We start from the raw sequence: 144,179 nt of genomic DNA, 5'->3' as shown, positions 1-144,179 counted from the left end.
CAGGGCATGTAGTACGTATGGGAGAATCCAGAAATGCATATAGAGTGTTAATTCGGAGGCCGGAGGGAAAAATACCTTTGGGGAGGCTGAGACGTAGATATGGGAAAATAATATTAAAATGGATTTGAGGGAGGTGAGATATGATGGTAGAAACTGGATTAATCTTGCTCAGGATAGGGACCAATGGTGGGCGTATGTGAGGGCGGCAATGAACCTCCGGGTTCCTTAAAAGCCAGTAAGTAAGTAAGTAAGTTGTTATAGAATAATTTATATTAATACCTAATACATATTAATTAAATATTCGTGATTCTTATTATTAAGTTAATCGAGCAAACAAACGCATATGTATTTTATGTACAGCAATGGGCCTAATGTATTTTATGTATTTGTGTATATGGTATATTAAATGATAAGCATGACAGTTACAGTATGTATCAATTTTCCCGTGACTGATGATAAAACCAATGAATAGCTACTAGTTTAAAAGTTTGGACAACCTTCACGGTGTACGTGTACAGTAGCTGGGATAGGAGTGGAGCTCGGGGGTTTGCTTTGCTTGAGTGCAGGTATTGCTGCTCGAGTCAACGCAAGGTGCGTTGTGCTTACGATATTGAATGAACTATACATCTATCTCATTACTCGGACACCAGGCTGTAACTCATTGAACTGGCTCTCTAGATCACTGCACTTCCGCTATAACATACTGGAACAGGGGCGTACGCAAGAGGGAGTTACCGGGTTTGAACCTCTCCTTGAACTTAAAAAATTGACATATTTAGATTAGAATATTTTTAAATCCATAATCGTTTTCTATAAGATTTGCTGATGATATGGCGTTGTTAGCAGAATAGGAGTTGATACTAAGGGATGTGCTAATGAATCTGAGTGACAGCTTTGAGCAGTATGGAATGAAGGTAAATGCCAACTAGACGAAGACAATGGTCATAGAAAGAAAGGTAAAGAATGTAAACTTGCGAATCCTAAATAAGGCAGTAGAGCAAGAGGACAGTTTCAAACACTTGGACTCTACTATAAGCAGTAACATGAGCTGCTGCCAAGGAGTCAAAAGGAGAACAGCAATGGCCAAGGAAGTATTTAATAGAATAAGGAGCATCTTCTGCGGACCTCTGGAGAAAGAATTAAGGAAAAGATTATTGAAGTGCTTTGTGTGGAGTGTCGCATTGTATGGGGGCACAAACATGGACAATACGACGAAGTGAAGAGAAACGATTAGAACCATTTGAAATGTGGATATGGAGAAGGATGGAGGGTGTGACAGACGGAATAAGAAACGAAGCTGTGTTGGAAAGAGTGGATGAAGAAAGAATGATGCTGAAACTTATCAGAAAGAGGAAAAGAAATTGCCTGAGCCACTGTTTGAGAAGAAACTGCCTTCTGAAGGTTGCACTGGAAGGAATAGTGAACGGGAGAAGACTTAGGGGCAGAAGAAGATATCAGATGATAGGCGAAATTGAGATATATGGATCATATGAGAAGACAAAGAGGGAGTCAGAAAATAGGAAAGACTGAAGGAAGCTGGGTTTGCAGTGAAAGACCTGCGTGTACGGTTATCGCACAGAGAGCAATGTGAATTCAGTTGTGAGTCGACCGCCGTACCATACATTCATAATATGAATCTGTCGTCGCATCTCTAGACGTCAGTGTGATTTTTTAGTAGGTTATTTTACGACGCTTTATCAACATCTTAGGTTATTTAACGTCTAAATGAGATGAAGGTGATTATGCCGGTGAAATGAGTCCGGGGTTCAGCATCGAAAGTTGCCCAGAATTTGCTCATATTGGGTTGAGGGAAAACACCGGAAAAAACCTCAACCAGGTAACTTGCCCCGACTGGGAATCGAACCCCGACCAATTGGTTTCGCGGCCAGACGCGCTAGACGTTACTCCACAGGTACTGCAGTGTGATATGGTTATTGCGCAGAGTGTGATGTTACGCAGTTGTGAGTCGACTGTCGTATAGAATGGATATGGCCCGATGAATTTTCAGGAGTTTTTAGATTATTTGTGCTGTAATGCTATTCCAACTACAGTATTTAAACACGAGTAGCATGCTGCTGTATTGTTTATGGATGTTTGATTCCTATTCTACTTACCTTACTAGTATATACCCTGTCCTTTCATTTGCGCATTTCAAAATTTCGAACCCGCCCGCATTCTCTCGGAAAAAAATAGCTGCCTTGACTTACGCCTGAGCCCTCGTATATGTATGTATATATCGTGTTTATATAATATATAATATTTCAAACACGTTTTCTGTTTTCACTTCTGAAATAGTTTGGTCATATTCCAATAGGAATGGTATGCAGTGACTCTATTGCTGGATTCATATCCCTTTAAATCCAACAGCAGTTTTCGTCCGCCAAAGTTCTTAATTTCACCTTCTTTTTACAGCTGTTCAAGCCCTGCGCAAACTAACGTCAATACGATTCTGCTCGCTGCTGCTAGCAAAGGTACGTTACATGATCGGCATATTCGAACGAAGTTTTCCCTCTGTTCTCTGAAGTCGTTTTTCTTTCTAGCACACAGGGATAAAAAAACCAATCTACTGATGTACACAGTTAAATATTTGTCGGGATTCTTTCCACAGTATCGTTGACAAGGTTGAACTAACATAAAGTTCATTCGAGAACATATGTTTCGCCAGGCACATGTGTATATACAGTATTGGATAGGAATGAAGAGAGGAAATGAAACTGGGGACAGGGAACAAGGCAGCGAGTGAAAATGAGCGAAGCAGTGGATTCGTGTTTAAACCTACAATTTGGTCTCCAAACGCGATCTAGGGCAGATTATGTTTGATTGCGATATTGAGTCCAGATAGAATTAACAAGATTCCAAAGAAGTCTGGCGTGAACTGTGAATAACTTCTACTACGAACAGACACTACACATATATACAGTATGCTATATCTATTTCATTTTTGAAAGCTCTTAAACAGAGTTAAATCATCATTTGGAATAATGTAATACCGGTAATTAAAATTTTATATTGTTACTAATACCTGCTATTTAATATCGAAATATTTTGTATGACATTATTATTATTATTATTATTATTATTATTATTATTATTATTATTATTATTATTATTAATCTATCTATCTATCTATCTATCTATCTATCTATCTATCTATCTATCTATCTATCTATCTATCTATCTATCTATCTATCTATCTATCTATCTATCTATCTATCTATCTATCTATCTATCTACCTACCTATTTGTCCACACCTGTGGAGTAACGGTTAGCGCGTCTAGCCGCAAAACCAGGTGGCCCGGGTTCGATTCCCGGTCGGGACAAGTTACCTGGTTAAGGTTTTTCGAGGTTTTCCCTCAACACAACATGAGCAAATGCTGGGTAACTTTCGGTGTTGGATCCCGGACTCATTTCACCAGCATTATCACTTTCATCTCATTCATATGCTAAATAAACTAAGATGTTGATAAAGCTTCGTAAAATAACCTACTAAAATAAAAAATTTATTTATTCGCACTAGTCTTTAATGACTGAGTAGTTGCTAATTTCTATGGGTGCTATTCATAGACATTTTGCTAGCCCGCGCTACGAGCGTGCTAAACAGGATTCATATCATATCGCTGACACTGGTTTATGAATACGAAAAACGTTAGTTCTTTGATCATCTACCGAAAGCCCGCGCTAATAATGTCTATGAATACGGCCCCAAGTCATTAGGTTCGAAGTTCGTGGGTTTAAATTCGATGGGATATGTAAAGATGATGAAAGTCCTTTACATGCATTCATTTGGGGAGAAATAAAGCTTGGAAGTATTTATTATAGGCCTATAAGTAATCGATTTTCTCCAAAACATTAGGTGAATGTATAATTGGGTTAGTGAGTGTGTCTTGATCAAAGAGAATGCGAAGGACTGTATCATTGGATAAGAGTATCAAATATTTAGGATAAATTGCTTGTTGAATAGATACATGTATGAAGGAATGAACGAATTAACGATAAATTAGCTAATGTAGAAAACTATGTGGTTTGCTGACAGTGGCGGGATGTTCTTAAATATTCGACTTTGGTCTTAAGAAAAGAGCACTACATTAGGCCTATAGCAGCATCACCATGAACGTGAGAGTGATGATGAAGCCTTTCCTTTTCAGTTTCTGTGACGTACAGCGAAAGTCGTTTCAAAGCTTATTATTCAAGTCTCGCTGAATGGTAATTAGGCCAGTATGTTACAATTTCCATCATTAATCAAAGTGACACTTGGTTCCTGAACCCTGTTCTTCGTCCATATCTCAGTTACCGCATATCCGCCGTCGCCCCCCGCTTTTTCCCTTATAAAAACGTAGAACTGAAAACATCAGGTACCCCCCTCCAGCCGTACAACATATATTACGCATCGTAAACACGTGCCTTTCCATGTCTTTTGGTGTGATATTAATATCATTACTCACCCTCTCCCCACCCCCACTCCCACGATAGATCGACGTTTTAATATCCATAATATTCTACAAGCTTTCAACCCACACCCCTTCGTGTCTGTAGAGTTCAGTTCTGCGTTGAGAAATTCATCTATCCTAACCACCCCGAAACCCCTTTCCACTATGAAGCTCTTTCTACTGCTGATCTTTTGCGATGCTGCCGACGGCGGCGCTAGTGGTATGTCCGGTATTTCCTAACTCATTTTCCACATCCTTCTTCCCAGCCATGATGCATATTTCAGTATACGAGACTTGGCTTGACTTGCCTCAAATGACGAGAAGCCGTATCTCTTAAGTCTACAAGAGACATATTTAAAGTATAATCCATAAATGCTTTTCATGAATAAAGACTAAAATTCTATAAACTCAAAAAGAAGAGGTTTTATAATGAAATGTGAGAATTTAATTAAAACCACAGTAAGCTTACCAGAAGACTGTAACACACAAAGATTAAGAGTTCTAAGTTAAATAACAAATCTAAATAGACAGGACTGCCGTCCTATTTCAATTATAGTAGATGCGAATTAAGTTCCTTATAATCTAATATCGTAAATCGTCGACTTGCCTTATGCTACATCACCAAGAAGGATTAATCTAGTAACTATGTAATGTTGGTTAACAATATGGAAAAGCATTTTAAACTCTAAATTATTATTATTATTATTATTATTATTATTATTATTATTATTATTATTATTATTATTATACAATGAAATATAAAAAGTGTCCAGGAGAAAAATGTAAAATATTTAACAGTCATTCCAGTTGTCATGTATGTTACTTTTTTTACTATTTTCAAACTCTATATATTGAAAATGAAATAACTTTTGTAAACTTTTATTATTATAATCAATTTAAAAGATCAGTATCATTTTACAGAAAAATTTTTTGAATAAAATTTATTATTATTGCAGAAAAAAAATCCGTCACAAATGTTGCAAGATTATTTGTGAACTCGCTTCACGCCTTATTAACAAAGAGTGTAAAACTCAAGTTTCTTACTCAAGTTTCTTACTCAAGTAAAGAGAGATTCATTCTCATTGTGTCCATATGAAAGCTATGCAAATCTCATGACATCCAATTAGTTCATAAAAAACATAATCGGTAAATATTTTATAGCTGTTGCATCCATGTCACGGATGTTACAGATGAGTTAATGTCCTTCATTTTTCCAGTTTCAAAATAACTGTGACATTTCTAAGACAAAATATTTACTTGAAATGTAAGATTAATTGTTATGAACCCAAACTACTGAAAATAAATGACAGAAAGGATATAGTGCATAGTAAAAAGTTCTTTGCTCTTGGAACTCTGGAATTTACACTGCAGACTATCAAAATATTTCAACAATAGCTAATTAAAAAAAAAAAAAAACATTAACGCTGATCTCTCTATGAGTAAGTGCTGAAAACTTTCGCGAAACAAAACAGTACCTATTACCCAGCCAAGACCAGTCAGATTCAATGTCCATAAAATTTGTAAAATATATATCTTTTCTCAAATGAAACATCAGAATATTTGAATTTAGAGTCTTATCTACGTCTTAACAAATGTTTATGAAAAAGACTTTTTCATTGGAATTTCTAGCTTGCCCGGAATGGCTGTTAAGTGTAATATAGTTTGAGTTTACTTACATCGATTTAACCAGATACATACCTTTATCAGAAAACTAATAGTTTCTGAGATAATGTTGGGAGAACTTTTAAATGGAGATAGGCACTGTACAAGTATTCCTACGATTTAGAACAATGTTATATATGTTATGATATTGAAAATGCTGCAGCTTGGTGACCTTGTAATAAATTTATTTCACGTTAAGCACAAACCCGGTAAGAAAATAAAATAGTTACAGAAGACAAATTAGTGAGTTAACCTTTATATGGATTTCATGAACTGTACCCCAGCTGTGGGAGAAGATTATTCATGTTCATGTTTAGGTGACCACTGACCTGCAGACTAAGAGCCCTGGAAAGATTTATTTTTACCTTTTTCTTTTAGTAGACGGATGAGCACAGACACAAAATTCAGTAATAATACACTTACGTCTTACATATTCCATCATTACAGTCAGTATGAGAATATCATTGTGCTGTAATACAGTTACATTTTCCCACAGGGTAACTAACAATAATACAACACAGTGTCGGTGTGGTAAGAAGTTGCTTTACACACTATGTTGCAGTGTCCAGGGGTACATTGTGCGAAGATGTGATGTAGCATAAAAAATGTAGTACATGGAACCACAAGATGTTCCAATCACTCACCAACAGTTATACTTTAAATATATATTAAATTGATGTATTTTAACCCAAACTACATTATTCTGAAATGCTATATTTGACATTCCTCCTGGAACACCATGTATATGTATGTATGTATATATGTATGCATGCATGCATGCATGCATGTATGTATGTATTATGTATGTATGTATATATGCATGCATGTAAATATGTGCCACGGAACCCTATTGCGGGAAGATGGAATGGCTAATGTTTACTACATAATTACCATAATTTCAACAAGATAAATAGCCATGAAACCTATCTATATATGACGAAATTGGTGATGTCATCGCGCGATGTATGCGACCCATAGATACAGGTCTATAATCTAAATTATACCTCTGATTGATATTCTGGCTCATATGTACAGTAGGTCTACGTCTATAATCAAGGAGTACATCTCACTTGATATGTGTGTGAGGAAGAACAATAAAATTATTGTTTGTATCATCTGAAGTCTGATTAGTGTAATATGTAGTTAATCGGTAATGTAAGCAATGAAGGGGGAAAGGAACTGGCCACTCTACTCCATTATCGAATTAAAATTAAATTATGGTTTATTTAACGATGCTCGCAACTGCAGAGGTTATATCAGCGTCGCCGGTGTGCCGGAATTTTGTCCTGCAAGAGTTCTTTTACATGCCAATAAATCTACTGACATGAGCCTGTCGCATTTAAACACACTTAAATGCCATCGACCTCGGCTGGGATCGAACCCGCAACCTCAAGCCAGCGCTATATCAACTACGCTACCGAGGGCGACACCCCATTATCTCCTGGTCTAGTTCCCACATGAGTGGTGCCATGTTGGTATCATTTGTGAGGTTCAAACCGTCTTCGGACAGTTTAACTAAACAACAACAATCTACATTATTTTTTACGTAATACATTACGTGTAAAAATATTCCTTGTATTGCATCTTCGACCTCAGTTTCATATCATTCGGGACTGAGGTCTATTTTCTTTCGCGTTATTTCATAAAAAATATACCTGAAAATGGTATAACTTTACAGGTATGCAAGAAGCACAAATTAATAAATACATTACAAAATTTCACTCAAGAAATAAACATTTCACACAAACTTGTCCGTTACACACAAATAATAATTGAGACTATAAACGACAGTATAACGGATTGTATAACGCAATACTGTATTGCCTATATCTGAAAAGAAAAGTGAAAAAAAAAAATAAAATAAAACATAAAAGGGAGTTTTCGTAATGTCGACAATCAGCGACGCGTCAGATGTGATTTATTCAGGCTTTAGGTATGCCTTGCATAAATTTTTTGGCACATACTCTATGTATATTCAGATATAGTTATCTGAACCATAGTGAATAAAGAAATATTTAATCAGGACCATAGGGAAGAAAGGAGTGCTTTCCTGAGCTGCAATTATCAAAGATTTACCTTGGACCTGCGTAGTGCAATACAGCATAATGGTAGTACCACTGAATTATGATTTTGTCATCATTTTGTGTGAAAATTTCCAGCAAAATCAAAGGGCGACAATATATTATAAGAAACGAAGGAATCTGGAGCGGGTTGGGTGGATTTATAGCTTTCGCAGTGATCACATCGTGCCCCTAGGATGGTGTGCTACATTTCTTAGATCATTTTTGAATATTGTTTTTTCTACCGTTTGTAGTGTGTTACAGATATGGAAGAGATCGAAATTTGTAATATTATAACTTTGATAAATATTAAAAAAAATATATATATATTTTTTTTTTTTTTGCGTAAACGACCGCAGGTAAAGTTAGGTCTTACAACTTTCACTAAAAGTCGAAAAATGTAGAAATGATCTTGTACAAATTGTGTTGTATTCACAGCTAGATGCTTAAAAAGTGTGGTGCGAGCAAGAATGACGCAACTTTAATACTGTCGATTGCGCCAAAAACAAATCTTTTCATGACCTTTAACACATAGGCTATAAATACATCGGAATTAATGAAAAACGTAAAACAAAGCACACCAGAAGTCTAAACAAACCAAACCTAACTTGCCACTGATACTAGACTTAAGGAATACTCGTTTTCTAACTACCAAAAAGCGTATATGGGCTCTGATATATATATATATATATATATATATATATAATCTGACAGCAAAAAAGTCGGCATTTTTTATACTCAAATTTTTTTCTATTCATAAAGAATATCGAGGAATGTGTATCTGGAAAATTTCACTATCCAAACTCCATCAGTTTTAGTGTTATTCGGCAACCAATTTAGCGTATTTACCCAGTTTCAATGTTCAGAACTCGGGAACCCTTTATTGCAGAACATCGAACCAAACAGTGGCGGCTCGTGAGTATTGAATTAAGGGGGGCTGCATACAAAAATAAACCAAGCAACTTACTTTATTTAAAGATTAGTTCCATGCGCCTTGTCTTGTAGGTTGCAAACTTTAAAATCCGATATGTTGTTTAACATAGTCTTTACAATGGAAAACATAGCTAATGCGGTCAGTCTCTCTTCTCATCGTATTTCTAAGATAGGACTTTACTCTCTTCAAACACGAAAAGCAACGTTCTGGTTCGGTAGTTGTCATTGGTATGGTGATAGCTATGCGTAGTAGTTCCAAAACTTCTGAAGATGAGGCCTGCAAGTTCTAAGATAGAAAAAACTGCAAGAGCTTGACTGCGTCACTGATATTTCTGATACAACACAGTGAGTTCCGTTTTTAGTTTGTCTTTATCGAGCATTGGGAAAAGCTTCAAACATACATTTAGGTCATTTTCAGGATATGAGCTTTTGTAGCATTCAAATTTTTCTTGACACAGAAGAGAAGATAATATCAGATGATCTATGAAATGGAATCAGGTGTTAGCTTGTGTGATAATGAGGTCACACACTTCCTTGGCTGCCGCAACCCTTGTCTGAATCCCTTCGACCTTACGACACTTTTTAGGGGTTTCATTTTCACAGATCTCGCTGCTCAACTGTACACTGTTCCGTATTGTCTGTATGGCATTAACAAAGCTTGATATGTAGAGTCGGCTTCGGTAGCATAGTCGATTGCGGGTTCGATCCCGGCCCAGCTCGATGGCATTAGGTGTGTTTAAATGAGATAGGCTAATGTCAGTAGATTTATTGGCATTTAAAAGAATCCTGAGAGACAAAATTCCGTCACACCGGCGACGCTGATATAACCTCTGCAGTTGCGAGTGTCGTTAATAAACCATAATTTAATTTTTTTATATGCAGATTTGAACTTTAGAAATACCTAACTGGCGATGTTGTAGTTGGTTGTATAATATATCTACATGATACATCAATAAATGAAAAAGAAACTGCGCCAGAAATTGAATTCAGGATCTTCAAAAGTACGCATCAGGAAGCTTGCCTCATTTATTGTGATGTTAGATGTTTCAAATTCCATTATGATTTGAAAAAATTCTAGCAATGGCTCCTTCTTCTCATAAATAACATTTACTGTTCTCATTCAAAACTCCATCTTGTTGCCCCAGCTGATGGAATTGTCTTTCAAACACATTAATTTAATAGAGACTGTGTGGAGATCGAGAGAAGAAAGCAGGGATACTGGATACATTAGCAAAAAATATGCGAGCTTTGTAGGCTATTTTGTTTAGCGGCTCTTTCCATTATGAGATTCAACTGATGGGCACTTAATTTCACATTTCTCCTGAATTATTATGGTACTGTAAATATTGTACAGAATTAAACATTGTCGCACTTGTTATACTCTCAACGTTAAAGAAAATGTATTTAAAACTGAGCGCTACTGACAAACTGCTGCAAATTTTGCAGCGCCTGGAAACTCTGGATTCATGGCAAGGGGCTAGCAAGGGGAGGGGTAAAACAAACGCGCAAAGCTTCCGAGACGAGACTGGCAGCTCCAGGGGAGGAAGTGGCTTCACCCTATAGTCCTTGTCTCTGGTTTCGCTCTGGCAGCACCAGGGGAGGAAATGACTTTACTAACGATTGCGTGCATGTCAGTGAGAGCGAATTTTTTTTACCGCTAAATAGAGACTATATAATAAATCTATTTCACAACATAAAACGAGACAAGTGTCACAAATGTCTGGGGATGCTGCAGCTGCTGCGGGCCCCCCTTCGAAAGCCGCCCCTGGAACCAAAGCTCATTTTTAAGCTTGCATTTGGAACTTAGAAAGCATGATGGAAATATTCAGATTGTCAATTAATATAGATAAACACAATATAATATTTGTTACTCAGTCAAATGACAAATCAATGTAAAATAATGACATATTATATGGTCATTAAGTTTTATATACATGAATTACAAATTGCAAACGTTTTCGCCCATTCAGGCATCTTCAGGCACAATTATACAATATCTCAATATCAAACTGTGTAGCCATTATATTGGTGGTAGATAAACTGTTTAAGATTAATGATGTACAAAACATCTCCATAATTAAAATGTAATATTACAAGTCATAAAATTAAAATAATGTTAAAAACCACGTAGTGTTGTAATTAAACTTCATAATATTCTGTAGCTAGCTACAGTTCCAACAGCAGCAGGTCGTCTCACGTCTACATAACTACTTCAAACATAGGATGTTTTATAGTGATCTATACAGTTGCCACGTTCAAACGACACATAATTCATCTCTCATTGGACTCTACTGAACAAGAGTTCCACAGAATATTATGAAGTTTAATTACAACACTACGTGATTTTTAACATTATTTTAATTTTATGACTTGTAATATTACATTTTAATTATGGAGATGTTTTGTTCACCATTAATCTTAAACAGTTTATCTACCACCAATATAATGGCTACACAGTTTGATATTGAGATATTGTATAATTCTGCTTGAAGATGCCTGAATGGGCGGAAACGTTTGCAATTTGTAATTCATGTATATAAAACTTAATGACCATATAATATGTCATTATTTTACATTGATTTGTCATTTGACTGAGTAACAAATATTATATTGTGTTTATCTATTGCATTTGGAAGATTACATTATTATTATTATTATTATTATTATTATTATTATTATTTACAAAGAAAGTGATCTCTGCTTACTTTTAGCGACTTTGCTAATTTTTTTTAATAAAAGGAGTTATTGAGGACGATCGTTGTATTTTATTTTTTATTGGGTTATTTTACGACGCTGTATCAACATCTAGGTTATTTAGCGTCTGAATGATATGAAGGTGATAATGCCGGTGAAATGAGTCCGGAGTCCAGCACCGAAAGTTACCCAGCATTTGCTCGTATTGGGTTGAGGGAAAACCCCGGAAAAAACCTCAACCAGGTAACTTGCCCCGACCGGGATTCGAACCCGAGTCACTTGGTTTCGCGGCCAGACGCGCTGACCGTTACTCCACAGGTGTTGACACGATCGTTGTATTATTACGAGGGATTAGTAATTTGTTTGCTTAGTGGTAAGGTAATAAATAAAAGCATTGGAAGGGAAGGAATAAAATATTTTCAAACGCCGGAGATTTGAAGGAGCATTGGTGCCTATTGGAGACTTCTGCCTTTTAGCGACCTTGACAGCTCAATCGCGTTGTGTGACATGCTCCCCTTTCTTCCCTCCCCCAGGTTTCTAGCAACTCTTGGTTCGCTCAGTTATCAGTGGTGGCATGACGTTGTCAGAGGAGTGTGTATGAATTTAAAAGAATTCAAAATGAGGAATGGGAAGAAGAGTTATCTTAATATTTTGAGAGGAAGAACATCAGATGTAGGCTATGTTATGTTCGGAAGTTCCATTAGGCACTAAATAATAGCTTTTCAAGATGTTCATTCTCAAATATTGTGCCATTTGTTGAACAAAATTAATTTGTTGACGGGGTATACATTTTAATGCTTACGCAGCCATGGGCATTAGTGCCTTATTTGAAGATTCGTGTCTCAACGACCTTGTCAGCGTTTATTGTGGCATAAGTAATGTATTTAGTAGACAAAATGGAAGTCTTTTTGCATGATCATGTTTTTTGTTGTATTTACAGCTATTGTTGTTTGGCCTTAAAAGATATAATTCCCACACAGAAACTTTTTGCTAGGAAAACCATTCTTCCAACATAAAACTATACTGAAATAGATCCATTACAGTGCATTTATTGTTACTTAATTTACCATTAAAATGCAGCGGCGTGTGGTGTTGACATATTCGGGGAAGCAATTCCATGGAAACCCTGTATGTAGGCAACAGGCATCGAAGCCCAGTCGAGCAATGGCATACATACAGACACTGCTTCCCTTCACGTCATGCTACCACACGCCACTGCATTACAGTATAATTTTGAGAAGGCTTTGAAATAATATTGCTCTAAATTTTCAATGTAAAATATATTTTATTTACAATTTTAACAATATGATCGTGCAAAAAATGTTGTACATTACACGTTTGTGAAGTGCATTACAAAATCTCGGAAATTGAAAAACTCGCTCTGCTCGTTCTTCAAATTTTTTCTCGGTTTCGTAAAAAGCACTGCCCAACCTTGCATCGTAATATACTAGATTTTGCTCGACCATACTATAATACGCTCATTACATGTGACGTAACTGTATCTTAATGTCATAAATTATAGTACTGCTTTTCATTATGTTATTCCAACTAACGATTTCTAATTAGGCATTTGCGATATTGATTAATATCGTACGCGCAACATCCCGCAAGCCTTGAGAGCGCCAATCTAAAATGGCAGGCGAGGGATTTGAAAGTGATATTGATCGAATCACTCAAATAAACATTAACCAACTTCACACATTCCACTGGGAGCCATTCGCACTTAACCCAAGTAATACTCAAGCTATAATTATTGGACATAAGCGTTTAGTTAACTCCCTTAATAACAGTAATTTTTCAGTTGTTACCCTTAACAACATGCTAATCCTTTATTAATCTGTTGTGAAAAATCTTGGCTTCTTTTTTGATAATAATCTAAGTTGGAATTTTCAAGTTAAAGAAACGATAAAAAAAATCTGTTCCTCCATTCACTGTTTGAGTCGCTTGAGAAACTTCTTGCCCCAGCAACTAAAACTTACCCTAGTACAAACCCTAGTAATGCCGCACTTCGATTATTGTGAGGTTTTGTTAAGTGACCTAAGTTCTGAATTGTCAGCCAAGTTACAGCGAGCTCAGAATATGTGCGTCAGATACTTGTGCAACATCCGACGATATTATCACATATCACCGTCCTTCGCAAGTCTTTCGTGGCTCCGACTTAAAGAACGCAGAACTTTACACTCTTTGTCTTTACTCTATCGAATTCTGCACACCTCAACACCAAATTACCTTTCGTCTCGTTTCTACTATCTATACTCTAACCACGACGTAAATACCAGATCACTTATCTGTGGCACGCTAAGTATACCTCTTCATAGAACATCTCGTTATTCATCATCTTTTACAGTATCCACCTCGCGGCAATGGAATTCCTTGTCACAAAGTATTAGGGGCTGCAAGACAATAAACACCTTTAAGAACAGCTTAAAAGATAACCTTATTAGCATTTCACTCCAATCTTACTGATTTAAACTATCACTGACTACATTGTTACTTCATTCTTTAGACATCATCCTGATAGTGCTGTATTTTCAAAATTGTCTCATAATAATCTCTTTCTATTATCTAATATTATTTGAAATATATTAACATTCTATGTATTTTAGCTTAATTCTGCTACACAGTTTATTTCAGTGTCTAATTAATAGTTCATAGTATTTTGTTGTTTAATTCGTACATGTGACTTGCTTGCAGACTCTTCATCAATCCTAAACAGATGGAAAAACTATTTTGCGCAACTACTAAATGTACATAGGCCAAATAGAAATGATCGGGACGATATTGAAATACAAACTGCTGAGCCATTTATACCCGAACCCACGATTTCAGAAGTCGAAATTGCGATAGAAAATCTGAAAAAGTACAAGTCTCCAGGTATCGATCAAATTCCAGCAGAATTAATACAAGAGGGTGGAAGTGCATTATATAGCGAAATTTATATTGTACTTGCTATTTGGGAAAAGGAAATTGTACCAGAACAATGGAAGGAGTCCATAATTGTACCTATTTTTAAAAAGGGGGACAAAACGAACTGTGGTAACTTTCGAGGAATATCACTTTTGTTGACGTCGTACAAAATTTTGTCCAATATTCTTTTGAGGAGATTAACTCCGTACGTAGATGAAATTATTGGGGATCATCAGTGCGGTTTTCGGCGTAATAGATCGACTATTGATCAGATTTTTTGTATTCGGCAGATAATGGAGAAAAAATGGGAGTATAAGGGTACAGTACATCAGTTATTCATAGATTTCAAAAAGGCATATGACTCGGTTAAGAGGGAAGTATTATATGATATTCTTATTGAATTTGGTATTCCCAAGAAACTAGTTCGATTAATTAAAATGTGTCTCAGTGAAACATACAGCAGAGTCCGTATAGGTCAGTTTCTATCTGATCCTTTTCCAATTCACTGCGGGCTAAAGCAGGGAGATGCACTATCACCTTTACTTTTTAACTTCGCTTTAGAATATGCCATTAGGAAAGTTCAGGATAACAGGCAGGGTTTGGAATTGAACGGGCTACATCAGCTTCTTGTCTATGCAGATGACGTGAATATGTTAGGAGAAAATACACAAACGGTTAGGGAAAACACGGAAATTTTACTTGAAGCAAGCAAAGCGATCGGTTTGGAAGTAAATCCCGAAAAGACAAAGTATATGATTATGTCTCGTGACGAGAATATTGTACGAAATGGAAATATAAATATTGGAGATTTATCCTTCGAAGAGGTGGAAAAATTCAAATATCTTGGAGCAACAGTAACAAATGTAAATGACACTCGGGAGGAAATTAAACGCAGAATAAATATGGGAAATGCCTGTTATTATTCGGTTGAGAAGCTCTTATCATCCAGTCTGCTGTCCAAAAATCTGAAAGTTAGAATTTATAAAACAGTTATATTACCGGTTGTTCTATATGGCTGTGAAACTTGGACTCTCACTCTGAGAGAGGAACATAGGTTAAGGGTGTTTGAGAATAAGGTGCTTAGGAAAATATTTGGGGCTAAGCGGGATGAAGTTACAGGAGAATGGAGAAAGTTACACAACACAGAACTGCACGCATTGTATTCTTCACCTGACATAATTAGGAACTTGAAATCCAGACGTTTGAGATGGGCAGGGCATGTAGCACGTATGGGCGAATCCAGAAATGCATATAGAGTGTTAGTTGGGAGACCGGAGGGAAAAAGACCTTTAGGGAGGCCGAGACGTAGATGGGAGGATAATATTAAAATGGATTTGAGGGAGGTGGGGTATGATGATAGAGACTGGATTAATCTTGCACAGGATAGGGACCGCTGGCGGGCTTGTGTGAGGGCGGCAATGAACCTTCGGGTTCCTTAAAAGCCATTTGTAAGTAAGTAAATTCGTACATAACTCTTGTATACATGTAACTCTCAATCAAATTGTTGAATTTTTGTAAGTTCATGCATATGTATATACACTTTTTGCCCTACGGCCTTAACTCTGCCAGCTAAAATAAATCTTCATCATTATTATTATTATTATTATTATTCCCCTGATAAATTTCACAAACTGCACAATCAACAACGTGTATTTGAAACAAAATAAATACTCTATCTGCCTAGGACTCGCGTAACGGAATGCGGGCTGGTTCGAGTCCTCGTGGGGGAAAGAAATTTTCTCATGGAATTTTGGCCAGTGTATGGGACCAGTGTCCACCCAGCATTGTGATGCACTTCGGGAGATACGATAGGTAGCAAAATCCGGTTGCGAAAGCCCGCTATAACGGCTAGAAGGTTTATCGTGCTAACCACACGATAACTCCATTCTGGTTGGATGATCGTCCACCTCTGCTTCGGCATGTGGACGTGAGGCCAGCAGCCGGCTGGCTGATCTGGGCCCTTCATGGGCTGTAGCGCCACGGATTCTTATTATTATTATTATTATTATTATTATTATTTATTTTTTTTAACTTTGCTCTAGAGTATGCCATTACGAAAGTCCAGGAAAACAGAGCGGGTTTGGAATTGAACGGGTTACATCAGCTGCTTGTCTATGCGGATGACGTGAATATGTTAGGAGGAAATCCACGAATGATTAGGAAAAACACGAGGATTTTACTGGAAGAAAGTAAAGGAATAGGTTTGGAAGTAAATCCTGAAAAGACAAAGTATATGATTATGTCTCGTGACGGGAATATTGTGCGAAATGGCAATATAAAAATTGGAAATTTATCTTTCGAAGAGGTGGAGAAGTTCAAATATCTTGGAACAACAGTAACAAATATAAACGATACTCGGGAGGAAATTTTAAACACAGAATAAATATGGAAAATACCTGTTATTATTCGGTTAAGAAGCTTTTATCATCCAGTCTACTGTCAAAAAATCTGAAAGTTAGAATTTATAAAACAATTATATTACCGGTTGTTCTTTATGGTTGTGAAACTTGGACTCTCACGTTGAGAAAGGAACATAGATTAAGGGTGTTTGAGAATAAGTTTCTCTGGAAAATATTTGGGGCTAAGAGGGATGAAGTTACAGGAGAATGGAGAAAGTTACACAACACAGAACTGCACGCATTGTATTCTTCACCTGACATAATTAGGAACATTAAATACAGTCGTTTGAGATGGGCTGGGCATGTAGCACGTATGGGCGAATCCAGAAATGCATATAGAGTGTTAGTTGGGAGGCCGGAGGGAAAAAGATCTTTAGGGAGGCCGAGACGTAGATGGGAAGATAATATTAAAATGGATTTGAGGGAGGTGGGATATGATGATAGAGACTGGATTAATCTTGCTCAGGATAGGGACCAATGGCGGGCTTATGTGAGGGCGGCAATGAACCTCAGGGTTCCTTAAAAGCCAGTAAGTAAGTAAGTATTGATATTATTATTCATACATATTAATGTCGTCTATCCCTGATATCTTCTTCTGTCCCTAACTTTCCTCCTGTTCACCATTCCCTCCAATGCATCCCTCAGTAGACAGCGTGGTCTAGAAATTTATAAACAACTGGACATAAATACTCGAGACTGAATTAATTTTGCTGTAACTACACCATCCACGTTTGATTTCACATAGGTATAATTTATCTCTGAACAGTTCTTCTCGAAGTTAAAGTATACGAAATATAAAACAAGATCGAGATTGAGAGACGAACATTAACTCTCGAACAAAGGATTGCTGTGTCAGCCATTGCATTTTCAGAAATTAATACCACTGAGAACGATAATAGAAATTAATTAATTCATATTAATGTAGTAAGGGTAATAATAATGAATACGTATTGTATGTTATACAGGATGTTTCAGAATTCAATCGAAGATATATAAAGAGTTGTAGATGGGTCCTAGGTAAGTATTTTGAGATAAGGGACTAAGGATCTGTGGGTTCAAACTTGCACGTAATGGCGTGAAATATTTTTTTGGCAAATATGCCAGTGATTGAACCTGCACGTGGCATAGCGATACATTTGGAAATGTGTCGGATACAATGTTGTTATGTTTCTGTGGCACAATCGGTAAACAATGTAGATGATTTCTGACAGAGGATGAGGTCGAAAATTCAAATTTCAGCATGTACATTTTTTAACTTAAGTATGCAGCTTTAACTTGTGTTGTAATATTAAAATGCCAGATCTAGTTATTTTGTAATGTATGTAATGACAATAATTGTTTAAAAGGGCGAAGAAGGAATGTAGTTTGGGAAATGCATATCCATTACTCTGGACAAGTCACAGTACATTTATCAATTAACTTGTAGTGTACATAAATTGAGGGGTGCTCTGCAATAACAAAGTATGTACAGTACATTGTACACATACCTTGGTATAGTCGCCACCATTAGAAATACAAAGCAAATGCACTTATCTTGCTGTTCCATCACTTGGTGGAGAGTATGAAATGTCTTGCTGCTTAAGCACAGTTTATAATATGACTATGTCGCAGTTTCGTTACGTAGACAGTGTCGGTGCAAAGGTTCAGACGTCACTGAAGGGAGCAGACAGTACTATCAGACGCTTTTTGAAGCTGTATATAGGTCAGAAACACTAGATTCTGGATATGATGAATCCGAGTTGGAATACTGACTGATTATATAAAATATTCCTTTGTAAAGTGATCAAATCAATGTGAAGAAAACGTTTTGGAAGCAATGCTGTAACAATACTCATAAGGTGATGCCATTGTTTTGGATTTATTTTGATTTTGAGAAGTCACATTTTCCCCCCGCTACCTAAAAGTACTGAGACATACAAGAAAATACACAAGTCCTATTTTCTTATATCATGTATTTTATCCTTCACTTGTATTGTGAAAATAAAGTTCAACTCTTAAATAATTTTAAGTTCGTGTATTACATTTTAACCCTTATCATATTTAGAAACTTTAGAAAGAATATGTAATGTTCTCATGCACATGAAATAACAAGGCAAGTTGTGTCGTATGACTGCAGTAACAAGGCAAGTTGTATCTTATAACTGCAATAACAAGGCAAGTTGTATCGTATGACTGCAATAACAAGGCAAGTTGTATCTTATAACTGCAATAACAAGGCAAGTTGTATCGTATGACTGCAATAACAAGGCAAGTTTTATCTTATGACTGCAGTAACAAGGCAAGTTGTATCGTATGACTGCAATAACAAGGCAAGTTGTATCTTATAACTGCAGTAACAAGGCAAGTTGTATCGTATGACTGCAATAACAAGGCAAGTTGTATCGTATGACTGCAATAACAAGGCAAGTTGTATCTTATAACTGCAATAACAAGGCAAGTTGTATCTTATGACTGCAGTAACAAGGCAAGTTATATTTTATAACTGCAATAACAAGGCAAGTTGTATCGTATGACTGCAATAACAAGGCAAGTTGTATCTTATAACTGCAATAAGAAGGCAAGTTGTATCTTATAACTGCAATAACAATGCAAGTTGTATCTTATAACTGCAATAATAAGGCAAGTTGTATCTTGTAACTGCAATAACAAGGCAAGTTGTATCTTATGACTGCAGTAACAAGGCAAGTTGTATCTTATAACTGCAATAACAAGGCAAGTTGTATCGTATGACTGCAATAACAAGGCAAGTTGTATCTTATAACTGCAATAACAAGGCAAGTTGTATCTTATGACTGCAGTAACAAGGCAAGTTGTATCTTATAACTGCAATAACAAGGCAAGTTGTATCTTATAACTGCAATAACAAGGCAAGTTGTATCGTATGACTGCAATAACAAGGCAAGTTGTATCTTATAACTGCAATAACAAGGCAAGTTGTATCGTATGACTGCAATAACAAGGCAAGTTGTATCTTATGACTGCAGTAACAAGGCAAGTTGTATCGTATGACTGCAATAACAAGGCAAGTTGTATCTTATGACTGCAGTAACAAGGTAAGTCGGAGTACTTTACTATTGATGTATAAATATACCAAATTCAAGAACGAGATTTTGACGAGTAAAACATGAAACATACATATATAAACTATGAATAATAAATACTAATTAAAAAATGCAGACTTGCAAAGGCCTTTCTTTGCTAATGAAAATAATGGCACTTTTACTTACTGCCAAAAATCCACTTCTTACACATACCTTGTTATTGCAGAGGAACCCTCAATTGTGTATATCAGTAATGTTTAATAGAAAATATCTTAACAAAATGGATAAATGATAAAAGAAAGAAATTTCCCTTTCGTCTTCCTTAGAGAAAGAATTAAGCAATATCCAGGAATTACTGTACAGTACAGTAACTAAGAAGACTGTAATAAAGGAAAACAAATTAATCATTCACTACTCACTGCCAGTTGTAAAAAAAGTTAGGCAGGAATCTTTCAAAGTAAGGACCTCCGCCTTAAGCGCAGTATTTTTCTGAAACAAATGAAGTACTTTTCTGATATCTATTACTTATTCTCGCTTATTCATTAGAAACTACATGCAACGAATTTCATACAACCTAAACATTAAAAAGGAACAAAAATGCAAGAAAATAATAACACAGAACACACAAAGGTCATGCATTCATGACATTTGCAACCAAATGTCATCCAACAAATACCTAACTGAGCTCCGTAGGAGTGGACATACAGTACAACTGACTTTATCTCAAGTGAATTGTAATGGACCAATGGCTAGTACTATACAGTATAGGCTACTCTTGCCGAAATATAGGTGTAGATTGAGCGTGAGCTCAAATACTTGCTTTTTTAATGGCATAAATATATTTAATAAGCTACCATTGAAGGCGAGAAAGATACCAATAAATAGGTTTAAGTCCTATACATAGATGGTTGCTGAACAGATCTTTCTATTCAGTGAATGAATTCATGGAGTGTGATGTAAATACTGTATTTTAGAAATGTAACCCTTTCTTTATATTTTAATTTTTCTCTTTGTATTTTAATTATTCTATTTGTCCTTATATAAATGTGTTAACATACATCATACTCTGTTTATTTCTCAGTGTTTGTTTATTTGCCTATGTATGTTTATTTGCTTATAATTATTTGTTTATTTGTCTATATTTGTTTGTGATAAGTTTGTTTGTGCATGTGTAAGTGTATGTCTGCGTGTGTATATTATCAACCTGACGATGTCATATCCAGGCCTTGTACACTGGTTTCTGACAAAAATTATTATTATTATTATTATTATTATTATTATTATTATTATTAAATAAATACTACAATACATATTTCGGTGGTTCAGAAAATAAAGAATTCAGACATATCATCAATAAAATAACAGGTATTGGGATTAAAAAGTACTACCATGGTCAGATTCAAGCATTATACCGTTTGGACTGAGGCCTGATGCGTTGTCCGTTACACCAGAGTCTCATGTTGGTGATTCCATTCTAAAACATGTACAATAACAAAAACTAGTGTGGGTTATCCAAGCACTGCAGTGGCGTGCTGCCTAATTATTTACCGGCAATTGTATACATTCCGTGAAGGCTAAATTTTGAAATCGCTGTTGATTAGTTCTTAATATTTACGCTTCATGCAATCCCTAACAAGTTCTAAATCATCGCATATAATTCCATACTTCTATTTCATTTTAATACCGAAATACTATTATCAAAAATGTAAAGAACTTTAACAACTGATAACTCAGATATTTTTCGTCTGAGACCCTGGGTTCCTTATAACAGATTGCTCTTCTACAACCCTCTATAAACAGATAAACTTCTTCGATTGAGTTCTGTTCGTCGTAATGTCCATGTTTCTGCCCCATACAACGCCACACTCCATATAAAGCACTTTACTAGTCTCTTCCTTAGTTCTTTTTCCAAAGGTCCGCAGAAGATGCTCCTTTTTCTATTAAAAGCTTCCTTGGCCATTGCTGTCCTCCTTTTGACATCCTGGCAGCAGCTCATGTTACTGCTTTTAGTACATCCCCAGTATTTGAAACGGTCCATTTGCTCTACTGCCTCATTTAAAATTCACAACTTTATCTTTGGTTTTTTTTCTATGACCATGCTCTTCGTTTTATTTGCATTTATCTTCATTCCGTACTGCTCACAGCTGGCATTTAGCTCCAGTAGCATTTCCTTTAGTATCATTTCCTCTTCTGCTAAAAACGCCATATCATCAGCAAATCTTATGCACTTTCTTCCTCCTACTATCACTCCTTCCATGTTCTGAAAATAGTTCTTTACTAAATCCTCCAAGTAGATGTTGAATAGGGCAGGTGATAAAGAACATCCTTGACGTACTCCTCTCCCAATTTCACTTCCTTCTGACATTTCTTCTTCTATCCTGACTTTGTTTCATACAGAAATTACTGAACAGCCGTCTCTCTTTCTAATTCACACCAATTTTCTTTAGGATCACCATCAGTTTATTCCAATCCACTCTGTCAAAAGCCTTTTCTATGTCCACAAATACTACATACACTTCTTTATTCTTCTCTAGGTATCTTTCGCAGATTGTCCGTAGCAGTCCAATTGCATCTCTCATACCTTTCCCCTTCTTGAAGCCAAACTTCTTCCAACTGTTCTTCCATCTTAGAATATAAACGTCGATTCAGTATTCTCATTAGAATCTTCGCCGATTGCGATATTAGACTGATAGTCCTGAACTCCTTACATTTCCTGGCATTATTTTTCTTCGGTATTGGAATGAACACTGACTCCGTAAAATCTTCAGGCCATTCGCCTGTCTCTTATATTTCGTTGCATAAAATTAATAAAATCTTTTTAAGTTGCGACCGCCGTGGTGCCGTAGGTTAAGCGAGGCAGCATGCCTAGAACTCTAGTTACGGAATGTGCGCTGGTTTGTGTCCCGGTTACGACAACCAACTATAACAGCTGGCGTATCATGCTAGCTAGACGATCATGCTAACCAGACTCGCTCTGGTTGGATGATCGCTCACCTTTGCGGAGGCATTGTGAACGTAAGGCCAGTTAGGCTGGTCGGTCTTGGCTCTCAATGGGCTGTTGCGCCTCGGGTTAATTTTTTTAATTTACTTCCTGTGTATAATCGCCTATATGCTTTATTAATTTTTCGTAAGAATCTGAAACTGATCACCTAAGCCAACCATGGGCAGAAGAGGGGAAGCATAGAGGGCGAATGAAGATCCCCACCGTCCTCACGAGCAGTGGTGTGTCTTTCACCAAGACGCTCTCATGGATTCGGTCTCGCAATGGCAGAATACGTTAACCGTGCAGCCGTGCACGAAAGAGCTAAGCTAATAGGTATTTATTAGGCAAATTATGTATTGTAAAGTATTACGCGTTAGAACACCAGAAAGATGAACATGGATGTATTCGTATTATACATTTTATTCTGAATTTTCTATTACTGCATAAGCAACAATTTTGGTAATCCTAGGTTGAATATTTAAAAAGTTTATACGTAAAAAGGAATTTAAATTCCTGTTTATAAGTTGAGAACGGAATGCAGATTTTATCATATTCATATGAAGAAATAGCATCTCGCACATATATGTAGAACCAAAAGTAGCTACAAACGTAGCTCAAAATGAATGCAATTTAGGCTATTGTGAGAAGTTTATATGTTTGTAAAGTTCTTTTCTTCTGAGTTATGAACACTGATCATACATTTGAGAATCACATTTCAGGTCTATCAGTTCCATTTGAAAGTCTGGGTCAGCAAGTTTAACATTCATGTTAAATGAATTTCAAAACATTGTAAACATAGGCAAGATCCCCTGCCCTCCTAGTGACATGCGTCTTAACAGAGAAATGCGTTCAAACATTTACGTTTTTTCAGGACACATAGTATCTGATGCCTTAATTAACTATTTTAAACAAATTCACCATCAGAGAAACTTTTGAAGAATGTGCTATCTCATATGCAATGTCATGGCTTGCTTCTAACGCAGGATTGAAATTTGCTTTTTCTTCCAATTCCATATTAAAATCTTTCAACAGATCCATATATTGTTTTCTTTTCCTGTCGTCATCTGAAATATAAAATAAGCCTGTCTATAAAATATACATATATTTCAAAACCAATAATTCTGCATGAGTTTTGTAGTGCCTTCGTGCGTTGTACGCTTTTATATATTTTTTAACTGTTTTTTACAATATACACAATGTATTTTATCATCTTTAAATATCACGAAATAAGTATTTTCCCATTCTTTTCGAAACATTCAAAGCCTTCTTTTACCAGAAACGTCCATACGGAACTTGTACAGTCGTATAGTACACCACCGACTTTATTACAAGTGTTCAGGAGAAGTAAAAAAAAAACTACGTTCAGCGCTCCGTAACCGAGGAGTGGGGGATACTGTCATGTTCCTCTTGGCCCTGAGTGCCACGAATGCCCTTGGCTGACCTAAGCGATTACGACAATTGGTCACAGTTTACATTTCCCTCTCTATTCTTTCCTCCTAGTAAACAAAGTATTGCATATCCTGAGCATTACATAGCGGAAAGTTATGTGCGTGCCTCAAGTAGACCCAGTTCTAAGTCGAAGCATATTATATTATTATTTTAATATTTTTCGACGCTTCTTTATAAATTCCCCATCAACATAAAATGCTTCTTTTGTTTGTAAACTACTCAAAAACGGAATCTTATAATATATTTTTTAATTCCTTTTCTTGGCAACGGCGTCAAAATGAAGAAAAACCTAAATTTTTCCACACACTACAAAAATTAAGAAAATCTGTTCACACATCGATATGAACGTAAGTTCTAAGCATCACAATAAACCAGAATTTTAGTAATTCGGGATGAAAGGTTTGGGAGATGTAATAGTTGGAAGTTGCAAATTTTACGAAAATACAACAAATTTGACCATTTTTTATTTGAAAATTATTAACTCCTGATACCTCAAGCTTAGCACAAAATATGAAGTCTGAACAAAACTTGTCACTGTCCTAAACCTTTCGAAAACTCTACCAAAAAGGGTATATGCAAAGTAGGTACGCCAAAAGCCTAAAAACCAACCAAAACTAACCTGTCACTGATCGATTCGACTTTATGAAAACTCGCTTTTTTATTTTTCCAGGTATATGTGTAGTTGCAAAGTTATACAATCTCTTTTTCATTTCATCATGAAATGACGAAAACCAAAGCAGACGTGAGTCCCGTATGTGCTGCGTAGCAAGATCGAAGTTAAAATATTTTTTTAACATTCATTTTAATAATTATGCACCTGCGAATTTAAGACGGTCACTTTGAAAAAACGGTGCTGATGCTTCCAATGACCAGGATAGCAGCAGTTCAACTTTGCTTAATGAACACGTCGCACAATTGATGTAGAAAATTCTAGGATTGTCGTCGAACATCCACAGCAAGTTCGAGAAATATCCGAACTTCTTTCCATAGCCTCCAATAAGTATAGGTCATTCTTTATGTCACGAAACCAAATGAATTCGTGCACTGTAGTTCATTGTAAGAACCTTATGGTGGGGGTGAGTGACCTAGCTAGCTACAAGTGGAAGCGTAGCGAGGGAGGGGAGCTTCTCAATCCACTTTTCAATTTAAGATTCACGAAATAACGAATTGCCTATACTAAAAATCTAATCTAATCTAATATAATCCAATCCAATCAAAGGATAAAATACTACACCACTGACAGCATTTCAGCCACCGGCGTGGCTCAGTCGGTTAAGGCGCTTGCCTGCCGGTCTGAAGTTGTGCTCGGGCGCGGGTTCGATCCCCGCTTGGGCTGATTACCTGGTTGGGTTTTTCCGAGGTTTTCCCAACCGTAAGGTGAATGCCAGGTAATCTATGGCGAATCCTCGGCCTCATCTCGCCAAATACCATCTCGCTATCACCAATCTCATCGACGCTAAATAACCTAGTAGTTGATACAGCGTCATTAAATAACCAACTAAAGAAAAAAAAAAGACATCATTTCGATCACAGCGCCCTCTATCGAAACTCTTTACGTAATAATGTTAACGTAAAAATGACATATATGCGAAGAGTTCTCTTAAGGTACGGTTTGTTTACGGCGATCATCGTCGGACGCACATCGCCGGCGATTATAAACGCTGGCGATGATCGCCGAGAAGTGGTTTCTTTATTGACGCACATCGCTGTAGATTCTCATTTGTTTATTCTTTCATCTACTACATATGGTCAAGTAAATTAATGTAGGCCACGGACATAACCTAAAAATTATAATGAATAAATCCAAGATAATGAAGTTGCTATTTATTCTGGAAGAGGGAGATGACGATATCAAAATCTCGCATGCGTGTTATAAAAGGAACAAGCTACAGACTAATGAAATATTCAGGAATAGGTTTACAGAATTCTGTTTTAACACATTGATAATGAGAATCTTTATAAAAACGCTACAAAATTTAAGGAATATTTCAGACTCTCACCTGACCAGTTTGATTATGTTTTGAGTTTAATTGAAAATGACAATGTCAAATTGCCTAAAAATTTTGTCAAGACCCCCATAACTCCAGTTGAAAGATTGGCAGATTTATTTTTATTATTATTATTATTATTATTATTATTATTATTATTATTATTATTATTATTATTATTATACTGTATCACATTACATGGTGTATTCCAAACAATAATTAAAAAAAAAAAAATTGGCTAACTAGCGCTGAGGTAGTTCCCTTCGTAATCCGCTTATACACTTTACATGTATGAACATGTGATAGGTTAGGTTTGGTTCGTTTTGGGTTTTTATTATGCCTTGTATATACGAACAACTACATCTCTACAAAAAAAAAAAACGCTACATTTCAATACCGCATAAGTACTTAGGTAGGCCTAGTCACAGAAAACTTACAGAAGAGAGAATTTCCCCCTTACCCAACACTGAACGAAATTCTCTGGGGCTCGGGCGTGATAAAAATGTAATATGTAATGTAAGGGTTTATTGTTTAATTTGTTTATTAATTCACATGCTCATATTAAAAAGAGCATTATGTTGTGACACATATTCAATAATAATTTCGTCTTCAAACAGCGAAAAATTACAAAAAGTCTTGATTTGTTTTGCGGCCAAAACCTACAGACGTGGTTAACGTGTACAGATTAGATATTCGATATTACAACATGACCTTGTCTAAATATCGATTATTGAACACGAATGCGGCGATGTGCGTCCTGAATTTGCTTCAGAAGCAACTTCCAGCGATCTGCGTCGCGTCCAACGAACTGAGCTGGCGATCTTCGCTGTAAAGAAACCGTGCCCATTCATTTCAACTGCTAGCAACTCCGGCGACAATCGCTGGCGATGTGCGCCCGGCGATGATCGCCGTAAACAAACCGTACCTTTACCTTACACTTTCCATCCGTACGAGGTTCCAATCGTCCTCCCCATATCTTGAATAAAAAGCTGTTGTGTATTGCGAAGATGGTAAGAACATATGAGTTTCAGATCTTTCTTAGAACGAAAATAACAGTAATTCAGATTCATCTATATAATAATTGTCTTAGTCGCTTCTACGATTCTCTATTTTTACGAACTTTTTAAAATATTTTCACAGACGCATACCTTCAATTTCAAGTAATCCAATCGAATTCCAAGAGTTATTAACTTCAAAGCGTGTATTCTATAATAAGTGACAACAGACAGCGTTGCGATTACACGAGTGGACGCCATCTATCGTTCAATATTAAGAGATATGATACATTAGTCACTTTACGTTTCTTTTAATTCATCTGTTGGCTGAATGGATTGAACAGCAGTCTAGTGACCTAAAGCTGTTCGGATCGAATATTGGTAGCCTATAGCCTACCTGCAGTAATCGAATAAGAAGCAAGTACAATTAATTATATATAATATAGAATAAGTAGATATAAATAGCCTAAATGCAGAGAAGAGGAGGGAGATGAGAGAAATATTTTCAATTATATAATATGTTATCATACCATCAATTTCAGCGTAGCTCAGGCGGTAGAGCGTTTGCCTGCTCATCTGGAGTTGCGCTCGGGTGTGGATTCGATTCCCGCTTCGGCTGATTGCCTGGTTGGGTTTCTTCCGAGGTTCTTGCCAACCGTAAAGTTAAATCTACACGGTTCAACTGTTACGCATTCAAGCAAAGCACGTAAGAGTGAACGAAACGCATTCCATTTTGCATGCATTTTCCACTAAAAATGAGAGTGCATGCAGTACTGAAAGCTACCCATTGCCAGTGGGTATTTTGTGCGTTATTTCGTTCAACAGTAGTAGGAATGTAGCGAGCAGCTGATTGGTTTAGGTGACCGTGAATAAACTTAAAATTGTTTTGTTTGGTGATGGTGGACTTATAAATGAAAATGGCGGCAAGTACTATTAGCTTTGTTTAAGATTATCACAAATACGAGTGTCTATAGAGTGTTCAACTAGAATTTTGAGAATCAAGTAGCCTAAGTATTGGACTGTAATTTCATATTTATTAATTTATATTATGTACCTAGTAAAGATGACGTTTAACAATACGGCGCACCATGTAGACACAAAATCCGCGTTCGTTTTCAACGTGATTCTTTCAATATTTTCAACAGATTGCATCCGAAAACGCATGAAAATTGAACCGTATAGATGCACCTTAAGGCGAATATCAGATAATCTATGTTGAAATCTCGGCATCATCTCGCCAAATACTGTACTATTTCGCTGTCACCAATTCCATCGACGCTAAATAAACCAGTAGTTGATTCAGTGTCGTTAAATAACCAAGTAAATAAATCATCATAAGCAGGTAGGACTGGAGGAATACATACAATTTTAGTAATTTCCTAGTTGCTGTCGATGTTCCATAGATTATCTATCAGAAAGCTCACGTAAAAGAAAATTAAACTCACTTCTTGAAACTTATAATCTTAGTCACACAGTAAGTTTTCCAACCAGAACACAAGCTGGAAGTAGTACTGCCATTGATAATATATTTATAGATAAAAGTAGATTGAATTCCTATTCAACAGTACCATTAGTCAATGGCCTGTCTGATCACGATGCACAAATTCTAAGTGTTTTCAATATGAGTGAAAAATTCCAAAGTGTTAATCTAAAAATAAAAAAAAGGATTATAAATGCTGAATCTCTTCATCATTTAAATACATGTCTACAAAATGAATCTTGGGAAAATGTATATAGTACCGATACCATTGATATTAATACTAAATTTAATGCATTTTTCACTACATTTACGAATTATTTCAATGAATGTTTTCCAGTCAAGGTGGTGAAAAAATGTAAAAGTAAAAACACGTGGATAACTCAGGGAATTAAAATATCATGTGCTAGAAAAAGGAATCTATATTTAATGAGTAGGAATAGTGATGATCCTCATGTTCTTAATTACTACAAGAATTACTGTAAAACTTTGACAAAAGTTATAAAAGATGCAAAGAAAATGTATCTGAATGAAAAAATACAAAATTCAGATAATAAGATTAAAACTATTTGGGATATTATTAAAAATGAAACTAATCGATATTCAAAGAGTGAAAATATTACTTGCATTAAAATCAATGATAGTAAAATAGATAACCCAAAATCAATTGCAAATCATTTTAACGACTTCTATATAAATATTATTCAGAACTTAAACATTCAAGATTGTGCAGAAGATGCTGCACTTGGTTACCTAACTGATGCATTTAACACTGAGTTTTTAGGTCTCAAATTTATTCCCACTACCGCAGCAGAAATCATGCATGTGATAAAACAACTAAAAACAAAATATTCCTCTGGATATGATGAAATTCCAAGTAAAGTTCTGAAAGCTTGTTCTGAAATATTATCCCCTCCGTTAAGCTATCTATGCAATTTGTCAATGCAATGTGGTATTTTTCCAGAAAGACTCAAATATTCAATAGTAAAACCAATATACAAAAAGGGAGATAAATGTACTATTGCTAATTACAGACCCATATCATTATTAACAACATTTTCAAAAGTGTTTGAGAAAGTTATGTATAATAGATTATATCATTACCTGGAGTCCAACAATATATTAGTTTTAGAACAGTTTGGATTTAGAAAACAAAAATCGACAGAGAATGCTGCTTTTAGTTTGGTGGATGAAATACTAAATTCATTAAATTCGAAACTACATGTAGGTGGGATTTTTTGTGACTTGGCTAAAGCATTTGATTGTGTAGACCATAGTATATTAGTAAAAAAAATTGAAGTTTTATGGCATTAAAGATGAGATGTTGGGTTGGTTTACATCGTACTTATCAAACAGAAAACAAAAAGTAGAAATAAATGTACCAAATAGTCATAAAGTTACTTATTCAGAATTTAGAAATATTAAACATGGTGTTCCGCAGGGGTCAATTTTAGGTCTATTGTTGTTTCTAGTTTATATTAATGATTTAGCCTTGACCATAAACAATTCATCCCATGTAATTTTATTTGCAGATGATACAAGTGTAATTATTTCAAGCAAACAATACGATCATTTTATAAACACTTCTAATACAGTGCTGAATCTAATGAATGAATGGTTCCATGCAAATAAACTAGCACTTAATGTTGATAAAACCAGTGCAGTCAAATTTAGTACACACAATAGTGCTCAGGTTTCCTACAGTATTCGATTAAATGGAACTCATCTCAAAGAATCTATAAGCACAAAGTTTCTTGGTTTAGAATTGGATAATCACTTGAACTGGAAAACGCATATAGAATGTATTACTCGTAAATTGAGCTCTGCCTGTTATGCATTAAGATCCTTATCTACTATTGGTGATATAAACTTACTTAAAATGTCATACTTTGCATATTTTCACTCTGTAATGAAATATGGATTAATACTCTGGGGTAACTCGTCTGAAGCTAAACACGTTTTTGTTTTACAAAAGAAAGCTATAAGAATAATGGCCGGTGTGCATAAAAGGACCTCATGTAAAAATATTTTCCGAAACTTAGAAATCTTGACTTTACCTTGTGAATACATTCTTTCCCTAATGATGCTGTATATTAAGAACCAAGATAAATTCAGTACTAATGAAGACATTCATCATTTTAATACAAGACATAAATCAGATCTTCATCTACCCTCTGTTAGTCTAAGCTGTTTTAAAAAAGGAGTTCGCTATTCATGTATAACAGTCTTCAATGCACTGCCTAATTATCTTAAAGATTTGAAGAACAACGAGAAAAGGTTCAGAAAAGAATTAACCAAATTTCTACATACTCATACCTTCTACACAATTGATGAATTGTTTATGCTTGTGAATTGAATTATTCTACTTAAATGACATGTACAATTTTATATAGCTCAACTAAAATATGTTTTTATATTGACTTAATCTGTTTACTATGTATTGTATTTTTTGTTTAGCATAACTGATGAATTGTATGTACTGTAAATTGAATAGTATACTGTATAGGTCAACTGATGAATTGTTTAAGCTTATAAATTGAATTAATCTACTTCATATGAATTGTATAGCTTAACGAAAATAAGTTTGTAAATTGAACTAATTTGATTGTATATGTTTGTATAGTTTGGATGATGAATTGTATATGTTCTTAAATGATTACTAGTCAGTGTAGCTCTACTGATGAATTGTATACAGACCTACTGTAAATTGAATGGTAATATGTATAGCTCAACTGATGAATTGTTTATGATTATAAATTAAATTAATCTACTTGATATTAATTGCACAAATTTGTATAGCTTAATGAAAGTATGCTACTTTGTATTGTATATATTTGTATAGATTTGGCCGATGAATTGTATATGCTTTAAATTGAATAGTAATCTATATAGCTCTACTGATAAATTGTTTGTGTTTGTAATTTGAAGTAGTTTGCATGATATGTATTATCAATTTCTGTATATCACAACTGGTTGAATTGTTTATGCCTTAAATTTAATTAAATTGTTTTGTATTATAATATAGCTCAACTTATGAATGATCGTTTGCGTTTGTAAATTTAATAATCTGATTGGCTATGTATTGTATACTTTTAGTAGAGCCATCGATGTTGGTCAGTCGACAGACTCGCTGGGCTGCTGATCCGGAGCTGCGTTCGGGCTTGGGTTGGACCCCCCTTTGGACTTCGGTTTCTTCGGAGGTTTTCCCCAGCCGTGGGACTGAAGCCGGATGGTCTATGGCGAGTCCTTGACATCAACCCCTTTGATTTGATTACCCCCTTTGATTTGATTACCTGGTTGGGTTTTTCCGAGGTTTCCCCCACCGAAAAGGCAAATGCCGGGTAATATTTTGGCGAATCCTCGGACCTCATCTCATCTCACTACATCTCGCCAAAATGTAAAAAAATGTAAAAAAATGTAAAAAAATGTAAAAAATTGTACAAAATTGTAAAAATTGTAGAAAATTACTAAATTGTAAAACTATAAAAATTTGTAAAAATTGTAATTGTAATATTGTAAAATGTTGACATGTTCCACATCTTAAAGCTTCATTGCTCATGTAAGATCTATGGAATAAAATAAATGAATGAATGAATGTCGTTTTTGCACTTACCTTACTATCTTGTATTCCTGTCTTCCGTGTCGCACGCTGCGCTGTAAAAGTTGTCTTCCTCTTCTAAATCTACACTAATTCCATCTTTTCCATATGCTTTTTAAGAACGGGATGAACTGTTCGGCATTTAGAACAAACACGTGAATACGGTGTGTTAATATTATTTCACTTTTTTATTCCAACGCACTTTGTTTTCAGCATTTACAGTAATTTTTTCGTCCTTTGTTTGGGAATAGACCTAACTTCACTGCGTAATCTATACTGGTTTCCTCCGTCTGTAGGTTTGATGCTAGTTGAAACAGGTTCTGCTTCCTTCTCTGAGTCACTTATAATGTCTGCTGAAAGCTAAGAACGTAATGCATAGCTGACAATGTACATTATTTCGTCTGAACGATTAGTGATATTAGTGCCCTCTTTTGTTTATTCTTTAAATTTATACAAGAGAACGGAACTTACAGTAAAGTAAGTTGAAAAACGACAGCTGGGTCTACCAAACCGTTTCATAGCGTAGTGGTAAAGTGTGCGACTACAAATAGGAAAGTTGTTAGATCGAAGCCCGGTGACTGCATATGTGCTAAGTTAAAATAAAAAAATGTGTAGTGAATTTAAATATAAGATAAATAAAAGAGGGGTAGGCTACAGACACAAAGGAGAGAAATAAAGTGAAAGGAAACAAAAGATGAGGGAAGAAGGGAGAGGTAACAGAAACAAGAAACTGTATTTTAATTTATTATTGACAAACAGAATGTAAGTGCAAAAACGACCTATTGACATCGACAGCTTATAGAAAATTACCAAAATGTAGCCAGCGTATAAAGATTGTAAGAAAATATGGAACATTATCCGTGACTTTATAATTTTTAGTTTTACCATACAATGTTACATAAAAATTGTTGGTAGTATTTCAATATGTCTGTATTTCAAAATTGAATTTTATTATAATGTCCATGTTTTGACGAAAACATACTTCAAATGATACTCTATTTACAATTGTATCTATTTGAAAATTGCATTAATTTTCTTGTATGAAAATGTAATAATTAGCACGGGACCTGCGCTATTTTACAAGGTATGTGATAAGGTTAGTGGGTTAGTTGAGGGGATATTTAAGTGGCATTAGGCTGAGGAATTAAGGTCATTGAAATCTTTTCACATTTTCCCTTGCTAATTGCCCTATCACGCAGAGTGCAACAGGCGACCGATAACAACATTTGCGATCTTAATGCTACATCAGATAATAACAGAGGAATCCGTGTAACCCACAGTCTAGTATATACTGTCACGAAACTCAGTGTGTTGGGAATATGCATCCATAAATAATTGCTAATCACTAGGATCGCTACTATCGCCTCATCACAGACAATGCGAAATAGTACCGGTACAGTCTATTGTTCCTAGTACTCTCAATTGGAGCATTATATCGCGAGAAATGCAAAATATCACCTAAAGTTTCGTGACTGTATATACTAGACTATTGTGAACCTAACTAATAGCCGAGATATTTCACTGTCATGTGACATTAGCTGTTTATTCAGCAGCCATAATTCACAGCATTATGTGTGCATTTTGATAGGAGTGGATCTGAAAAAGTGTCGGACAGTCAATTCAGATTATTATTGTGAAGGCACGTCAGACGTGGAAAAGCAAGATGGACACTGTTCAGTATGCAGAGTGGAAGGAGTGGCATGCTGAAAACTTCAATTAACAACAGAGGTACTACAGGAGAATGGAAGCGGGTGGAATGCAGGACTTCATCGAAAAACACGATGTAAGGTATGTAAACTACATAGGTGATGGGGATAGCAGGAGTTTCAAATCTGTTTTAGATAATGTATGCTCTGGGAGTGCTGTAGCAATGACAAGAATTAATGGATAAACTAGCGCTGAGGTAGTTGCGATGATTTTGAAAGTTAAAATCGTTGAATTTATAAGGGCGTTTTTGTGGAGATGTAGTTGATAGAATATGCAAGGCATAACAAACGTCTAAACTAACCAAACCTAACCTGTCACAGATTCGTATATGCAAGATATACAGGATGTACCTATATATGTGTCCATAAATGTGAAGGCGTATTCCTGACACCAAAACATAACAAAAAGTTCATATGAACATGGGTCCGAAAACCCTTCGTTAGGGAGTTATGAAAGGAATTTCCTGTAGTGACCCCTGATTATGTAATTCACCTCAAACTTGCATTTTTCCCATTTTCTTCATTACAGTTGGTCGTGACATTTGTTTTGCTTGAATGCAAACTTTTTCCACAAGGTAAGTGCCTCCCAGGATATCTTTCTGTATAAAGTTGACGTGCTACTACGTATTCCCATTTGCTAGGCCATAAATTTAGTGCATATCCGTCGTTTCTCTTACTGAATATATCTTGTGATGTGATGAATGTTACTGTGAATAACACAAAACAGTACAAAAGGCAATCAGACAAAATAAATGTCATGACCAACTGTAATGAAGAAAGTGGGAAAAATGCAAGTTTGAGGTGAATTAAATAATCAGGGATCACCACAGTAAATTCCTTTCATAACTCCCTAACGAAAGGTTTGCGCACCCATGTTCATATGAACTATTTGTTACGTTTTGGTGTTAGGAATACGCCCCCACAATAATGGACACATATATAGATACACCCTGTATAAATGGAGTACAAAGGGAACAACCTCAGCGCTAGTTTAGCTAAGTATCAAATATATGTGGGTTTATTACAGCCAAATTATTTATCAGTAGTATACACGTTGAAAAATTATAATACATGAAATGGTAGGCCTATATAAAAGTTTTTGACAAACGTTTTCGCCATAACCATGGCATCTTCAGGTCATATTAAAGGAAAACACAATAACACATGAGGAACACTTAAAATATTCAGGTTAAAAAAAATCGTTAAAAGTTTAAGAAACTGGTGTGGTAGGCAGTTCGAACATATGCCATTAAATATTATACATGTATCATGAAATTAACACCATGAAGAGCACAGAATAGACAATTAATAATGTACTAATTGATAAGTGTACGAAGAAATAGAATAAACATATAACAATCTTCAAATACAGGCAGATGCAGTTCCCAAAATAACGAAACATGCTACAGTGTGTAGGTCGCTCGTGCTGCTGTTTAATGGGCATATGAAATCAAAGCCCTGTAAAAGTATAATGGGGTAATGTAAGAGAATTTATTAAATCGAGAACTAAGAAGAGAATATTAATTTTGAAGACGTGGTTAAAGGTACTTACAAAATAGTTGAGGAGAGGCTGACCTGATTCCAATGATGCAACAACACGACTGAGCTTTACAGAGAGATGCAGCAAATAAAGAAAACTGTGTACCTGGCAAACCTAGTGGATAATCCGGAATTATTTCTGTACAGTTTTGAAGAGCGGGTTATTTAAATTAGGGTATTGTTCATTGACTAAATGGGTATTATTATTATTATTATTATTATTATTATTATTATTATTATTATTATTATTATTATTATTATTATTATTATTATTATTATAAGAATGTGTAGCTATGTAATACTCCTCTGCGGCATTCATGTATCTATTATTGATAACTGTTTTTAAAACTTGGAGAGTGTCATCTATACTTGTAAGTTCATGGTTGCGATTGATTAGATGTGTAGCAAACTTAGATTTATTTCTATTATGTTTGAAATCGGCAACACGTTCCCCATAGCGAGTGCGGAAATTTCTCTTAGTTTGTCCTATGTTATTTGTCCAAATAACTTACAAAATCATAACTAGACTTCGTGGAATTGCCACGAGAATCGCAAGGTTTACTGCGCATGCGGTATAGACTGTATGAAAAGGGGGCGTGCAAAGGATTGAGTATGCCTCTGATGTAAACACTGAGCAGTATACTGCGGTTACAATAAAACCTGTATCATGCATTCAAGAAATATAATTAATGATCATTGAATTAAGAAATGTCTAAACATGTAAATACACAATTATTTCATAGTGAAATATATTAACTCTTAAAATGTAATGTAAGATACTCACATCATTCTTCAATATGTGCATTGCAGTGAAGAGTTACGTACATTTTTAGCGACTGCAAAGTAATCTCCTCCGATGGTCACTTAAACAGTTTTTATATTTGGAAATGTACGTTCAACATCACACGATGTAATACGTGCATATTTAAAGAACGGAAAGTCACTACTTTTTAGTACACCAACTTCAGACGTCTTGTCGTGACCTGACAGTACATCATTTATAATACGAAGTTGTGAATAGGCAGAATTTTTAGCAATAATGTTTCTCAATTTACATTTCACTTTTTCTGAAATTAGTGAATTGTTATTTTGGATAACGGTTTGTGATACTTTATCCACTATATTAAGGGCTTATGAGAGTTGTAGTTTAGACGATTCTAACAGGGTGATGCTTTTGGACACGATTTTAAAATTAGAATCAATGAACAGAATATCTTCCAATAGCTGTTCAGAAGGCAATGATTTTACAGCTGCAACAGCGGAACTGTCTGTGCTATCCAATGTATCAATTACCTCCATTATTTTTCTGTAATGTTCTGCATAATAATTAACAGAATTCAACCACGTTCCCCAACGGGTCAAGATTAGCTGCGGAGGTAAGGGTATTCCAGGGGCAATTGTTTGTAACAGCAACACTCTCATTGCAGTATGTTTGATTGGATTCTTGTCTGCACTGAACAAATGTTAAGCTTTGACTATTCCAACCACAGTAATGCAAAAACAAGTGCTTACATAGGTATACATTAGCTGTAGCTGCTCTATCTATTTGGACTGGTCACAACTCTTAACATGAACTGCTTATATACTACGAGACCGGGCGGTCGCTCGCCTCCTCTATACTACCGTACATCGGCAACCTGATAGCATGCTGCGTGTGGCAATTCAACTGAGTCTAATCATAACAAATTTTTCAATAGTGGAATTTATTTATTACATTGTAAAAACTGCCCCAGTAAATACGTAGTGTAGTACCTTCTCAAGTTTTAATAATAATTAACACAGGACGTAATTAAAAGTTGTTAGTTTAACGTTTCATCTTAATTGATGTGTTACAAGTGCTGTACACCAAAAATAAATTTTATTTTGCAACAGCGTAAACTCTTAACAAGCAAACGTTCTTTCGTGAAACTATCTTCTATAGAAGCTCCCAGATGTAGCGAATATGTCCACCGCTCTGCATTTCGTCAGATCAAAAGGATGCGTTATAATATTCAAGTCTATACTGACTCTGTATAGATGGCAGAGACACCTCACGGACAATGCAGAATGTGTGACTGCGAGCACAATCAAACAATATTTTGCATTCAATACTGGGTTGAATAACCATTGAAACTCCAGGAAAAAAATAACAGAAAAAGGCAGATTAAAACGTATAGCCTCTAGGATTACCTCTAATTGAGGTTCTGTCTGATATGTAGGCTTACATCTATTACATTCCTGTGCAACCATTTTGCTACAGAGAAACTGTTTATATTTTTCAGTTGGAAACCCCACTATGGATAGTTAAAAAGCCCATAAAAAAGACGTCCTCATATATAGTTTCGTTCATCACGTCTAATTTTCTAAAAATAACGTTTTTTCTCAAAATTCGTGAAAATGTCTAAATACTAAAATTGGTATATATTCTTTGATAAATTTTATTATTATTATAATTATTATTATTATTATTATTATTATTATTATTACTATTGTTATTATTATTATTATTATTATTATTATTATTATTATTATTATTATTATTATTATTATTATTATTATTATTATTGACAGGCTTAGGATCCGGGACACCAATGTACGCACAACTTGACTATAGCGTTCCTTGAACATAGTAGACAAACATACTGTGAATGTAAACAACGACGTCAATGTGCTGCGTTATATTCTACTGTTAATAGTACAGGGACATCATTTTATTTTTACTAACATTTCTAATAATAACCTGGGTATACCTTTGGACCTAGATCATATATAAAACAGATCAGCCAAGCTTATATTAAATTTGGACGCAACTGGAAAATAACGGACGCTATGCGTCACTAGTGTCGAGAAATGAGCTTGCAATAACCAACACCAGATGGCAGAGTACCTGAAAAGTACATAGAGTAATACGACTTTGGGATGACTTTTTACGTCATGCCACCTCCAAATTTCTTTCTCATTGTAATGTGAGGTTATGTTTACTTTGATGTGTCGCTAAATTATAGCATACAGAAGCTTGTTTTTACCCAAATTCATCAACACACATAGATGACATTTTGGTACATGGCTGATATAATGTTGTTTGCGTTCAATATATAATCTGTCATCATTTGATGTACGATATCTAATTGTTTTTAATTTTCAGTACACAATACCTCACTAACAACAATTAACACAAAATACTAAAAAGAGCAGATTTGTCTGCGTTTGTTGAATGCACATCATCATGCTCACGAAAAGGCACTAATTTATTTTGTGTGCACAAGATTACAATTTTTTAATATGAAGAAAAAGCAGGTATTCCTTTTCTGAAATTTATCCGATAGGGGAAGAATTACAACTCCCTCCCCCCCCCCCCAAACATGTTTCCTCTTTGCTAGGCCTACATGTTTTCATTTTACAGGTGTATTATATGATGCGATATGGAAGCAGATAAATAATAACTGTACGTTTCTCGTCCACATTAAATTCAACGTGTTCATAACGTAGGCCTGATATATTGCTTCATGTAGGCTACACAGCTGGCAGTGTTCTTTTTACGAATAAGCGGTCGCACTAATCATTTTCTTTTCATCTGAACTATTGCTAGAATATGCGTTTGTGTTTTTATTTGCTCTGTATGTTGTTAAACAACTACTGAACATCGTCTTTGGTTAACAAATTGTTCTAGTATTCGTTTCATATCAGTCTTACGGTATTGAATTATGTCCATAACGTGGGCGAGATGATATCAGGCTGGAAAATTCTCTCTGAATGCATTTTTTTACACAATTTTCTAATTTTCAGCAGATTTACGATACCCTGTGCGGTTTCTCTGCCAATGCACAGTTAATTGCAATATACGGTAATTCTGTTATTTTCCTGACACTTTTATATCCGTTCTCATAAACGTACTGATTTAGATTCTTTACCCTACTGTAAGTATTTTGCTCTCTACAAATCATCGTTAGTCAAATGAAATAGTCTATAATAGTTGTTTGTAACGAATTAGTCGACAACCTCAATCCCTCCTGATCGCCTCCCTTACGAATTTTTTTCTCACTTTAATAAAATTTCATTTATACTGGTCCTTAAATTACATAAACTAGTGCTGAGGTAGTTACGGTGATTTCTGAAGTGAAAATCGTTCAATTTATAAGGGTGAAATCAAAAATAATTTTTGTAGCCTTTCCTTGCCCTTAATTGAAAATTTGAGTAACTTCATATTACGACAATATTTCTTCCTTCTTCTGCAGTTAACATAATCGCAGATGGACATTTCTAAATGAAGTTTGTTACACAGAAACCTTTGAGACAATATTGACACTTGAAGTTCTTTATATATATATATATATATATATATATATATATATATATATATATATATAGTTCATCTATAAGAGTTAAACTAGCGCTGCACCATGCCATGCACCCCACTCCTTGTTTTCTCCCTTGAAATATATCGGTGCCGGGTAGAGTTCCCGGCTAGCTCAGTTGGTAGAGCGTTGGTACGTTAAACCAAAGGTCCCAGGTTCGATGCCCGGCCCCGGAACAATTTTTCCCTAGAAATTATTCAAATCAACTTTGCAGGGAGTTATACCTGAAAATCTTGATTGGCGCTGAGGTAGTTTCCTTCATACTCAGCTTCTTTATCTTGCATACATGAGTCTGTAACAGGTTAGGTTTGGTCAGTGCTGTCATGGTAATTTTTTTCTTGGCCATGCACCCCACCCCTTGTTTTCTCCCTTGAAATATATTTTACTCTCCTCTCTCTATCTCTCAAGTTGTCATTTAATTTTTTTTTAATATTAAAGAAGAAGTAAAATTGTTTTTCTTTACAATTTAATTGTACAAGTTTGATTTAAAGAATATACCATGTAGCAATACCATTGATGCACACTTGTCTCGATGAATCCTGGAGTGTATATTTGCAGCACTTCTCGTTTTTCAACCATTATTTTATATAATTCTGGATTCCAGTGCTGAAAAGAGGTGGATAATTTTTTGTTTATGAACATCAAACAAAATACCGGTAGGTACAGTAGGAACAGGAAGAGATGATCTAAGATCTGTATAGATCTCCACGTACAAAACTTAGGCACCCATATGCCGTATGGCTCCTTACAGACAAAATTTTCATTTCCCCATACGATTAATTAAAAAAAATTGTAGGTTCCATACGATATATGGCCTCGTCTGGCCTCCATGACAGCACTGGGGTCAGTTAGTTTAGGCACTTTTACACCTTGCATATACAATCAACTGCATCTCTACAAAAAAATTCCTTATAAATTGAACGGTTTTCACTTCAGAAATCACAGGAACCGCTTCAGTGCTACTTTCACCCAGGTAGTAGTTAGCAGTTAATCATTTCAAAGTTCTTGTTATATTATGAAATAGCATCACACAATGCTACCTAAATAAATGTTCCCAGTGTTAAAATTACAGAGTGTAAATTTCGCTTAGGACAGTTTTTGCTCTGGAAAATTAAAGGAAACAAACAGTATATCAAACCAGCAGCTGAGACACAAAGCACCTGAAATTCGAAAGTGGTTAAAAATGTTTATATTTCGTTCTTTCTTATTTACCACCAACAGAAGTACCAGTATCAGATTTTTTGCAGAGCTAATATCAGAGGCCCCTCCTATTAGAGAATGTTTTGAATATTATTATATTCTGGAAAACTACATTGGCACATCAACCTCCCCTCCCCCCGCCTGAATCCTGAGCTGAAGCACGAAAATTTCAAAATGTACAAACTACAGATGCGGCAGAATGTTACCACAGTGGTCTTCAGCAAGAATTTTGTAAGACATATCCAAATATCTTCATGGTCATTATATGTATTAAAGTAAAACATATATTACATGTGAAGTACCTACTAAAATGAGAGAAATAGAAATGGGAAGGACAATAAAAAAAGTGGAATGGACAAACACTAAGAAACTATTCATCTTGAATCAATATGAACAATAGGACACTTTGTTTTTGGTGCCAGTGGTATAGAATATAAAATTAAGTTGCATCAATAAGTTTTTCGAGTTTAACATTACTTTAAGTATTTATTGTCCCCCTGTTGGAAAGATGGAATTACTTTGTTTGAAACTTGATGAAATTTTATTGTACCTTAACTCAATTTATTAAGGTACAATAAAATTCAAAATAATAACTGCAGGCCATTTTAAAATAAATCTGTTGGATGTAAATTATTTCTTAATTTATTAGGGCCATAAAGGCATTTTTACAAGCGATAGATTGAATCATTTTTATCTTAATAATTTAATATAGGATGATTATTTCGGGAATTGTTATGCTCTAAATTGTGAGGATATTTTAATACTTTTTTAAAATATAAATTTGGAATATGTTTCCAGTTAGTAAAGAGTAATTCAGAGAGACAGAGGTCTCAAGCATATTTATTGACACATGCCAGAATTATTAAATATGAAAAAAAGAGTTCTTGCACTAACATACTGTTTATAAAGTAACCAAATCTTAAGAAATACAGTATATGTACTGGCATTCTATATAAAGGCATAGTAGTGAATATAAATCTGTTTTAAGGAATTCCTATTTAATATTTCTGCTATAGGAACATGACAAAATAAATACAACGCAGCATGGAAGCTAATTCAACTCTTTATCGAGGATTGTTGATGAGATGTGTTATGAAGGTTGACCGAATCATTCAATATAAATGTATAAATAGGACGAATAATAATAGATTAATTTCAATGTATTTAGTATCAAAACTGAAAGCGGTAACTAGTCTATGAATGATGTCTTAACAAGTATAAATAAAATGGACTCTTGACAAGAGACACACATTTGGCTTCAGTAATAACTAGGACTTCAAGGAATTTATGGTAGCTCACCTGTCAGGCAAAACTCTGAATAGTCAGCATTGTCAAACTATAGAAGCGCGATTAAAAAGTATTTTTTTCCCCACCCATTACATATGATTGCTTTTTTCAAGTCCCGGTAATATCATTATTAAATTAATTATCCCACATATTTGGGTGGTGCCTTTCTTTGTTTCTGACATAATTTATGAGAGTTTCTCTTTTACACTTCAATAGACAAATACAGCTTTCAGTGGACAATGAACGTGTAACTCTAATGGAACTCTAAGAACCACAGCATTAATGTTTTCTTCTTTTCTTTCTTGCCCTTTAGTTTTTGTTGCAGATAACATCATGCTATTGGATAATTATACATGCACCTTTCTAATAAAATTGGCATATATTTCACTGGTCTCAGAAGTAAAATTAAATGTATAATAGCTTCTCGGTGAAAAATATTTACTGAAAATTATTGTAGGATTTGAATAGAAATGCCACTTCTCAGGCAAGGTTATTCGTGGATGACTGTATGATATATAGAAAACATTAGTGATAAATCTTATATCACCACCTTGCAAAACTAGCTTGACGTTATTGAAAACTGGACTACAACAAATAAAATTAAAATCAATGTGAGCAAAAGTAAATCAATATGTATCCTTCTGTAAAACACAAAATTAAATTCGTCTCACATACCAATTAAATGGATCACCAGTGCTACAAGTAAACACTTAGGTACTGTATATATTTTAGTAACAAACTGGTTGAAATAAGTCACTAATATTACAAGGATAGCCTGGAAAGCACTATATTTCTTTATGCGTATTCATAAGAAATCTAACCGAAAGTCAAAAGAATTAATGTACAGTTTCCCTGGAAAAGGATGAGGTGATTGAATATTCCCAAGTCTCAGATGTAAGACACTGCGCATGATCGGAGACCAGAGCACTGATACACAAGATAACGAATATTGAGTTACTTAAATGCAGGCTATTTGGTTTGTTACTACCATCGTTCCGAAATTCACTTCAAATACTGCAAAACATATGATAATATTACGTAAATAAAATATAAATATATACGTAAATCGTGTAGTAAAATCGACAATGGACCTTCATGACTAGATCGACACTCCGCACAGAAAGGAAAGCTTTCGTGTCGTTTCAGTAGCTCAGACGCTAAGACTTCTGCCTGTTGTGTAGAAGAGAGCGAGTTCGATTCTTAGTCTACGTCAACGATTTTTTTTTTGTCTAAATAATGTTGAAATAGTTAAGTAACGTTAAAATATAGTTTTACAAAGTCCTGAAATTAAAACTGATCACAGACAATACAAAATTACAAGTTATAATATTATAAACGTTAATCTAGTGAATGCATTTACATACACACACATATACAATGTAAATGAATATATATTAAAAACTAACAATTAAAATGAAATTTAAAAATATTCCTAAGCCACACAGACAAACTTTTACAAAGGTTTAGAGTCCTAGGCTATGTCATTTGCCGAGTAATTATTACAATATTTTATTAGTAGCTTTCCCATATGTGTAAGAAATGCACTCGCACAAAACACTTTATGTTAAAAGTGTGGCTTTGGATTATTTCACTCTCACCCCTTCAGTTGATTTTAACTATTTTATCTACGTGTTTCCAATAGTGTTTAATTTAATGTGCATTCAATTTTATTCATGTTATGATTGAATGGAAAAGCAATGTTGCAGTTATTGACTAATTACATATATTAATACTAATTATTAAATGCAACTGTTAAGTAACCAATTGCAGTATCTTTTGCAAAATCTTTAATGTTTAAGTTGTCAATAATATTTCTGTACCATATACTATAAGACGTTAAAAGAATTTGCAATAGATTTGGAATCCTCTACTTTATAATCACTTGTTTTAATGATAAAATATTTTCTTTCTTAGAATATCTACAAGTTTAACTTTAATAATATTCCGAATAGCTTTAATTGCATTATATGAATTTTGTAATTTTCTATTCAAATGTATTCTCTTTCCCTCTTTCATTATTTTTGATAAATTACACTGTACTTCTTGTAGTATTTAAGAACATGAGGATCATTACATTTCAGCTCATTACATAGAGATTCTTCTTTTTAATACATTAGATTTTTAAGTCCCTGCGTTATCTACATTTTTTTACTTTTGAATTTTTCACAACATTCAGTGGAGAACATCCACTGAAGTGATTCTGAAATTAAGTGAAAGATACAATACATTTACACTTAATACCAGTAGTACCAGTATCATATACGTTTTTCCAAGATTCATATTGTAGACATAAATGTAAATAATCACTAGATACTTGAAATTGCTCGGTGACATTGGAAACACTTAGGATTTGTTTATCATGTTCAGAAAAGCCATTGATTATAGATTCTGTCGAATAGAAATTCAGTCTAATTCTGTGTACAAAACTTTTATCAATGGCTGTGCTACTTCAGCTTGTATGCTGGTAGGAAAATTACGCTACAACTAAGGTTGTCAGTTTCAAGGAGTGAATTTAATTTAATTTTACGGAAAAGTTCCGAGAGATAATCTATGTTTATGTCACTACAGAATAGCCACCTATGCCCACCGACGCCCTCGAAATCGAGACGAATTGTGGAATCAAGTGTTGACACCTGGGAAGATCTCGCCGAGGATCAGAACCTGTTCCACAATCTCGTGACATCCATGCCGGATTGACTTAGAGCTGTAATAGAAGCTGATGTCATGTGGACAAGATTTTAAGTTAACAGGTCTCGTTTTGTTTCTTATGATTATTGTTTCAGGAAGAATACTTTTAACTTCCAAGTAAGATTTGTTTTTGACGAGGTTCAGCCCACTTGTAAGACCCAGAATTTGGGCATAAATTATTCCATATTTTTCGACAAATTAGACAGTCGAGGAACTGTGAAGAAATTAATTACACCTCAATAAAAAAAAGTTTTACCCGGGATCGAACACGAGACGTTCCGGTTATATAGTAGAACCGACACGCTACTATATGAGCTACCGAGACAAGACAGTGACAGCAGCAGTCCAGAATGTAGATCCCATAGCAGGCAATTGCCATTCGGTACAGAGAAGCAATGATATTTTGTGACTCGAGCTATGTTGTGAAATCGTGGCCTTAAATCGCTATCTTCTTCGTGATTCTATTCTGGTCCTTGTCTTTGTTGTGGTCCTTGTAACAATTCTTGTTGTATATGTCATGGTATTTATTGTTACGTCGATATCGAGTGAACCGCGCTGTAGAACTTTAACTTCCGACGACCAAGAGTCGTCTCATTCCTTTTAAGGGTAACTGTACATAACCCATGTTCAGTCCACTGCTGTGGAGTAATGGTGGGCACATCTGACCGTGAAAAGAGTGGGCCCGGGTTCAAATCCTGATTGGGACAAGTTACCTGGTTGAGGTTATTTCCGAGGTTTTCCCCAATTGTAAGGCTAATGTCATGTAATCTATGGCGAAACCTCAACCTCATCTCGCCAAATATCATTTCACTATCACCAATCCCATCGAGGCTAAATAACCTAGTAGTTGATACAACATCGTTAAATAATCAATTTAAAAAAGACGTCAGATAAGCAGAGGAAGTTACAAAAGCTTGTGGTGGCGAAGAATTTAAAGTTTCCTTGATGTTCAAGAAAGGAACGTACTACAAATGGGAGGAAAAGTAGGTAGCCTATATTGGTGTATTCATCCCATGATATTACACAGGAGATATCACCACATATGGTTGTAAATAACCAAGGACATTTTAAATCTGAATGTGTATTTTAGTGTAATCAAGTGTTGCTTTGTATAATAAGAACTGTAGGCACTGTGTATAAATCTCGATATGCATCTGAAAAAAATAGTAATCAACTTGGCAGAAATGTTCGTGTGTCACAATATAATTCGTAATATTTTATTTGTTAATGGCACTGTTACTTTTATTAAAGTACGTCAGCAGTTACATGCACTACACAAGTGTCTTAATTCTTTGGAAAACAACTATTTATGTCATTTGGCACAATAATATGAACATTTTCCATTTTGGTAATAAATTAAGTGGCAAGAAAATGTTCATATGTCACACCATATAATATTTCATATGTTTTACATTATTAATTATTCCTTTTCATTAAGATTTTCTGTTTATATTTTGGAATGCTTACGTTAAAAGACAGTGATGTCTCTTTCATAAACTCTTAAGTATTTAATTAAATATCCTGTGACGATCATCGTTACTTCGAAAATGTTATGTGTGTCACTATGGAATGATCCATCAGTATTGATAGTATTGTTACAAATTACAAAACCTCAAACTGTTAGAATGGGATCAGGAGTAGTGACAAAAAAATGTAATGTTGTAGGCCTACATCAACATGACTATTTTAATCCAGTGTCTAATAAGGTGTGAAGGCCTTTTGAGGTAAACAGTATTGAAAATGTGAGGGAAGGGGTATTCCTTGGTAATGGATTAGGCCTGTATATTTTATAATATTATTAACTATATATTGTTAAAGTACCTGGTAAATATCGTAATATGTATATTATATAATACTGTAAACGAGACATCACAGGCTGCAAACTAGATTATTCTTGTGTTTGTATAATTATACGAACATATATGAAATAAACAAGACTACTATTGCTTAGGTTAGGATAGTATTATTTATATATTGTAATCAGGCTATATGCACAAATTTTCCAATATGCTACTATCATAACTAAATAGGTAATGTTAACATTAATTTTCATACGCTTTTGTGGTACAAGTTAAAATAATTCAAAGTAAAGTATAACAAAACTCCGACAACATTATAATCATGAACGTCAAATTCTCTTATTTTATTTATTTTTCAGTATTTAGTCCCTTATTTCCCATTGTTCTTTGGATTTATCATTAATAAAATATCAATTAACGGATAAATTATGTTATACACTCAGTTGATAATATAAATAATATTCACGACAAATATATAAAAACAGAAGAGATAACGAATCATATTATTGCCGCCCGATACGGTACCATTACAACATGGTCTACATATTCTGTTTACCGGTACATTGGCTTTGCCTGGCAGACTGGCAGAGATTCTGAATTATATTCAATACAAAGGCGTACTTTATCTTATCTCCTCGCTTCGCCCACGTGACAACTATAAATAGCTGCCTCGTTCCGAACTTGCCAAGTTGCCAAGGTCATATAGGCCAATAATATTTATCCATGGTCATCAGTTGTCGACAGTACATACCGAGATTATCTCGTAAGCAAGAAATAATCGATTTAGAGTTCGTGTCTCGTGATGGTGTTGGTCATTGTGCCATCTGTTGACGATTATTGAACTACATCAAGCCGGCCTCGACTGCAAACCCTAAAGCCTATATAAAAGAGCTATCTGTTAGTATATATGATCTAGGCTTTGGATCAACGCTTGAGAACCGGAAACACCGTTTGCTACCCTCTTCCACGTCTGGAGTTCTATGATACTGGCGTAATATACAAACAAATCACTTTACTGGGTATAGGAGGGAAGAAAAGTAGTTTATCCATTTACGTAAAGCAGGAAATATCACGCTTTAGAGTTTAATAATTTTCATTAGGTTTTTGTTTAATCAAAATACAGTACAGTATTAACAATAAGTATTTTACGCACAAACTGAGCTGTCCATTCTGACATGTTCATTATGCAGTGTAGGCTATATTATACTGTCTACAGCACATTAGTGTGCACTATAGAGAATGAAGTTAAATTGAAAAATAATCATAATATGGACATTTAAACACATTTTTTAAAATGATGGTCATTCATTTCGATACAGGCTTCAGTTCTTTTGTGTACATTATCGCATTATTGACTATTGTACCTTATCAACATCGTCGGTTATTTAGCATCAGAATGATATGAAGGTGATAATGCCGGTGAAATGAGTCCAGGGTCCAGCACCGAAAGTTACCCAGTATTTGCTCATATTGGGTTGAGGGAAAACCACGGAAAAAACCTCAACCAGGTAATGTGCCCCGACCGGGAATCGAACCCGGGCCACCTGGTTTCGCGGCCAGACGCGCTGACCGTTACTCCACAGGTGTGGACTCGTCCTTCGTACTATTAAAGGCAGGTTCACAATAAACCGGGAACAAAAATGACAACGAGAACGGAAATATTGTTAAAATAAATGCATTTAAATGTGAGTATTCACAATTAACTATTGTGAATGCTCACATTTAAATACATTCATTTTAAAATTATTTCCGTTCTCGTTTATTGTGAACCAGCCTTAACTCATGTTGAAATAATTCTGTACCTACTCTATAAAAGAGTACCTTATGTACTGTAAATTCAATCTTCACTTCTGCCCGATCCGAAAAGATAAAATTACTCAGACATGCTGTCTACTGTCCGTCCAAGTGGTTATGTCGCAGGGTCGTAGAAAGGGGGGAAATCACTTGACAGTTAATTACTTAACGAGTCCCTTTTATTCAAGTTATTTTAAACAGTTTTATAATTTTATGTAGACGTCCAATTCCTAACAGAAAATATGACAGCCCAGCCACTAGCCTTTACAGAGGGGCGAGCATAACCGGGTGGGGGAAATCGGGATGCGACGTAGGCAAACGGACGACAGTACCTGTGCGAAAATATGATTCAATATTGAAAGCTCTTTCGTCACTGGAAAACGCGAACATATTTCTGGAACGTGCTATACTCACTAACTCAATACTGTTTACAATGACCGTAAGGCTACCATGACTGTATATGCGGCCTTGGTTCCGTGTGGGAGACGGTTGAACTTCATTAGTAGAAGGGGTGGGAGTGAAGTACATTCATAAACTCAAGTACAATAAAAATTGAAGTAAAAATAAAATGATATCCCTGTACAATCTAATGACGGTGGAAAATGAAGTAGGGAACATACCTCACAATTTTCATGTCCCTCGGCAATATTAATGTCATTACCGTTACAATGAGCAACCATGTAGTACATACTTGCAACTAGTTCGAAAAAAACTGTTCACTATGAATTTAAAATGCACTGTGATGGCTTGAGTTCGTTTCGTACGGAGAGACGTAAGAGTACTGTACCTCTGATCACGAACCGGATTGGACACTAACGAACAAGTAAACAAAACTCACTGCGCCAACTCATTCCATCTATACTCCGTTGCACTGTTAACTTCACTTCATTCTTAAGTTGTCTCGGATCCTAAGTCTGGTCATCAATGATATATATTTATCTTGATTTATAATTTGTAGTTCTTTAAGAACATGTCGATTTTTTGTTATAAGTTTGTAGCGTACCTTGAATTAAGACATGCGTAATAATATTAATTCTAACATATGTTTCTACTTTCCTTTTTTTTTTGTGAATTTAGAGGAAGTATGAATAATTTGTTTAAATCAGTTGGTGTTTGGTGTGAAGTAAAGCCTATTAAATAAGCTGCTCTGATACGGTTTTGGACAGTAATACGTGTCTTTTAGAGTCTCCAATATGTCATTTTCAACTTCCTGTGTTGCATGTCCCTTTCTAAAGGTCATATTATACAACATGGTTGACACTGACATATTCATTGAAAATTTACGTCGAAAATTGTAATAAGTTTTCCATACGACCGCATTTTCCATGAACGAGGGGCTGAAAAGCGCGTCGCATTTCCCTGTTTTGTTCGTCACTTTTAGGAGTAGGGAGAGAATGATGACTCGACATTGATTGTGGTCAAACTGGAACCATGATAAATGAGATTCTAGAGCCTGGACCTCGGCACCACAAGTTACAATGATCGCCGTATAATGTGATTACTGGCTGCAGAAGAGTAATCTGTCACACCCGCCGCCGGACAACAGATGGGGCCCGCAGACTGCTACGGCGGACCTCTACTCGTCCGCCTCCCCTGTCTGTCTGTCCTGTCTGTCTATCTGTCTGTCGGAAAACCTGCTCTCTCTCCGTTGGAAGTGTGGACAAGCGCTGTGGAAAATGAACATTGTTTTACGTGTGACCTGTATGCTTAATGCATTCAAGACCTGTCACAAGCATTCAACATATCCTCAATTTGCATGTCTCCTCTCCGATATTTTGTTACACAAATGTATATTAACAGACTCGCGTATTGAATTCTACTCAAAAACGTGCTGTAACTAGTCAGAAACTTAATTGCAAAGAATGAACTTTTTATACTGTGCATTCTAATCATTTTACATGGTTCAATTTGGTGATGCTTCTCGTTATGTATCCACCAGATCCGGTTTAAATTATTTCTGGTAGAAGAATTTACAAAAGGACTCAGAGTGTTCCTCGTAATTAGTTTGTTCTGCGTTGTGTGACTTCTTTCTCCTATCTCCCGTCTTGTTCAGCACATGACCAAGAAGATCGAAAGCAGATTGTGTTCATATTAATGAAGTATGTGTTGTGGGAGACATGTTGTAAATTTTGTTTGTGAATGTGGCAATAATGGTGGTGTTAATGCTGTTTGTGATTGTGGAAGTATTGGTAGTGGGTGATGTTTGTATTCTTGGAGAAGTGTTGGTGGATTCTTTTTGTGATTGTGGGTATGGTGGACGTGGATGTCTTTTGTGATTGTGGAAAAAATGTAGGTGTATGTTGCTTGTAATTATCGGAGTGGTGTTGATGGATATTGCTAGTGATTTTGGAAGTAGTAATGACATGTATTGTTTGTGATTGTATAAGTAGTGGTGACGAATGTACTGTTTGTTTTTGATTGTAGAAGTAGTGGTGATGAAAGTTGTATCTGATTATGGCAGTAGTGATGTGTTTTTGTGACTGTGGGGTAGTAGTGGATGTTTGTGATTGTGGGAATAGTGATTAGAGATGAAAAAACTAACTGCCGCTCTCGCTCGCTGTGTTCGTTGCATTTGTCTTTCGAGTCTCGTCTCGTTTCGTCTCGTCTTGTCATTCTCGTGCGCTTCGAGTCTCACTCATTATTGTCGAAATAGCTTTTGGTCGGCGTGGAAAGATTCCGTAACTTTGAATAACATAAATCAATGAAATAAATAACATAATAATGTTTAAATGAGATAAAAAGACAAAACAGAACAGTATCTTAGTTATCAGAATGTTCTGGTTCTATTATACTGTATGATATTACCTATGGTTATATAAATAGAAAAAAAAACAATTCTGAAACAAATTTGTATTTCTAAGAAACATAAAACATAACGTTAATATATTTTCACTTGAGATTGCACACTTAATCTCAAACATATTAAAAGAAAATTCCCAGCCTTTTAAAAAGGACCTAGTAATTAAATAAAGACTGGGAAACGAATTGTTATACACTGAAAGGTAGATATGTTTCAAATAGACTACTTGAATGTTTATACATAATTATATAAGAGTTGCCAAAGTAGATAAAAGTTGTCTGGTATAAACAACTGTGGCGATTCAAGGCTGCTTGACTTCGGGACTGACCAATCTCGAGTCTCGGATCACTCACAACCAGTCTTTATATCAAGGACGCGACGTAACACAACATTGTCGTGCTGGTTTTCGTCTTTGCGGGCGCTGATATTCTCGCTTTCTCGAACGTTGTTCGTCTCTAGTAGTGATGTTGTTACTGTGTGTATAGTAGTGGATGTTTGTGATTATGGGCGTAGTAGTGATGTGTTTTTGTGACTTTGGGGGTAGTTGTGAATGTTTGTGATTGTGTGAATAGTAGTTATGTGTTTTTATTGTGTAAATAATGGTTGTGGAAGTTGTTTGTGATTTTGGGAGTAGTAATTGTGTGTTCTTTTATTGTGAGAGTAGAGGTGGATGATGTTTGTGATTGTGGGAGTAGTGATGATGGATATTTTTGATTGTGGGAGGAGTGGCGATAAATATTTGTTATTATGGGAGTAATAATTTTTGAAGTTGTTTCTGTTTGTGGGAGTACCAGTGATATATTTTTCGTGATTGTGGGAGTAGTGGTAGTAGGTGTTTGTGATTTTGGGAGTAGTGGTGATGGGTGTTTGTGATTGTGAGTGTAGTAATGGTGGATGTTGTTTGTAATTGTGAGAGTAGTGGTATTGGAAGTTATTATTTTATTATTGTGAGGATGGTGGTGGTGGTGGTGGTGGTGGTAGTTGTTAGAATACTCGTAGTAATGGTGGATATACATATATCAATAATATCTTTCATAATTTGTTCAACACTAACCTTAACGATTATAATAATTGCTAAACTATTCCAAATTTCATTTGACCAAGAATATTTGATAATAAGAGTTCTGGAGCCTCCAAGCAATCCCAACAGTGTAGTTTATGTATGGAGTATAGCTCGATGTCATCGAACGCTACTTAATTCAGATCTACTGTTCAGTGAGTATACGAAAATAAAACAAAGCTAGATGGTTGGAAATGAGTGCTCCAATAGAAGAATTTGGTAGGAAGCACGTCATTAGGAAAGAGAAAAATGTATTTCATCAGAAAGAAGGAAACAAATTTCATTTGAAACACTTAAAATGTTTACCGTCATTGATTGTAATTTGTAGAAATTCGTAAAACACGTACTCATAATGTGTTTTCTTTTAAGTTTGTCCTATATTGAAAGTAATTGAATTGACATGAGTTATGAATTAGACATTTTAATATAAATAAAACGTACTGTATGGGTTTAAAATCACTTTTGAGACTTAACATGCTATTGGTTTCCTTTGTACTAGGCAAAATGAGGTCACAGAACCTGAAAAAAGAGAAAATGTAGCAACATAACCTGACTATCCTATAATAATCCTTTCATTAGAATTGGCGTTTCATTAAAACTTACACGGAATATAAATTAATCACTTCAGATAAAATATTGATTGGTAATATAGCCCATGCACTGGTATAAGGTTTACGTTCAAGGCCATGTAAAAGAGGAGTTTGGGGGTTAACTTCCCATTTAGAAAGATATTAACGAGTTAGGAAATGAAATATTTTAATGTGATGAATAATGCCGGAGGTATTCACACTATTTCAGATTGTAAACTGTAATCAGTTTACTACGGTGTATTGAAGTTTACTTAAAAGTTTACTATAACTAGACTTACTCTACGAAAAATTGCAGCGAACGATCCATTGTCTACATCTAAAGGAAATGATAAAAATCAGTTAGCATCTGATATATAATATAGACATAATGTAAAATATAAAAATAAACTCATAATTAAAAGGTACATAAAATTTAACCTTATTTCAGAAGTCATAATTACATTTCTTTATTCCTTGGAAACCAGTAGAAAGACTTCGGATTGCTTTGTTGTCTATAATTATTACATCCATATTCAACACACATACTTCTTCTTCCACCCACTTTTATGGTGTTAACATAAGAACTCTGTAATTATTATAATCATTCTCACATTGCATAACAACAGCTAATCAGGGTGGGTTGTTAGTGTTAACTTCGTGCTACCACAGTGAGTTAGTACCGGTGAGCAACTGTTTAGGTAGAGTTTCCACTATTCTCTTTCTAAGCTATTTGATATTACCTATTAAACTTAGAAGGAAGGAATACATATATTTCTGTAACAATGACTATGGACCTTCTTTATTCATTAATATTATAAGTTAATAATTAATTTAAATTGAAAGATATAAACTTCCTTTATATAAAGAATGATTTTTTACCGTACAATTATAAAAACATATATGTTTTTCATGAAATTGACTTGTCGTATATCTCCTAGAACTCGTCATTAAATAAGGTAGTTAGCGAAAGGAAATAAGGGTATTATTTCTTATTAAAAATCCTTGTTCCTTTAAAAAAATTGCTGTCATTCAAAGTTTTTTTTTTCCATCTCTTGGTGCTCTTGGTGCATTTACGCTTTTAGTTCAAAGCTATGAGGATAACACAGTGCAATAGCCCTATGATAATATTTGCGTGAATTGCCTCTACAAGCGATTTGTCAAACTCCAAACAAATAATAGGAATATAACAAAGGTTATGTAGATATATTTTGGCAATAGATTCTAAATATCTGGATATAACCGAACCGTACTACAGCTCTGTTTTGAATTGCGAACCAGTTCGAATCCTTGAGGACACTTATTCAAATCCCAGGGGTTATGAGTAATTTTAAGTCGTATTTGGTTCAACTGGCAATAATATGGACAATACCAGCGCTCCAAGCGGCCAGATTTTCACCATACATTGGAAAGCACTTTCGCTTACATTCCTAAGGGTCTTCATAGCCCGTTTGTGCTCTCTGATTTATTTGAGGCTCGTTAACGAATTTATGAAAACGGGTCGTTCAGAGAACTTGAACACATGACTTGCGTTGGAATTTAAATGCGAGAAGAGACTCTCATGCTCAACTAAGTAGTAAAAGAAGGAATTTTTCAGATTGAAAGTACCGTATGTTCACAGAATATAAATTTAATGAGTTTCGTCAGAAGAAATAATTTAACTAAATGTAAAATAATATAAATTTTAAAGACAGGAAAAACTACATCCTTCAACACATACCTTACAATAAGCAGTTAAGTTTAGTGTGTTAATCCTCTCATTCATTTGCTGTTTATTTTATTACTACTTAATTTACACAACGAATTGCCTTATTTCTCTAAAAAAAATGGAAGTTTGTTCAATATCTGTGCAATGCCAGACATTTTACAGAGTGGGCACAAAGTCCCGTTAATTCTGGTCATAATGCACACACACAACCACTTTAAACTAATTGTGTGTCCTAAGTATCCAAACGGTCAATATGCCCTCTATAATTCACCTCACACAAAATTATGCTTCGCCAGGTTCAGTGTGACATTGACCTCAGCATTGCTGGTGTAATCTGTTGGAAAGAGCGTCGCACGACGTCCTTCAATTCTTCAATAGTGTCGTACAGTTCCTGTGCAACAGTATTCTTGATGAAACCCCACAGCGCATTGTCACAGGTTTCCACTACCCTGGGTTGCCCGAGGTTCACCCATCTTATCAGCTCCTCTCGATTGGCTACTTCACAGCCTGTGACAATGCACTGTGAGCTTTCATCAAGAGCATTGTTGCATAGGAACGGTACGACACTATTGATGAATTGAAGGAATTGAAGAACGCCGAGTCACGCACTTTCCAGCAGATTACACCAGCAATGCTGATGCGAATGTCACATCGAACCTGGCGACGCATTATTTTGTGTGGGGAGAATGATGGGGGACATACCGACTCTTTGGACACTTAGGTCATACAGTTACGGTCTTACTAATGAGCTATGTATAGTTTTTATACGAGACTTATGCGGAGTTGAGACAGAAAACGTTACTAATAAACCATGCATAAGCGATGGATGTATAAACAGTCTGTAACTATACAATGGGAATTCCTTTGCAGAAGTTATATACACGAAACCTTTGTTTAAGCATTGTATGTAGAGAAAAAATGGCCGCCCTCTAACAGCTGTTCGTATCGACTGTCATTTTATAATGATGGAAGTAAATCTCTAAAAGACAATGTAATGTCTCATGACCAGAACATTGTACGAAATAGAAATATAAAAATTGAAAATGTATCCTTCGAAAAGGTGAAAAAATTCAAATATCTTGGAGCCACAGTAACAAATATAAATGACACTCGAGAGGAAATTAAACGCAGAATAAATATGGGAAATGTCAGAAATTATTCGGTTGAGAAAAAAAAGCTGAAAGAATTTAAAAAACTAGTTATGTTACCGGTTGTTCTGTATGGTTGTGAAATTTGGACTCTTACTTCGAGAGAGGAACATAGATTAAGGGTGTATGATAATAAGGTTCTTTGAAAAATATTTGGGGCTAAGAGGCATGAAGTTACAGGAGAATGGAGAAAGTTACACAGCGCAGAACTGCACGCATTGTATTCTTCACCTGACATAATTAGGAACATTAAATCCAGACGTTTGGGATGGGCAGGGTATGTAGCACGTATGGGCGAATCTAGAAATGCATAGAGGGGAAAAAGACTTTTGGGGAGGCCGAGATTGGAAGATAATATTAAAATGGATTTCAGGGAGGTGGGATATGATGATAGAGACTGGATTAATCTTGCACAGTATAGAGATCGATGGCTGACTTATGTGAGGGCAGCAATGAAACACCAGGTTCCTTAAAAGCCATTTGTAAGTAAGTAATGGTTTATTTTCCCTCCTGTCCCTCACGTTACGTATTATACTCTGTCCCGATAATCGAATTAATCATAAATAATTTTAGTCAGATAATTATTGAGCCCCTTCTGAAAAAAGGAGCTTGATTGCAGAAGAAATACTTTTATTCTATTGTCGTATTTATATTTGTTTATTGGTATGTTTTACAATAAATTAATTTAGTAACATAATAATAATAATAATTAAAAAAACCTTACTTTTACTTGAGTTTAGAGAGTCTTCACAATCATCGGGAAAATTTCTTTTATAGCTTGAAATAGAAGGTCCTGACAATTTGAAAATGAATCTCAAATTTGGAACGCTGTCACCAGTGGCTGAAAACCTTACACACATGGCCAGTGTGGTAATTGCTAAAACTGCTTCACGAAAAAAATTCTTCCTGGTCCAATCAATTGTAATTTAATTTCAAAATCTGATCTTGACATCCGCGTAATTAAAAAAAAGTGATTTTCGGCTAGCTTTCTTCGTCACTCGTGATTCTAGTTTCCTCCCTTCCTTTGTGATATTTACTTATCCAAAATGTACATGTGCGCAAAGAGAAACGAGATGTACGCAAGAGAATCTGCAGTTTTAACTGACAACTGTTGTTTGCCTCTCATTATTCCTGCGCAGTTGCAATAGTGGAAACGTGGCTTAAGTAACAATGGATGGCCATATGGTAAAAATCTGTGACAAAAAGTCTGTAAGGCGGTGGTTCTCCATTTCAGATAACACATAACATCACATGTACAGAAGTAAAGCATTTTGACCGTAACATACAGTGTTAAAAGTGCTGCCTACCTAATGGGGAAGTTAGATCTAAGATCTAAGATCGTATAGTATACTTACAAATGGCTTTTAAGGAACCCGCAGGTTCATCGCCGCCCTCACATAAGCCCGCCATCGGTCCCTATCCTGTGCAATATTAATCCAATCTCTATCATCATATCCCACCTCCCTCAAATTATTTTAATATTACCCTCGCATCTACGTCTCGACCTCCCCAAAGGACTTTTCCCCTCCGGTCTCTCAAACTTCTGGATTTAATGTTCTTAATTACAGTATGTCATGTATAGTATATGTGAAAATTAATTTCACTACGCACATGTTGAATTAAATGTTATCGTTATGAATTTAATAGAAATATGTTTATCCTTTATGATACTTTTACAGCACGTATTGTTTTTAAATTGAAAACTGGCTACATCAAAATTCCACTTCACTACAATGGTAAAGTAAGAGTAATTGAAGTGAAAATGTGGTAGGTTTGTCATTTGCAGAACTGTTTTTCAGAAACAATTGATGCTGTTGAGATGAATATATATTTTTTCCCTATAGAAGTGGTGGCCACGAAATCCGTAACGGAGAAAGTGTTCCATTATTTCGTACAATAGAGTTTGTGTATGGGCATGAAATGAATTGCAATACGTGTGTTCTACCATGAAACCCGATCTTCTTTACTGTACTGAACACGTTTTAATAAAATAAATACATGTGGAAACGAGATGTGAAATACGAAGGAATAAAATCATTACAGGTTCAACATTATAAATGAAGTTTGCACACTGGATACAAACAGCGAGGTAAACGATTCATATACTTTCCTGAATTTCCGAAGTTACATAATATAGGAAAAAAATGGATATAGCGTTAATTAAACACAAAGGCAATGTTAAACTTTGTACAATAGCTGAAAACACTGCCGGCCTAATTAATATCTTACCTATCTATCGTAGGAAATCAGGTCGGCTACCGGCGTGGCTCAGTCGGTTAAGGCGCTTGCCTGCCGGTCTGAAGTTGCGCTCGGGCGCGGGTTCGATTCCCGCTTGGGCTGATTACCTGGTTGGGTTTTTCCGAGGTTTTCCCCATCCGTAAGGTGAATACCAGGTAATCTATGGCGAATCCTCGGCCTCATCTCGCCAAATACCATCTCGCTATCACCAATCTCATCGACGCTAAATAACCTCGTAGTTGATACAACGTCGTTAAATAACCAACTAAAAAACAAAAAGAAAAAAAATCAGGTCAGATGGTACTTGATATTTAAAATTCCTCATATGAAGGTTTGAATAATATAGATCCAACACTCTAGACGAATAGAGACGTGTTAAATGATCTCAATCTTACCGTCAGTTTCTAAGGAATGAAGGGAGAAAAAAAAGGCAGAAAGGCGAGTGTAAAACAGGAAAAGGAAATGCGACACAAGAAACAAAGATAGATATGAAGAGAACAAAAAAAAGCGGGAAGAGGAGAGAAACATAGAAACAAATAAAACCAATGCAATGGACAATTTGGATAAGACAAGGAAAAGTGTAGGAGAGTAAAATCAAATAGAAAATAGAAACGGGGGTTACGAATGTAATATAGACATAACATACTTTCTCATTATATTTCCTCGTTCACAACAAATTGGTTCCTTTGTCAATTCACAAGTGCTCCTGAATTCATGCAGTGGAAGTGAAATCTTTCCGGTGATATTTAATAAGACTATTTAAGAATAGTCCCGCGCAGTGGCATCGTGGTATAAGGCATCCTGCCTAGGACTCGTGTAACGGAATGCGCGCTAGTTCGAGTCCCCATGGGGGAAGAAATTCTCTCATGAAATTTCGGTCAGCGTATGGGACCGGTGCTCACCCAGCATCGTGAGGGACTTGGGGAGCTACGATAGGTAGCGAAAATCCGGTTCAGCAAACCAGCTATAACGGCTGGGGGGATCATCGTGCTAACCACACTATACCTTCATTCTGGTTGGATTATCGTCCACCTCTGCTTTGGCATGTGGGCGTGAGGCTAGCAGCCGGCTGGTCGGTTTAGGCCCTTCACGGGCTGTAGCGCCACGAGTTATTATTTTATTTGCGAATATAATAATAAATAAAATAATAATAAATTAAATTAAAATATTGACTCATATCATTTACTTTGTATTATATTACATTCGAATTCATAAAGAGAAAGATAATAATATTTTACTTACAAAATATAAGCTTAGAGCCAGCTAGTTAGCTAGTCTAACTATAACGAATAATGGAATAAACATTGTTATTAAACAATTTGGAGTCGCAACGATTCATAACCAATTCCTGAAGAAGATTTGAATTGAATTTAACGGAGGGGGCACTATGACCCAGCACTGCGACCTTGTTCAGATCTATTGCGCTAACTCTCTGGTGATGGATTCCCAAACCCACACCGGCCGACCGACCCAAGAGGCCTATATATTAGTCCTCTTGGACCGACCACACTAAGGTTCTCTGGTCCAGGTTTCGAGCAGGCAACTCCACTCGTCCCTAGGCCAACCCCCTCCATGCGTCGCCGGCCGGCGTTCGGGGAACGCTATGGAATGATAATGAAGTGGAGAAATGGTGACGGAATGATGTAAATGCTTAATTTGGGAAAAAACGGAAGAACCTCGGGAAAAACCCCAACTGCGACTTTGTTCGCCACAAGTGTCACTAGGGATTTTTTCAGTGAAAAAAAAAATCCCTGAGTGACAGTCTGAAGGTCTGGCCATTCAGCCACTGCAGAGGTCCCTGAAGAAGAAAAATGATGATAATTGTTATTATATACAATGACATTTTAAAAGATTCAAATGTAAATAACTGTACAATTGTGGAATATACATGCCGTTAAAGTAAATTTATTAGGTATACTTGATATTGAGAGAATTGATGGTAATAATTTATTTGTGAGTTTATTAATATTTAGGTTATGGTGTTCCTCATTCATTTGCAGAAAGAATTTCGAATCATCAGCGATAAGGCAAAGTGATGATATGAAATCAACAATACAGAAGTGATGAACGTCTGTAGTTGGCTGAAATTCAACAAATTCTTGAACCTCATTTGGTGAATTGGTCAACTATATTTTAATTTCCTTGAAATATAATTCAGGAGCCATACAAACATGAAATAATGTACGTAAGACGATGGACTTTCTTCCTCCAGACTACACATAAATAACACCTCTTAAATGTATAGCATTTAATTTATAGCATAAATAAGATAGGAACCAGTACTCTAGCTTGCGATTTTTTTGGAAATATCTATTGGGGCAAGTATTATTTACGAGGAAACGCTTCCGTATGCACGGTTTAAGTTCAGATTGTAGCTCCCACATGCTCTCGTCAAACATCCCGTATTTTCGTCACTACAAGCGTCCCACTCACAGGCTTGCTATGATTTAGTTCAACGTTGATAATGGGTGGATCGCGCAGCGCGCCTTGAAAACCGGCGCCTGCTTGACGTACGCAATGTAAACGTTATGTGCTTATTTTACTTCACAATGCGAAACAGATAAGTACTGTAACATCAGTTTGAACTGAGACACTGCACAGAGAACTCACAGTACAGTACTTGAAGACAAACCAGCTACAGTTACTTTCTTCGCAGTTCTTGCGCTGAATCCAAGAAATCCGACAATTTCAGGGACAGGTACATGTCGCACGCATCACATCGTTGTTATATTCTTGACATTTAACATCAATTACTACACGCTATGGATCAAAAGTAACTATTACCCCATTTGGCTTCTGGGTATTGCCTCTAATTTCTCCATAACTAATCATCATTGACAACAATGACGGTTCTTATCTCGAATTTCATCGTCACGAAGTCGACAGACAGAATATAAAAATGAAGCTGTGTTGGAAAGAGTGGGTGAAGAAAGAATGGTGCTGAAACTGATTATGAAGAGGAAAAGGAATTTGTTGGGTAACTGGCTTAAAAAAACTGCCTACTGAAGGATGCACTGGAAAAAATGGTGAACGGGAGAAGAGTTCATGGTAGAAAAAGATATTAGACGATACACGACATTAAGATATATATGGAACATATGAGGAAACAAAGAGGAAGGCAGAAAATAGGAAAGACTGGAGAAAGCTGGTTTGCAATGAAAGACCAGCCCTTGGGCAGAACACGAAATGAATGAATGAATGAATGAATGAATGAATGAATGAATGAATGAATGAATGATTGAATGAATGAATGAATGAATGAATGAATGAATGAATGAATGAATGAATGAATGAATGTCCTCTATTTCGCTTCGGTCTTCGAAGACGGTATCTAGTCTTTAGTTGTCTAATACCGGACGATTGGCAAAACAAAGCATTTTTTTCCTCTCGCACTCTAATATTTTTCATAGATATTTTCAAGATGAGCTACTGATGTACAAATTTTAAGATCATCTAATTCCATTTTTTCTTATAAGTCACTTAACGGAAAGATTGATTATTTCAATTCTGTGCAAATGCTTGGCCAGACAATCATATCCTGTGATCAATCTGAAAGCTGCTACAGAATATTTCCGTGGTCATTCAGGAATCACATGTGGATTTTGATACAAAATGTTCCGTTTCTTTCCTTGCGATTTGAATATAAAATTTTGATTATTAATATCTTTGTGAAAATATGAAAGGCTGCAGAATGCTGGATTTGCAGTGAAAGACCAGCCCTTGGGCAGAACACTATGAATGAATTAATATCTTTGTGACCTTTGATTGAGGTGCTCGTGATATGTAATCTGTTACCAGCCAGTACATCTCACTTGAGGGTATGGGTGCCGACCTGGGTGGCGCAAGCAGTAGAGGCACGCAATGACTGCGGTTTGGTCCGAAGGTTTGTGGGTTCGAGTCCCGAGTGTTAATTTAGGAAAAAGAAACAGAAAAAAGAAATCTGCAAAACAGCAATCTTTAGGAAAATGGCCTCTGCCCGGTAAAAAAAAAAGTCGGAGAAATAACAATTATTGTTTGTTTACATCTGAAGTCTGATGCAGCTAGTCAGTGATGTATTGTTTGCACCCCTCAGTGTTTTATTTATTAGAATGGTACATTGTGATACATTTTAACAGGCCTTGAAAGGATTAAATGATTCATCGAATAAGAACCATGACACCTTTAAAAATGAACTTCTTATTCGATATCTCCTTTATGAACAAAGTTACAGGGAAGATATGCCCATAGTTTTAATTCCTAATTGTACTTAAACAGATTTTGTTTAAAACGGTTTTTAATTTGGTGCCTGAAAAAAAATTAGGTGAGCAAAATAAATTGCTATTCTCTGTGTTAAAAAGACTTAAATTTTTTTCATACGCGTAAATTTGCTTGAATTTAGAATGTATCTTGTAATTTACACATTACACCTTTTAGATTTAGTTTGTGATCTTATTTAATCTGCAAAAAGTTTGAAACACAAGAAGTATATGTCAACGTCTTATAGAAACATTATTTTTAATCTCTTAATTATTAAACTTCTTCAAAGTCTGCAGTGAACTACTTCATATAACCAAGACTCAACCAAGCACAAAAGAGACATCGTAGACGTTGCATAGGCTACAATTTTTCATTGTCACTGAATTTTAAACTCACATTTCTCAACATTAGATTTATGTCACTTACAGTCCTTGTGCTCTAGACTTCTGAGATGAAATAAAGGGAGAATAGAGTGCGTTGGTGGAATGGGAAAGGGAAACGGGAATACCGCAAGATAAATCTCTGCAACGTCTGCTTTGTCCACTACAAATTACATCCAGATCTGACCGGGGATCGAACCCGGGTCGTCTGGATGGATGAGCAGCACGCTAGATAGGTAGTTAGAGACACGGCGTGTTATATGTGTGAACTTAGTGCAGTTGAACTGATTTTGACTCAAGTGAAGTGCTCGGTGGGAGAAAATGGTGTTACAGGTGACCTGTCGTTATAGGCGTTGTGTACTGTTATAAATGTGTAATATTTAAGCTATTTTCTGTTTTATATGCACAGAATATTTCATACTCTTTCTTTATACACCCAGAGCGTTATTACATTTGTTAATATCTTGTGGAAGTTTATTTTGCACATCTCTCTCCATTTGCATTGGGAAAAATATCTAATAACTACAATTTCAAAGTATCTCCGAAAGAACGCTATCGGCCTTCTCTATAATTAACAAAACCAATGTTTTCCATCCAATCACAGTTTCAGTGATTTGTTTTTAATATTCTGTTTTTTCCACCTCTTGAAAATTAATTATATTATTTATTTTAATAACTGATAGGATGAAACAAAATATTGTATGCACAAGTACAAAAACGCCTTTACCGTACTAGTTTCGAAATTCATCTTACTCATACGGTAACATTTTCTGAATAACGTAAATATCTATTAATTACAGTAAATGTAGGCCTAAATGTTTGGACGAACTCGATTTCCTTGTAGTTGATTGTAAGTAGATAAAAGCACAGTCGAATTCCTTCCGAGGTCAACCAAGTACACAACCGAATTCCTTGCCGTTTTTATTTGAAGCGTTCAAAGCAAGTACATGGACTAGTGCTGTTGTGAAAATGTCGACCTATCTGCAGATTTAGTCTTTTTAGTTACGGAAATCAACCTATACGTTTGAATTTTTGTATCACATAACATTTACTTCGAAAGAGTCTTGCATTTCACTGTTCCTGAGGTTTCACCCAATGTAAAAGGTTGCCGATTCCATTTAGGTTAGGCTGACCAGATTTTTATGGTCCAACAGGGGACATCGGCAATTTCAAGGAAAACCACAAACACTTACCTAGTCACTATCCGTTGAACTGTTGCAGAAATTACATGTAACAGTAGACACAGTTATAGAACTTTGCGCACTAAATTTGTAGAATATCTTAATTTTCTGGATTAAATGAATAAACACACACAACTTCTATTACATAATTATGGCCACTAAGAATTCAATTTCAGTACTGACGCATGCATGGAAGTTTTTCACATAATATTGTACTCACTGAATTCTAACACACACATTTTACAAGTACTTGTCTGAAGAATGTATCTTTTTAAGGATCCGTTCATTCCCATACAGTTTCACACTAAGTTCTTCAGATGAGAAATGAAAGTTTGTTTTCACTTGTAACAAAACTGTTTCAATTTTCATTCTTGACTTTCCATCAGTCCAGATTGAGTTCATTGTGGAGAAAAGTCTTTCAACTGACGAATTACTGACTGAAAGACACATGATTAATGACACTATTTTGAGAAGATTTTCAAATGAAATAATATTTTTTAATGTCGAAAAACATCGCACCAACTTTCACCTGTTAGTTTGTCACAAAACTTTTAATTTTTTGAACTACTTAAGAATGGACGCTGCGGCAGTTCTAACGCTACTGCGCAACGCAAATGAAGACGAAGATGGTGTACTGTGTATTCTCAAAGAGTGCAGAATATATCATACTGTGCTCGCTGGTTCTTCTGTCTCATACTGAGAACCGTTCAGAAATGTGCATAAGTCACAGCAGTTTCATCATGATACTTAAATATTCATATGTAAAATTTCATTGAAACAAAATCAAAATTTCTGGGGACAAAATTAAATTCCGGGACAAAAAGGGGACATTTACTCCCCGGGGACAGCAACTCAAAACCGGGGACTGTCCCCGGAAATCGGGGACGTCTGGTCAGCCTAATTTAGGTCAAACATGGAGGCTGAAAATTACTTCTCTGGGACTCCGTACAGTCCAAGCAACGTAACTCGGAAATCAGTGCATTTTTTTTTAATTATTCTTCTGTCACTCTTTCCTGCCAGCAAGTGAAGTTGCAGATTGTATTACGGACGATTTCATGGCAATACAGCCGAAGAGCAGAGTACAGGCATTCTGTGACCATATTTTAGGATAGTTCATTACTGCGGGTAGTGAATTTCCGTAGTATGTTTTGGGAGAAATATCAAGCTCAATGGGCACAATGAATGTCTGTAAATCAATAAATTCATACTTTAATATTTCTCATTCTCACTCCAATATTTTTCTATTTATAGATGTTCTTAAAGGTATGCAAGCAGACATCTCAAAATGAAAGGAAGTCACAAATTACGAAACATTGCGCAACGGCAAAGAAGGTGACGACAGTGCAGTCAATCATCAGTCAGTACTGTAAGCGCCAGATGACGAGACTTGAGTACGTGAGGGCAGTGTGTTACAGACATCGTCGCTCTGCGGCCGCGATCGGGAAATTCCAACTCTCCGGGACAGTTAAAAGATATTCCCTGTATATCATTTAACTGTGTTCTTAATGACAGAGTTCTTTAAATTGTGCATGAAGAGTAAAGAAAAATTCTTGAGTGAACTACTTGTGATAGTACAGGATAAATAGTTTTACGCAGACGGACAGACAGACAGACGCATGCCCAAAATACTCTTTCGGTATGAGGGATGAATAAAACTAGCATATATGCGAATATATCTAAATGTATTTATATGTCATTGAATCACTTTCTCTATAATGATATAGTATAAGAAGTTTGGAGAGTAATTAGATCATAGTGACTATTAACTGATTGCTTATTTTGACAGAAGATATTCAAAAGATCTTGTGACTTTCTCTCTCTTCATTAACTACACGAAGTATACGAACACATCTCTTTAATAGAAGTTTCGAACAGTGTTATTGTATTATTATCTGAAATAGTCTAAACTAAATCCATTTACTTAAAATAATATCGATGTGTTGAACAGCAACTTCGTTTGTCAAAATATTCAATTTTACAGGGGAGCGAAAAAAAAAAACATTTTATATATCTTGTTAACGAATAACTATCTGATATAAGAGGGTTTTTAAATATCTCCTTGTAAAGTTTTTATCAATGCCTGGACATAAGATGTGTTTGCAAAAGATTCGGAAATACTTTTTTTTATAGGGATAAAGTGAAATCTATTTTTCTTTTACATACGAGGTTGCTGTTCAACACCATCGATATTAAATAAATTTTTAGTAGCGACGCAACGTTGAGGCATCTTTGTACATTATTACGTAACTATTCCCGCACATGTTATCCTGTCGAGAAGAATGCTGTAGTTGTTTGAGTGTGATGTCCATTGTAATTGAGATATTACAAGGAGATATTTAATTTAACGAGAAAAAAACTTGTTTAGAGTTTTAGAATAAGTCCGTGCCCGGTCTGAAAACTCATCGCTCCTCAAGCAAAGCTTCCATTGACGCATTACTATACTCTCTGCATTCTAAATTCAATATATTGTTCCAGGCGCCGTCCACTACTCTCTCGGAATTAAGTCTACATTTCCTATCAGAATCAAGAGCCGACTTCCTTTGGACTTAATACTGTAATAAAAATTTATCATCACACCAACCTTCTATGTAACGTACTTATTTACTAAGAAGCCCAATCAAGGATGCCCATAATTCAATGTCAAGACTGTATTTATATTTGTTCTTTAATTTATTTAGAAGTGTTCTGTAATAGAGTCGTGCACATCCGGTTACGAAGAATAGAAATTATATAATGCTGTTGAACGTCTGGCGCTATAGTCAATGTGCGAAACTCTCCCATCTCGCGGAGTGTCTCAGGTTCGGTTTATCGAATATTCGAGTTGTTCTCATTCTTTTTGGGTGGACGGCAAAGACAGACTACTGTACATTGATCCATGCAGGAGTTACAAGAGTCCTTGTAAGGACGCGTTTATCATCGTGTAAGCCTACTATTTAATTGATAATTCTTCCTCTCTTAGTATATTCAATCAATCAATCATTGATTCATTCATTATAGATTGATTGACTGATTGATTCATTGATTGATTGATTCATTCATTCATTCATTCACTAGTTTATTCATTCATAGATTAATTGATAATTTATTCATCCAGTCCATGTATTACAATTTCGTACCTTCAAGGGCAACAACATGCGTCGTGAAAGTAGAAACATTTAAGCTTCAGAGTACTTATTTTTTTTGTTAATTGCATTTTATCTTCTTAAAAAATAATTTATTAATGAAATAATAATGCAGCTCTGTAATTAAAAGGAATTATATATTAACTACTGCTCTAGATGTATGAATTTTTATTTATTTATTTATTTAACCTGGTAGAGATAAGGCCATCAGGCCTTCTCTTCCCCTGTACCAGGGGATGACAACTACAATATTAAGAATACAATTACAATTAATTTTGAATTTACAATGAATTTTGAGTTTAAAATTTAAATATTACACTAAAATGTAGACCTATGTACTTATTTGCTCTTCTCTTTAGTAAGTAATTGTAATTTATTTTATTCCTGCATTTCTTTACGTACGAGGTTTCATATTCTGCATTACACTTATTTCCTTTGTTGTTAGCAATGTCCATTTGTTCATTTATGTATTAGTTATGAAGATACTGTGGAAGAGAAGGCCTTATGGCCTTAACTCTGCCAGTGAAAATAAAACATTATTATTATTATTATTATTATTATTATTATTATTATTATTATTATTATTATTATTATTATTATTATTATTATTATTATTATACTTAAGTGTATTAAAGTGTCCAATCAAGCAAACACATTTTTCAATAAGACAATGTAAATTTCCTTCAATTGTTACTCCGTTTTTGTACTCAGAAAATGTCGGTTTCATATATGATGAACTATGCCTGGTGTTCTGTCTACCTGCAGAACATAAGAGATAACCGGTTGAAAATCGAATATTCGGTCGGTTGCCCGAACTTGACAGATGTTCTCTTACCGGTCGAATCTAAACAGGTTGTAAGCGCTGTTTTGTAGCTCTCTGGTCTGTAAGATGCTAAATGCGCTGATCGACCTATACATTGATTTTGAAAAATTCAATATTTCTACACTGTTATCTCTCCATCATATCTTCTTTAAACACCTTCTGTGGTTGAACGCAATGCTAGATAAATAACTGTCATTAAAATTATCGCTTTTATCGAGCAAAGAGTGTCCTACCAATGAGTTCTCAGTCTGACTTCACTGTACAGTGTTCACAAAGCCCTTGTGATGTGTTCATGTGAGGCCTATGATTACTAGTTTGTTTATATTGTCGCTCAGCTTAAATGATGTGTCGCCATTAATTTGCTATTAGTAAAAGACTCGAGAATAAATGTAAATAAAATAATGGAGCATTACGTCAATTACTTCAAAATGTGAACGATTTATTGCCTGGTTTCACACAATACGTAACCCTAATCATATTTTCCGAAACGGCAGCTCTTTTTTACGTGTGAAATATTAATAACAAAAAATGAGGGAATCTAAATTTAAGCCAACATCAGCCCCACTGCAGAGCGTCCACACAGACATACACTGCCTTTCATCTCACTGTTTTTAACTACACAGTTTTTCTGATGTTTTAAAACGCCGTAATGGATTTTATATGTGTGTATGCGTGATAGCAATGTGATTATATTTCTTTGAGCGGGAGTAGATAGTAACGACTGTCAGATGTTCCTGGTTGGCTCTATGGACGCTGAGCGACGCTAGTGTGTGAGCTATCAGAGTTACATGGGATCGAACCTTTTGTGGAGTGCATGAGGTGTGTAAAAAAAGTTGCAGATTAAACGAGGAACAATGTGCCATTATTTATAGTTAGGGAAATGTGTGTAGATTAGAATTTCAATGCGTTTGAATCGTACATATCTTTCAGCATTAAATGAAATATCCCATTTACGAGATTCATAAAAATGACTGTCTTCCGCTCAGGCTTAAGTGGTGGTGTTTTCGGTTACACATACAGCTGAACAGGCTTACTGTGCAACAAGACGGCAGAGGTTTATCTCCTCTCTTGTTTTACTGTGACTGCGCAGTGCAAACCACACGAACAGTTCTTAGTGCTGATTAGGAACGGAACAAATAAGCTACTGTACGTTCTGCAGGCGGGAAGATTCAATGGCTTATTGATAGTAGTCGGAGCTTAATAAAAATAGCAAGGCTATTATAATTACAATTATTGTTGTTGTTGTTATTATTATTATTATCATTATTATTATTATGAGAGTAAATTATGTAATCAACATGATTGTGGAAATATATACAATCATTCCATAAGAATACTAAGAATAATAAGGTCTATAACTTATTATTTATCTACACCCGATTATATTTTAATTTTATACTCTACATTAGTGAGATCGAAATCTGAGTTTGGAACTCTATTAAAACTACTGATTTCGTCAGATTGGTAATATTCAAAGAAAATTTATATCATTATGTGCATACAGATTTCCACCCACTACCTCCGGGTATACCTCTATGAGCTAAAAAGTGAGTATTTAAATGTCGAAGCTTGTATGCTAGATGACATGAACTGGATTATCTATTCTTTTGTAAGGTCATCAAATGACATATTATCTTTGAATCTTTCATAAGTAATGTCAGCTTTCGTATTCAAACAATAAAAGTTTCAAGTTCAATCTATAAGATATATCTATTTTGCAAATGTTTATTTGCTGTAACATTGTATATGGAATATAACGTTTTCGCCTTTTCGGCATCATCAGATATTGTTAAGAAACACGAAATCTAAACCTTAAACAAATTAAAATGTACATAATTGTTCAAAATAAACCTTTTTCATCAATAAGACATAACTACATAAAACTCATGAAAGTCCATTTTGTCGTGCATATTACTATGTACATTTTAATTTGTTCAAGGTTTAGATTTCGTGTTTCTTAATAATATCTGATGATGCCGAAAAGGAGAATACGTTAATATTCCATATACAATGTTATAGCAAATAAACATTTGCAAAATAGATCAATCTTATAGATTTAACTTGAAAGTTTTATTATATTGAACTAGATTTATCTGAAAACAAAATGAATTGTAAAATTTCGTATTCATGGAAACAATTGAAAGTTCGCAAACTTTCCTATAGTAGATTCTAAATCTCATTCTCCAGGATCCAGATGCATAAAAAATGCTAACATACAGGAATATGATTTCCTGCCATTTAATGTGCAGTAGTGGCATATTGATAAGTGTTTTAAAATGTTTTACATAACCTATAATTATAAGGCATTTTGTGATTTCTTATATAATTTTATACCTATTATTACTAACATATGTTAATTTTATTGAGCATCAACAGTAGTTAACCTTGTTCTTCTACAATGAAAAATACAAAAGTATTATAGTTTTATAGTTTTTTATTTATTATGATGTTATTCTTTTAGTAAGCGTCCCGCGCCGTGGCGTCGCACAGTGTGTAATTTAGCGAGTCTAGATGGCCAAAAATCATATCTCGAAAACTAATCGCTCAATTTTCATAAAATTTGGTATGTACCTTCAATTATTGAAGTGGATAAAGTTTTAATAATGAAAATGAAAATAACAACTATTTTTACTGAAAATAAAATTAGTAACATTGTAAAAAAAATCGATTTGAGTGAAAAAATAAATTAATGTTCATAATGTGGAATGCGCTTAAAATTAAAAGCGTAACACGAAGGTATATTGCTGCATATCTTACTCGTTCAGACGGCAAATGCATCCCCTTCAGAATCTTTATCCTCGCTGCTATTCTCTCCTTCGGCAGCACTGAGTATTGGAGGCTCGGAGAGAACTGCAGCAATACTATTAAAATCGACGTCGATTTTCTCTTCTTAATTTCTTTAAGCTGGTGATGTAAGGGTCCAAAGAAATAAGTAGCCTGAGTAAAAGATCGGTATTTGTGTCTTCCTTGATGTTTTTCTTGTGAAGACTTCTCTGAAAAGTCTAATATAGTATTTGTTCCTCGTTTCCTGGGCTTCCTCAGATATTTTTCCAGTAGGTATAATAGTGTCTTGTGACCTTCTGTACAGCTGTCAAAAGAAAAAGTGGCCGCTCTCCTGAAACAAAGTTCCCTTCGGGTATCTTCGCTACAATTCGGAGACAGGCGATGTTACATGTTGTAGGACCACGTTCCCTGATATCTACAGTTATAATTGAAGTATTCTGTGTGTTATCGATAGCATAATGGCAGCGTTCAGGCCTCTTATTCATGAAGTCCTGCGTTCGACTACAACCACGTGCTTTTTATGTTCTTTTTTGTTCTGTTTTTGAGAGAGACAAACTATATATAATGGCTCCTTAATCTTTTACGATTATTTTAGTAATTAACATCAGGTTCATTAATATATTATGCATGACTTTATCATTATGATATTGTGGCTGCAAATGGAAAGAAAAGAGATTTTACTCTCAATAAAAATATCTTTCGTGGTATAAACAAAACAAATTTACTGGCGTCGGCCTTAAAACATTCAAACAATTAAGCGTTCAAAAAACAAAACAAAAAGCCACAATTCAATATTTAGTCTATCTTCCTCTTATCTCGATCATCTTGCAGTCCAGTGGGCATGGAATTGACTAGTCTTTGCAAATAGCGACTGTTTTTAGACACGATATTCCAGGCATTCTGAACATACATACATAAGTGTTCTGTCCATGGGCAGGTCTTTCATTGCAAACCCAGCAATCTCCAATCTTTCCTATTTTCAGCCTTCCTCTTAGTCTCTGCATATGATCCACATATCCAAATGTTGTCTATTATTCTTTTCAACCAGAGATCCAACCAGTTACTTTTTATCTTTCTAATCAGTTTCAGCATCATTCTTTCTTCATTCACTTTTTCAAACACAATTTTATTTCTTATTCTGTCTGTCCACTTCACACGCACCGTTCTTCTCCACATCCACATTTCAAATGCTTCAATTCGTTTCTCTTCATTTCGTCGTAATGTCCATGTTCCTTCCCCATACAATGCCACACAAAGCACTTCACTAGTCTCTTCCTTAGTTCTTTTTCCAGAGGTCCGCAGAATATCCTTCTTCTTCTATTAAAAGCTTCCTTTGTTCATGTTTGCAGTTTTTCTTGGGAAGGATAGGCCTAAATGCGGTAACATCCCGTTGCTTTCCGCACACCACTATCTCTTTCGCATTTTATTAAATTCCAGGGGGCCCAAGCGTGGAGATGAGGAGAGTGGATTTGACTAATTGGGCCCTCCGGACTTCACCGAAAGTCACAGCAAGGGTTAAATATTAATTCTATCAAGATGTTTGACCCTATCAGAGATCGGGAAATCTCAATTAGCCTTTGTCCCCCGCATCCTGGACTAGCTTCTACGAATCATCAGAAAATCTTAGAGTGTGATTGGGCCAATTTTTCCGAAAATGTTTCCACACTTTTGCCCTCGTAGCTCAGCGGACGAACGTCTGAATTTAGATATCAACGTCTCAGTTTCAATTCCTCGTTACTCCTTTTCATTTTATTGTGGTTCAAGATAGTATAATGTAATAATACAAAAAGAAAAACTAATAGCAGTATTATGCAACTGGATTTTTCCAAACCTAATATTAAATTTATGTTATTTATATCGCTAAAGAACGATTACAATATAAATAACTTGAATATTATTTATACAGTATCACTAAAGAACGATAACACAATATAAATGATAAATATCGGTTTGTTTAATTAATATAAGATATTATATAATACGTATTTAATTATCTAAATAAAATAACCTATTTTACAAAGAAAGATGTGTATTTGTGTTATAATAATTACCTGCATAAAATACAGATTATTTATATTGCGAAATAACAATAACAATATAAATAACTTGAATATTATTTTATAATGCTAATGAAGGAAAACAATATAAATGATAACTTGAATGTTATTTATATCGCTAAAGAACGATAACAATATAAAAAAACGTGAATATTATTCATATCGGAATTTCACAGATTTATTACAGATGTATTTAAGAAATTGTAGAAGAATAGTAATTAGTAATAGTGTCCTATTTATTCTTCTTGGAGCCAAATTTGTAACTTTTAAAAGTGTGGTTACAATGTTGAAGTGTATGTGTTGCAACGGATGCTTGATTTGTTATGTATGTGAGTCAGTTATGGGATGCTTGATGTCGTCGCAATGTCGTAATTATAGTTTGATTGTGTTTGTGTGACTATTGTGTATTAATTTATGATGTATGGTACGGAAAGCTGCATATTTGTGTTATAGAAGTGTTACGTATGTGTGTTGTTAATGTTTTTGTATGTTCCAAATTGCTAACTGATATATGTTTTGCAATCGCAATGCCTAATTTACGGATTGTTTATGTTTTGTTTACATCGCGTAAGCTAACTTAATTTTCTTTTCCATTTCTCTTTATGCTTATCTTTTTTGTGTATAAAACTATAGCCCTAACATACATATGTAAAATAGGGCTAACCCCCATTGGAGATACTGTAGCTACAATAGTAATAATTACTATTCATATCGTTATAAAACGATAACAATACAAATGATGACTTGAATTTTATTCATATCTCTAAAGAACGATAACAAAATATAAATAACGTGATATCCATCAAGAACGATAACTGGATATAAATGATAATTTGAATATCATTTACATCGCTAAAGAACGATTAAAAAATAAAATGAAAACTTGATGAAGGCGCGAACCCAGAACCTTTGAATCATTAAACAAGCACTCTACCGCTGGTCTGCGAGGAGCAGATATGGAACACTTTCATAGTTCCGGAACTGCTTGTACAAGCACATGCATCGTGTAACATCGCCGCGACCCGAAGTGGACTTTGAAAATATTCGCTGTTCACGAGTGCGGCCACTTTTTTTTTTTTGACAGCTGTACATGAGCCAAGGGTTTGTGAAGGGTTATAGGCATATAATACTATTTGTGCAAGCATAAATATAATTCCCTTGTCTCCCTTCCATACATGTCAAATGCCCGTTTATGATTATTGTAAAACCGCAAGAAAAGGTTTCTAACGTTATTGTGCGTAGACGACTTGTTAAGATTTTCATCTATTCCCGTATTATATGCGAAACTGGAAACCTCCCTCAAAAATCTTCTTGCGGTATTTGCATCGTTTTTATTGCGACTGCTTTGTTTTATCATGCCAACAAGCAGTCCCCTTTCCTGCCTGAACCTATCTTATTTTTAATGTTTTACAATAAATAAAACGGTGGATCTAAATTAACTATTACAAGATTTTGCATTTCCCTTAATTCTTTATATTGATTAGAGGTCAACTGTAAATCAGTAATCAAAGCGAGATCCTTATTACGTGACAATTATTGGTCGTTCCTGCAAAATCAATTTTGACTTTTTTTTCTCCATTTTGTCTCACGTTGAAGTGATGCAAGTGAAAGCTCTCCTACAATATTGGCCGCATCTCTTTTCCTAGAAATTCTGAAACTCATATGCGCAGCAGAAAGCTTTTCTTCTGACGATCTTTCTTTAAAAAGTGGACTAATTTTTTTTCGTTTTGATCTTTCGCTCAGTTCTCCGAAAAGTTTACGTGGACGTCCTCGAATGCTTGTACTGGCAGACTCAAATTGAAATTGTTTTGTAGTAGATGACAAAGTATTATATATTTCATTCTCAGACTTTGCATCTTGGTTCAAACATAGCACATTATATTTTAAGAAATTTTTCTCATATATGCTGTATTTTTTCCAACTGTAATCGAATTTTCGAGCATAGAAATTTAATTCATTTCTTTATTGACTATAAAATGTCTTCAGAGTAATCTTTGAGACCAAAATATTCAATTATATATCTTAGAACTTTACTTTTCCCTCGCTCTTATTCCACACCTGGAAAAAAACTCTCCGGGTTATGGAGCGCATGATGTTTGAAAATAATTAATAGTTTTTCTGTATGCGTGTGGTTGCAGAAAAAAATTACGACATCTTGCTCAGAAAAGCATAATGAATATCTCCACAAAATTTTAGCGAGGTGATAGAGGGCTACACCATTTAAAATTCAATTCAAATTAATGTAATAAGGTAGAATTTCGACTCTCTGCACATGTTTATTCAGACACTTATTCAAGACAATAAGATAATAATTTTTAGCAAAATAATTAGTTCATTTGTAAGTATATACCTTCTTATAATATACCCACACTGTATATTAAAGAAAAATATTATATTAACTTCCTCACTTTGCGGCATCCAAACACATACTTCGCGCCTGCCTCTGCAGCGTAAATGATCTTATTGCAGACATGCAACTTTCGCTCTGTTGTGAGGGTCCCCTAACAAATGTAAGCATCTGTCTTCACTTGGATAGGATACTTTGGAGCGTTATAAACACGTCTATATAAGAATTTAGCATTAAAAATAGGGTGTGAAAATTGATTTTTGGCCGGCTAGCTGCTTGAAATTACACACTGTGCGTCGTGGTCTAAGGGGCATCCTACCTAGGACTCGCGTTACGGAATGCGCGCGCTGGTACGAGTCCTCATGGGGGAAGAAATTTTCTCATAAATTTCGGCCGGTGTATGGGACCGGTGCGCACCCATCATCGTGATGAGCTACGATAGGTAGCGAAAATCCGGATTCCAATTCCGATGCCGGATTGAATCCTGTCAGTTTAAGCTCCACCTCTTAGAGGATTCTTTACATACAACCACTCGTTATTCTCGCAGAAGTCATTTTTCTGCAAAACTGTCCAACATTAGGGCGGGATCCGGAATTTTCGTCACCGATTTTTCGTCACCCGGAATGCTATGCATAGAAATTTCGCTAGTCCGCGCAACGAGCGTGCTAAACTAGCCCTGGCTATTGAGTGATTACTTGTACAGGATTCAAATCATATCGCTAACACTGGTTTATGAATACGAAAAACGTTAGTTCGCTGATCATCCACCAGAAGCCCGCGCTAGGAAAGTCTATAAATATGGCCCCCGGTGATTTCGTCACATATTACATTTTGCCAATGCAACATTTTTTCACCGATTCACTTTTATCACCACCATATTTTGTCACCACTATATTTTGTCACCAATTTAATTTCCTCATCACTATTCACCACCATAATTTTTCCCCCTTCGTGTCGCTTCCCTTGATGATATCTATATAAAATGTTACGTAACGTAATATAAAACTTCCTACTTCATTGTGTTCATATTGTTCATTTCGTTTCCAAGGCTTATTGATTTTTGGATTCGAAATCAAGTTACAGGCTCCATTGGTTTAAAAATTTTCAAGTTAAAGTATAGCGGAATTATTTCGATTCGTAAAAGTAATAAAACAAGAGATAAATTAATCTAATGGACATATGTATACAAAGCACAAAGTTACAAAGACCGGGATTGTATGGACTTGTAATAAGCGCGACATTTATAATTCACTGATGACTATTTCCTCAGATAAGAAAACCTTTATAAAAGAACCTGCAGAGCATTCGAACCACTCAGCAAATTGGGGTAGAATTGGAGCTGCGGAATGTGTGGAAGCAATGAAAGCTGAAGCTGGAATTTCAGCGGAAGCTAAGTCATCTATTTTACAATGACATTCAGTTATTATTTTGGTGACGAAATTCCCTCAGTATAAAAAAGATGGCAAAATGTATACGATAACATATCTTAGGTGACAAACTCTCCTCAGTGACAAAAACATGATTACAAAATGTACTTGATGACGAAAAATAGGTGACAAACTATACATTTCTGGTTACGAAAAGTCCTAGACCACATTCGGGTCAGGCATTATCAAAATCTGCTTCCTTCTTATCATGTGGATCTTGGGTCTTCGTTTCGTCATCCTCTTCACCGCGTGTACAGTATTTCCAGTGCTAGTTTTCTGTTTCAAAATATAACAAATAAATTCATCAATTATTTCTGCTTCTACAGACTTATTTTTTTTCCTTATTGATATAAAGTAACTAATTTCATTTTACTCATTTTGAATAAAGATTGCACTGATTTAATTTAGATTAATTCGAAAGTAAATTGAACACCTGCCAGTTACAGATGAGCCGTTCAAAGCAGAAGTGGTGTAAGTCAAAATTGGGTATGAGGTTTAAAGTAAAAATTCTGTAAAATACAACGCAAAGTAGCAATTAGTATGTGCTTCGTACTATCCACTGACTACTAATAGTTTAAATAAATTGAATATTAATAAAATTGTTACTTCGTGCTGTATTTTACTGAATGTTTACTTTAACTTTCATTAACCATTTTTGACTTACACCACTTCTGCTCTGAACGGCTCAGATAGTATACACAGTGTTTAAAAAATACGGGATATAATTTCAGGTATGTATTTCCCACATGTAGACAATCAAAATAGTTCATTACAACATGTGTCCAGAAATGCTTCATTTCCGAGTTATGGCCTTCACAACATTGAAATTCACTGGATCGTTTTTCTTTCCGCAGGTCGTTGTCATTACAGAAGATGTTCAAAATGTCCACCTCCTGCTTGAATACAGACCTCACATCGATGTCTCATTGACATGCGAACACGATCCCAAACTCCAGGATTATTGCGTATGTCCTCAGAACATGCCACAATTCGATTCCGAAGGGATTCCAAATCAGGCACCGGAGACGAATAAACCAACGATTTTAAATGGCCCCACAAGTAGAAATCGAGGGGGTTCAGATCAGGTGAGCGTGGAGGCCAAGCAATTGGGCCACCTCTACCTATCCATCGATCAGGATACATTCGATCCAAGTACCGGCGAGCCGTACGACTGAAGTGTGCAGGAGCGCCATCATGCAAGAAGTGAATGTGTTGACGATTGATCAGAGGAGTGTCTTCTAAAACATGAGGTATGGTGTTTTCCAGGAAGTTTGTGTACGCCTGTCCCGTAAGTCTGTTTACAAGTACATGGGGTCCAACTAATCGATCACCAATGGTACCGGCCCACATGTTGAGGGAGAACCGCACCTGGTGATGAGATGGAACAGTTGCACGTGGGTTTTCATACGCCCATACATGCTGATTGTGGAAATTTGTTATGCCATCTCGTGTGAACTGTGCTTCATCTGTAAATAATACTAAGGCAGGAAAGTTCAAATTTACACCACACTGCTGCAAGAACCACTGACAGAACCTAACTCGTGCAGGGTAATCTGCTGGTGACAGGGCCTGTACACGTTGCAAATGGTAAGGATACAATTGATACTCTTTCAACAGTCTCCAGACAGTCGTATGAGGAACATTGACTTGCAACGCTACCCTTCGTGTGCTGATAGAAGGAGTCATGTTCACAGCCTCCAGAATCTCCTCCTGTACTTCTGGAGTTGTAGATCTTGGTCGTCCCCTTCCCAAACCAGGAGAGTTAAATTTTCCATACTCGCACAGACGGTAATGGAGACGTACAAATGTCTTCCGATCTGGACATTGTCGCTGTGGGTACCTCCCCTGGTACAAACGACGAGCCAGCGCAGCATTTCCGTCCGCCTCACCGTACATGAAGTGTATCTCTGCCAGCTCTTGATTTGAATACATGTCGCACAGTCTAACGCCTACACAACACTGAATGTAACCTTCGCCTCGGAATGAACTGTCAGAGTGCACTCTTAATGTCTCCTTTGACGGCAACGACCTGCGGAAAGAAAAACGTTCCGTTGAATTTCAATGTTGTAAAGGCCATAACTCGAAAATAAAGTATTTCCGGACACATGTTGTAATGAACTATTTTGATTGTCTACATGTGGGAAATACATACCTGAAAGTCCACACCTGTGGAGTAAAGGTCAGCGCGTCTGGCCGCGAAACCAGGTGACCCAGGTTCGAATCCCGGTCGGGGCAAGTTGCCTGGTTGAGGTTTTTTCCGGGGTTTTCCCTCAACCCAATACGAGCAAATGCTGGGTAACTTTCGGTGCTGGACCCCGGACTCATTTCACCGGCATTATCACCTTCATTTCATTCAGACGCTAAATAACCTAGATGTTGATACAGCGTCGTAAAATAACCCAATAAAATAAAATAAAAATACATACCTGAAATTATGCCCCGTATTTTTAAACAACCTGTATAGAACCGATATTGGAAGCAATCGGAAGTGAACATGTATCAATCCGGTTACGTATCAATCTATGAGCAATCAAAACTGAAAATTAAATTTATGAGCACAGTACCATCCGGCGGAATATTTATAATCATTCATATTTTTTAAACTTGAGAAAAAGATGCCGGTACAATGTACCTCCAGAACAAATTACTGGTTAGGATAGAATTTAAAGTCATTCTGTGCTATTCAACAATATAACCATTATGTGTTACAAGTTACGTATATAATTATCTGATCAGCTGTTATATTAGGCACTGAACTCTTTCGATGGTGAATTTAATAATAGGTTATGTTTTCCCTGAAAGAGTCAACAAGGTTTAGGTCTTCTATAGTTAATACATTTAAAGAAGTTTATATTATATACAGGGGAAATTATTTAGTTATCATAGTTATGGGAAAGGTGGGAGTGAAGTTGAATGAGAAAATTAGTTTAAATAGCTATTAGTGTGGTTGAGAGGGGAAGTAAATCCCGAAAAGATAATATATGAGCATGTCTCGTGACCAGAATATTGTACGAAATGGAAATATAAAAATTGGAAATTTGTCCTTCGAAGAGGTGGAAAAATTTAAATATCTTGAAGCAACAGTAACAAATGTAAATGATACTTGGAAGGAAATTAAACGCAGAATAAATATGGGAAATGTCTGTTATTATTCGGTTGAGAAGCTTTTGTCGTCTAGTCTGTTGTCAAAAAACCTGGAAATTAGAATTTATAAAACAGTTATATTACCGGTTGTTCTATATAGTTGAGAAACTTGGACTTTCACTTTGAAAGAGGGACAGAGATTAAAGTTATTTAAGAATAAGGTTCTTAGGAAAATATTAGGGGCTAAGTGTAACGTTGCCCTTATAGGACGACTATTGGATAACGTGATTTCGGCATGAATTCAGTGGAAAAGCTAAGTCTTCCACTTTAGGGAGGATGAGATGTGCAGGCCGACATTCACAGACTAAGTCCTAAAATTTAGACTTTGAAGAATAAAGATGTATTTAGACGAAGAAGATGTTACAGATGTTGACTACATACTAGCACCGGTGGAGGCTAAATCCTCTCAAAAAACTCAAGTCACACACATTTATAATATTTAGTTAGGGCGTTGGTCACACGAGGCGTCATCATGTGATAGATGACCTTAGGAGTCATCCGAAGAGCGTGGACACCAAAAATTGGAAATGTCATTGTTTGTGTCCAGATATTAAGGGTCACTTCAAAGGTTAACTTGCTGCTGTTTCTTAACACAATCAACGATTATTTCTTAATATAATATTGAAGTTACAAAAACAACGCTCTTCTGATGACACCCACAATTCATATTAGATTATAGTCTAGGGTTAACATCCCAGGGAAGTTCTGGGTTCATGTACCAACTCATTACATAAGAGCGATGACGTTTCATATAGAGTGTTAGTTGGGAGATTGGAGAGAAAAAGACCTTTGGGGAGGACGAGACGTAGATGGGAGGGTAATATTAAAATGGATTTGAGGGACGTGGGATATGATGCTAGGGACTGGATTACTCTTGCTCAGTATAGGGACCGATGGCGGGCTTATGTGAGGACGATAATGAACCTCCGTGTTCCTTAAAAGCCATAAGTAAGTAGTGATAAATTAGAAGGAGGGAGCAGGTAGGCATATTATGATCACGATTCGTCTGTGTTTTAAGCTGTAAATAGTGTAAGCAAGGGAATGCTGACCCGAATACAAATGTGAAGGGTCAGCAGGACCGAATATATTGAGAGAAATAAATGTATCATATATCATATCACTTATTAGGCATTGAGGAAGAATAAAATCCGAGAACAATATCTGCGAAATAATTAGTATTTCCTTGAAAATATCAGTTTTTTTTTAGAGAATTACAAATCCTACAGTTTAGTGCATATAATATGGAAGTGAAATAAAATCGGATCCAATATAGGTAAAATAAGAAATGGATCTGTGCATAATAGAAACGAGAAGTGCGTTTTTCTTCCTCTACGTATATGGCCTTGCAGTAGATAAAAAACGCGACAAAGAGCCACCGGCTAGATGCGACACCTGACCTCCATGTAGTTTGTTAAGGTTAGCTGACAACGCAGTGGTGACCTCCAGAGACCCGGTGTCGCCCCAGTTACCCGACTGGGAATCAAGAGTTCTTATAGATCCCTTGCTGCGCTGCGAGGAAAGGCCTTTTAAGTAAGGATGGATGTTATTCTGTTCGAATTACTTTATGTTCTTACTAATTCATGGTCGTATCATTGTGCCTGATTCTTACAAAAACAATAATGAATTTATCTCTACGGAGAAATAAACAGTAGAAATGTGTTATTTATTTTAAGGCATAAAATGTATACATGAACAGTATCTTCTTAAGAGACAAGTACTCACAATAAAACTTTATGCTGTGCTTAAAATGTGCCTTTGTATATCACAGTATACTAATTCTGAAAGTAAATGTTTACAGAAGATCACTGACTGTGATGTGAATGTTTATTGCTTGAGGTGACATTTCGAAGTCAATTTCAGTTTTCTTTGTTGACTTGGTGCGTAGTTAAGTTCTTTCTGGTTCTAAAATCGTTCTTCTGTACTTAGGACTTAATTTTATGAATAAATGAATACATACTTGATCAATATAAGAAAAAAATTTTTTTTCTTCATAGTGTCAACTGCCGCATAAGGGTAAAGGAGTCAGTTTTTATGTGGAATGTCCTAAGACAAATTCCTGAACATTCAATAAAAAAGGCCTGTATGGGCTATTGTCATCATCTAAATAATTTAATGCGATGAAGATATTATGTAACCTTTCTGCAGTACGGTCAGTCCCACGTAGAGCATTCAACACAATCCCGTTGCCGCCAGAGACGAGACTGAAACACTAGGAATGTGTTAGGTTTCTGCCGAAAGACTGAGTTACTGCGGAACAACCGCCATCACAGGGTAAGGACAATGCTCGCTGACATCGAAAGACAACAAGGATTGGAAGTCCATGAAGAAGTGCATTATATCTCAGAAGATGATTCAACAAGACGAGCAGATATTGTTGTCATTGGTAGAAAAGAGATCATAGGAACAATAATAGACCCGACTATCAGGTTTGAAAGAGATGCACAACAGCCAAAACTTACTGGTGATGAAAATAGAATCATCTATGAACCTTGCATTCCTTATTTTAGCAAGCAGTGTAACATCATAGCTAATCGTAGGTCAGTACACGGACTTCTTTTTGGAGTTCGTGGTACTACCTTCAAGTACACCTATAAACTTTTAAAATCAAAAGATTCACATTTTACAATGTTGAGAAAATCCTTAGAGAAATTCTAAAGGACTAAATTCAAATTTGCAGCTTCATCTTTATTTCAAGTAATATGATTGATTCACTTTAATTCTTTTGAAATGTATTGTATGTATTTTCATTGTTTCATTGTAAACTTTTAAATAGCCTATGCATTTGTTTTCTGGAACCTTGTGGTCCTTGAAGGGTAGATGATTTTATTTTATAAATCCGATATAGCCTATACACACACACACACACACACACACACACACACACACACACACACACATATATATATATATATATATATATATATATATATATATATATATATACAGGTTGTTTAAAAAATACGGGGCATAATTTCAGGTATGTATTTCCCACATGTAGACAATCAAAATAGTTCATTACAACATATGTCCGGAAATGCTTTATTTCCGAGTTATGGCCTTCACAACATTGAAATTCACCGGAACGTTTTTCTTTCCGCAGGTCGTTGCCGTCAAAGGAGACATTAAGAGTGCACTCTGACAGTTCATTCCGAGGCGAAGGTTATATTCAGTGTTGTGTAGGCGTTAGACTGTGCGACATGTATTCAAATCAAGAGCTGGCAGAGATACACTTCATGTACGGTAAGGCGGACGGCAATGCTGCGCTGGCTCGTCGTTTGTACCAGGAGAGGTACCCACAGCGACAATGTCCAGATCGGAAGACATTTGTACGTCTCCATTACCGTCTGTGCGAGTATGGAAAATTTAACTCTCCCGCACAGTGGTCTAGAATGCAAATTTAGCGGGACATATTAATAACTTTTCAGCTACCGAACAGATTTTTATGAAATTTTACACAGTAGTTACAGGTAGCATATATGTTTTGTATGCAAGCTCTCGTTACGTTGGTATAAGGGGAACTACCCCTTATAGGGGGGGGGCATTTAGACAAAATTAGAAACTTTTCTCCTATCTGACAGGTTTTTATGAAATTTTACGAAACAGTTACAAGTAACATATATGTTTTGTATACAAACTCTGATTACTTTGGTATAAGGAGAACTACCCCTTATAGGGGGCACAATTAGACAAAATTAGTAACTTTTCTTCTATTTAACAGAGTTGTATGAAATTTTACAAAGTAGTTATAGGTAGCACGTATGTTTTGTATACAAGTTCTCGTTACGTTGGTATAAGGGGAACTACCCCTTATAGGGGGGCGCAATTAAACAAAATCAGTAACTCTTCTCCTATTTGATAGATTTGTATGAAATTTTACAAAACAGTTACAAGTAACATATATGTTTTGTATACAAACTCTGATTACTTTGGTATATGGAGAACTACCCCTTATAGGGGGCACAATTAGACAAAATTAGTAACTTTTCTCCTATTTAACAGATTTGTATGAAATTTTACAAAGCAGTTACAGGTAGCATGTATGTTTTGTATACAAACTCTCATTACGTTGGTCAAAGTGTAACTTCCCCTTATAGGGGGGCGCAATTAGACAAAATTAGTAACTTTTGTCCTATCTAACAGATTTTTATGAAATTTTATACAGTAGTTACACTTAGTACATTTGTTTTGTATCAAACTCTGTTTACGTTGGTATAAGCAGAAGTGCCCCTTACAGGGGGATGCATTTAGACAAAATCTTATGGGGGAAAATGTAACATTTTAGGCACCTTTTGGACACTCGGGAAGCTTATTTGGTACATAATTAACAAGTTGTCATCTTGAATTCCCTGAATTATACTGCGGAAGCAGATTCGGTTCACAGATATTGAAATAACTGCAACCGAGAAAAATGCCACTACTGCACCTCGAAAGAATAGTGCTCATAAATTATTACTTCCGCAAATCTGCGACCTTAAGACTAGATTTAAAATAGAGTTAAGTAGTGGAGGAAGTGAAAAAAAAACATTTTTGGACGAACCAAAGGGGTTTTTTTTCCCTACCTTAGCAAAGTCTGCACTCAATGGTTATATTTCTATTTTGTCCCGTGTCCCTTCATGCTAATTTTACATACTATAATAACATTCAATGTAACAAAAACAAACAGTGTTACATACCTAAAGAACTACTTGACACGTTGGTACCAAATATGAATGGAATCGACCACTTACAACAGAGTTACAGCACAAAGAAAACGGCAGACTCGCGGCGCTTGCTGAGTAAGAATGCTGGGTGGCGAAATGTGGCATGTTACCGGCCTCTTATCTCGCTATGCAGCCACCTCCGCTGATTAAGATAATCAATTGAGTGTTACTCAGTTATATAGGAAAAATAACTTAAGGGTTTAATTTCATCTTTTTACATGTCATTTTTCTGCATTTGTCCTCCTAAATATGGATTTTAGACCACTGTGTCCCGGTTTGGGAAGGGGACGACCAAGATCTACAACTCCAGAAGTACAGGAGGAGATTCTGGAGGCTGTGAACATGACTCCTTCTATCAGCACACGAAGGGTAGCGTTGCAAGTCAATGTTCCTCATACGACTGTCTGGAGACTGTTGAAAGAGTATCAATTGTATCCTTACCATTTGCAACGTGTACAGGCCCTGTCACCAGCAGATTACCCTGCACGAGTTAGGTTCTGTCAGTGGTTCTTGCAGCAGTGTGGTGTAAATCCGAACTTTCCTGCCTTAGTATTATTTACAGATGAAGCACAGTTCACACGAGATGGCATAACAAATTTCCACAATCAGCATGTATGGGCGTATGAAAACCCACGTGCAACTGTTCCATCTCATCACCAGGTGCGGTTCTCCCTCAACATGTGGGCCGGTACCATTGGTGATCGATTAGTTGGACCCCATGTACTTGTAAACAGACTTACGGGACAGGCGTACACAAACTTCCTGGAAAACACCATACCTCATGTTTTAGAAGACACTCCACTGATCAATCGTCAACACATTCACTTCTTGCATGATGGCGCTCCTGCACACTTCAGTCGTACGGCTCGCCGGTACTTGGATCGAATGTATCCTGATCGATGGATAGGTAGAGGTGGCCCAATTGCTTGGCCTCCACGCTCACCTGATCTGAAACCCCTCGATTTCTACTTGTGGGGCCATTTAAAATCGTTGGTTTATTCGTCTCCGGTGCCTGATTTGGAATCCCTTCGGAATCGAATTGTGGCATGTTCTGAGGACATACGCAATAATCCTGGAGTTTGGGATCGTGTTGGCAGGTCAATGAGACATCGATGTGAGGTCTGTATTCAAGCAGGAGGTGGACATTTTGAACATCTTCTGTAATGACAACGACCTGCGGAAAGAAAAACGTTCCGGTGAATTTCAATGTTGTGAAGGCCATAACTCGGAAATGAAGCATTTCTGGACACATGTTGTAATGAACTATTTTGATTGTCTACATGTGGGAAATACATACCTGAAATTATGCCCCGTATTTTTGAAGCACCCTATATATATATATATATATAACAACACTCCTGCACTAATTTCGGAAAACTATTGTTGGTATTTATGACACTTCTATTGAGAAGTGTAAAGTTATATGTCGTGATATACATGTCAGTAGGAAGGCCTGTTTCAATAATTACATTTAGTCTATGAAATCCTGTTGCAATAAAGAATGTTGATCCATAAACAGAATCTGCAATAGTAAAAGGTGCTTCGTTTGTCTTTTAGCGTGGTGTTAATTTCTCAAATTAACTGAGGTCTTTTTACTTCAAAATATTACATTTTTACTCGGAAACATTTCGGTTGTAAGTAAAATTTTCAGTAAAATTGTTGTTTATAAGCAATAAGATCACTAAAACGGTGTGAAGCAATCTATCTAAATCACTTTTTTCGTCACGTTTGCTTTCAAAAGTATTAGTAAGAAATTGTCGCGTAAGCGTTGCGTGTTGGGGTGGATGTCATACACTAGGGCAGAGCCTGTAGAACGCATTCAGGGTCGGTTTACGGCAGAAGTATATGAACACACTTTGGCAAATGTAATGATTCCTTCCGCCCGAGAATGGTATCCAGACAGAACACTTGTGTTCCGGCAGGACAACCAACCGGTATGCACCACCAATGGCATTCAAAGATGGTTTACGAGGAGGCCTGATGTCGACCTGCTCGAATGGCCTCCAAATTCACCTGATATGAATTCGACTGAAATTGTGTAGGCTAGATTGAAAAGGATCCTACGCTGTAATTGGGCAGAATCACGCATACGAACAACAGACAAACTGTGTGACTGTATGTATGTATGTATGTATGTATGTATGTATGTATGTATGTATGTATGTATGTATGTATGCATGTATGTATGTATGTATGTATGTATGTATGTATGCATGCATGTATGTATGAATGTATTAACACTACAATTGGGTATATACCCGGTGGCAATGAGTACTAGAAGCGTGGGAGGAGGTGAGCACGGATGTAGACCTATTCCATAATCTTGTGGACTACATGCCGCCCAGAATGAGGGCAGTTGTTGATGCAGGTGGTTTGTGGACGAAATACTAGTCCCTACCACAGGTCTTCTTTTGTTTATATAATTGCATAATTTTTGTATATTTATATTTAATGTGCATCCGATTTTTGAGGAAGCAAGTGAACTATTAATTTTGTATACAGACCAAGTCGTGCCTAATTGTAGTCCACGAATGATGGGCTATAATATGTTTGTAAGACTTGCATAGCCAAGTTTATTAACAAATTCCACTAACACTTGTCATTAAAAACATAAAATAATACAATAAAATATCAACCCTGTCGGGAAGCGAACTTACAACCTCTGGTACCGAAATCAAAAACCTTATCTCTATGCTACATCACCTCCTAGTACAGACTGATTATTTAGTCCTGACAGCTCAGCGATGCGAAAGAGGGGAAGTAATAGGAGTAGTGGGGAGAGCTCCGGAGTAGAGATAAGGGCGAGCGGTCAGTAAAGGAATGCAGTACAGCTTAATTATACTGGAAACATACCGCTCTACCGCACGCATGATATCCAATCGCCCCGAAGGCAAGCGAGTGACTAACCCAAACATCCCTTGGCGTAACTAAATGGACTCGCCTGACCCAGGCGCACAACTCCGGCGACTGTCAGGACTAAATAATCGTACTGTACTTGCTGCATTGTAGACGGATTACTGTCATATAATCAAACGTAACAAACCTCACGACAGTGCCTTCGAACACAATGAGTTTACTCGTGTGAATCTGACTTGCAAACTTCACATTTAAACTACCAAGTGTCAGCCCATTCTTTTTTAATCCAATTGTACGTGGTATTTACATACGATATAAAAATCTTTAATATTCATGACTGATTGATAATTTTGAATCAGTACTTTCAACTTCCGAGATTAGTGAATGTCAAAGTTTGCCTGAGACTCTCTCAATTAGAGATAAAATTCTTCTGTGATATGCTGTAAACCTACGGCTTTTGTTCGCTCCTGAAGGAAACAATGCTATGTATTTTCGTTGTCCTTAAAATTATATTTTCTTCACGTGGACTTTAAGGAATTTAAGTCCTGGTAGCGACCTCTAAATTTGTTTCTTTTGTAATAAAATTTTACACAGTTCTTTTTGATGTTATTTCTCAAATTTTAACCCCTAAGCCCATTAATATTTATTAAGTTTAATTTGTACTTCCCTGATAAGGACCACTCTAATAACCATTTCATACTTATTGTAAATAAACAAGTGAGTAATAAGTAATTAAATGGAATAATAAGATAAAGGAAAGCTACAAATCACAAATAACATTTTACTAAAATTCATTTTTCTCTTATTCGTAACAAAATCGTTTATACACGATATTAAAATAAACATTTAGTAATAAGAATGCATCCGTCTTCTAAACCTAAAAGATACGCATATTAATCACGAAACATGTGCTAGGTATATTTTATCTTAAATATGGTCTTTATTTGCCATACTATAATTTTTTTCTGAATAGTACATTTTGACTGCTCTCTAAACCTCGTGAAGAGTGCTACAAATTAACTTCTAATAGCTACCTTCTCTTTTTGCATTCGGTTTTCGCTTTTTAATTCCAATCTCCCGTACTATATTTCGTTTAATCTCACAGAATTATCTACAAAACCAATCTTCTACACGGCGCCTCCACTAAGAGCAGTCAGATTCTCCCTACTTTCTATCTATAAATGCTCGTCAAATCCTCTTTTCATTTGCTGATATTTTAGTTTGCTCGTTTAGACTGCTCATTTAAGAGTTACATCCTCTTGTGAAAACCTTAAATAAGCGAAGTCTGCAATAATATGTACCGTACTTCTGTTTTCCTTGTTGCATAAAATACCCAATTATTTAAATCAATCCTTATTAACTATAAAATGATAATCATCGTCGATATTACTTTTCGAATCATTACATGAAAGTTATCCTACAATTATCTTCATAAATATCATTATCATCACGTCATCACAAAATTACCATAATCACATTGTTAAAATAATCAGCCGCAGTGACAAATGGCGCAAAAATTGTCATTTTTTCATGATCGTCACAATATGGTGGTATCAAAATCATTGTTACACTAATTGCGTTCATTTACTATCATTCACCTGCCCAGGTAGCGCAGTCGGTATAGCACTGGCTTTCTGTGCTCGAGGTTGCGGGTTCGATCCCTGCTCAGGTCAATGGTATTTAAGTGTGCTTAAATGCGACAGGCTTATGTCAGTAGAATTACTAGCATGTAAAAGAACACCTACGGGACAAAACTTCGGTATACCGGCGACGCTGATAGAACCTCAACAGTTGAGAGGGTCGTTAAATAAATCAAAATTTAAATGTTACTATCATTCGCTGTGCTGCACTTAATACAAGTTTCCTTAATAGCGTATTCGTTTTATTTGCTAAAGACATTTATAAACTGTGCTGACGGCAGAATTTATGCAAGTGAGATGACCTTGAAGAATCACCATGTTTTTTCTTTTACGGAGGACGGACCCGAAGGCTTGCACTACAGCCTGAGGCTTATTCTGCTTACGACTCCTATTCTGTGAATGTTTACGTAGCCGAACGGCCGCGCTCTTGTACAAGTACAGCACGCCACACTGTGAATTTAATCCGGGCTGTTGTGTGCATGATGATGATGATGATGATGATGATGATGATGATGATGATTATACGTAAATTAATGATGGCGAAATGAGTCCGAGGTTCAACGCCGGAAGCTACCTAACAATTCTATTTCAATTGGTTGAGAAAAACTCCAACCAGGTAATTTATCCCAACCAGGATTTGAACCCGGGCTCGCTCGTTTCACGGCCAGACGCGCTAATCGTTACTCCACAGCGGTGGACATCACCATAGGTTACTGCAATTTCGCTTGTAGTTGGGGAATAAAACCTAGGAATAAACCTAAGCAGGTAATAGTCCAAGCGTGACCCGAAATCACGCCCGAATTAGGCAGTAGGATATTTTATATATTCTCATGCATTAGGTATGGTTAAGGACGATCATCGAAACAAAGATCAAACGGAAGGCAAGGTGCACACGTCTTTATAAAATGGAGATAAAGCTCGACTTCTCTATCAGAAATCGAACACACATCTTCCAGATTTGTGGCAAGTCACTGTGGAAGATTCAGTTTCGTATTTATGAAAGCCTGATTTTACATTACCTAGATTAATTATTTCACAATTAGTCCCAAAATTCCTTATAGTTATACATACACATGTTGTGTACAGCATTTCATAAGCTCGTCACTCTTTCCATTCTGCTGACCAAACTGAAACGAGATCCTATATCTGAAGGCCATACAAAAACAACAGTATAGATAACAGATACTCGGAATTAATTAGCGGTGGTTGCATAGCGGCGGGGGATGAAAGTGAGTGTATCTGCATTACAGCTGGACACAAACAAAAAATAACAACGCCCAGAACCAGATGTGTTCCATTTTTAAAAACGAAAAGTGTAATTACCTGTCCCTACGAGATTTGGACAGAAACAAAGCATGTGGTAACTGAATTTTATAGACAGAACTTCGCTGCTAATTATGAAAATAAACACGCAGAGCTTTGCGACATAAATATACGTGTGAAAACTAAGGTCACAGAAAATCAAACAAAGTATTTCCATAAATGTTTAATGCATCCGAATGATAAGTACCTACTAGAGGTATATTGGTTTCAGATTCACTCTTTGTATGTAATGCATTAGGAATTTGCTTCGTATCTATTTAATGTTGATCTATTTCAATAAAACACATGTTATTACATAATCCTTTGCGTCAGAAATAGTAATATAGGCATAAGGCATAGGCGGAAAGAGAACTGTTTCCTTGGGAGGGGCAAAGCAAAATCATAGAATCCCATATAACGGGGTTATGGGGGAAATCATTTACCTCCTCCTCTCGTTATAGCTTGATCGTGATACAGTAAATCGGAATGTGACCATTTAATAAAGGTATTTTCAGGGGGCATGTTTCTTACAGTGTTACATCTATACCCGATATATTTCGGCCCGAATTGTAGCCTGTAGGGGCTTGAATTGTAGGTCTACTACAAATTATAATAGTACCTAACTTAAAACTATCTCCCTCTTTTTCTCTCTCGTACAGAAACACATATACATCAATAAAAGCTATGAAACAGTGCTAACAGAAACTGTTTATACAGAGTGTTTCATGATTCCTATTATAAATTTCTAGGGGTTGTAGAGGGGACTAAGTGGACAAAGTTTTGATTGGGAGCCCATGTCCGGAAATGTATCGTTTCGATGCAAAATAAGTTCGAAGATCGATTCGATTTAAAATCTCTTTCTTCACGGTACGCAAACAAAATGGGCTGAGGGAGATTTCTGCAGTCCCCTGCTATCGTGTGTCTTCTGTTAATAACCAGTTCTACGAAGTCGGCTTTCACATCAGTTGTGATTCAGTCATTGAGCAATACAGGATGAGACACACAATATCAGAGGACTGCTGTCTCGTCCTGTACTGTTCAGTGACTGAATCACAACTGATGTGAAAGCAGACTTCGTAGAACTGAGGAAGCAACAGAAATGTACAGTTATCATTGCGAGCCACAATGTGCTCGTGAGTCACATTTTCGCCACGGCTGCAGTATGTAAATACTGTGTTATATGTGAGAAACTTATGATCTACAATAATGAATAAATGTTAATACATAAATATTAAAATTAGAATTAAAATTAACAAACAGCCTAAAATAGCTATTGGATATCATATTACATACATGATGTGAAGAAACTGGAACGTAGACTACTTCTTGTTGGAGTGTCTACTTTAAAACACTGTATTTTGTGCACGAACCATGTGTTCCACAAAATATATGAATTAAATATCGTTATATACAATATTAAAAAATAATGTTAAAGCTTGATGTAAGTTATAGTGAATAACAACTTGGCTGTTTTATGTAATTTATACACACGACACGAATATCTCATATTGCTAAATGTATAAAAATGTATAAAAAAGTTAAACTTTTTCTTCCACCATGTTAAAAATGTCAAAGGAGGTGCTTATACAAATTTTGGTTACTCGACCGCAAATTATTTTCCCTGGAGCCGTTTATGGAAAAAAGCAATTGTTGCGCTATTTGTCAACATACCCCCCCACTGGAATTGAGACATTTGCCATACCATGGGATCAACTTTTGTATCCTTGTGTCGTAGAAATCAGCCGTCTGGGATCAGAACCAGCGTTTGACAGCCGTCTGCACCTCTCTGTCGAACTCGTGATATGACAAATGTCTCATTCCCTGTGGGGAATATGTTGAAAAATAGCTCAATAATTTGCTTGACTATTCCAATAAATTTTTCCAATGAAATTGTGTTTTCTTTCTGTTAACGGCCCCTGGCGAACTTATATTGTTTACAGCCCTCGTAATTGCGGTTGAGTGGCCAAAATTTGTATAAGCACTTCTTTTGACATTATTAACATGGTGAAAGAAAAAGAAATAACTATTTTATCTGCCTTCATCAGAATGTTTGCTTGTAAGTTAAATGTTGCATTCGAAGAGAAGATTGAATGATATTGTGGAGTCGCAAGTAATCTCGTAACGTTCCACCATATGCTCAAATTTGGAGATCTGTAATAGATATTATACATTATAATGGATGAAGTTACTAAATATTTGTATTTGGTTTTTATACTTACATATTGAGGATCGGGACTAAGATGTGTGTGTGTGCGTGTGCGTGAGCGAGCGCAACTGAATAGATATTACGTACTGCACTCTACTATCGCATCTGCGTATTGATACTAATTGTGTTGAAATAGGGAACTATGTTTTGAGTGAGTCAGAGAGTATATAAGGGATTATTATTATTATTATTATTATTATTATTATTATTATTATTATTATCATTATTATTATAGATGAGGTTCTCATTGTTTATTATTGCACCAACTTGTAAACATTGTAAAATTCTTCAGCGCTATTTACATTATTTTATTATTGTGGCATAGTTTTATTATTTTAAAAGTGTCCGTGTTATGTCCTAACTCATAACCTGTTTCTATTAGATAAATGGCGTACTTTGAATTTTTGCGTTTATTTCTGAAGTCAGATATGTGTTCTCCATGTCTGACTTTAAAGTTTCTTCGTGTCTGTCCTATATATTTGTTTTTAAATGTTGAACATTCTAAACTATAAATCCCATTGCTGTATAATTTGTTATGTTTTTGGAGTCCATTGCTTAGGTTATTGTTGAGCTTATTATTGGATTTGTGTGCTATTGTAATTTTTACTTTATTAAAAAAGTTGCTTAATTTTTTAGAAATATACTTAATCTTGAATATGCTTTTTATTTTTTCAGTTTATTGGTGAAAAGGGTTGTGAATTTCTTCTATTTAGATAACCTTTCTTTTTTGTGAATCAATTTTCTTTATATTAAGATTATACCCATTTACTTTTGGGGCATTCCATGTCAAATCAACACAAAAAAAGTGGACTTTTCAACCCGACCACCTCAGATTTTCATTAAATTTGGTATGATGGTAAAGAACCTTAAGTTAAGTAATTATGTAAAATTTTAGCCCTCAATAATGCACGATATCCCTACAGAAATTCTGTCAATACGAGAAAAAATGTAAAAATGTCGCATACTATGTCAACAAAAATAATTCATAACTTCTCTTCTAATTGAGGTAGAATCTTAAACTTGGGCTTATTTTAAAGCTAAGGGATCATACGTTTCAATAAACATAGGTTTGCATCAAAGTAATGAATTCTTTATTGAATAGTCACGTGAAACACATTTTAACATTGAATATCTATAAATGCGGGTCATAAATTATTTCGCGAAAAATGTATGTTATAGAGGTAAGAGTATTCTCCCCTTGGTGTAAGTTTCATTTTGGAAACGTTTCAGGAATATCAGTAAAAAAATATATCAATGTATTGGTTTGTAGCACTTAACCCCGTCTTACACCAACACTGCATGCGCACGAGTTCGTACTTGTCTGATAAGCTGCGTCATCGATCTGTCAGGCCGTCATGAGGGGCAGTTTATACAGTCTTCAATTTATACAAAACGTGCAATCTGTTTCAAGTGCAGTGTCGTTAGTTTCCGTAGTATGTGGTAATTTTGTGCGATGTAATGGAGTCGCGTTTTAAGTCATAGGCCTATGTTTGCTGCAATCCCTTCGAGAAATCAGGGCACTGTAATTAGAGGAAAAATTTAAGAAGTGTTATATCGTGGATGCTTAATGTATTTCCTGATTTAAAACAGGAACAAAAGGTGTGCGCTATGTGTCACAAAGAAATAAAAATATAATATGATGCTATTACGCAGAATCCTCATAATGACTCTAGTAATGAAGAATACATCGACTCTACAGCAAATGTAAGTTCATTAAATACAAGTATTTTTGACCAAGGTGTGTTCCTTATTAAACAAGAAAGGCTACAACAAGAGAAATATAAGATACAGAAATTTGAAAATGTTGTAAAAGACAAAGTCTTCGATATAAAGATGCCGAGGAACCAGGATCTTTCTGATTCTGAAATTTTGTCTCAGTTGCAGGAAAATTTTCAAAATTCAGGTAAAAGTGAGAAAATCACCATTTTAACACTACTACCTAAAAGCTGCAGCGTAAATAATATAAAAAAGAGTTTCTTTCAGCTTTCGAATACATAATTCGGAAAGCCAAAGTCCTGGCAAAGGGAAAGGGAATTTTGTGTTCACCAAATCCGAAACCTGGAAAACCCTTGCTCGCGGCTGTTGCCGATACAGTTAAAGAATTCTGTTGTTCTGACGAGATAAGCAGAATGATGCCTGGTAAGAAATATTTGTTGTGATTAAACAATCAGGGAGTAAATCACATGAGCAGAAATTAATTATATGCAGTGTTTAAAAATTCCAACCCTGACCAAGAAATTGTATTCTAACTGGAGTTAGTGGACTATGCTGTCTGTGTTTGTGTCCTATCAGAATGTAAAACTTATGCCGGAAGCAATTTATTAAAGTTTCAGGTCTACGTGGATTTCAGGAAAATTTTTCTTTATACTTTCCAACTTAACATTTCTTGGCTACTATGGTGTGCAATCCTCCTCATATAAATTGCTTGTTCAGGAAATGTACTGAATGTCCTAAACTATTCAAAATAAGAGAGGGTTTAGAGAAATGTTTCGTATAAAACTGCAGTGAATCAGTGACCTACAAGCAGTGGATAACGACTGACCGATCAACGCTTGAGACTATAATGAAACCCACAGACAAATTTTTCGACTGTCTCTTGGAGAAACTTGGTGATTTACTGACTCACTCATTTATATCATCTGAACAAAGTAAGTTTCTACGTGATATGAAATCATTTCTACAGCCATGCCTGCTTGTTGTGTTATGCGACTTCGCTGAAAACTATTATTTCGTAATCCAAGATGAAATTCAGTCATATCACAGGACTAATATGCAGACAACCATTCATACTTTCGTAATATATCATAACGAATCGTCATCCGATACAGTCTCTATTAAAAATCTGGTAATAATTTCACACTGCCCGAAATATGACACTACAGCTGTACATCTGTTTCAAAAATATCTAATGGAATCATTAAAACAAACATCTGTAATTCACCACAAAAATTATGTATTTCTCCGATGGATTCTCTGCTCAGTATAAAAATAGAAAAAAAAATTCCTGAACCTCACATTACATGAAGAAGATTTTGGATTTCCAACAGAATTGCATTATTTTTGCATATCGCATGGTAAAAGTGCATGCGACGTTGTAGGTGGGACACTTAAAAGGTTTGCGGCTTGTGCTAGTTTGCAGAGACCATCCGATAAACAAATAACTACACCTAGGGAATTGTACGACTGGACAAGGCATCATCTCCCAAACATTAATACCGTTTATGTGACTAAAAAAGGCTATACTGAAGAGGAAAAAAATGCTTGCTCTTCGATTTGCAAAATCCACCGCAGTGCCTGGATGGGTATTATACTTGCTAAGCAGTTTTAAAATGCAGTTGAAACAACGCAGCATCCTGTCTGGAAAGATGATCCGGCTATTTCATCTCAGCAATGAAAGGTAAGCGTTTCTTACAGAACTTCATGTTTAACAAAATCCATGTGACAATAATTTATTTCAGGTAATAATTAAAAAAATTCGAATTATGTACTACATGTTAAATTACATAGCGACATTCAAGAATATGATCAAATATAATTAAATACAACGAATGTGTGGGACATAATTATCGCGACTTATACGGTTAGCTTGCGCTTGCTGTGACATAATAATTTTTATCTTTATAACCTATGAAGATTCCAAGTTGAAACTTATCAGTTCATTATATCACTAATTGAGGCGTACTATATATTTTTTTCATTAAAATAGAACCCCTGCATTTTTAAATATGAATATATGAAAATTGTTTCACCATGTTTTTTTAGTGTAATTGAATACATGCAGAAAACAATATAAGTAATAAAAACTATCACATATTAAGAATGTATCACCCAATTTTTGTAAATTTATCTGGAGACGTTGTTGAGATATACAATTTTAATTGAAGCGGCGTGCTTACAAAAATATGATTTTTCCTCATGTTTGAAACGCCACTGACAGAAAACGAAAAGCACAGGACATATGAAACTCGGCAGTTTTAGTTAGCGCGGCAGGTCAAACAAACCCTCAAATTTTGAAAGAAATCTGAGTCGGTCGGGTTGAGTGCCTTGTTGATTTGATATGGAATGACCCTTTTGCTATTTGCAGTATTTTATTGTATTCTTTTTTTCTTTATTCTTCTTACTTAAATGCATATGTATTAATCTATCTGCCAGAAAATTAAACGTACTAAACTTTTGTGTCATAGGATGTACTGAATGTTTTGGAATACAATGATTTGTGTGACCTACTTTTCTATAAATATCAAACACGAATTTTGTTTTCTGTCTCGTTAACTTGATATCCAAAAAGTTTAACGATTTATCGTTTTCATTTTCTTGGGTTAAATTTAGTTTATTATGTAAGTCATTGAAGGATTTTAATATATGATTATCAGTTTCCATATTATTATATATAATCAGAGTATCGTCCACGCATCTTCTATATAACTTTATGTTATGGTTCTATATTATGTTTTCAATATTTTCATCTTCCAAGTATTGTAAAAATATCTCTGCGAATAGACTTGATAATGGATTTCTCATAGATTTGATAGATTTTCTCATTTATATATTTTCTCATTTAACGACTTCTGACTTTTTTCGACGACAATTTCTTTTAATTTTTCTGTTACTGAAATGGGAATTTATCGACTTTTCCAGCACCCTATAGCCACAAAAATTAAACCTTCTCCATTGATAAAAAGGAAACTAGCGACATTTGGACTACAGTTTGGTGACTTTCCGAAGTCTTGAGTTGGCAACACTGTCTATAGTGTCAGGTTAAATAAATCATTATTATTATTATTATTATTATTATTATTATTATTATTATTATTATTATTATTATTATTATTTCGTCTACCGTAAAGCTTCACCATAAATTAATCTGATTTACGTGTCGCCTTATTATTGGTTTATCGTTACGGAAAGTGACGTATGCGTAGAACATCAATCAGCTGGCAGCTTTAACAAACTGAGTAAAAACTTTCTTTTGTCAACATGACAGTCACATAATTAGGACAGAAGGTTAATACAGGAAGTCTTCAGGATTTTAAGATTAACTTTTATTTCAACTCTCTTCTTCATACTTTATAAAACTTTCACTTTGCACAAATTAAATTCACTAAATTAAACACAAAAGAAATTACTTGGCTTACCTTAAATGTGTCGATAAGTTTGAGAATCCATGTCTCTGAATTGTCGCGATTATCTGGTTGTAACTTGAGCTAAATTTCACTCGAACTGCTGTAATGTAATCAATCCTCAGAAGTTGTCCCTGTGACTCCTTGATGAGTTCAGTCTCGATAAGAAACTCCAGTGCAATTCGATAGCAAGGAATCTGGTAGTTTATGTCTTGCAATCAAGGAAGTAAACAAATTTCAACTATGCAGTCCTGTTCTAAGAACTTTCAAATCAATATTTCAGCAAACATTGATGAATTGAATAAATATTCAATCTGTAAAAATGTATGTAAAATACAATTTCATATTATTATTATTATTATTATTATTATTATTATTATTATTATTATTATTATTATTACTATTATTATTATTATTATTATTATTATTATTATTATTATTATTATTATTTATTGGGACTTTAACAATGCGACATAAGTTGGAAGTGCACCATGGAGCAGCATGAAGAGAAACAAAAATAAACAATTGGTTCATATATTCCGAAGTAATAGGGACAGGCTTCTTCGGATGAAATTTTCATACCGACCTTAAGAACAGAGAGATTTTGCTAGAACAGAAAGAAGCTGCGAGACCGAAAGCATCATGAACATGATGATGATGATGATGATGATGATAAAATGTATTACATATTTTTATTGGTACTTAATGTGCAATTTAAATTAATGTTAATATTTGATTTAAAGCCAATTCTCCACTATATACAAAATTACCAGGCCAACTGGATGGACCATCTATAACGGATGTCATCGTACAGAATCCCAAGAGCTGTGCTTCGTTATCTCTCTCAAGAAAAGAGATCACTGGGATGTTCCAAGAAACGCTGGAGGGACAAATCTTCTTTGAGACCACATGCCCTAATACTTAGAGGGATGATAATATGATGGTGATGATGATGATGATGATGATGATGATGATGATGATGATATTTGATGTAATTAGCAATTTATGAACAATTTGACAGGTTGTGTGCAAGTGAAATTAGGTACTTCAAAAATTTAGGTCAACTGTAGGCTTAATAGTATGTAGGCCTATCTATTATATTTTTCATTTTCGAAATGAGTCTACTTAGGTACATGTATAGTCTTGTCATATTATTTCAAAATTACGATAAAATCTATGTCAGTGCTATTTATTAGTAATATGGAAAGTAAATCATAAACCATTAACAGAAAATAATGTCAAGACAGAAGTGTAAGGAAAATACGTAGAGTAGGCCACTGAACATTACGGGCCTGTGGAAATATTACAGTATTGTTTATACATACCGATATTTATATACTTTAAAGTTCTGAAAATTGAATCGTAAACATATTAAATAATAGAACAATAATAATTACAATAAATTATTTAAATTGAACTTTGAAGTCCTTGAAAGCGAATATCGTAAAATGGGGTAACTTTGCACCTGCAGGGTAACTTTGCACCACCTACGAAAAACTTTTTATATAGGTTTAGGGGTGTTTACGTGAACCAAATTTATCTGTTCATCTCTTCCACCAATAGATGGTATATGTGTACAGTATTTTTTTCACTGTTCGTGGTCATAGAATTTGTTTATGGTATTTCTATACCTTAACAACAGAACGTGTGCATAATTTGATTGAAATATAGATCAAATTAATTACCTTTCATCACAGATGGTGTGCACAATCTCAAGATAAGTTATACGTGTATCTGTTCCTTATTCATCCATTTAGACTTTCTAGTTTCGCTTGTGCACTGTTTTGTCTGCAAAAGGTATTACAGTACAATTTTCTAATCAAGGTGAATTTAAGGTTAAATTGGGGTTACTTTGCACAATAACACAAACGAAGATTTTTTAAAATTTCAATTACCTTATTTTCATTTGAGGACCTCCCATGAAGTTTAAAGACGCATAATATAATTCACACTTTGTATTACAGCTAAATTACTTCAATTTGTTTTTCCTTTTATTACACATTAAAGTCATGCACTGTCTCTTACTGCCAAACTTGGTAACAATCTCCAAATATGCCAAAGGAAAATGTTGAGAAGGATACTACGCTTATCACTGAGGGACATAGCTCCAAATGAAGTTCTCCAAAATATGTCAGCAATTGGTTCCGCTTGAACAGGTACCAGGGAATAAAAACAAACAGTGCTGTCATCAAAGCAGTGACAAAATCATTCAAATCCTGCAAATGAACTGAAAGGGAGGATATTATGGAATATGAATGGGAGGATGTAATTGGGAGAGTAAATCCACCCCTGAAGGTATCAAGAATGGGGCTTGCTTATATTCCATTCCAGAACTTGACACGAAATAATACGTATAATTTTTTACAGTTATTCACGTGCTGTTATCTCGACTTGTCATTCGAAAGAACTGAAAATATTTTTGAAACAACACTTTAAAAGAATGTAATCACTTATATTGAAATGTTGTGTAGTTTTTTCAAAAAGTTTTGTCCGTGTTACAATTTATAGCGGTTTTTGAATCTCTGTTTCCATTTTTTCTGTTCCTGACACAGTATATTTTCATTGTTTAACATGTGTATGGTGCAATGTAACACCAGCAATTTTAAACTTTGCACCACCCCTCTTAAAACTCTGGCGGTGCAAAGTAACCCCCAACCATGGGTAACTTTGCACCAATTTTTGGCAATTATAAATTTCAAAATACATTTATTTTCGAAGATATGACTGGCTAAATACATTCCCGCATACCTCAGTATAAAATAAATGCCCATCTCAAAATTAGACATTTAAAGACTACATACAGACTGAAAACAAATTTTTAACTAGAAAATGGTGCAAATTTACCCCATTTTACGGTACATTAATAGAGGATAAGTTTGTACTAACAGTGTTTCTGTAAATTTTGTGAATAAAACACTTCTATAGAAATATTAATATTTTGTTGTGCTACACCTAACTTATATACCAATTCTCTTATATATTTTTAATTTATATATTTCTTTCTAAATATCGATATTTTACTCTATATTAAAATTCCAACTTTCTTATTTATGTTCGCTAATTAGTTAGGATATAACTTATGAAACTTAATCACTTATCTAAAGTTTGTGTGACTACAAGCTGTGTATATTTTTGTGTGGCTTTACTTTGTTTATAGTGTGATTCTTCTTTTTATTTCTATTATTGTATTTCTATTCTGGTGGTGTGGAAGAGACGGCCTGATGGCCTTAACTACACCAGCATAAATAAGTGAAAAAAGTAAATAAATAAATAAATAAAAATTCTTACATGAGCACGTAATAAATGAAATATTTTATTTTGTCATGTAGATACGTTAATAATACTAACAACAAAATTCCTTTATATAAGCAGTTGATCGCGTACACAGATGTCTTCTATACTATTGTGCATAACATAATTTTATTGCTACAGATTCACGACATATTTAACTTAAAAACCTTAATAATATATGCATTTAATTGAAAGGATTGTTATAACAATAAATATGAGATATAGGCCTATTTAAGCCAGCAATCAGTATTGCAGGGGGTATCCCCGTTATATGCCATGAAGGCACTTGGGGGCATGGAGGTAGAGCCCCATGCTTTCCATGACCTCGGCACTAGAATGAGGTGGTGTGGTTGGCACCACGCTTTGACAGCCTTTTACCCCCAGGAGTGTTATTAAAATCAATAACTTATTACGTTTGGTACTCTGAAATACAGTTATTGAAACAATAGTTAGTATTATACAATAGTTCTTTAATTGGTTAATTTACCACGCTTCATCAACTGCTGTGGTTATCTAGCGTCTGAGTGAGATGAATGTGCTAATGCTAGCGAGAGATGAGTCCAGGATTCAGCGACGAAAGTCATCCAGCATTTGCTTTGCTTTTAATAGATTGATGGAAAACGACGGAAAAAAACCTCAACCAGATAACTTGTCCCAACCAGGATTTGAACGTGATTCCACTCGTTCCACAGTCAGATGAGCTAACATTTACTCCACAGTTGTGGTCTGCAATACAGTTATTTCTCTGTAAAGTTTAGTTCAAATATTTTAAAAGTTGCTACTATCTTTTTTTTTGTTTTTTTTTTTTTTTTTTTTTTGCAAACTTATTAGATACTCGCTCACAACATGACATCACAATCTCCATTCCTAAACACAGAACATCCTTCTACTTTTCATCTTTCACCGTCTCTGCAGCTTATTTCTGGAACTCTCTACCACAACATGTGGACATTGTCCAGTTTCAAAAATGAACTAAAATGGCACTTTTTCAATTCAGATTCCTTTCAATTATAAATTCTTTTCTCTGCGATAGTTTCGTAAAATATATATATATTTCTTTTCCTTCCTTTCCCCTATTTTGTTCTCTTGATCACCAGATGAATTTATTATCATACACATCTTCTTGTGATTTTATTTAATTTTCGTATTTTTTTTCTTTTTTATTATTATTTTATTGCATTCCATTTGTTGTATTCTTCCTTACGTTTTCGTTATTAACTATTTGTACTAACTGAGTTGCTTTTATTATATTCCAATCTTTAGAGCTGTATTTTACTTTCTTTTTTTATATTATGGTATTATTTTCATATTGTATAGTATCGATTTTGTTGTGCTATTATTATTTTTTGTAATATGTTAGTATTCTGTCCTGTAACTTTTTGTTAAATTTTCACTACTTGTATACTTTGTGACCTGGTCGAATGTAAGAGAAGGCCTTATGGCCTTAACTTTGTCAGTATAAATAAATTATTATTATTATTATTATTATTATTATTATTATTATTATTATTATTATTATTATTACGTTTTCCTTTAAAATTGTATAAAATATTAATTTGAGGATAGGCCCGACGTCTTCCTTTAAGTGTTTAACTGCCAAGTTACATATCGAGTGAGGTGTTGAGAGATAGAGCTGCTTATCGACTAGAATACGCAGCGTCCCTTTAACCTTCAATCCAAATAGGCTGCAACCATGCGCCTGTGATTGAATGAGTTGCATACAGATTATTGGAGAAATAACGAGGAAAAAGCGAAGAACCTCGACAACTTTGGCTTAATTCGCCATCTCCGAGATTTGAAATCGAGTCCGTGATCGTTGTAAGCCACGATGAAAACGATTTGGTCTCTTCGGACTGCTAGACATCAGACGAACTTTTCGAGGAACTATACTTTACTACATTGCTGGGCTGTAAGAGGCGAAAGGAAGCTTAGTGACCCACAACTGGCAGATGTGACTTGATAGCCTGAGTGAAGCAACATATCTGCAGTAGACTAAATACCGCTGCGTAACATAACGCCACGATGGGACATTAAGATTTCTGACTACCTTCAAGAGGGAAGTCGGACAGAGTGTCATAAATGTATTGTCGCAATGTATTGGGAAATGAGGAAAATATTTTTAAAAAATCCTAACATTCGATCAAAATTCAGGCGTGTCCATTTGGTAAGTTGGGATGCAAACGCGAATTGCGAGCATTGATGTAATGTTTCCTCTCTCAACCCCTTCCAATACCCCCTGCATGACAGAGGAACGATAATATCAGTGGCGCCTGTACCTTCGAAATATCTATAATGAAGTTATGTTCTTCTCTGCCGATTGTAAAGAAAAGAAACTTCAATTTGCAATGGGAGGAAATTTTTTTTGAGGATATGAAATAAATACGAATATTAAATGTCTCATTTTCCGCAAGGTTTTACGTGACTTTTCAAAAATATAAAACGCTATTACACCACGTTTCACTCCCAAAATTCTGATTTAAGAAGTAAGTTTTGTTATTATTATTATTATTATTATTATTATTATTATTATTATTATTATTATTATTATTATTATTATTATTATTATTATTATTATTATTATTATTTCGCCTATGATATCCCTTGAGGGCTAAGGCCTCCTGCACGTAGCCAGGGTAGCTCTTATTCGCTCTTTAGGTGAGCTAGCCTAGAGAGTGTTCGACCTTGTTCTCTTGTTCATCGTCCCTCGTGCTGGGTACAGTATGAAGCACTTTCACTGGTTTACGGTCACTATTCACTGATTCTACCGCGCACTATGCATCATTTCACTATTCACATATTCATTCGTGTTGCTGCTGGCACTTCAGAACACATTTCACTTTCCACCGATTGATGTTTCCTTCGACAGTTTTTTTCCATGTTAATCTGCTTCTTGCTCGCCTCGTCCACTGCTTCCCCGCTCTCTGTGTGAATGTATTCGCCCATCTGGTTCTCTGTCTTCCTGCACTCCGCTTCCCTATTATTATTATTATTATTATTATTATTATTATTATTATTATTATTAGGCCTATTATTCATTTACTTGTACCAATGAATCTATGTATGTGTATGTGTCAACCTATCACCGTGAGTAATTTTTTTTCACATATAAACATTGATTCATTCATTGTATTCTGCCCAGGTCTTTCACTGTGAACCCAGCTTTCTCCAATCATTCATATTTTCTGCGTTCCTCTTTGTCTCCGCATATGACTCATGTATCTTAATTTATTTTAATGTCGTCTATAATCTGGTATCTTCTTCTGCCCAGAACTCTTCTCCCGTTCATTGCGAAATCAAAATGCAGGATACGTACTCGTATATTGGACAAGAATATTTCGGCACAATTACGTGTGGATGTATCAGATATAACATCTGACTTTGAAGTTGTTTTTGCTCGAGTCAATGAAGGAGATTAAGGAACAATAATGTTTAAGCATAATTATTACTTATTATTGCATGCAAATATAGGCCTATTCATATAAACAAAGCTCTTTACCGTGAATTATTGATTGAATTGATATAACAACGGCATAATTAATAATTAGTTAATAACAGTTCATTAGTATATCAAATGCTACATAAGAAACTTTATACATTAGCTCATTGAAGACAGTAACATGCATTACATTCATTTTCAAACAAATATTGCGTTACATTTTAAAAAGTAATTGTAGGGAAATATTTCATGGAATAATTTTCTGTAAATATATTATATTCTTTATGTTGAGAATTCGATAAATAAACAGCCATTGATAACTGCTAAATACGTAATCCGCCACGGCCACACTTTGTGATTTGTATCAGCTACCTCTTCATCCTCACTCCTCAAACGTAGACTGAAGTGTTACGGGCTGCATTCAACAATGATTCTGCGCTACCTATTGCTTTGGACACGCTGGATTAGATGATTACATGAAGAAAATGTGTTATTATGAGGATTGATTTTCTAAAAATATTTATCACACAGCAATTATAATAACTCATATATTAAGCAAAAATTTGTGAAATTATTACAATCATAAAATTATTACAATCTATTTCACTGTTATAGCTCTTTCTCTACTCTGATCCCTACCATAATGACGATATTATTCTTAATAGCTGACACTCTTCAGACTTAGCTCTAAGCACGTCTCAGTCCTCAACAGTCTTCTTCCTGTTTATGGTTAGGTCTAAAACACCTGTTCTTAGGATAAAATTGATCGCTCTATCTACGTCGGGGTCGTCCCACATCTCGTGCGCCGTCGGTTTCTAAAATAAAGCCTGCCTTGGATATCTTGAGGGGTTCATTCGCATTACATCGTCTCTGTGCTGGTTAAAGATTTTAAATATAATATAGGTCACAGAATCTCAGATAAATATCCAATGCAAATAGAGATACATCAGCTATTAACAAAAGCTAACGAATGAATAGTGCACGGGAAGAACATGCGAAGTTACTCGTACTTTTTTATTTTTGGTTTTTCGTGTTGTCTGTTAGCAAATAATGCGAACTATCTTTCTAGTAAGTCAGATTAACAAAACTTTGCTATGTAACATGGATCTTAAACTGAATTACATGTAAATTAATAAAGTCTTGGCAGTGTTTTAAAGCTAAAAGCTTTTCTTCTGATAAATTTAAGAAAAATGACTCGGCATGTGCTTTCCGTGGACTCTTCAAATACTCTCATACTTTACAAATAATTTTCTCCTCTCAAATACTTTCAGTAGATACTAAACTGTGATATTACAAGAAAATAGTTCAACTAGTATTACTGATTTATATAATGCAGAGATATGAACAATTATTATGAAGAGAATGAAAGAATAGAAAATACTGTTGTGGTTTTTTAAAATACAATTTTAAGGAACATCTTTGGCCACAGTAATGGAAAAGTAATATAGGGAATTAGGGAAAGCAGAGAAATTAGAAGGCTACTTAAGGACCCGGATATCATAACGGTTCTAAAGAAAGTGAATTCGTTCGTTGGGGCAGAAGAAATAATGGCACTTAGAGTGCATGCAGCAACAATCCGGGTAGCCAGAGACACAAGACCAAAAATTACGCTTGACAGATCAAGTTAGAATAGACCTCATCTTTTTTAGAAGGACGTGATCACTAGGCGAAGGACAGAGGGGAATGGAGAAAAATTCTGTAGATCAGAGGTAATGTATGGTAAGTCCAAATTTTGTGATTTTTAGATTATAACGCTACCGGTACTGAATACCTTAGGATTAGATCTATCTAGAGGTGTACTCTATTAAGCTCTGGGACGGCTGATTTTTTCAAAAGAGGATGAAAATATATATATTTTTTTTAGTTGATTATTTTACGACGCTTTATCAACATCTCAGGTTATTTAACGTCTGAATGAGATGAAGGTGATAATGCCGGTGAAATGAATCCGGGGTCCAGCACCTAAAGTTACCCAGCATTTGCTCATATTGGGTTGAGGGAAAACCCCGGAAAAAACCTCAACCAGGTAACTTGACCCGACCGGGAATCGAACCCGGGCCACCTGGTTTCGCGGCCAGACGCGCTAGCCGTTACTCCACAGGTGTGGACTGAAAATATATTAGGGACACACTACGATAATTCCCACATCACTCTGTTTATTTCTATGTGTGTTTTATACGTTTTTAAGTACATTATGGTTCCACTATATAAAAAAATTAAAGGAATAGGTTTGTAACTTGACCAGAGATGAAAGAAAAACCAATAAATTTGTGTTCTTACTGATATCCTCAAGTTGATAAAATGGACTTAATATGCAATACATCTGAGATATAGAATTATGAGCAAGAACAAAAATTTTCTGCGGTATGATGCACCACGAAATTGATTGAATTGAATAAAATTATAATTTTACTGTATTTCATTTAATAATAAATTCAAAACTGAGTGTGTCACGGTTCTGTCGAAATAAAAACAGTTAACGGTGGTATTGATTTTCTGTCCGGCAGATGTTAAGAGAAACTCTATTCATTACAAAAGTGTATTTTTAATGTCCATGAACATGCGAGACATTCATCTGTTTTCCTCACCGGTGTATTTGATGGATTTGCACTGACATGACAGGGTCTGGCCCTCCTATTCCTAAAAGAATATTGTACAGTCCAAGTGACAGATTAGGCGCATAACACTAAGGGCTACACTTTTGTTTGGTGACGGAGTGTAGTTCTGATTTACCTCACGATAAATGAAAAGCTCCACTTCTCGTTTGTTCGTTTTATACATCGGGTTTCAGGCCCCGGATTATAATTCAATTTTGGGATGGTGCCTGGAAATTGTTCGGCAGAATCACACGAGTCCACCGCAGCGTGCCAGAGGCTAAAATAAAAGAATATATTCAGCAAAAAGAGTCGAGGGGAGATGGGGGAGCTCTGGCTGCCTGCCTGCTTTCGTCACACATAGATCAGACTTGCATACGTTTATCTGTTGATTGTCTGCGGACGCTGGTGTTTCCGTGCTAGTTCTACAGTTCAGAGCGACGTCAAAACAAGTGGAATTACAAACGCTCACACTACTGCTCTGCGTTCAGGCACTCCGCTCACAATAACAATGAAAAGCCTGTAATTACCGTCTAAAATGTGGAGTAAATAGTGTGATACTTTCCTCCTTAAATATTTTGCCCTTCGGGTTTTGGTCTTTCTGACCTTTCTCAAAGATTAAACCATTCGCTTAATACATGAGACGAGCTCCAGTAACATGGTGTAAGCACGACCCCAAGTATTTGGTAAATTGAATTAGATTCGTTTCATAAAGAGAGGATAGATAAATGGTCACGATCGACATGACTTCGACATCTATTGTTTACTTTTATATTAATCCTTGAAAGCCACCGGTATAGCTCAGACGGTAGCACGTTAACCTGCTGATCTGTGGTTGCGCTCGGACGTGGGTTCAATTCCAGCTTGTGCTGATTACCTAGTTGAGTTTTTCTGAGGTTTTTCCCCAAACACAATATCAGGTAATCTATCTCGAATCCTCGACATCATCTCGACAAATACCATCTCGCTACCACCAATTCCATCAACACTAAATAACCTAGTACTAGATACTTGGAATGGAATTTAACTGAGGGGGGCACGGATGGCCCAGCACTGCGACCTATTGAGATCTATTGCGCTAACCATCGATATGGAATGAGTTGCGTGCCACAGATCTCCTACGCGCACCGCCCTAACCACATGACTCCCTTAACGACCGGTCCCTACAGCCTACAGAATCCATATACCATTCCTGCTTCGGCAAATTCCCCCAAGGCCCCCCCCTTTGGGTCCGAGGCGAAACTCCTCCCCCGAGTAGATCCGCCTCGGTTACTCGTTGCAGAAGCCATCCAACGTCGCTTAACTACATTCCACGGAAGCCGGTCGAGAGAGCCAGCAGCTTCGGGAGGCCACCTATAGAGTGATCTGAAAAACCAGAAACGGGATGATGAGGAAAGGATGATTGGGAAAGAAAGGAAGAGGAGAAGATGAGTGGGGCTCCAATCGCCTGATAAAGTTACCTGATATTCATCTATAGGAGTGAAAAAAAAAAACCTGAAAAAACCTCACCCAGGCAACTCGTCCTGACCGGGTATAGAGCCCGGGACCGCTGGGTTTGGAGTTAGATTCGCTAATCCCTCAGCCACAACGGTAGATCCTACTAGACCCTATGGCTTTTAGAAAATCCAGAGGTTCGTTGCCGTATGCCCGCCATCGGTCCCTATCATCATATCCCACTTTGCTCAAATCCATTTTAATATGGGTGTACATCAATTGAGCGCGAAAGGATTTAAAATATATCAGTTGAGCGCGGGATCAGTTTTGGGTATACAGCAGTTGAGAGCGTGGTAAATTTTAGGTATATATCAGTTGAGCGCGGTGCAGTTAGCGCGATGCAGTTTTCTCTAGGCTTAGAGATGACATGTAGCGCCTGAGAAAAAATTGTGTGCAGTGTAATTCAGGCTTGTTGGAGAAAAATTCAGTCCTTGGGGCTTTGTATTGAGTATAATGATAACAATAGTGTCAACGATAAATGGTTGCACTGCGTATTCGATCTTTCATTTGTTTCTCTAAATGATGTCGGAGATGCGCAGTGGCGGCTCGTACCTGAAAATAATAGCGTGCTAAAAATATTTTTAGACTCTCCTAATTTTTAAAGGTGAAATCCATCCGTCGACATTTTGAATCGACTTAGAATTGCCTTTAAACACTTTGTTATTTTCAGTGTATTCTCTCACTACACTGTCCACGCTGCTTATCAGATTAGTAAGACCTATGAACACACCGAGATTATCTGACGTTTCCGTCTCATCGTGGCCACGTAGCGCTAGTTCAAATTTCCCACAAAATTTAATACAATCAATTATTTTCGATAAAATATATCGATTTTTTTCGTCTTTCTCTTTATGTTCTTGTGCTGATTCTTGATAAGCTCTATTAGCTGCGCTGCAATATTTGCGGTGCCAATCGTACAAAGATCAAACGAGTTTATGTTTCTTGCTGTGTGAATGTTTCTTTATATATTCATTCAGAGACCAAGATCTTTGACACCTGTCGTAGACATGTATCACCGCTACTAAATAGGAGGTAAGGGAAGCAGAACAGAGCATTTCGTAACAGAGCATTTCGTATTTCGTATCCACATATCCAGTCACTATTGTCATAAACTCTTCTGTTACATTTCCTAGTGTACCTACACATAGTTTTTACCATCCTTTACTTTCTGCACAATATTGGTGTTGGCCGCCCTAGATTTTTTAATTTTAATTTAATCTTCTATGGCTGCTTGGAGAAAGCAGTTTTGAGTAATGAATCCATGGAGTTCATCATGATATAACTAGAGTATATTTTTGAAACTGTTTATAATCCCAATATTAAAACCTGTCTCTGGATTAACATACACATTAAACTTATATTATATATTTGAGTTACACTAGAGACAAAATATAGACAGACACACAGCAGAATATACATTTAAAATGACCACAGTATAAAAGATAATGAATCCCATAAACCTGCACACACTGTTTTGAAAGTGGAAAACAATCTCTATTTTAACGGACTCCCGCGAAAAGGTATGCCAACATAGACCCCATAAGACGTAGATAATAAACTCAAAACTATCTGCTAAGATTATATAAAAGTAAGCCTGTTTACACAAACGTTCAAAAATATATTTCAATATGATTATATTTATGAAAAACGCAAAAAGCAAAAATAAGCTACATATATAAAACGTATTTTCTTTATTTCAAAGTTATATCTTTAGCGGTGTCTAGGCAGCACTGTTCCGTCGACTGCTACGAACCAAAGAATATAGAAGGGAAGAGAGAAAGTTTTACCAAAACAAAGTGAAGATGAGCGTACCGCGCTGCACAATAGTGAGCACGGTGTTGTGTGAAAAAGCAGGACAAAATATCAAGGAGTGGCGAGGTGAAGTGCTGTTCTGCGCATGAGCAGACACTGCTAGCCGGGCTAAATTGGGAATTAGCACATATAGTAAGGATGGATTCCATTGAGTTTATAGCACCAAATTATCGAAAATAGTGAACTATTATAAGTAGAATTTGTATTATGTGCGTTTTTTAACAATATTATTTCGACGGTAATTTTATGGCGTGCTACAGCACGTTAGCACGTAGGGAGCAGCCGCCACTGGAGATGCGTTTATTGAAGATTCAGATAGCAACCAACCTGTTAATGAAAGTATCACAGCCTTTGCTGATTATTTTGTATCAAATTTCATAGAACCGGATTCGTTATTTCCTCCTGAAATATGGGCTCTATGAACTGGGTTTCAACGCAACTAAGATTTTAAAATGTTTTCTCATTTTATTTTAGAACTAGTTTTCGCCAATAAATGTCTGTAGCAAATTAAAAAGATATTTGTGCCAATATTCTGAGCATTACGAAATAAGACATGGCTTGTAAAGTTAATCTATGAATCTGTGATGGCAATTTAATGACATTTCATTCGCAATTAATTATTTCATATCCAATTATTACCATAACCGCAGTGATAATGATTTACAGATGGTTTGATATATTCTCTGCCTAACATGGCTCGCATTGGTGATTAGGTAGCAGAATTTGGTTTGTTACTACGCGTTACGTGGCTATATGATCTTCAATAACACATTCCTAGAGCAATCATCCATTTACTGGTCTAATCCTAATACTTGAATCAAATGAATAGTAGTAATTTAGATTCGAGTATCCGTTTCTTAATTACTCGTAACCACGAACTAGCTGCAATAAGAAAAGTTATTATTACTATTTAATGCGAGAAAAATTCGTACCGTCACCGGGAATCGAACCCAGAACCTCTCAGCTCTGCGCGCTGAGCTGAGAGGTCCTAGGTTCGATTCCCGGTGCCGGTACGAATTTTTCTCGTATTAAATAGTAATAATACACATCGGCTACTTCAAGTAGTCGTGTAATATTCAATAAGGTGGGCGAGACCTCATACATAATGAATATGTGAAGAAAAGTTATATTTACACATTTCATTGCTTTTATTATGTGTGTATTATAACCTATCTTAAACCTTAAGTAGTCGCGCGGGGTGTTGTGAACACTCCAGTCAGATATTACGGAGCTTGTAACTATATATTCAGTAAGCCTGTACTTCTGAAACTCTCAGTACCTTTATTGGAATTGGTAAGGCATCAATAACCGTAAACATTTTTTAAATCGGAATTCGCATACTCGAGATATTAACGGTTTAAGTGGGTCAGGTGGTAAGCGCGACTGCTTAAGGGTTAAACTAACTTATTTTTCTTCGTTGTGTGCAACAGTCGCTCCTAGCATTACAATCAGTAGGGACTGTATTCTGTCCAGGGCGTACGGAGTTAAGGTCAGTAGTTCATAGACTATATTGACGTATGTTTGGCGCGCGACACAGGTATTATTAAGCCTTGGTTTTTCTGAACCGACGCATGCGACGTGCGAGGTGAAGACCCGCTTCGCACAAATCCGGACTACATGAGAGATAGCGAATGGCTTTTCTAACTGCGAGATGCGAGGTCTGCGCTCCTCGCAGCCATAGAAACCACTCACTAACTCTCATGTAGCCCGGATTTGTGCAAGACGGGCCTCGCACCTCGCACGTCGCATGCGTCGGTCCAGAAAAACCAAGGCTTTAGGGAAAATTTACAACTTGTTTGTGATGAAGTTGATATTCTATTCATTATTCAAAACTAGACCCGTAGACTGTTCGCAATGAATTCTAGTAACAAGAAATAATACTACGATGACCTCTCCTACAATTGAAATTCTTTATTCAGTTATTATATTTATTTTTACTGGCAGGGTTAAGGTCACAAGGCTTTCTCTTCCACTCAACCAGTACTGTATAAAAATACGTAACAAATATCATAAATAACAGCAATACAGCAAACAATGACATATTTTAGTAGGTTATTTTACGACGCTTTATGTTGATAAAGCGTCGTAAAATAACCTACTAAAATATGCCATTGTTATTTAGCGTCTGAATGAGATCAAGGTGATAATGCCTGTGAAATGAGTCCGGGGTCCAACACCTAAAGTTACCCAGCATTTGCTCATATTGGGTTGAGAAAAAAAACCGGAAAAAACCTCAACCAGGTAACTTGTCCCGACCGGGAATCGAACCCGGGCCACCTGGTTTCGCGGCCAGACGCGCTAGCCGTTACTCCAAAGGTGTGGACACAATGCCATAATAATAATAATAATAATAATAATAATAATAATAATAATAATAATAATAATAATAATAATAATAATAATAATAATAATATATTATTATTATTATTATTATTATTATTATTATTATTATTATTATTATTATTATCATCATCATCATCATCCTCTGATTGAGATTCTGGTTGATATGTGCATATATTATCAGGCAGTACATCTCACTTGACGATATCTGTCAGAGCAAAAACAATTTATTGTTTGTATGCATCTGAAGTCTGACTAGTGTAATATGTAGCTATTCTGTTATGTATGTAATGGAGGGGGGAAAGAAACTGACCACCCTACTCCATTATCTCCTGGCCTAGATGCCTTATAAACTGTGCCTTCTTGGTATCACTTGTGAGGTTCAGAACTGTCTTTGGACAGTTGAGTAAACAACAACAATAATAATATTAATAACAATCGTAATAACAATAGGAGCAAAATGTAGATGTGTTTAGATGCATGTAATTATAAAAGTTAAACAATTACAATTTAGTTTTAAATAAGATAATTTAGACCAAAGGAATGATTAACATAATGGAGAAAAATTGATATACTTATTAAAAATAAAAATAATATTCTATATAATTAACATTTGAAGAAAGTTCATAATCAGAGACGAAAAGCAGTTTTTTGACAATTGGTTTTTGAAAGTAGTCAATATCTGACAGATCCTGTACACTAAGTATACTAGGATACGCTATTTTTACTATTCACACTATCATAAAGAATGTAGATTATATTAATCAAATACATATAGACTACAATATTTATAAAATAAGTAGGCTATAGTACAGTGCTCTTATTTTACGAGGGAACTTTGCATCATTCTGCTGCCGGCCGACTTCCTGCTCTTCCCAGCACAGCATGGGAAGCCAGTTCTGCAGAACATCCCAGCAGTTAGTTGCTTCTGAGAATTGTACCGGATCCTGTGTGTGACTGTTGCTTATGTATTAAGTAATCGATTGGAAAATGAAGTATACGGTTGAACAGCGAATTTATTTGGTGTAATGTTGCTTGACAAAGTGCAACTATAGAAGATGTGTTCGGATATTTGCTTGTAAATATCCTGATTCTAGCATTTCTACCAAATCTTGCGTTTCGAAGTTGATGAAAACATGACGTATATTGGCTCGAAAATCTTTTGTCCTATAAAATAATGCGGAAGTGAACTTTGTGAGATATTATGTTGTCAATATGTCTACATACCCCACTCCCAAATGTTGTCCTAGGAAGGGAGGTACTTGAACTCCGAGTTGCAGGTATATACCTACCTAATCGAACCAAAGACAACCTTTTTGAGCAATAACGGTATATGTAACCGAAGAAAAAAAAACATTGAGTCTATTTTGCACCGAAATGTTTAAATGTGTTGTTTATTTCTCTTGAGTAATATATAATATTCAAGGAACATTTTTCATCTTCCCTGCACGTATAAATACCATGTTGGATCATATACATAGAATAGATCACATCACGTTTTGACCAGAATATTATGAATATCCATGGGAAAACGTAATATTTTCAGATTAAAGGATTTTCTCTAACACCAGTCATAGGCCTATTCAGGTATTTCTTCCTATTGAATCCACAAGGTTCCAGCCATCAACACAACGCAGTGGACATATTTCTGTCGCTGTTGGGGGATGGATTTCCAGGCAATGAGGAGGAACTCTGTGAAAAATTAAAGAGAATTTGATTTCCCAGCAATATATCCACATTCTGGAAAATACAGTTTGCTACCTAGCATGCGCATGTTGGAACCTATTATAATTAAATATTTTGAACGGGACGATTCCTCCATCTACATATCTTTATTGTATAAGATATGGTTCCAATATCATGTTTGGTGGTGAAAACACAGACATTTGCTATTTCTATATGCTTTGCTTATTTTTTAGTTCGTTATCCACATTTTCGTTCCATTACTATATGAGAGTAATACGCAAACCTTTTTTTATGTGTGCAAAATATAAATTAAACTGATGTATCCTACGTAATATAATTGACAATTAAGTTTTAAATTATACACATACCCATAAAAATTTGTCTTACTAAAATTATTTATCCGATTTTTTTAAATATTGATCTATTGATTATTAGTGCCGCCTTTAATCAATGTAATTTTATTACTGTAGTGTTAATACCACGACAACAGCCAAAGAAAAATAAGCTACAGGCGCATTATTATGCAAAGAACCGTGGCGTGAGGGGGAGCTACAAAATGCCGTGTTTATTAAATTCATCTATATCACTAGACCACTAAGTAAACATATTCTCTTTAAGTTTACTGAGTAGCTTGGTTCAATCTTTCTGTTGTGAGGAGGGATGGTTTGTTACCTGCGGGAAGACTACCTGCAGCCTACGCTACTGCCCTAGAGTGAGTACAAATACCAACTTAAGAATGAGAGAAACTGTACAGTATATGGGACAAAAGTTTTGCGAACCATTGTACAACAGGTTCAGTTTGTTATATACAGAGGAAGCGGGAAAGATGCATTTTAATTGAAGATAAATTTGAGGATAATCGGGCGCGGTTAGAAGTAAGTTCCAGAAAACCACATAATGGTCTAGTGTGGCAAATGAACATATACATGGGGTCGGCCTACAAAGCGACCAGACTAATAAAATTGTTATATTATAAACAAAGGTTTGTACAGTAACTTCATCAGACAAATTTCGTCACAAGAATAAAGTTCTGTAATTGAATTCGTGGAAGAGTTTATAATGGTAATTTGGATCCACAGCTAATGTTTTTGTCATGGTTCCATCTTTGTGGACATGTAATTCTCAAAATGTGCGAATGTGGTGTACTGAGAACCCGTATATTATACAAGAAATGCCATTGCATCCCTTTAAAATAGGAGTATGGTATGCGGTAAGCGCGCGGCGGATAATTGGGGCTATATTTCTCGAACCGCGTGAATTGTGATGTTTATGTGAGAACAATGTTTCAATGTTCCGTCAATTTCTTAATGAACTGACACAGGAAAGAAAGGATTATGGATATTTTCAACAGGACGGTGCCACAGCACATACCGCTCACAATTCTATAGACACTTTACATCCATTTTTTTATGACCGGATAATTAGTACCGGTTTATGGCCCCCTAGTTCGGCCGACTTAACTTGCTGTGATTGATATCTTTGCGGAAACCTAAAGGGCAAAGTTTTCTGAAATAATCTCCGTACTCTAGAAGAACTGAAGGCTGAAATAACACGTGCAGTACAGTCTATTACCGAAGCGGAATTACAGAAAGTGGCAAGTAATAATTTGTTTCAACGATGTGAGGCAAGTCTTGCTGCGGTATCTGAAATAAACGGTGTTTAATACACCTGTATACATGTATTATAATAATAATTTTAACTCGTGGACTTATTTTATTCTGTAGTTCTAAATGTCTTGATTGATTGGTAGTAACCGAACACGCTCCTCGCCGGTGCAAGCACATCACGCAAGAAAGTGTAGCAGAGGTTTCGCAATAATCTAGTTTCCTATTAAAATGAGAGCATTGAATTACAATACACAACACTGTATTTAAAAGTGCAAATAACGTATGCTCTATTTAGGTCTACATTCTTTATGACGGTGTAAATAGTAAAAAAAATAGCGTATCTGGTATACATAGTGTTAATAATTTAAATTGTAAATATTAGTGCAGTTGTTAAAGCGGTCCATGTTTTGTTCTGCCCAATTTGACCAAATAGAAGTCGCGTGAGCAGCCACTCAAGTAATTCGCTTGCATATGCACGCTAGTAGTCCATTTAAAAACTTCAGTAATACTTCACTTTGCATCCTCGTAGGACAAACTACGGTCCCTAAAATTCATCACTACCCCACCATATTTACAGTCCTAGGATAAACTTATCCGTTGTCCAAACTCAACGTCTTTATAACCTGACATTAAATACTCGTAAAAGCACTATGCGATTCTACATACAGTATATGTATAGGATCGGCATGTCGCCAGCCTCCTCTTGACACGGCAGAAATACATCACAGTGAGATTGAATATCCATCCATATCCTAGAGCGAATAGCCTACTGACCACAATCATGTCTTACAACTAAAGTGAATGATGTGTATTTTTCTCTTGCTAAATCACAGCTTATATTGGTTCAATATCAGTGTACCTCTAACGTACTTCATCATGAAGACCTACCAGTCTCAATGTGCAGCCACGAAATATATCCTTTTCCTTCTATAAAACATTTACATTTACTCATAGATGTTCATCGAATAAAATCGTTCGGCTTTATTAAGACTACGAAATGTTTATTGGCACGATGCTTTTGCACATGAAGTTACTATGAAGGCAGAAACAAGAAAAACAAATTAATACAGTATGATCCGTTTGAGGAGACATAAACTAAAATGACTATAAAATTTATAATGGGTTACTGTAGAATTCATTTCTGTTCCAATGTGATACTGAAGCACGGGAGTTTTGTATCATCATTGCTATCACATAAGAAACAATACAAGTTACTCAGCAACGACCGAATTGCGAATTACTGTCATGGCGGATAGCTGCTAGACACGTGTTATTACGCTCCGACTTAGGTGATTATTAGCAGCGGTTTTAGAGTGCATTACTATTTGAAAGTGTTTAAAAGTGTCGTGGTATATAATTTTGTGTTATTTCGCATTCGATTTCTACGACAAAATGGGTGGAAATAGCAATAATAAGAAGTCATCTCCCAGCGAGTTCTCCGAAGAAGCTGTCCGACGCGTCATGGTGGAAGCGTTGAAAGATCCCGGCATGCTGCAGGGCTGACGCAGGCCATCAGGACCGCCATTGTGGAGGACTTGAAACAAACTATTGCTGAAAACAGTGCTGTGATAGAAAGCCTGAAAACAGCTCTAGAGGAGAAGGACAGGCACATTAGGCAGCTCCAGATGAAGGTGGACGATCTGGAGCAATATCAGAGGCGACAGTGTTTACGGATTTTCGGTGTGAGTGAAAGTGAGTCTGAGAACACGGACACTATCGCCATTGACGTGGCTTCTAAAATAGGAGTACAATTAACTGAAAGTGATATCGACAGAAGTCACCGAGTGGGGCGAAGAAACAGTGATAGGCCTCGGCCTATCATTGTCAAATTCGTCAGCTATAGAAAGAGAGCTGAGGTATTCAGAAACAAAAAACTGTTAAAGGGTAGTCTTGTTACCGTCCGTGAAGATCTAACTAAAGCCAGGCATAATCTGTTAAAAGAATGCATAACTAAATACAGCTTGAAAAACGTGTGGACACAAGACGGAGACATTATTGTCAAAGTAGGCGAGCACAAACACAGAATTGAATGCCCAGAAGACATGATCTGAACGAGTCGGCTGCGTAAAACTAGTAAGGCAACTAATTTTAATATACTGCAATATTCAATCTATATTAAATTTTACTCTATCAGTAACTTTACGTAATAATTAATTCTTTTTCATTCTTATTTTTATCATTTAGTACTGTAAGTCACTTTAACTTTTACCATATAATAACGTTATTTATTAATTAATTATTTTTCTTCTTCACATTCTTTATCATTTAGTACTGTAATTTTAAGTTATTATTGCTAGAAAATAATTTAAAAACTTGAATTGCATATAAGTTGGTACAATTGAGAACAAAAAGCAGCATGTTCACCCGACAGTCCCTGAGGTCAGTGTACAGAGACCGGTCCCCTCTATTAACACGAACAATAGCAATCCTACCTGCCCACTGCCCTGTACCGCAGACATACTCAAGGCTGCGCTTTCTTTCTCTCCTTTGTCACTTAATGTTATTCACGTGAATGCTCAAAGTCTGTTGTGTCATTTTGACGAATTTTCTTCTATCTTCTCACCTTTAGACATTCACGTTATTCTTATCTCCGAATCTTGGTTACATCCTAATCTTCCTTCCACTCTCGTAAACCTTCCTGGCTATACGCTTTGCCGTAATGACAGAGAGGGCAAGAGAGGCGGAGGGGTGGCTGGTTATATTAGATCCGATTTGCAACCTAAAATTATTCATCATTCTCCAAGCCAGTACTCTGCCAAACCCGAGTTCATGTTCATTGAAATTTGCACCTTATTTACAAAATGTCTAGTGTGTGTCGTATATAAACCCCCACATATATATGACGTAGATGATTTCGAAACCGCCTTACTAAACGTAACGCCGCAATATGAGAACGTTATAATCATGGGTGACTTCAATTCAAACTTACTTGACTTACATTCTAGTACGACTAAAAGACTTAAATCATTCTTTCAGTGCCTTGATATGGTAATCCTACTCCTAGCTCCCACACATCATACGGAAGGTACAGACACATTACTGGACTTGATAATTACTAACAATGCCGACAAAATACTGACGCATGGACAGTTGCCTGCACCAGGACTATCAGGGCATGATATCATTTATCTATCGTTTAATCTGCAGTGTCCTAAATCGACTCCTAGAGTAATTACTTACAGGGATATCAAAAGAATAGATGATATTGCACTGAAAGAAGACGCTGCGCAACTTCCATGGCACATGATCTGGACATTACGAACTGTAGACGAGAAAGTAGACTTATTCAATACGTTAATACTTCAACTTTATGACAAACACGCACCATTAAAGACCAAACGTACCAGAAAGACCCCAGGCCCTTGGATGACGACTTAAATACGTAGCCTGATGTCCGAACGCGACTTAGCCTATAGGAAATACACCCGCAATAAAAACGACGAATATTTTAACTTATATAAACACCTCAGAAACAGAACGACTCAACTAATAAGAAACGCTAAACTCAAATACTCCTACAAACTTATAGAGCCCAACACAACCCCTTCCGAGTTATGGAAAAATCTGAAGGACATTGGACTTGGAAGGGCTAGTGAACAAGCAGACATACCCATCCCACTTGACCGATTGAACGAACACTTTGTAAAGGACCCGACCTTAAAGAACACAACGAAACAAGACACAGTTTTGCCTGACTCAGCTCCCCCAACTCGAGACAAATTCTATTTTACTGACGTCACTCCTATTGACGTAATGAAAGCCATCCGACGCATCAAGACGAAAGCTCAAGGGCCAGACAACATTAGCATATTACTCATACAGAAAATACAAGACATAGTAATACCTACAATTGCACACATATTCAATAGTTCCTTAATCACTTCAACTTTCCCTAAAATATGGAAGCAAGCTTTCGTTCTTCCTCTTCCAAAAGTCAAAGTTCCCACCGACCCGAACGACTATAGACCAATCAGTATCCTGCCAGCCATATCAAAAGCACTGGAAAGAATCGTACACAGACAAATTACTAACTACATGAACGAACACAAACTATTCGACAAGTATCAGTCAGGTTTCAGAGCTGGACACAACACAAGCACTGCTCTACTTAAAGTGACAGAAGACATTCGTGAAGCAATCGACTCTAATAAAGTAACAATACTAACACTTCTTGACCTTAGCAAAGCTTTCAACTCTGTAAATTTCGACCTGCTCACCCATAAATTGAGAAATCTGCATTTGTCAGAGACTGCTGTGAGTTGGTTCGAATCCTACTTACGGGAAAGACAACAATGTGTTGTATCCGGGAATCGAAGCTCTTCCTGGTTTAACATAACATCAGGTATACCACAGGGTTCGGTACTCGGACCATTGTTGTTCACGATATATGTCAGTGATATTACATCTCATGTAAGGCATTGTAACTATCACTTGTATGCTGATGACCTTCAATGCTACATCTCTTCCCGCTTAGATCGAATAAATGACGCTATAGATAAATTGAACAAAGACATTGACTCGATTGTGACATGGACAAAGAAATTCCATCTTAATATCAATCCTGGAAAGACACAAGCAATCATATTAGGACACAAACGGCAAACCGACGCTGTAAAGCACCTCGACATTTCCCCCGTTAAAGTAAGTACAGTGCATATCCCTTTCAGTTCTTCGGTAAAAAATCTTGGCATTCACATGGATAATAATCTCAACTGGGACATGCAAATCACAGAAACCTGCAGAAAAGTATATTCTATTATTCATGTGCTAAAAAGGATAAATGTTCATCTTCCCTCTTGCTTAAAAAAGTCCCTTGTGCAGACCCTTGTATTTCCCCATTTTGACTATGCTGACATTTTACTGACTGACCTTTCCAGCGACAACAAAATGAAACTTCAACGTGCTCATAATTTGTGTGTACGTTTTGTAAGCAATGTTAGTAAATATGATCATATTACCCCATCCCTGGAAGCAATAGGTTGGCTTAAACTAGATAAGAAAAGAAATTTACATTCACTTCTCTTTCTCTTCGAAATCTTGAACTCTTCTATTCCTTCGTACCTGTCGTCTCGCTTCACTTACCTTTCTTCCCACCACAATCTGAACACACGCTCTCGCCATGAAACAATACTAACAATACCATCCCATCGCACCTCCTCATACTCATCCTCTTTCACAATAGCCCTGCCAAGACTCTGGAATTCGTTACCTGCTAGCATCAGGGACTGTCGAAATAAAATTCAATTCAAACGCAAACTTACTAGGCACTTGGTCAGTAATTGAGACTCGTTCAGACATGGTTTCTTGTAAATAGTTCTTTTAATCTACCACAAAATATCTCAATATCCGGTAATTTCATTACTATAGAATTTTGTTATTGTAGGTTTAATTTGTAATTTAGTAAATACAAAAATATTCTTTGTTCTTAACTTCTATGATAAAATGTCTAGCTTTCATTAATCAGGTATTCTTGTCGTACTTTAATTTTTATTGTAATTGTAATTGTAAATTTAATATTAATTGTAATCTTATTGTTCATGTTATAGTTGTAATCCCCTGGTAGAGGGGCAGAGAAGGCCTGACGGCCTTATCTCTACCAGGTTAAATAAATAAATCTAATCTAATCTAATCTAACAACGTGCGAACTGTGTCGTGTGGTTTTCTAAATTTCAAAGTGTAACGTTATAAATAGGCTAATGTTATATTTTAACGAATATAGATTTCTTTCTAGAAATCTTGCTTTTTCAGGTTGTAGCTCCCTGCAAAGCTGACTTCAATAATTTCAAATTGGCACGCTCAGACAAAGGTCCCGGGTTCGATACCCGGCTCTGGAACAATTTTTTCCTTGAAATTATTCCTAGATTCCTTTCATTCAAATTTGTAAATATTCTCTTATTATGCCTAATAAGCAATTCTGCATTACCGCTCTTCATTTATGTACTATGACGAAAGAAATTATGGTTTTTCTAAGATTGGAAACATTTTAATCTTCAAGGGAACAAGAAATGAGGCGAGAAGGTTAGCCTATCATATTAATTAAGGACGTTACAATCTACGTCACCCAATCAGATTTAGCTGTTTATAATGACTGCAATGAGTAGAATATCCTTTCCATCCCATCATTTGTTTGCCTGATAATGAAGATAGAGCCAATATTCGGAACGTTTTGATCTCCTTTTAATTGCTAACAAGGGGAAAAATCCAACCTTCACATTTTTTATCATTATTCTCTGGAATTATTGTTTCAAAGTGGGTCAGACACGATTGAGCAAGTGTTCAGTACTTCAATATTCATAACTCTTGGCATTTATATTTCTCAACGTGAGACAATTTTCATTAAATTTTATTATTTATAGTCTTGGGTAATCTGTAATTTTCCGTTATGTACAGTAGTGGCAAAAAAAACCGGACCAACCCTTGTAGCTGATTTCAGAGCCTTTTCACTCCAGAGCACGATAGACTGGTAACTAAGACTTTCGTTGTTCGAATCCTGCCTGGGAAGGAAACTTTTTTTGTTCCTTATTCAGTTTTATTCCCAATACTTTTCGAGTGCAGCGATATTTTACTACTTAATGAACTTATTATTCCCAGAACATGAATTTTACCAGCAATCGAAAAGTATTGGGAATAAATTTGAATAAGGAACAAAAAAAAGTTTCCTTCTCAGGCAGGATTCGAACCACGAAAGTCTTAGTTACCAGTCTATCGTGCTCTGGAGTGAACAAGGCTCTGAAATAAGCTACAAGGGTCGGTCCGGTTTTTTTTTTTTTGCCACTACTGTACGCGATGTGAGGTTTTCAAATCCGGCCTAAATTAATAAGTGGAAAGAATCCTTAGCGTGGTTTCATTAGGAAAGAAAATAAAGATCTGAGCTCAGTTCTTTGTAGATTTGCAGTACGTAAAAAATCCCTGCTTCTAAATGAGAAAGATCGAGAATATACCGACAGGATTGAATTCTGGGTGTATAAGAATGGACGTAAATTATCTTGAGCTTGCAACGAATCGCTCGTCCTACGGGCTTGCCGCTCTGAAGGTGGTACTCGAAGTCCCTAGGGCCCACCGAAAAGATCATAATAAGAGAGTTAGACACTGATTGTGAATTTAGGATGGGAATGACATTTTTTCTTAATATTTGACAAGATATACAGTAAATATTATGTAATCCAAATTACTATACTCTGAACAGTTATAACTCTCTCTAATATAACAGCAATAAAATTAAGGAACTTTTGAGAATAATAAATACTGATAATAAGACAAGGGATCAGCTGTTCAACAATTAATTACGTAAAGTTCAATGCAAATAAATCATTGTCCACAATTTATAAAACAACAAGCGTATTCCAGTAAGGTTCAGGATTTGTTATATCACTAGTATGCCTACATTGTGTAACTTTTATGAATTACAATTATCTACAATTGTCATTTGATTTATTTCTTGTTTTTATAAATTAAATAGCACTAGCCAACAGTGATTTTGTTAATGTACAATTTCCACTGTTTCTTATGCAATTTCATCTGCTGATTCCAAAAATGAAGACAGAATTTTTCTACCACCCGCCATTGTTTTGTAATTTTAGAAAAAAAAATATTTATTTTTATTGCTATATACATACAGTCCTTAACATGCTAATGGAAAGAAAATATTTCAAATATTCCATTTCATTCCTTTAACAATTGACATGTAACTTTAGGTCGTTGTTGCCTGTGAAGTCAGAATTCATAAAAATAAATTTTATTTCTCATAAGACTGCGATAGTTGGTATTCATTCTCAGTTGAGCTGGAACTTTCATTCAGGAAACAAGGTTCATAACCTGTGTTTTCTTTGTCCTAATTTTAAGTGTGGTAAAAGTGTCTTATAAAATGAAACATACTTCGAAATACTGTATAAATATCACATAAACAATTTTTGTTACGTTTGTGATTAGTTAACTTTGAATGTTATTACATTAATTAAAAGAGCTGATGAGTGTTCTTTTGATCGCAAAATAGATGAGATAATGCACTGTTGTGCTCCATGTGGTTCTATTAACTGGCTGACTAAAAGGATCCCGTAATATAAGGGATTTTCCAGTTCCCATGATATGCCGGGATCATTCAACAGGCTGTTACTTTCTAGGAACCACAGAATAGAAGATTACAGAGAGCTTGTCAGCGAGCTGATTCAGAACTATAACGTGATTGTGTGTCATATTTCTCAAAATAACTTCTTGGATTCTCATCTACTTTTTTCTTTCCTCAAAACCTTCGGGTAATAAGTGATGAACACAGGGAGCGTTTTCATTTGGATTTTTCTAAAATTGAAAGGACCTACCAGGAAAAACGGAGCCCAAATATTCTCTCAGACTACTGCTGGACACTCAAAAGAGATGTTTCTCAAGCGAAATATAGCCTAAAATCTATTTCACACACATTTTAGGTAAATAAATATGATTTTAGGTAAAATGTTACAGGGTATTAATACTAGAGAAGTTTGAATTATATTTAATACAATTACTCAAAAACCCTGGAAGATAGAAAAATTTTGAAAACATATTTGAAATCAGCACGAAAATGTTGTAAGAATCACCCATTCCTGATCTTCTAACAAAAAATTATGTTTAATTTTGTTCATCAGTGTAATTTGATTTAAAAATATACCAGTGCTTTTACATTGTATTACTAATTTAGTTTACAGAAATAGTATCACTTCCAATAATAGCTAAATTTGTTACTGCAAATCGACGCAATTTATCAACATGACAGGTTAATTTAATCGTTACACAGAACTAATTTGCTGGGAACAGTTACAAAAGTTACATAATTATGCTTTTCATAAATCAATAACGCTAATTTTGCAACCGTTTCCGTTTTCCGTTATGGTATAGAAGCATTGTTTTTCATTAGTTCATAAGTTCGTGCTTTGTCAGATCGTGTTCCATTTTTCTCTCCAATCCTTGCTTTAGCTCTCTCTCTCTCCTCTCTCTCTCCTCTGTCTCTCTCTCTGTCTGCATTAACGTTCATCAATCACAATGTAAGTAAAACACATTTGTTATTAATACATTTATGTTATCGTTAAAATTGAAACTGGGACACAAATTTAAACTGGAAAAATAAGAATATAGAGAGATAGAGAATTAATAAATTTACCTTAATTAAAATTTAGACTAATGAACTACACCAAAATTGAATATAGCCAAAGATTTTCTCTTCTAAGGGAAAGAATTAAAATAAAGTCATTTCACTTCGATTCCTTACCTTAATTCAGTGGTCGGCAGATGTTACGTCATATAAAATGCAGCCTGCATTACACAGCAAAGGAGAAGATAAAAGGGGGAGTATACCCAGACTACTTAACGCTGAATGAACAAGTGACGGCTAAGTGGAGAGAGATCATGCCTTACCCCTCCACCCTGCTTGTGTATTAAGGGGTTGACTCGCGAATCAAGAAATGCCGACCAATGCCGTAATTGAATCAGTCGTGAATTCATGAGGCTAGGTAGGAAGCTCAAACCAGGAATGTGCTGCTGTGGTACCTGTCTCCAGCTCACCTCGAGCTTTAAGATGGGAGAGCTTAGGTACAGGTTATGCAAAAAGTGCGAATGCTAAAAGCTAAAACATCACTGGGCCGACGAAAATTTCAAATATTCATTCCAGACACTTACACTCTTGCACAACGTTACAGGCTTGAGCCACCTTCCTGCTGTAATACAACCATCCCGGAATTTATATCAATCAGATCCGTGTTCTCCGTTGTAACTTCTTCAGAAACAAACTTTCTGTTATTAAATCTGAATGAGAAGAGTCAACGTTGATTGGGAAACATATAAAACAGATTATGAAGATTTACGTACACTGGCTCGCAAAACTTTTGTCCGATATACTGTGCAGTTTTTCTCGTTCTGAAGTTGGTATTTGTACTCTAGGATAGTAGAGCGTATTCCGAATCTCAGTGCTGAGCAATCTGATGGCATCACGGTGTCCCGAATTTCACCAATGAAGTCACTGATGCTCCACCGGTGTCGCACCGGTGCCATCAGATTGCGAAGGTGGTGGCAGTCCCCATCAGCCGCCATCAGTGAATCTGACTGGTTCTTGTGTAGGGCGGAATTAGCAGACGAATGACATCGTGCACTGTTGTGTCATGGCGGTGTGTTCTGCTTTAGTTCTCTGTATTGTTTGTAATAAGCACAACGTAAAAACAATATGTTAATGGCTTATGAGCGAACATGTCAACGGACCAGTTATTACTACCGGTTCAAGAAATAAATTGTTTATGCTCTCTTTTCTTTGAACGAGATAGCAGTAAGTTACGGACATTTCGCAAAATTTTGCTAGCGTAGCACAGACAACAACTTATACAGTCGCCATGATAGCCATCGATCCTTCAAGCAGTTTTTTCCTATTTCACTGCAGCGTGACGTCATTGTTGGCCACCGGTCCGGTGAGATTCGGAATACGCTGGTAGCGTAGGCGGCAGGTAGTCTCCCCGCAGGTAACAAACCACCCCCCCCCTCACAACAGGAAGATTGAACCCAGCTACTTACTAAACTTAAAGAGAATATGTTTTCTTAGTGGTGTAGTGATATAAATAAATTTAATAAATATGACATTATGTAGTTCCTCCTCGCGCCAGGGTTCTTTGCGTTATAATGCTGCCTATGGCTTATTTTTCTTTGGCTGTCGTCATGGTAATAACACTACACTAATAAAATTACATTGATTAAAGGTGGCACTAACAATCAATAGAGTAAAATTAAAAAAAATCGGGTAAATAATTTTATTAAGACCAATTTTTATGGGTATGTGTATAATTTAAAACTTGATTGTCAATTATATCCCGTAGGATACAGTAGTTTAATTTATGTTTTGCACACATAAAAAAAGGTTTGCATATTATTCTCATATAGTAATGGGACGAAAATGTGGATAACGAACTAAAAAATAAGCAAAGCATATAGAAATAGCAAATGTCTGTTCTTTTAACACCAAACATGATATTGGAACCATATCTGATACAATAAAGATGTGTAGATGGAGGAATTGTCCTGTTCAAAAAATTTAATTATATCAGGTTGCAACGTGCGCATGCTAGGTAGCGTACTGTATTTTTCAGAACGTGGATATATTGCTGGGAAATCAAATTCTCTTTAATTTTTCACAGAGTTCCTCCTCATAGCCTGAAATTCCATCTCCTAACAGCGACAGAAATACGTCCACTGCGTTGTGTTGATGTTACATATTCCGGCTGGAACCTGGTGGACCCAATAGGACGAAATATCTGAATAGGCCCATGACTGGTTTTTGAGAAAATTTTTTAATCTGAAAATATTACATTTTCCCATGGATATTTTTAATATTCTTGTCAAAACGCGATTTGGTCTATTGTATGTTTATGATGCAACATGGTATTTATACGTGCAGGGAAGATGAACAATTTTCCTGGAATATTATATAATACTCAAGAGAAGTAAACAACGTTTTTTAACATTTCGGTGCAAAATAGACTCAATGTTTTATTTCTGTCGGTTACATATACCGTTATTGCTCTAAAAGGTTGTCTTTGGTTCGATTAGCTAGGTATATACCTGCAACTCAGAGTTCAAATACCTCCCTTCCCAGGACGACATGTGGAGTGGGGTATGTAGACATATTGACAACATAATATCTCACAAAGTTCACTTCACATTATTTCATAGGACAAAAGTTTTGCGAGCCAGTGTACTGTAGCAGGTTGTTGAATGTCATCTTCTTGAGCCATAGATGTTTCACAAGTATTTTAGAAATAACTAGGCTTCTTCTTATAAAATGTCACCTAATCCTAGTAACTTAGTGTAAACTACCGCATTGCGTGTTATCAAAAAGAACTAAAATCATGTTGTTTATTTATAATTTAGAAAGTTAAACTAAATTGTTGTAAATGATATCACCATAGTTAGTTGAATTACGTTTAGCTATAGTTTTACTAGTGATAAGGTATGCACTATTACATAATTTACATTAACATGATGAAGTATTTCGTATTTAACTAAGCAATTAGGCCTAACATTAACTTTAATGTAGAATTAACAGGATTATAGAATTAAATATTCAAACAGCAGAACAAGTTACTCGGGTGACAGTACTGTATATAACGCATAATACAGATTAAGTCTAAAATAATGATGATAAAGAATTAGCGAAGTTAATAGCAAAAACAATTTATAAATAAAATAGTTGAAGGCAATGTAATAAAACAATGTACTATAAACAGAAATTCATGTTTGGTAATGAAATATGAATATTATGTATGATGTTCGTTGATCTACTATGATTTATTGTAGACCTATTTAATCATAGTCTACAAGAGTCTGTCAGAGAAGTGTAATTTCTGACTTTACTTTCTAATACGATTAGAGGAGAGTGAATGTATGTCCGTGTATATGTAATTATTATTATTATTATTATTATTATTATTACTATTATTTATTTGTAAAGTTTTTTCAACTCAAATCGTAAATTACATTTCACAAAGTTATATAATATTAATTGTATTAATACAACGTTCAATTGAATATTCAGAAATATTAAAATTATTTCCTCGTAACTGGATGATGCCTAATTAGAGATCATTCCGTTTTACCCAGATTCTTTTTCATTTGATTTATTCTTATTTTTATAAATTAAATATTTTGATTCAAAAAACTTACTTTTACATTGTATTAGGCAATTTAGTTACAGAAATATTAACACCTCCAATAATACCTAAACTTGTTACTGCAAATCGACGCAATTTATCAACATGACAGGTTAATTTAATTGTTACACAGAACTAATTTACTGGAAACAGTTACAAAAGTTACATAATTATGCTTTTCATAAATCAATAAAGCTAATTTTGCAACCCATATCGAATTCCGTTATAGTATAGAAACCCTGATTTTCATTAGTTCACAAGTTCGTGCTTTGTCAGATCACGTTTCATTTTTCTCTCCAATCCGTGCTTTAGCTCTCTCTCTCTCTCTCTCTCTCTGCATTAACGTTCATCATTCACAATGTAGATAAAACACATTTGTTATTAATACATTTATTTTATTGTTAAAATCTAAACAGGGATACAACTTTAAATTGGAAAAACAAGAGTATACAGACAAAGAATTCATCTTGCGGTGATTAGGATGCCAGCAATACGTCTTACATGTTGTAACTTTTCCTACAGTGTCAGTACTGGTGTCATCAAGGCTTGCACATTCCATTGTGTTGAGAGTATCGTCGACAGTTTCCTATTCCCAGAGTATCCAATTCAAGACTTTACTAGTGTTATAACAAACCGTGTGAGACTGGTACAGTTCTCAGAAGCCTTATTATTTCTGAACATGCAAATGTACAAACCGCAAATGGAGTAAAGTGTATTCTTCAGTAGGTAGAACATAGTCCTGAGGAGGCACACCAAAGATTTCTGTAAGAATCGGTGTTCCACAGAGAAAAGTATGGCAAACATTATTTCATTACGGTTTGTGTCATTTTCATGTACAACGGCTGCAACATCCTAAAGAAGAATATGAAGCTAGATGCTGGCATTTTGTCAATATGTTAAATAGTACTTGCCGATTATTTCCATTAATATTGTTCACCGATGAAACTGTTTCACTCGTGACGGTTTAAACATCTGTAATTCACATCGGTGTTCCCTACGAAAATCCATAAGCCAATTTGGAAAGAAATAGTCAACATCAATTCTCTGTGGGTGTTTATTGAGGTGTGGTTGACAATCAGTTGATTGTGTCTGCTGTGTTACCGAATAGTCTTACACCGCGCAGTTATACAGTCTTTCTGCAAAACGAGCTTCCAATATTAGGCATGTTCTTCCAGCATGACTGAGCTCCTGTACAGTTTAACTGTCAAGTGACACACCATCTAAATCTCACAATCCCCGAAAGTTGGTTCTGTCGCGATGGTCAAATGTAATTGCCACCAAGGTCTATAGATCATACTCCAGTCAATTTTTGTTTGTGGGGGTAGATGAAAGACAAAATATACAAAAACGAAGTAAGTATACATAAGGGAAGAATTAGTCAGTCGCATTATGAATAGTGTTGTCCTCACAGAACTAGTCCATCTCAGGAAAACTACACTTACTGTTGTCAATAGAGTGGAGAATTGCATTGAAGTCAGCAGTGGAATTTTTTAGCCATTACTTTGTTACTTTGAACAGTTGAAATATGGTACTATGTAAATACGGAATGAATGTACTTATTAAGCCATTTTTCTTACTTTCTTGCTACTTGTATCGCTTGTTATAAGTAACATTCAAACAGCTGTTATCTCCACATCCATTGAAAATTGGACACATTTTTATACGAATATTTCACTCAGAATAGTCCATACTACCACTCCCTAAAATGCTGTATTTAATTTTCCTCCTAAACCATTCTGTATAAAAGAGAATTAAACTGAAAAGCTACTAAAATATAAGGATCACTCTACGAAAGCTATATTGATAACAACTTAGCCATCGGCATAGGTAACAAGCAAACATTCTGATGGGGACAGATAATTAAGTTAATTTTTTCTTCCACCATGCTAATAATGTCAAAAGACGTGCTTATACAAATTTTAGCCGCTCGACCGCAATTACGAGGTTGTACAGAAAGTGATTTTCCCTGGGGCTGTTTACAGAAAAAAAGCACAATTGCATGGGAAGTTTTATCGAAACAAATACAACAATTGTTGCGCTATTTATCAACATATCCCCCACTGGAATTGAGACATTTGTCATACTATGGGATCAATTTTTGTATCCTTGTATCGTAGAAGTCAGCCGCCTGGGATCGGAACCAGCATTGAAAAGCCGTCTGCATCTCTCTGTCGATCCTATGATATGACAAATGCCTCAATTTCGGTGGAGATATGTTGAAAAATAGCTCAACAATTGCTGTGCCTGTTCCAAGAAATTTTTCCAATGAAATCGTGTTTTCTTTCTGTCAACGACCCCGGCGAACTTATTTTTTACGGCACTCGTAATTTCGATCGAGTGGCCAAAATTAAAATAAGCATTTATTTTTACATTATTAACATGGTGGAAGAAAAAATTAACTTTTTTATCTGCCCCCACCAGAATGTTTGCTTGTAAGTCAGCTGAGGCACTTGATGCAAATATCACGTAATTTATGGCGAATTCCCGGCCTCATCTCGCAAAATACCATCTCGCTATCACCAATCCCATCGACGCTAAATAACATGGTAGTTGATACAGCGTCGTTAAATAATGGAGTAAAAAAAGTTGATAACTTTTTTACAACATTGGAGAATACAACCATTCGCTTCTAAGAAATCCGGATTTTGCGTATGACATCTTAAAACGAACTGAACTGTCGACTGCTAATGTTAATACACTTTAGCATATCTAACTTATATATATATATATATATATATATATATATATATATATATAATTTGAACAGGTAATGGAAATTAAGGGAAAACGGCTGAACAGATTTTAATGAATAACCCGTCATTTTGAAGCTTGGCATTGATGGATTTTCAGAAAAATAGCAACTTTCAGTGAAGCGCTAGTTTTCATACATAATTTTCCTATTTTCCAAAATCCATCTTTCGTCAGTTTTGAGAACTAATTGTATTTCAATAAAAAACAAAACACACTAAAATAAACAATAGGCTATTACACTAAGGCAATTGTCTGCAGGATTGCTGACATATTTAGAGCTCCAATTCAATAGGTTATTAAAAACTTCAAGATTTACTAAAAATAATTTACAGGTCTGATTCTGCGGTGTGTAATTTTCTGAGTACAGCTGTGTATTGGACATTAAAATCTACAAACCTTGAGGCGGTTTGATGACATTATTACCATAAGAAATGAAATATTATTATAGTTAATGCCATGATGTGACTATTTTTCATTAATTATATATATTAATGCTATATTGATGTAATGAATGTGAAACTTTTGGGGTTATGTAAGTAGATGTAGAGAATATCTTAAATTAGATCTTCATTTTTATAATTTATTGAATGGGGTTGAGTATTTTTCATATACTTAATGGCGGTGTGGTGTAGATATTTACATGCGTCATTCTGTTCAGTATTGGCTCGAGAGAGCGCAAAAATTACAGTTCCTAAGGAAAGACCAAAAGGTATTATTTACTAATAAAATAAGAAGTCTACAAAATTATGTAGCCTCCCGATCATTTCAGCAAGATGTCTTAGCAGGATAAAATGATTTTACTCTACATTTCAAGCTTTACATGAAGCAGCTATACCAAGATGCTATGTCTATTGTCCGAAAGCATAGCAAACCTGACATCTTTTAACTTTCACCTACAATCCACAATGACCTGAAATAGCTACTGCTTTACTCCCACTTAAAAAAATCCACTGGTCGTCCTGGCATTGTTACTTGCGTTTTCGCATTGAAACTCAAAAACTGGAGGAGGTGGATAGGTTCAAGAAAAAGCATTTGGCATAAAAAAAAAACATTCAGAGGGAGTATCTTTCATTACTACAGAAGCAAATAACTTCAAAATATCTGGTCTGGTATTCTTCGTTGAAAATAGATCTGGAAAAAAAATTGTAATGAACTTAGATTGCAGCATTTGCTGCACAAGCCACTAGTTATGTTATATTTAAACCCTAATCTTGGCTGATGAGACTGGGCACTTACTCATTATAAGACGGTAATAAGGTATTGCTGAGAAATTGGGGAGAATGACGGTATGGACAACTCATTTGTCGATTAGCCTATTAGAGATATGGTCTCTTCCTACAACGGTCAATATGCAAAAAAGGTCCCACGTTTGGTAATGTCCACATAAAAAAATGTCCATTGTTCAAAAGGTCCTTTAGTTATATGTTCTCGGCCTACAACTTCCAACATACTAAAATTACCTGCGTTTCATAAAGACCACATTCATAAAATGTCCTTTTTCGTAGAAGTCATTATTTAATTAAATCAGGTTTTTAAATGTCTTACGTATTACCTCTTGCTGTTTTTCGTATATTATTCGGAACTTCCCTCACTCGTACCTCTATGGCTTTTGTAGGATACGAATGGTTTTCTTTACCATCTGCTATGACTCTAAGATTTCCAAAATATGAATTTAGTCGTACATCTCGCATTACAGTTCTTCCGATTAAAACATTTCCAATATTTTCTGTCATCTTTTCGGTTGTCTTGATGGTAATGATACAGACTATCGTGGTGTAATAACATTGGTTTTTTTTTTTTACTAGAGATAATTTGAGCCATTCTGACATTCTACATTTGAATATGACATTCCATATTTCAATGCTATAGCAACGATAAACGATTATTACTGAAAACATTACATGCGATGTAATTATGTGTATGGGACATTTAGTTGAAAGGCTTTTTAATAGTTTGACCAGTTTTATGTGGGACTATTTGACCTGTGGACCTTTCAGCTATGTGGGACATTTTTGTTGTGGTCCTTTTCATTATGTTAACCCTATTATGTGTGGGACATTAAATGTGAGACTATTTGGTTTGGGTCCTTCTTGGTTGGACATTATGTTAGTAGGGACATTTTTTGATGATCTTTTTTCTCTTGGAAGCCATTTGTCCATAGAAAACCTGTATTAACATCTTCCTTTGCATGAAAATTTCATTTGAGCGCTTCGGAATTGTAATCCAACATTTCAATACCAGAGCTCTCTACCTTTCCCAATATACACACTGAAATATAAAGTGCTATGTTGCTGTAAAATATTCCATTCGGAGATTAACACAGAACTGTAATGTTTATCCGTCTATCATAGCACCGCTCATGACATGTAAATGACACTTTCTTTTGCTGATGTTTTTCATATTATAGTGGTTTACTGCGGGCACACTGTGCCGAGTGGGCTACTCCGTACGATGCGGGGAGATGATGGATGATGATTAAGAGATAATGAGGATTTGAAAGGAGTCTGGTCGTGGTCCTTGAAATTGGTACTATCCCAGCATTCCCTGGAGTGACTAGGAAAACCACAAAAAACCCTAGTTAGAATAGCCGGCACATGAAATCGAACCCCGGACTTCCCGAATGAAAGATGGAAATGATAACCATTAATCGTTCTTCCTTGGTACCATTATTATATTTGTTATTATTATGTCATAGCTAATTTAATAAATCATATGTCCATATTTGTGAAGTCAACCATTAACTTGAGAGTTGCATCATGGCCATCGTAATAACTTCGAGCTGCTAACAGAAAATATGACGTCACGCTACTAGTGCGAGCAGACACGCATAGGGATTTTGCATCAGTATTGTTTTAATAAATAAAAACATAAAAATACAACACATTTTTAAAAAGACAAATTATTTTATACACCTGTTTCAGTAGTAGCATCATAAATTTAATCGTAAGTTACGTGATGTTCTATTTGTGCATGGTGCATGGAAAGATAAAATGTGGTTGTGATAGATTTGAATAATACTGCAGTTTTACGAAGTTTGCGGATTGTGGAAGAAGCCAATCGTGTACTGGGCGAATGAAATCGGTAAGTGGAAGGAAAAGTTTGTGCATGTTTGTCCTTCACATTTGTGCAATAGCCTATTTTAAATATTTGACTAGACTCAAAGTAAATTCAAAATAGAATAATTTATAGGCTGAAAACATCCATTGAGATATATTTGTACAAAACATTCTGCTAGAGCTAGAATTAATAATAATACTATTCCAATAATAGTATTTGAATAACAATAATAATAATAATAATAATAATAATAATAATAATAGAGAAAATTTCAAATATCTCGGACTAACAGTAACAAATATAAATCACACTCGGGAGGAAATTAAAGGCAGAATAAATATGGGAAATGCCTGTTATTATTCGGTTGAGAAGTTTTTGTAATTAAATCTGCTCTCAAAAAACCTGAAAGTTAGAATTTATAAAACAGTTTTATTACCGGTTGTTCTTTATGGTTGTGGAACTTGGACTCTCACTTTGAGAGAGGAACAGAGGCTAAGGGTATTCGAGAATAAGGTGTTTAGGAAAATATTTGGGGCTAAGAGAGTTGAAGTTGCAGGAGAATGGAGAAAGTTACACAACGTAGAACTGCACGCATTGTATTCTTCACCTGATATAATTGGAAATACTAAATCCAGACGTTTGAGATGGGCAGGGCATGTAGCACGTATGGGCGAATCCAGAAATGCATATAGAGTGATAGGCCTAGTTGAGAGACCGGATGGAAAAAGACCCTTGGGGAGGCCGAGACATAGATGGGAGGATAATATTAAAATGGCTTTGAGGAAGGTGAGCTATGATGCTAGGAATTGGATTATCCTTGCTCAGGATAGGGACAGATGGTGGGCTTATGTGAGGGCGGCAATGAACCTCTGGGTTTCTTAAAAGCCATTTGTAAGTAAGTAGGTTAATAATAATAATAATTATTATTATAATTATTATTATTATTATTGTTATTGGTATTATATTATTATTATTATTATTATTATTATTATTATTATTATTATTATTATTATTATTATTATTATTATTATTATTAAATTGTAAAGTTCTGTAAGTATTGCATGATATCTTAATAGAAAAAAAAACGAAACGTAAGTTGAGGATATGTGAGGGATTGTATTGACGTGTAGTGAGAGGGATGTAAGTAGCTGTTTAATTGCAAAGCAGCCCAGCAGCGTGGAGCCCGGCGGCCTGCATGTCATCCTGCTTGATTAAAGACAACGCGCAAATCGCCCATTAGGGTGCTGCAACCCGGCATGAGCACCATGCAGGCTGCGTTAATGACAGCGAGGAGAGATATTGCTCCTAAATAAATTGTTCATAGTTTCGGTTATTGACCTTTCCTAATATATTTGTCTGTTTGGGCCACAACCTAGCTACAGACGTTATTGTTTCATAAATTATACCACTATTCGAACAACTTCACACTTAAAAATTCAGTGTACCATTTCAACAATATGAGTAAGTAGGTAAATCATCATTATCACTACCATGAATGAATCTGTATCATCAACTTCACTGCCGATACTATAGTAACAGAACTTATCTCACTAGTTCTTCGTAAACCAGAAAAATTGTCTGAAATCACTCAGCTCTAAAACGTACCCAGACATTAACAGCTCAATTCCACAGGGCGATCTCTAGAATAAGCAAAAGAGGGGAAAACTACCATCACACAGAAGAAAAAGTCTGCGTTCTCTCGTAAATACATGGATAACTACTAAAAATTTGGTTTCGCATAATGTCCTGACACCAATTGCCACGACCTCAATGTCTCATTTGTGCTACTTTTCTGAAAAATTAAAATATGAAGCCATCATGGCTTTTTAAGACATCTCAACATAAAACCCATTGAATTCTTGATGCATGAAAGAGATGCACTTAAAATAGAGAAGAAAATTACAGTAAAACTCTCTTCAAGACCATCCCTATTGAGAGACCACTTTTCCTAAAGGCCGATTTTTTAAAGAACCGAACTAAAAGTCCATAAAACCAATGTAAATCACAACCCTGTTAAGAGACCACCTCCCTCCCCGACCACCGACCAGTGATTTTATAGCCATTTTCTTAATTTTACCCCTTTTAAAAGACTATACTGTAATTTAAAATTATGAATTTAGTATTTTATTACATTACTGTAGCCTAAATAAATTCAAAGAAATTCGTATAGTACTAGAAGTTAAAATGATGTTTGGCAACGTTGTTAAGTAATACCGTATTCACGTAGAATGCCCATCTCTGTCCTTAATCCCGTAAGGAATGTTGGGGATTGCTACATGTACAATGACCGCTTGCAAAGGGGCTCCAAGGTGTGATAAAGGGTTATTTGCACCGCTATTTAAAAGTTTCTTGAAAGGTAAGATTTCTCATGTCGTATGACGGTTTTACTTTTCGTTTTTTACTTTAAAAATCAAATCGTTACTTGTTAATTACAGTGCAATAATTTATTTTTTCATCCTCCTACCTATTAGAAAAATCTGGTAATAAACCTGTCGATGACGAGGATGAAGTCAAGAGAGAATATTTTAATCCGAAAAAAATGTGACCAGAACAAGCCTTATGTACTATTGAGTTAATTCAACTATCGGCAACACTGAAAGTTTGTATGAATCGAGAACACATAAATGAACTTCTTAACATGTTAAAGAATAGTTTTGAAAATAAGATTGTAAAAAGGAAATGTAAAAAAGTTAAGCAGAGTTCAGTTTATGATTTTGTGAAGGGGAATCAAAGGAGAAAATTGTAAAAATAATGTAAAATAAAAAATAAAGTTCTGATTCCAAGCTTTTATTGTTAGCAATATTTTCCACGTTTTCATTTGATTAACATAGGAAACGTTTTAACTCATTATTAGTGTAAAATAACTCCTCTTATTGAGAGACCACCCCTCTGAAAGACCAATTTTTCATTGAACCAGCAGTGGTGGTTTAATACAGGTTTTACTGTATTTCAGTCGTACTCAGATATTATTGCAGCACACTTGAAGGCGTTGTTGTTATCGCTTGAAAAGTAGGCCTTCTAGCCCAAACATGAAGATCCACAGAGGCAAAACATGTGAATTGTGAACCCTTTTGTTGAGCACAAAGAAACAGTCTTTCAACTTTGTGAATTATCATCAAAAGGCTGAAAAGTACTATCAAACCTGTGAGTAACTTGAAGTTCTGCGTAAGAATGGAAAAAGAATATTCAAATTTACAAGAAATAGCAACAAGATTTCTTCTTTATGTTTCCACTACATATCTTTGTGAGACTACATTTTATATCATGAGCGTGCTTAAAACGAAACAATGAAATCGCCAACTCTTTGACTCTCTCTCCGTTTGACTATCATTTCAATGCATCTAGAATAATTAACAAGCTAAAGGACAGAGAACCACAACAAAAGTCGCACTAGCCTAATTAAAACATTAAATATTCTCAGTTGTAATAAAAAATGAAATGAACTAAGCACTAGTGTTAACTTTTTCAATAACTTATAATTATAGCTATGTTATTATGATGGGTTTTTTTAATGTATACGTAATATTAAGTAGTGTTGGAAATAGTGTTTACAATTGCGAGATTCACATATTTTAATCATAAAATACATAGTACGTTGCATATAAAATATTTTTGTCATGTGTATGTGTGATAAGAGTTTCCCCTACATATTATTACTCGTATTATTGTATCTCCTATGGGGGTAGCCTACATATTGACATCCTTTTTCTGCTTCCTCTGCTCAGCCGACATCTGTGGTGAGTTACAGTGCATAAAAATTCTTCCCATTATCATTTATTTTTCAAACCAAAATCATTAAAATCACTTTCATAGTACAATGATCAATGTTATAAATTTTATAAGTTTTGATGATCGGAAAATGATAAAACATATGATAATGAAAATTAGCATAAATTAATTATGTTGGCTTCAGAAAACTACAACATGCTACCAAATTTCATTAATCCAGTGATTGATAATTTGTCAATATGTCGCGCCGTTTTCATAGTGTACTAATCATTTTTAAGTCTTAAGATTACGCCATACTTAATTACTAATATTTTGTTAGTTAAATGTATGAACTTTAAACAAATTGGAGAGGTATTTACGAGTAAATCTGTTGGGTCGGGACTCTCATCTTATGGAAAAAGAATTATCGGGATGCGTTCTCTCAAATGTTGACAACGTTATAGAAGATAGTTTCCTTATTTGTTTAAGTTTGTAATGCTATTTTATGTTCTTAACAAAATGAGAACGAAATGGGCAAAAAGTGTTGAACACAGAAATGTCGATCGATGTCGATGGGTAGTTATTTACAAGTATCGATTGTCATGCTTTTTTAAAATTTGTTCTTGAAATGGTGAATCATGATATCTAAAATTGTGCTATTATATGACGTATTTTATTTCTTTATTTGAATAGGCTAATTCTTATGCTATTAATTGTAGTAAAACTGATTTATTTTCTTGAAAATTTACTACAATTACACTACTCCGTCGATATAGGAGAAATATAATGTTCACCTACTTGGATATAATACGCGGAACAAGTCCCCTGCAATCGGCAAGCTGTGAGAGCATGAAAGTTGAAGAATATTATGGACAGAGAAAACATCGATCATATGGGAATGGGTATTTAAGAGTTGTTAATTCATTATAGGGGAGAGTCGAGTAGTATCGGACAGTGCGTTTCTTTCATCTACCACCATATGGTAGTACCTGAATGACATGGTTACGTTACTCTATGAGACATCACAGAAACGTAACCACGTCAATCAGGTACTATCATCGTGTGGTAGATGAAAGAAACTCACTGTCCGATATTACCCGATGTCCGATACTACCCGACTCTCCCCTACAAAATGAATCTGATGCAACGTTAATGTAAATTATTTTTTTTATTTCCTAGATTATATCTTACTTACTTACTCACTTACTTACTTCCTTACTTATAAATGGCTTTTAAGGAACCCGGAGGTTCATTGCCGTCCTCACATAAGCCCGCCATCGGTCCCTATCCTGTGCAAGATTAATCCACTCTCTATCATCATATCCCACCTCCCTCAAATCCATTTTAATATTATCTTCCCATCTACGTCTCGGCCTCCCCAAAGGCCTTTTTCCCTCCGACCTCCCAACTTACACTCTATATGCATTTCTGGGTTCGCCCATATGTGCTACATGCCCTGCCCATCTCAAACGTCTGGATTTCAAGTTCCTAATTATGTCAGGTGAAGAATACAATGCGTGCAGTTCTGCGTTGTGTAACTTTCTCCATTCTCCTGTAACTTCATCCCTCTTAGCCCCATATATTTTCCTAAGAACCTTATTCTCAAACACTCTTAATCTCTGTTTATCTCTCAAAGTGAAAGTCCAAGTTTCACAACCATACAGAACAACCGATAATATAACTGTTTTATAAATTCTAACTTTCAGATTTTTGACAGCAGACTAGATGATAAAAGCTTCTCAACCGAATAATAACAGGCATTTGCCATATTTATTCTGCATTTAATTTCCTCCTGAGTGTCATTTATATCTGTTACTGTTGCTCCAAGATATTTGAATTTTTCCACCTCTTCGAAGGATAAATCTCCAATATTTATATTTTCATTTCGTACAATATTCTGGTTACGAGACATAATCATATACTTTATCTTTTCGGTATTTACTTCCTAACCTATCGCTTTACTTGCTTTAAGTAAAATTTCCTTGTTTTCCCTAATCGTTTTTGGATTTTTTCCTAACATATTCACGTCATCCGCATAGACAAGAAGCTGATGTAAACCGTTCAATTTCAAACCCTCTCTGTTATCCTGAACTTTCCTCATAGCATATTCTAGAACGAAGTTAAAAAGTAAAGGTGATAGTGCATCTATTTGCTTTAGCCCGCAGAGAATTGGAAAAGGATCAGATAGAAACTGGCCTATACTGACTCTGCTGTGATCTGTCTATAAAATATAATAAATTTATAAATAAATAATTGAATTAATTAATAACTGAATTAATTAATATTACCATAAAATCTCCAGCAATATCCTTAATATCTGCTACGATTTCTAGGCACTGGATAATATTTACGTTGTCAAAAATATTTAGGCGTGAACGTTTTGTGACATGATGCCTTACCGGTATGCGGAGCTAGAATTCTCGTCGCAACAGACCGCGTTGTACTATTTTGCTGCTTTCTTTAAACTCAAACGCATTCTTCTAAATGGGCGGAGCAGTGTAGTACTAAATCATTTATATTCCTTCATTTTTAAAACTTCCATACGAAAGTATTGCTTTCCATTGTGATGTGGGCACGTACAAGTACTTTTTCTTATTATAAATGTAATTTGGGATTGTGAACAATAAAGCTGTCACCGCAGTATTTTATTTCCACTGTGATTATGTCTTTTTTATTTCTGTTGAGTTATCGTCACCGTGAAATGTACAGTATGTACGGTAGTATACAATGTACTGTATATGCTAAAGATACGTCATGCAGATATTTAGATATTTGTAACATGTTTCCATAACTCGGTCTTCATCAGCTATCTTACTCTAATTTTGCATATATAAACTTCACACTTTTTACTATTTCATTAGCAAGAGTTTTGTTGTAATAATAAAACTAGTGTTGACCATAGTTCTTTGAAGCTCGGTTCGTGCATGCTATTCATATTTTTCATTCTCTCGCACATGACACACAAAGGAATGTAATGTAAACGTGAATTAGTTTTAATTTTCACGAAATGTTTCGACATTCCATTAATAACCAACAAAGGTTATTCAAATGCTCTCTGTAAAAATTCTATACTCTAAAACAGCTAATTCTCGTTTTGAATTCTCTCTCGTGTATGCATACACCTGGGATATAGCTACACTATTTTTAGCCATAATAGGAATTTCCCTTGACAATAATCAACAATTATGAAACTCACGTGTTATGAGTTCATTACGACGTTTAGGCCTATCCTCCGAGATTATCCTCTGTATGCATTAGTCCATTCAAGTTCGAGAAATGGAAATCGATTCATAAAAATTTTAAATACGCAGTCTAGTAGGTAGCAGGAAGACCATTCCTTCGTTCTTTCGTTCGTTCTCTCATTCCCTCGTTATTTCATTTTTTTCGTTCCTTCATTCTTTCATTCAACCAGTCGTTCTTTCGTTCATTCACTTCATTCACTTCATTTATTTATTTATTCATTATTCACTAATTTATTTAATTAATTCCTTTTCTCGTATTTTATTTCTCTCATTCTATCGTTTCTTCATTCTTTCATTTAACTTTACTCAAGTTAATACACGCATAAAGCCACTAACACTAGGTTTTTAACTGAACATTATTAAATAACATAGGTTTTTTAGAATTAACTTAAGAACATATAAACTAAGTTTAATACTAACTGATATTTGTAGTAAAATGTGTGGCAGCACCGCGAAACACGAAAGAAATTTTAAATTCAGTCAATTTTCAAAAGTTTCACCAATGAGAGAGAAAATATAATCATCACAGCCTCCTGAATATACGTCTCAATACGTGTGAAGAGGATCATAAACATACATTCAGAACATGATTTCATTTTGTTTGTGGTTGTAACTGAGAACGTAACCTTTGTTAAATGTTGGTAAACAAAATATAATTTTAAATTATTTGCCAGAGTTCAATGAACGGATTTTCTAGCTTGTAGAAAACACAAGGAGAACGACGAAATTCGATATCATCTTGCGATAAGATATGAAAATAATCAGAAAACTGGAAATATATTAATTTGTGATTCAACTTACCCTATAAATATATAGTGATTCTGGGCACGGCCGACGTGATGCTCGCTTCGCTTCTTCCTTACCGGCCTTGACAATTAATTTTGATCCCTGTGTTAAAGCTGTAATCGAGAAAATATGAAATTCCCGCCAGATGGCACTGACTCCCAAGGTTCACTGAGGAATTTGTGTACGATTAATATTGCGCTTCTTTCTACTGGTATGTGAGTTTATTGTGATATGATTCAAAATGACGTATTGTTGTGTACCATTGTGTACTTCGAATAGAAAAAAAAGTGAAGGAGCAATATCATTCGACGAATTTCCGAGTGACAGGGAAAGATGATTATATTTCGTGACCATAATATTGTAAGAAATGGAAATATAAAAATTGGAGTTGTATCCTTCGAAGAGGTGGAAAAATTCAAATATTTTATTTTATTTTAGTAAGTTATTTTACGACGCTTTACAACATCTTAGGCTATTTAGCGTCTGAATAAGATGTAGGTGATAATGCCGGTGAAGTGAGTCCAAGGTCCAACACCGAAAGTTACCCAGCACTTGCTCATATTGGGTTGAGGGGAAACCCCGGAAAAAACTTCAACCAGGTAACTTGCCCCGACCGGGAATCGAACCCTGGCCACCTGGTTTCGCGGTTAGACGCGCTAACTGTTACTCCACAGGTGTGGACAAAAATTAAAATATCTTGGAGCAACAGTGACAAATATAAATGACACTCGGGAGAAAATTAAACGCAGAATAAATATGGGAATGCCTCTTATTATTTGGTTGAGAAGCTTTTGTCATCTAGTCTGCTGTCAAAAAATCGGAAAGTTAGAATCTATAAAAACAGTTATATAACCGGTTGTTCTATATGGTTTTGAAACTTGGACTCTCATTTTGAGAGAGAGGAACAGACATTAAAGGTGTTTCAGAATAAGGTTCTTAGAAAAATATTTAGTGCTAAGTGTGATGGAATTAGAGGAGAATGGAGGAAGTTACATAACGCAGAACTGCACGCATTGTATTCTTCACCTGACATAATTAGGAACATTAAATCCGACGTTTGAGATGGACAGGGCATGTAGTATATATGGACGAATTCAGATATGCATATAGAGTGTTAGTTGGGAGGCCAGAGGAAATAAGACCTTTGGGGAGGCCAAGACGTAGATGGGAGGATAATATTAAAATGGATTTGAGGGAGGTGGGATTTGTGAGGCTTATGTGAGGGCGGCAATGAACCTCCGTGTTCCTCCTTAAAAGCCATAAGTAAGTAAGGGAAAGATGCGAAAATAGCTTAAAGTGATTTCACGCCGAGACTTTGTTCCTAAAGCAACTCCCCATCTTCAGTGGTTTGTAGTTTACATTTCAGGGAAACTATTAAAACCAAATGCTGTGCCAATAATATACCCTCATTATCCTAGGTATTGTTCGTTACTCAGGAGAAGACGAGCGGAAAGAATGTGACCGTCTTGACTATCGCTGTTGATTATTATAAACATCGCTCAGATAAGCATCCCAGTAGCCAGGTTATTACTCTACAGGAAACAAGAGCTATGTTGAACAGAAGGAGACCTAATGTTTCCGCTTACTGCAGTACAAATATTGGACGTGTTGTCATACGTTATCTGTTCACATCCCTTCCTCCTCAGTCCGCTCTCGTCTTCTCCTGAGTCACCGACAGTATAAGTGACAGATATCAGAATACCATGACGAACAGTTGCTAAAACTGATCTCCCTCCACCCAAGAAACGCAAATCTTTTAGTAATATTGGCTTTTCACTATTTGAACAAGATGTACCGAGTGGCTCAGCATCAATTAATGACATTCCCTTCTTGCCAGTTGAAAATGACCATAAAGCGACGCAAACAGACGTTGTCAACTTTGTAGAGCTAAAAAGAAATCATTAACAGATTGC

This window comes from Periplaneta americana, chromosome 5, assembly GCF_040183065.1.
Source record: "Periplaneta americana isolate PAMFEO1 chromosome 5, P.americana_PAMFEO1_priV1, whole genome shotgun sequence".
Classification (NCBI taxonomy): domain Eukaryota; kingdom Metazoa; phylum Arthropoda; class Insecta; order Blattodea; family Blattidae; genus Periplaneta; species Periplaneta americana.
Note: the sequence above shows the minus strand (reverse complement) of the source record.